The sequence below is a fragment of the Pteropus medius genome, unplaced genomic scaffold (genome assembly GCF_902729225.1).
Source record: "Pteropus medius unplaced genomic scaffold, Ma_sr-lr_union100, whole genome shotgun sequence".
Lineage (NCBI taxonomy): Eukaryota > Metazoa > Chordata > Mammalia > Chiroptera > Pteropodidae > Pteropus > Pteropus medius.
The window spans coordinates 3,376,458-3,520,636 of NW_024340699.1; the positions used below are offsets into that span (position 1 = coordinate 3,376,458).

At 34.1% G+C, this 144,179-nt stretch overlaps 1 protein-coding gene and 1 pseudogene across 3 annotated transcripts; one reads left to right on the forward strand and one right to left on the reverse strand.

The window, feature by feature from the left end:
• The first annotated feature begins 41,061 nt into the window (after positions 1 to 41,061).
• On the forward strand, positions 41,062 to 93,864 carry GABRA1 (gamma-aminobutyric acid type A receptor subunit alpha1). Of its 3 annotated transcripts, none has more exons than XM_039876242.1 (10): positions 41,062 to 41,383; positions 43,680 to 43,767; positions 47,070 to 47,182; positions 58,724 to 58,791; positions 65,686 to 65,906; positions 68,162 to 68,244; positions 74,434 to 74,577; positions 83,625 to 83,777; positions 88,217 to 88,419; positions 90,996 to 93,864. In XM_039876242.1, exons 2-10 carry the CDS (start codon positions 43,694 to 43,696, stop codon positions 91,305 to 91,307), a joined length of 1,371 nt encoding a protein of 456 aa, XP_039732176.1. In that variant the 5' UTR covers positions 41,062 to 41,383; positions 43,680 to 43,693; the 3' UTR covers positions 91,308 to 93,864. The 3 variants fall into 3 exon arrangements, with proteins under 3 accessions (XP_039732176.1, XP_039732181.1, XP_039732189.1); XM_039876247.1 differs by lacking the exon at positions 41,062 to 41,383 and adding an exon at positions 41,388 to 41,504 and having other exon boundaries at positions 90,996 to 93,307; XM_039876255.1 differs by lacking the exon at positions 41,062 to 41,383 and having other exon boundaries at positions 43,603 to 43,767.
• On the reverse strand, positions 49,849 to 49,967 carry LOC120616897 (uncharacterized; annotated as a pseudogene).
• Positions 93,865 to 144,179: the final 50,315 nt, after the last annotated feature.

The window sequence follows — 144,179 nt, forward strand, 5'->3', positions numbered from 1 at the left end:
TTTAATAGCAAATTTTCAAAGAGTGTTCCTTTGTGTAATAAATGTTTGACTGGGGGGAGGCCTCCTCAGCCTGCCCTTCAGCATGCCATGACAATAGGTTTCCTATTGTCTTTGCAGCTAGATGGAGGAGAAATATGTTTTCCATATATATAACAGTGGCTCCTTCTATCAATATGAATTCAGAAGATATGTAAAACTTTGGAAGCACTGAAATAAATTCTAATTCTAAAATAATTTATTTTTAATTCTGTCAATGACTTGCAATATTTGACACTGGCTTCCCTTTGTTTTCATCCCCAATTCCCAACACCTGGGTTCTGCAGTCATATGTGGTGGGATGGGCAGAAAAATGAGCAAAGGAGGAAGGATAGTAAGGACGTGGAAGTTGCAGTCAGGTAGTCAGGATCCAAATCACCACTCCATCACTTATATGCTGCATTGCTTTAGGCAGGTCACTTAGCTTTCCAAATCTCAGTTTCCACGTCCATGAATGGGTATAAAAATAGCCCCTATTGCATAAGGTTGTTATAAAGACTTATTGAAATACAGCATGTAATGTGTTCCACACAGTGCAACATACAACAAGCTCTCTATTATAAGAAAAATTAAAACAGAAGAGAGTATATGTTAAACATCCATAAGTAATAAAACAGATACAAGAATTTTAAAAGGCCAAGAGAAGGGATGCAAATATAATAGTATTTGTTTGATCATGGGGGTTTCCAAACATAAGTGAAGGAGACATAATGGTTCTATGAAATCATAGTCAGATTTTTCAGAAGCCATGTAATCCAGAATCGCCTTCCTCACCTTCCTGAATTTTAAATTATGGTCACAATTTAAGCATTTACTTTATATTCAGTTATAGAGCTTATTATTGATTAAAAAACTCACATGATGTCACCAGCGACTACCATGTGCTGGAAATACTCAAGGTAGCTTGAAAGCATCCAGTCTGGGATTGAGACTGCAAGAGTCTCTTATTGACTTTTGTCACATATAATATCTTCTGATGGAACTTAACATTTTAATAGATACTAGAGGAAGATACAGGAACTCTGTTGCTTAAATTTCTCTATTCATGGAATTCTTGTGTTAAATAGTTTTTAAATTAAATCATTCAGTTCCAAACATTTTAATACATCTAAACAATTCTCATGACCTAACTCAGTGTTCTCAGTTGGCTGGGTAAACTGGTAGTGATCAATTGCATGAGAAGGTACAAATAAATTGTTCTATTCACCCTGAACATAAATGCAGCTGACTCTCCTTAGTGACACAGTATAAATAGATCAGGTTATATAAGGCACACTGAGGTTTTTTTTTAACCTTTCAAAAGAATTAGCATTACATAGCATTACTATTTAAGAATTTCCTCCACATAGAACATGGTGTTTAAAAGTCTACCCCCACTGACACTCACCAAAACCAAGAGAGTCAACAAAGACTGAATTTGTATTTTTAGGAGCCTTGATAGGTGAACAGAGATTGGTGTAGGGATAGCCAGGAATGCCTAAAATAATGCTAAGAATGGGCATCTGGTTAAATGAAATTTCCACTTAACAGAGTCTAGCACAAACCTTAGTTAATTGTCACAAAAGTCAAATGCCTATTTTTACAGGCTTGGAAAATACAGTAACACTGAGTGGTCCTTAAATTTCATAACTTCTTGTGAGTCCTGACTGCATTGCCATTTGCTTCCAGTAGCAGAGACAGCCAAGAGATATCAATCTGGTTAACTTGTAGCAGAAAGGCCTCAGATACACTATGTCTCAGCTTGTTGAGGAAATGCTTTATATATTCTTAATTCATGGTGATACTAGTGGTTCTGTTATTGAACCCAATGAGCATTCACATAAGTATCTCACAATCAACTTAGAATATTCAGAAGAGTGTAATCTACCTTCACTTCATGCCAATCAACTTGATAATGACACGACAAGCTTCCTGACATGATATTTACACTAATCCTGTGATACAACTGCCAGCTGGGTGCCATGCTGAACACCTGAGGACACAGGCAATTTGTCCTTCATAAGGGAGGCTAGCTCTCCCCTCTATGTGTTTGTGTGGGCCAGGTTATAATTGCACCCACATGAAAGGACATCAGATCATTTCCTTATGTCTATGGCATCATTTCATCAATCACTCTCACCACTGTGTACAACAGTTGTACATTAGCTGGGAACTCTGTTGCAGTCCAGATGTTATGTTGTACCCCATCACCTCACAGGCCTGACAGCTTCGCTACTAGATAAGACAAGTGTTAATTGTGAATACGAAAATATTGTAAACTGAAATAATTATAGTTTCCCACCTGAAGTACATTTTAATAATACTAACAAATATCTGGACATATTTTAACTTCATAATTTTTCTGTCAGAAAATAAACTGAATGATCCTTTTAAAAACATAAGGCCAAAAGTGGGTGGGAAGAACCAGAGTATAGAGTGAGTCTCACTTTATTATCAAATCTGGGCTGACTGGCAATATAATTAGCTAAGTAATTAGGACAAATAATTAGCATTTTAAGACTTTTACTTCATCATCTGTTCATGGGAGACTTTATTTCCCTAGAACTATTTCTCGAGAATATTGGATTCCTAAGAAAATGTATATTAAACCACATTCAGTGATTATAAAATATCTTGTAAGAAATCATTAACACCATTTTTAAAAAAGTCAAAATAGCCAACAAAGAATTACATTATAGTAAGAAATTTGTACAATTAACAAAATATGAATTTATTTGCATATGAAAAACTAAACTTGTCGTGAACAAGAACATGATAAGAAAGTAAATGAAAAACTTTGTGGATTGCCAAAAAGTTAACTTTATCATTCCCAAAACCTACTGTCTTTTATTCAAAACCTGGAATAAAAAGGGGGGAAATAAAACAAATAAAAGGAAAAAAAAGACTAATGGTTAATGCTTAAGAATAAATGAATATATTTTTGACCTGATGAAAGAAAACATCATCACTGAGATGAAATTACAAAACCACAGAACAATAGAAGAAGAAATAAATAAAACATCCTGTTCCTTTTGTAGTCTTTATTTTAACAGCCACTTCAAAACATTAACCTGAGAATACATGCAATAATGAAAAGAATGGTGTTTTTATGTGCTTTGTCTCATCATCCCTCAGCTGCCACAAGGTATAGCAATTCTGGGATTACTGAAAATAAACACTGCCAATTTATCTGGTCTCTTTCTTTGCTTTTAGCTAGTATTCAATCTAGACTATTTCATTTGTGGATATAAGAAACAAAACATCAGAAAAGGGTGGAAAATCTTTACAATAGCTCTCCGGGCTTCTTCTTCTCACTATAAAGATGAGAGAAACCAGACTCTGAGCTGTTCTATGCTGTACCTGAGGCCAGATACCTAAATTGGTGTCAGAAACAGGAGAGAAACGCATTTCCTGACACTGGCTCTTGTCTTCTTTACAATAAACAATGTTGCCAATATTTAAAACTTGAAATATTTGTCAATGAACTCTCTAGTGGATTCATCAGTGATTTTACTGGAAATCAGAAAATGGTAGTGTGGCTTCCTTAGGGAACAATGAATGAGTATACTATTAAAAATAATTTTTTTCTTAATATTTCTATTTTATGTTTTAAACACAATATTATTAAATATCAATTATGTATATATCCATAAAGAAGTATATTGAATAAAAAGTAAAGGACTCCTTTCTCTTCTCCCAAATACACTTTTCTTATTTTATACATCAGTGTGTTCTTCCAATTTATTTTTTTCCAATAAATTGATGTGCTCACACACATACACAAAGATGCAAAACCTTGAGATGATTTTGGATGCGATAAGCTTAATACAGTAGTCTCTCCTTATCTATGAGGAATATGTTAGAAGACCTTCAGTGGCTAGTACCAAACCATATGTATACTTTTTTCCCCTGTATATACATACTTTTTCACTTAAAGTAAGCACTTCACAGCTTCTCTTTGACATATCTGAATTGCCAGCATCACTACTCTTGTGCTTTGGGCCATTATTGAGTAAAATAAGGGTTATCTGAACACAAGCACTGTGATACTATGATTGCCAATCTGATAACCAAGAGAGCTATCAAGTGACTACTGGACAGGGAACGTATGCAATGTGAATACAGTGGAGGAAGGGATGACTCACATCCCAGGCAGGACAGAGCTGGATGGCACAAGATTCCATTACTCTACTCAAAACAGCACACAATTTAAAATGTACGAATTGTTTATTTTTGAAATTTTTCACATAATATTTTAAGTCCCAATTGGCCACAGGTAACAGAAACTGTAAAAAGCTAACCATATATGAGAGGGACTAATATATTCAAAAGAATCTAGCTTGGGCACCAAGGACATTTATCAGCTTACCTTACTGGAAGTCTGGATAAGTGTAAGCATCGAGGCTGATTTAAGTCAGAGCCTCTGGCTATGTTTTCTAAGATTCCTTGTCGAACTTTGTCTCCTCTATGCACCGAGCTTTTAATGGGATGACTTTATCAGTTCTGGGTCTTACATACACATACAACAACATCCTATGAAAGACATGGCTGCTTCCAGAAGGGAGAGAACTTTCCTAGAAAGTTTCCAGAAAACTTCTCACAGCACATACGGCTATCCTGAGTCACATGCCTGAACCAATCACTGACAAGGAAGAACGGTTTGGAAAGTCTTGAGTGGGGGCACCAACCATGGAGACACACAAGATTCATGGAAGAAGTGTAAATTCTTGAAGATTCCTACGGATTCTGGTAAGGAGAAGGAAGGTACAGATGCCAACTAGATAATTTATAATGTTCACTACACAGAAAATAAATAGTTCTCTCTCTAGATCTCAATCAATCTAAATCTAGACGTAGATATAAACATATCCAAACATCTTTCATTCCATCACGCAGTTCTCTTATGTTTTTTAATTGCTTCATAATAGGTCATAGTACAAATGTGCTATAATATTTAACAAGTTCCCCAGTGATACGAGTCACTTTTTAAATTTACTGTGTTTCCTAAATTTGGATGAGATCTGAATGAGAAATTTTTAAATAGTCCTCATCACAAAGCTAAAACCAACCAAACAAAAAACACAATCCTAGACTATCTATATTTTAAAACATTCATATGAAACTACTGTAGGGAGTAGCATTATATGCCTGGTCCTGTGAGCTTTATACGTAGCATCAAAATAGCAGTTAATGAAGTTTCATACACCATGCTTCTCTGGTTCTCATGAACAGCAAAATGGAAATTCTTCAGCGGTGACAAAAATGAAAATGAGAGGGGCAAACTACTTTATTCAAAAGTCATAAAGACCCAACCGAGACCAGAATTTCTTCAGTGATTCATTTTAGATAATAAAAATCAACTGGCTTTGAAACATTTAAAGAATATCTAACATTTCCAATTAACTCAATAAGTAATGTTTAAATCAGTCTTCACTCAATGTGACATCTATTATATACTTTTCTGCATTGCACTATTAAGTCTCACAGATCTGAAACAATGTTTGTCTCATTGATCGATTACTGCATCCCCAGAGCCTAGCACAGTGCTAGAAAAAGTAGGCACTGGATAAATATTTATTAACTGAATAAATAAATGAATACAGTAAAGAGCACTAAAGAATGGCATGGACCTTACCCTCTATTGGGGATGACGACATAGAAATAGTTGTATTGCAGAGTTAAATATCGTAACTGCTATAAGGAAGGGCTAAAGTCCTATGTGACAAATGAAGTTAACAATAATGGGTTAAGTGAACAAAAACAGGGAATAGATCATTCAATCTTATAACAACCAGCAGTCCTGTATCCTGCCGAGATGAACTGGAAAAGCTTCATTTTATTTAGGATTATTCTGGTTGCAAGGAACAGTGACACTGGTTATCTCCAGAAAGAAAGGAGAGAGACTGTATTGTAATGATACATACATTTCATCAGCATTGAGGAACCAGAGATAACTATACAGCTGAGAAACAGAAAAACTATCTGAACAGACCAAGCTCTATCTTTCTCAGGAGCTGAATGATGGGTCGCTCAGTCTTGTTAGTATTGCATAGTAATGTTCTCTCTGAAGGACAAATCATTGCCTCTGCTTCTTTGCGCTCTAGTTCCCTTCCACCTGCTTGGGTTTCATTGCCTCATTCTTTATTATAAAACTTGTACTTTGTTTCCAAATGCCAACTAAAACCTTCGATCTCGAATTTTTAAAATGTCAAGTGAAGTATCTCATTTGACAAGCTCCTGTTTCCTATTTGCTCAGGCAATAAGTAACTAGCCACCCACTAAACAGGCTAAATGTAGGGCAAACTGTGGCTCAGGGTCATGTAGCATGCTTACCTTTCAGCAGAGGTTTTTTAGATTTCTGAGAAGAAATCATGGGAAAGTGGACAGGCATAAAGTAGATGCAATGTAAATATTTACTTATTGGTTATTTTTTCAGATTACAAAAGAAATATATGACTGAAGATAATTCATGATTATCCTTACAACACTAAATCATTATATATATTATATAATATATATTACAAATACATATGTAATATATATATTATACATACAAATATTCTGGAATATTTTCCTCCTGTCTATTTTCATGCATATATTTCCAATACTATATACTTTATACATTTTTTAAAAATAGATGTGGGATCTTGTTATGTGTATTTTTAAACATATTACATTCCAATACAATATTCTTTCTTAAAAATTTATTTACTAACCCCCAACTCTGTCGTTAGATATAAAATTAGTAGATAAATTTGGCATGAACTTTTTAAAAGCTGTTGAAATATACTGCCAAATTGCTCTTTCAAAAATTTGTCTTTGCTTTTACTCTTAGCAATTATAAAAGAAGCTATCATTTCATTTTCATTAATAAATCCTAACCTGGGGTTAATGACCTTATGTAGTAGACTATTCCTATAAAGTTCGAAGATAGGATTTCTAAATAATGGAAGAACGGTTTGTTGATGCTTAAAGTGCTGAAAGCTAGAAATACTTAAAAATATATTCCTTATTTTGGAGTTGCTTTAAAATCTGTAATAGTCTAGGACCACTACATGATCAAAATTCTCTTAAAATTTTAATAGCATAGTCTATTAGATTACAGATCATCAGTATAACTCCCCACATTTTTAAATTAATTCACTTATTTGTTCATCTATATTTTTCATTCTCAATAAGTATTAGATACCTAGTGTAAGCCTACTATATGCTAGGTACTAGGGACATAAATATGAATAAAATACTTTTCCATACCCCAAAATCACAAGGTGGTAGACAGACATGAAACAACCTATTATAATGCAAAGTTATAAGTGATATAAAAGAAGAATACACACAGAGCTATGGGTTCCAAGAGGAAGAGATGACTAACTCTGCCACAAGAGATAAACAAGGAAGTCTTCATAGGAAAAATGACATTACTCTGATATTAATACTGATATTTTTATTACAAAGCAAAAACATATAGAGTGTAGCTAGAGAAGAGAAAGAGAGAGATTTGGCCAGATAGTAAAGTGTTTCCGCTATTTCAAATAGTTTGGAATTTATCTTGAAAGCAAAAATGAGCCAGTGAAGGCTAGAACAAATGAAAGGTGTTGGAATGATCCAGGAAAGATGAAGAGATGTGGATTATGCTCAGGTCCTGCAGAGCAGTGAAGAAATTTGGCAATATTTAGGAGATAAAATCAATGATGTTTATCAGATGTAGATTTTGGAGAAACTGGAGCTGAGTTTTTTAGTGGGTTTTTTAGTGGATGGTGGATCTGTGGATGTAATGCAGAACCAGTTAGGGTCAGTTCAGATTTAAGTAAGTTTGAAGTGATTGAAAGATATAAATATCTGTATACAAATTTAGAACTCTGTAGAGTCGAGACAAAAAGTCGAGTCAAAAGCACATAAAAACATCATAAATCATATCTGAAAATATAAGCTGGAGAGAGTATAAAGGGTAAGAAGGACATAGGGTATAAAATGGAACCCTAAGAACAATGAATGTTCTTAGGCCTGTGACATCAACCCTGGACTCTCCTCACAGGAACCAGAGTGCAGGCCCAGGCTCCCAAGGTCAAGTCCATCTAATTTATAACAGACTAGATGAAACACCTACTCACACTACACCCAAGGTAGCCCCTGTGAACAGAAACTCATGTGGAGTGCATGGCCCACAAACAAAGCTATCTTCTCTGAACTAAAGGAAGAATGGAGGCCTCCATTTGTGCCATCAATACTGTCTTCCTTGAAAGGATGTAGAGTGGTGGGCCCAAGGCACAAAGCCTGTCTCTTCCTAACAATAAGTACAAGGGAAACCGGGTCCCAAGGCATTAAGCCTGTCTTCTTTGAAAACTAGTAGATAGGAGACCTTAACCCACAGGGCCAGCCTGTCCTCTGGTAAGAGAATCTTAACTCGAGACTTAGGACCTTGTCTCTGGCCTGGACTTTGAATCAGGAACCAGAGTGCTGTCCTTGGTTTACAGTTCTAATCACCTTTCCCTATTTCCAGGAAGTAGAGCTGAGAAATTGGCACTCAGCATTTATTCTGTCTTTTCCTAACAGAACCTGAAGTGGTGGCATGGGCCCATGGTTCTAAGACTGTCCTCTCTGAACGAATGTCGAGTGCAGTCCTAGGCCCACAGCAACAAGCATGTCTTCATGTAAGAGAAACAAGAACAGAGACTGTGGAACTCGGCACCAAGCCTGGACATCCTAACAGGACCTAGTTGGCATCCCCAGACCCACAAGATCAAGGCCATCCAATTTGTAACAAAGACCCAAATGCAGACCTAGGCCCACCACATCCAGCCTGGCCCCTGCTACCAGAAACTCTTGTGGAGACCCACAGAACTGTCATCTCCTATGAGGAAGAATGGATAACTCGGTTCATGGCAACAGGAGAAAGAAGTCACCAAAGGAGGCTGAAAATCAGTGTTTCTAAAGACTCAGTGCCACGAAAAAGAATGCTTTAGCTCAGAAGAGAGGGAGTGGCCAACTTCGTCCAGCACAGCAGAGTGGTCAAGTGAAACAAGGGTTAAAATTACTCATTGCACTTTGTATTTGGGGGTCACCATTGACCTGAGCCATTTTAGTGCTTTCGTAAATGTATAGATCAGATTGTGGCAGATAAACTAAAGAAATAATAGATGAGAATGAGACAGTGGAAATATAGACTAGTATCTCAAGAATTTGATGGTGACATGAAGACTATATAGCATGAGTCCCCAACCCCAGGCCACAGACCGGTACCCATCTGTGGCCTGTTAGAAGCCGGGCCGCACAGCAGGTGAGCAGCATCACCACCTCAGCTCCACCTCAGATCATCAGGCATTAGATTCTCATAGGAGCATCAGTTCCTGGTGCCAAAAAGGTTGAAGACCACTGCTATACAGTATGTAGTTATAAGAGACTTCATAGTGAAATGAAATTTTAGATTAGCAAAGTCTCTGAGGATAGAACGTTTGAAGATAAAGACAGTAAGTGGATAGCTAGTGATGAGAAATAGACTAGAGAGAATCTGGAGACCCAATACTTTAATCTAAAATGACAAAAGTGAAACAATGAGAGTGGGACCACCAAAGGATATTTTTAGTAAATATCAATGTCAGAAATTTACTGTTTCTAAAGATCCAATTCCCCCAATATTTTGTTCTTGCAGTGGTAAAATATTCATTACATAACATTTGCCATTTTATACCCAAATTTTAAGACTAAACAAGGATGTAATGGTAGAGATTACTTAGCTGTTCTCCAAATCTGTTTCTTCTATTATCTGTACTTCCAACTATATTTAATTTCCCAGTTATTCCATTAGTTCTGTGTGGCCATACGGCTTTGTTGTAGCTCATCAAACGTAGAGTGTGAGCAGTAAGTAATATGTTACCCTTTCAAGCTTGCTCCATAAAATACTTCCAACAAGAGGTCCTCCTTGCTTTTTCCTCATCTAGCGGTCGAATGGGAGTACTTAAAGGCCATAGAGAATAACAGATTTACAAGATGGTGAGATGCTGTTGTCTTGAATGGTCACTTGGAAGGTGTCCTGATACAGTGGAGCACTTAAGATCCCTTAATGTGGAAAATTCCGAATTTTGATACTTCACAGTTATAGAATGTGGCATTGCACCAAGTACAATGTGCTCTCCACAGCAGATACAAATATTAACTGACAGGTTTTCCCAAGTATCAAACTAGTGAAATGTATGGTGGGTGCTTTTTCTTTTGTTTGCCTTCCTCTTAATTGATCAGCATCTGGAACTTGATGGCAGAACTTGAAGAGACAAATAAAATGGCCCTAAGTTGCCAGTATCAGGAAGATAGCCCAGGATGAGCTGCACACCCTTTTGGGGATGACACATGTATCCATGAAAAGCCTGGGGCAGACTTGAGTTCACCTTAGAATGTCAGGATGGTTGCCACAACAATAGGGCAGTGGCATTTATTTTAGCTGAAAAATGTATGGAGCACATGCTACACCTTTTCTAAACTGAAAGTTCTACTTAGAAGTGATTTGCAGATTCTCTGTTCTACACTGCTGTAATTCTCTGCTGAGCTCCGCTCCTCACTATAAAGGGCAAAAGGTCTCAGCATGAATTTGCCATGTCACTGCCAACTCCCTTGTCAGGTCATCATGAGAAGGTAGTACAGAAGGATTCCTGTGACTGAGGAGAACCTGTGACTGAGGTAAGAGAAAAGGAGAGAAAGGGAGGAAGTAACTGACACTGTTCTTTATCCATTCATCTCTAGATGGTCACTTAGGCTGTTTTCATATCTAGATTGTTGTGAATAATTCTGCAGTAAACATGGGAGGGCAGATACCTCCTTGTGATGCTGATTTCATGTCCTTTGGATTATATCCAGAAGGTTGCTGAATCATATAGCAATATTATTTTAATTTTTGAGTAACCTCCATACTGTTCCCATAGTAGCTATACCAGTTTACATTCCTTCTAAGAGTGTATGCCCTTTTCCACACCCTTATTTGTTATTTTTTAACTTTTTAATAATGGTCATTCCATCAGGAGTGAGGTAATATCTCATTATTATTTCAATTTCCATTTCCCTGATGATTAGTGATGTTAAACACTTTTATATGCCTATTGGCTACTGGTATTCCTTCTTTGAAAAAATGTCTACTCAAGTCCTCTGTCCATTTTTAATGTTTGTTTATTTTTCTATTGAGTTGTATGAGTTCCTTATATATTTTTGGATATTATCTAATTATCAGATAGACTGCAAATATCTTCTCTCATGCTTTTTGTGTCATATCCAGAAAGTCACTGACAAGATCAATGTCAAGAGCTTTTTTCCTGTTTTCTTCTAGGAGTTTCACAATTTCAGGTCTTATGTTTATGTTTTTAATACATTTCAAGTTAATTTTTCTGAATGGTATAAGACAGGAGTGTGATTTTATTCTTTTGCATATGGTCATCCAATTTTTCCAACATCATTTGTAAAGGAGATTATCCTTTTATTGCTTTGTTTTACATTCCACATATGAGTAAAATCATATGGTTCTCAAACTTTCTGTCTGACTTATTTCACTAAGCATGATAATCTCGAGATCCATTCAAGTTGTCGCAAATGGTAGCATTTCATCTTTTCTTATGGCTGAGCAACAAATAAACAAGGCAAACAAACAAAAACTCATAGACAGAGACAACGGTTTAGTGGTTGCCAAAGAGTAAAGGGGGGAGGAGGCAGATAAGGTAAAGGAGGTCAAGTATATGGTGACAGAAGGAAACTTGTCTTTGGGTAGTGAACACACAATGCAATATACAGATGATACATTACTGAAGTATACTTGAAACCTATATAATTTTATTAACTAATGCCACTCCAATAAATTTAATATAATTAACTAATTAATTAATTTAAAAAAGAGACAATCCTTTCCCCATTAAGTATTTCTGGATCCCCAAATATTAGTTGACTATACATGCACGGGTTTGTTTCTGGGCTCTCTATTCTGCTCCACTGGTCTATGTGTCTATTTTTATGCCAATAGCATGTTGTTTTGATTACTAACACTTTGTGATAAAGTTTGAAATCAGAAAGTGTAATGCCTGCAGCTTTGTTCTGTTTTCTCAAGACTGGTTTGGCTGTTAGGGGATTTCTGTGGTTCCATATGAATTTCAGAATTGTGTTTCCTATTTCTGTGAAAAATGTCACTGTAATTTTGAAAGGATTATATTGAATCTATAGATGGCTTTGGGTATTAAGTACATTTTTACAATATTAATTCTTCTAATCCATGATCACAGGATATCTATCCATTTAATTGTGTCTTCTTCAATTTCTGTCATCAAAGTCTCATAGTTTTCAGTGAACAAATCTTTCATTGCTTTTGTTAAGTTTCTTCCTAAGTATTTTGTTTTTTGATGCTACTGTAAATGGGATTATTTTCTTTATTTCTTCTTCAGTTATTTCACTGCTAATATTCAACTGCATTTAAGTTAAAATGGTTTTACGTCTAAGAGGCTCTATTTGAAAAATTTGGCCCTGGCACAGAGGCAAGGCCTTGACATTGTGTAGCTTGGAAGATTCTCAGTGGTGGTCAGATAAAAATATATGCATGTTCCATATGGGACAGACAAAGATTTAAAAACAAACAAACAAACAAACAAAAAAAACTAACAAGTCACATCTGTTGTTGCTCTTATTTTTGTCCACTCCCTTTATCAATGAGTACTTTCTAACTTTCCAGAGATGATAACTGGAGACAAAGGACAAGAAATGGGAACTTTCATTTTTGATTGATGGCACTTTGGGGTAAGGTTTCTGTAGGTGTTCTTTCCTTGATTTGGCAAAAATATTACAGTGTGAAGGTATGAGGATGAGATAGAAGGTAAAAAAGAGACAGGTAAGGTAAAAAAGCACAGAGAGTAGAAAAATGCTAATAATTTATCGATTAATCAATAACACAATAATTAATTATCTATTGTGTATTTTTTAGTTACCCAAAAGTAGATATTAGTTTGTTCTAAAATGCTTATAATTTGTATTTTGCAGTCAAGAATATCCAAAAAAAGTGTAAATAATTAGATAAAAAGTATTCAAATTAATAAACCTACATTCATAAAATAACAGATAAGATTCATGTGACCATAAATAGCTTTCCTCCCCTAAATTCCCAATATTTGAAAGAAACTTGATTTTTCATATGCCAGCCTTCATATTATTTTAATGTCATTTTTACTTTCTCATGTCCTCTTTATTCTCTTTTGTCACTGAAGTTGATAGTATTAATCATGGTAAAAACTACTTAAATCAAGAGGTATGTATTCTATAATTAATTTTTCAAAGATATATGGAAAGGATATATGAAGCATTTTATTAAAACAGTGATCAACCCCAATTCTGATGTAAAATATATTGGCGGATATTGGTAAAGAGTAGACTCAGTTTCCGGTAATAAGTAACAATATCTGATTTAAACAATGGAAGTTTAGAGGTGTGACAAGCTTTGGAGTCTAAATTTCATGCATGTTATCCCTATTAATACAGATTTGACTCCTTAGAAAAAGCAAGGTGCTTTTTCCCTTGGGTATTTTCCGTGTCATATTTTTATGTCTCCCAAGAAAACTCTGATATCTCTGATACATTATACAAGCCTCTGGAGCTCCTGTATTTTTTTGAGATGCTCTCTTATGTGCTTGAATTACATTAGTCCCGTGTTGATGGTGGGTATACTAAATCTGGGCAGGACACCAGAGGGGCCAAGCACATTCCCGAGCCTTCAACATAAAACACTCCACTCTTTCAGCCCTAGCACTAGAGGATAAAATATCAATTATTACAAATATATTCTGGGCATTTAGAGGCATTACTCATTCTTCGATGTGGAATGGGAATTTCTCTTTTCAGTAGAAAAGAAGGAATTGGCAGGTGCAACAAGAAGCATTGCAGTAAAAATTTCCCCTACAAAGGGAGATGACTGTAGAGAGCGTGTGCAAAACCTCCTGCATTGCTTAGTCCATTTCTCCTGGGGTGGAGGAGCCGGTTTACATTTTCCAGTGAACCATATCCACTGACAATTGCTTTTATTTCATTGTTCAGGAGGTTTAACAAAGAGCCAATGGATTTATGTTTTAATGGTAAGTATGGTATAACCTTCAGCAGAACACTTCCTTCAGAAAGAAACTGTGTGCTTAGACTGCCAAATGCATTTAAATGCTCTAACAGCCTACGAAAACAAGACGTCTGTGTGCCATGTTCACCGGGCTGAGTGTCCTCTAATCTACGACCGCGGGGACAAGTCCACACACAATAGCACACATGCTTACTGACCTTAGCAACTCTGTGCCTCTCTGGCTGGTGCCACAGAGGCTGGAGAGAAACTATCTGATGGTAAGGTGTTTTCCCTGTGATGGATTTATGCCTTCAAGAAATATTCCTATTTAGTACACATATTTTGTTTTCCATTGAGGGCAAAAGAAAAACAATCATGTGGATGATAAAAAATATAATTTTTAAAAGATCACGTTCCCTAATTGTGAGTTTTACATTTTAAATGATACAATTTTAACTGCTTCATTGAGATATGGTTAACATACAAAAAGCTGTAAATATTTAATTTATACAATCTGATGTGTTTGGAGATAAGTGTACCCATAACACCATCATCAATACCAATGCCATAAACTTATCTATCACTTCCCAAAGTTTCCTCTTTCCCCTTTGGTTTTTCTTTGGTTCTTTTTGTGGTACGAACACATTAGGTCTACCCTCTTAGGAAAATTGTAGTATATGATTCTTAACCACAGCCCCTATGTCGTATAGATTTCCAGAACTTATTTTAAATAACTGAAACTTCGTACCCTTTAACTAACACCTCTCCTCTTCCCTCTTCTCTAGTCTCTGACAACCACCATTCTATTCTTTGATTCTATGTGTTTGACTATTTTAGATTCTATATATAAGTGAGATCATGCAGTATTTTTCCACCTTATTTCATTCAGCCTAGTGTCATCCAGGTCCATCCGTGTTGTGTCAGATGACAAGGCTTCTACCTTTTTTAAGGCTGAATAATAGCCCATTATAGGTATATACCACATTTTCCTATCCATTCATCCAGTGATAGACATTTAGGTTGTTTCAATATTTCGCTATTTTAAATAATGCCTCAATGAACACGGCGGTGCAGGTATCTCGTCAAGATCCCGATTTCAATTTCTTTGGATATATGCCAGAGGTGGGATTGTGGAATCAAAAGGTAATTCTACTTTTAATTTTTTGAGAAACCTCCATGTTGTTTTCCATAATGGTTGTACCAATTTACATTCCTACCCAAAGTGTATGAGAGTAATCTTTCCTGTACTTTCTCACCAACACTTGCCTCCCCTCCTTTTTTTTTGATGTGTCATCTTAATAGGTGTAAGATGATATCTCATTGTGATTTTGATTTGTATTTCCCTGATGGTAAGTGATGCTGGTCATCTTTTCATATATCTTCGGCCACCTGGATGTCTTCTTTGAAATGTCTATTGAGGTCCTCTGCTCATTTTTTAATTAGATTATTCTTTTGCTGTTTAGTTCATGAGTTTTTTTATATATTTTGGACATTAACATCTTATTGAATATAGCATTTGAAGATATCTCATTTTAAAAGTTTTTATGCTATTGTATCACATGGTGGGTCCAAATTATCTGTCTATCTACTTATCTATCTATCTATATTGTGTCTATATCTTTCGTAGGAGATGTTGACTTCCTCTATTCCCTTGTTTAGGTGTCTGTGATATAAGGCATATGAAAGAGCATAGAATTGGGTTAATAATTGTTGTTCCTTTGATTCATGGACCTCACTTATTTTTGAGTATGCCCGGGTGACAAAAAATAACAGACAGGTGGGAAAGTCAGCCTGCTTCGCAACTGACTAGAAAATAGCTTCCACACTGCATTCTTCCCAAACTGTTCTCTAGTAATCAAGGAATTCTGGATCTTACCTTGAGCTTTTGGCCTCTTGTTAAAATGTAAATCCTTAGGAGAAAAATTATTTGAAGCTCTTCTTCATCATTTCATTCTGAATAAATTTTCAGTAATAGGTTTGGATGCCTGGTTGAGAGATCACAGCTGGAAAGAAATAAGAAAAAGGTGAGAGGGCTGTGCAGTGGAGTTGACAAGAAAGGAGATTCCCCTGAGGGGTTGCTGGAAGCTTGAACTTTGCTCTTAACAGAACAGGTGATCTGGTGATCCCTTTAGGCATGTTTGAGAACTTGGAGTACACATAAATGGTTCATTGTTTACAGGGTTGTTATAAGGAGAAGAGGCAGAGAGAAGACCTCTTTGTTCAGTTTTACAGTAAGCAAAGGAAACTGCTGAGGCAATGAACTGGCTAAGTTACCTGGGCAACTCAGACTACGGGGTTTTTTGCTTGCTTGTATTATTTGGACAGCATTATAATGGCCTGCTTTAGTTTTCAAGCAGAGATACTACCTTTGAAGCAATGGAAGAAAAAAATATGAGATCAAATATGATTTCTATGTAGGTTAACACAGAGACACATTACTGTATGCAGTATAGGTGGAGGGAGAGAAAAGCTGAAGCAAAAACTTTCTGGTCCTTGATCTCATTTATAAGTCTTTCTCTCGAACAGAGTTCTATGGGCTTAATTCCAGCTCTGTTTCTTAAGTAGTAGTAATAACTAGAGAATAATTGTTCTCTGTTCCTATGGTATCCTGTTTAAAAATGTGTAAAGAGACGCATGACTTATTGATTTTATATTTATGTAATGTGCGAGAATTTTAAGAGTTTTACTTGTAAATACTCTTTAAGTTACTTTTCGTCACTTATTCCTCACAAGGCAGCCTGGCACTTTTAAAACGGGAGGCACTGTGTGTCAGAACGTTGCCCCTACCGCTCCCTCTGTCCGGAACTCAACCTCAAACTACCACAGGACTTTCTTCCTCACTTACTTCGAGATGTTTCGCAAGTATCATTTACATGGCCGAGTCTTCTGTGGTCTATTTAAAATGTCACCTCCATACCTCTACTTCCTATCCCCCTTCCTTGATTTACTTTTACCTCCAGCTCTTAACACTTACAACGAAATATGTAATTTTATATTGTTTATTTGCTATCCTTCCACTCAGATGAAGGCTCCACAATGGTATAGATTTTTGGCTGCTTTTTTACTAATAATCAGCACCTTAAACACTACCTTACACATAATAGAAATATATACAAATATGTTGAGTGAATGTTATTGATACAAGACATTTTTAATAATTGATAAATATAACTACATACTTAGACTCAGATTTATTTTAGTAAACTACAAATAACAGGGATTCAGTAGGAGCAATAACCAAGAATATTTGTCTAAATTTTTATATTATAATTCCATATTTCAACATTTGAAAGTTAAGCAGGCTGCATTAACTTTAAATTGAACAATTTATCAATGATTTAGGCATAAGTTCTTAAAATCTTTCAAAATTTCAGTTTTTCAAGGTATATTTTAGCTTAGAGAACATTGCTTTCAAAATATTTTCCTATTAACAAGAGGAATGTTTTCCTTACATTTTAAAAGTGTACAAAAGAAAAAATAGAATTTTCCCAGTTTCAGTCATTACCTGAAAACACCTAAAACAGGAAAGAGGAAGACTTAAAAACTAGAAATTTCTTTAAGTCCACTGTGCCAAAAATAATTAAAGTTGGAAACTTTTTCTCACGTGAGTGTAAATTAATTAGTGTATGGGCTCGATTTGGGTTCTATTTTTTTTTCACCCCCACTTTTCTCCCCACATGGTGGTTCTATTTAGAAAAAATAACCTTTTATATAAGTACTGCTTACTTAAGATATAAAAAATACTCATACAATTAAATGCCATTTAAATTATCTTTTCAATTAAAATGAAAAAAGGTCCATGTTCTGAAAGCTTCTGATAAATAGTCATTCACTCTTGAATTTACATTTATTTATGTCTGTAGAAGTTGAGAATATTCATGTTCTATAGGCATTGAAAATTTAGGGTAAAATTTTATCAGCTCAATACAAATGATATCCATTGATACTATCAGTTTTTCTTTCTAGTCATCATGTAAATTACAAACCCGACTCATTCAACAAAGAATTTTGAGTACCTACACTGAAGATCAGGCATAGAGAATGCAACGGTATACATATAGGGCATTCTTTGCCACATGCACATTGCAACCTTCCTTCACTTCATCCACTTGTCTATAAATCCAGCTTCAGCTCACTCCTTAATAGTCACCAATGTCAATATTGCAAAGATATTTTTGTTGTCTCGCATTATTTTTTTACACATAGATACAGGGTGGAGTACAGAATAACAGAGCTGGCAAATGATGGATCACAGACTCACACTGAAATTGGTTTGAATTAAACCCTCCTCCTCTTTTTACAATACACTTACTGGGAAATTCTAATTATAGAAATACCAACCAACATGCTACTAGAAATATGGTTAGCAGAATTTGAAAAAAAAAAAAAACCAACAACTTTTTTCCTCATTATGTTATATTTCGGTGAGACTTACTTATAACTTGCCACATTTAGATGCACACAGAGTGTGAAAAGGTATAAGTGTGCAAGAAATAACAGTGCTGGCCAACATCAGTGCAATTTTATCTTTCCCAGATCTCCTTAATCTCAAGGAGTATGATGGGAGATGGGAACAGCAGGAAAAAAAACTAGCATTTATTGAACATGATTAGGTTTCATGTACTATACTGCTGCAAACCTTACACTTTAGTTAATTCCTCAAATAGCAGTCCTGTTAAATGGTCTCAGTACTTGTAATTTTAATCCAGGAGAATTGCAGTACTGTTTCTGGACTGGTACTTGTTGATGTTCTGTCTGTTATTAATTTCATTTTACACCACAGTATAAAGTGAAAAATACCATTTCCTAAGAAAGTCTTTTCTTGATCAACCTGTGAAAAAGAGGCTCAACCCAAGTCATATCACTCATCACTCCCTGACACAGTTACACATATCTGTAATTTGTATCTCCCATTATCAATGGAAGTTTCACAAATGCAGAGGTGTTGTTTGGGCCATCACTTAATCCTCAGTGTCTAGAGCAGTGCCTGAATGAATAAATGGATAAGTGAGTGAATCTGTGAATGCAAAATAGAATGGATGAGGCTAAGACATTTTTCAGGAACTTATCCAAACACTCACAGCTTGTAAGTTTTACGACTGAAATTTTAACTACAGATTTGAGTCCAAACCCTGGGGGCATCCCATTGTGCCAACTGTTTCTATCTTGCTTCCAACAGTTAATGTCACCAGGGCCATGGAGAGCAGCATAATGTAATATTACTTTGAACCATATGGAACAGCCTTTCTGAGCCTAGTGGCATTTAATATATAACATGAAGTATATAAAGGAGTCACTCTGCTAACAGAAAGGAGATCCTGTACTAAAGAATCAGTGAGTGCAGAAGCCCATTTGTCAGGAAAGAGCGTGGATTATTCTAGAAATGACCAAGGCCAATGTGGCTGGAAATTAGTGAGTGACTAACAATGAGAATGTCTGAAATATGACTGGAGAACTAGGCCAGCTCCAGATTCTACATGGTCCTGTTGGTTATGTAAAGGGATTCGGATTTTATTCTAATTACAATAGGAAGCCCCTGAAGGTTTTAAGTTATAAGAGTAACAGGATCCGATGTGAGTTTCTGAATGGTGTGGAGAATAAACTAGAAATGGGCAAAGTATGTATACGTTCACATACACCTTCATACATTCCACATACTGCTGGCTTTGAGGGGTATATATGATAGGAAAAGAGTATTTTGCATGGCACTAGGCACATGGTGACAGAAGTTTCTGAATGCCTGATAATATGCCTCCTTTCTTTTCTGTCCATCTGCCTGCCCTCTGCTGCAGCATGAGTGACCTCACACAGAATGGGGCACTACCCTACAGATGGCAACTTAATATGAGTGGAACACTAAACTCTTTTTGTACGCAAAATATGCAGTGTGTAACAATTTATATTTATTGTTAGGATGCATTTTATTCCTGTATACTATTCGACTGCTAACTATGGTTTTCTTTAATATTTTTCCATAACCATGTGATTCTTCCATCTAATGCTTTTTTACCAGCTCCCCATTTTCTTTAATTTTGTAGGATAATATTCAAGTTCTTCATGATCTAGTTTCTACACTTCCCCTCCACTCTCACCTTTAGAAGTCATACCCACTCATCCATCGCACACTTACAAATGTGCATATACACACATATTTTGTGTGCTGAGATAGTAATCAATATATTTATCACATTCTATGATTTATTTCCATGCTTTTATATCTTTTGGAACTTTTATTTTTTGGTCTGACAAACTTCTATTCAATCTGAAAACTTCAGTTGTTGTCATCTCCCAAAAGCCATCCGTGGTAATTCCTCAATTGGGGGCAGCCATGTTTCTCTCTGAATTTTATCTACCATATATTTATAAATATATTAATAAATTTTCATTACCTTATTATTTATTTATTACAAAATTGAGTTTCTTGTTGAGGATTTAGCTTTCATTTGTTTTATGTTTTTTGCATATTATAGCTTGGGCTGAGACTGTTTAGCCACTCAACAAATATGCACTAAGTTAAATACTACTTTTCATATATATGGATATTCTGCATAACTACTACTCATGTGGAAATAAAATAAATTCAGATTATACAGTAAGAGTGAAATCAAGACATTATTATCAGTCATTTGTCAAATCCCATTTGCAAAAAGTATTACAACTTGCAAAATATTATAAAGAAAGCAAACAGATCTTTAGTGAGGCTGCAAAAATTCTTAGGAATTTTAATATTTTTTGTGGTTTTGGAAGGCTATATTTATGACAGATATCATATAGAATAGATAAATTAAACCCAATAAAGTATTCTTGTTTAAAAAATTGAACTTGGAAGAAATGTCTCAACATACTATGATTACTAGCTTCTTTATTGTTTCGTTCAAGCACTTTAAAATTAACGTTCCAACTGAGGGCCTCCACCACAATTTATAAGGGTTTTCTGGTCTTTACTCTTTTATTAAGAATGGGGCTGACCTTTGGAATTCAAGGAACTGGGCACTGGAAGGGAAGAAATACAGTGTTTATCATTTGAAGAGGCAGTGTTCTACCAGACTGCCCTCAGCTCTGACAAACGAGATCATACTTGTGAAGGTACTTGGAAAAGTAAAAAAAAACACGAATTCTACTCATAATCTCGGTAATAATAATGAAATATGACAAACCTTCTAGACTCAAGATCCTAGAAACTAGGAAATAGAGCATGTTTGCCATAAAGAAGAGGCTTCAGAAGATATACATTTTTCTGTCAAATATTATAATTTCCTCCTCAGATTTCCTCCTCTCTTTCACAAGGCCACAGGAATGTCAAAAAATAGCATAAATGAAAACAATGTTGAAATTAATTAATTACTTCAGAAAAAGAGCTACAAATATGACGTGGTTATATAATCTCAGTAGTATCTAGATACTTGTAGGCAGGATCTTTGTTTTTCTTGTTCTCCCTTGTAAATCTTACACCTAAAACAGTGGGATAAACATGGTAGAATCTCAATATTTGTTGGGTTTATGAATGACATATTGATGCCCAACGTAAATTTAAACGGACATAATATTTAAAGTAGCTCTTGGTATCATATTAACGTATGGCCATATCTGGTGATAAAGCGTGTTTCTCCCCTTGCATTTCTTTTGCTGATGAAGACACATTGATAGATCTACCTGCCTATTCCTTTGGTCAGGATTGGGTAACACATTCATGCCTGCTCAATAATTACCAAGGTATATGAGACCTGCTATAACTCTCCCCGTTTGCTTTTATGAGTCATGTGAGGGTGAACATCCAAATGGTGAATGTGCAGCAAAGAATTAGGCAGATGGGGCAACCAACTGAGACTGCCAGGCTCCTAGATTCTAGAAACATTTCTACTTATCTGATCTATAAATGTTAAACATTTCTTTTGTAGCACAGGAGTGGAAAATGGTCCTTCTCTTGCACATGTCATGATGGAATATGAGCAATTGCAAAGTCTTTACATCCTGGGAAAACCATAATTGTGGAGCAATGTGTGACATAAAGCTTCATCGTATTATCTGTCTTACTCAACGTATAAGGTTGTGTTGTGATTTGGAAGTTTCCCTCCTCTTACTTGAAGATTAAAGGTGATGAATAACAGCATTCTTATCCTTTTAAGAAACCTTTCTCATGCTTCCATTCAGTGTTACTTCTTATTTATAATTTGAAAAAAAAGAGTAAAACTCTTGAAAACTGAATTTCCTTATATACTCTTGAGAGCTTATCATTATCTTCATCAAGAAGTTATCTCTTGATTTACCAGAAAATCAATTAGCATGATTCAGAGAGCAATTTATATTTGAATGGTCTCTAAATATGTTTTTTATGAAAGAAAAGTAAAAATTATCTATTCAATTAATTTAATTACTCTCAAGGAGTAACTGTAAAGGTGAAAATCTAAAACAGAGAATACTTCCCTTCACTACTATGTCTCTTCTTTTTCCCTAAAGTCAAACTTTTATATCCAAGAGCTCTCGAACATGAACCCTGCTGTGATATAATGGGATCTTATGAAACTGGGTTACTAAGTATTTCTAGAAACCTAAGGAAGATTCTTTAATCTTTTAACTGGTGGAGCTGCAACTAATAAAGGACTTTTTTATTATTTAAAAATAATGTGTTCTCATGCCTCCCTTCTTTAAGACAAGTACATAGTATTATATCTAGTTTTAAAAATCTGATTTGAATTATGTCACATTTAGTTTCTAAACAAGGACTTCAGTCTTTGATCTCTAACACTGATTCAAATGTTGTTTCTATAGCTGTTTCTTTTCTTAAGAATGTATCAGGAATGTACCTTCTATCAAAAATTCAGAAAATAAACGGCCTAGTTCACACATACACCTATTTACTTTGTGGAAGAGACAAAACTAGAATCCTGTCCAGGGCTTTCCCTCGAGAATGAGTTGCCTGGGGAAAATCACATAGTAATAATTTAGAAGGAGGGTTCAGAAAGCCCCAGTTAGCCTCTATTTCTGTATGACACTGGAAAAGTCACTTAACTGCTCTGAGATTTTTGTTTCCTTGTTGTGAAGTTCAGGCACTGGATTAAATGCTCTCTAAGAATCATCATTCCATTAATCGATTCATCTCAACATCTGTGATTTTCATGATTCTTATGAATTTTATAGGGCTATACCGAGGATGTTTCTGGACATGAGAAAATGCCTATAATTCTTGAAAAGTTTTGTTTCATAAATGTTTTAAAGGGTCAGTTCCAGGATTTTTATCTCAGTGTTTTCATTTCCATTTGTGAAAAACAAAGACTAAGCTTCATGGCGTTTTATCTTCCTAATTCCCAAAGTAAATGCCGCTTTTTTGTCTCATGGAATATGTCACTCTTATGGAAATAAAAATTGAATTTAATTGTAGCAAAAGAGGAAGTTCTACCATATGCAATAATGTCCCCTTTCTTATGATTCTTTTCTCTAGGACATCAGTAAAACTTTTAATAGGATAATGATAATAAAGCAGAGGTAGTGCACAGCACTTGCTACTCCAAATTCCCTTTGGGAAACAGGTGCAGTCCAAATACAAATAAACTAAATGTACTTTTCCATAAGTAGGCTACTATCATGTAATATAGTTCTAAGTTACCTAATGATTACTTTCTAATTAAAAATACCTATTTCTTAAGCCCACTGCGTATGCAACACCCATCAATTCCCGCTCCAATCTGTACACTCGGCCCCTGCCATAAAGCATAAAGTGGTGCTTTCTGTCAAATCCCCATGACTAGTACTTCTTGGATACACTCCCTTGTAGGAGGTAAAACATTTCATGCACTTGAAAGAAAAAAAGGTTCCTCAAAGAATAAAGTCAGAGGCAGAAACAAATATCTGTAAAGTAATACAAACAGTAGGCAAAAGCATCGCAGGGGATTTGAGTTCTAACTCTTCATACACTGACTGATTTCTCCCAGAAATACAGTTGGTAGGGTGGAGTTGATGAGAGTTGTGGATGGAATGTAAATGATAGCAAAAAACCACCATTATAATAAAGGAGGTAATTTACCACCTCAAAACATTTTTCAAAGTTTGACCTGTGTCAATCTCTTCAAATGTAGAATTCTGTCCCAGGCCCACATATTTACCCCAAAGAGCAACTCACTTCTATTATCTAGCTATATCAAAGATAAATGACATATTGCTACCTCTTTTCATTTATTACATTTTCTACCTGTCTTGTATTTCCATTTCTTCTCTATACAGAAAACTCCTATTTACCCCTCGAAATTTAACTGAGCATCTTGGAATGACTTCCATGACATACTCAGAGTCAATCACTTTTATTTTCCCACATCCTTGGCATTTTGTACAGTGCCTGGCACATGGTAATTTCTTAATAGTTGTTTTACTTATGTTTGTATTATTTATGACAGTAATTTTCAGGATCTTTAATAAGCAAATGTGCCTTCACACCTTTAAGAGAAATGTGGAATATACAGGGTATATCAGGAATTTCATCCAATTGCTGGTAAGTAACAGAGACCTGGCTCCAATGGCTTAAACACATTAGCATTTTATATTCTCACTAAAATCAAGTTAAGATGCTGGGTGGGAGTGCCACAAAATAAACTGAAGTTTCATTTATACCTGTTTGTAGTATAAGCCTTGACAATTGGCTTTTCTTATTGTAATGCAAATGCCCAACTTAAGCTTTGATTGCCTAGGCATCCACTTCAAAGAGGCACCCACTTTAAAGATGGCTATCTGGACCTCATGCAAGGCCAGCCACTTAGCTAGATAAAGGGCCAAGCCCTGTAAGTCCTGCCCCCTGCCCCACCCTTTCCTTTATTTTAAAGATCTCTGTTGATTTTGATAACTGACCATTTGGGCTGCTTGTTTTTGTCTTTAAATTCTCACTGTTAGGTTTTAAATTCACTTAAAGTGAGACTTTGAAACTGTCAGCCCCCATCCTCCACCCCAATAAAAGCAGAACCTCAGGCCCACATGTACTCTCTCTCTCTTCCATCAGCCTCCCTGTGTGGCTCCAAGTATGGCATGTAATTTTCAGAACTTGTAAAGAATAAGTTTTGTGATTATTATTGCTGAGAAAGCCTTGCAATCATAATAAAACCATAAGGGCAGGTCCAGCCACAACACTGGTTATTGATAGGTTGAGACTGAAACAAAACAGTTTGATTATGCTTACCTTATGGATTTTATCATAAAAGAAAAAAAAAAAAACAATGTCTCAAGATTGTTAACTACTGGAACTCCAGCCATCCACACATAACAACCAAGCAGAAAAGTCAAACAGGAAGTGGCTACATGGGATCCCTTTACACTTAGGTAGAGCCTTCTCTAAAGAACTCTTCTCACAGCACAATCCAAAATTTGACTTTCATGTCATTGGCTTCCTCGATAAAATATAGGCTGAGAAATATATATATTTATATATATCTGGTTATAATATACATATTAACATGATTATACTCCATCCCCAAACAGAACTAAACAGGGTTCCGTTACTAAGAAAGAAATAATATGGATAAATAAGTTCTGCTAGAGGTTTTTCAAACTATGAAATACTCATTTCATAAAACATTAGCATTTCTAGAAACATGCATTCTTTGTAATACATTTTGGGAAACAGTGGTCTAGATAATTTCTTTTAGATATTTTTTCCCAGTGTAACAACATGTCATTGATTACTAATTACTCAAGGACTGAATTTCGCATCTCCTTGGTTTTGATATTAGATCAAAACCTACCTTTTGGTTCAGGTAGTTTTTGTGTTTCCATTCCTTTGACTTTGTGCATTTATGAAGCATTTTCTCTAGGATAACAATCCTTCCTCTTTAGCGATACTTTCCAGAAACTCATCATTTTTCTTCCAAAGGACAAACTCCCAGAAGCACCTGGAATAAAGCATGGGTCAGCTATATTCGCATGCTGGATGATCGATTTAGGCACTTCTGCCCATCTTATTGTATAGACATTGTACATCTGTTGTCTGCTATGGCATAAACTGGAAGAAAAAAAATGTTATGTGTTGTATTTCAGCTGCTGTATATAGCCAGGCTTTGCAAACAATGCAGACAAAAACCACCAATCATTTTGTCTCATGACTGAACCTAACAATCTCTGTTAGGATACTACAATTCTCTATCAACTGATGACAAAGCTGTCTGCTTATAAGGGAAGGAACATCTGCAGCGTAAAGAAGATGCTGCACTAGAATAAAGGCTGCATATTCTGCAAAGATCCTGGCTCTGGAGCCAGATAATTCCAAGGATCAAATCCTGGCTCAGGCATAGGCTAGATGGAAAATCTCAGGCAAAGAACTTCATCTCTCTGAGACTTTATTTCTACCTCTGAAAGGAGCATCAAAGCATTTTGCAGATAATTTGGAAGTTTAGAAAAAGTATGTAAAGCACTGAGCATAGTTCTCGGCTCATGAGTCTCTCTATAATTTGTCATCTTGTCTTCTTTTTCCTCCTCCAGGTCCTCATCCTTTTCCTTATCCTTATATTGTTATTTCAGTTATAGGAGAAGTATTATTAGTGTTTTAGTAGTAATAGTAGTAGTTAATTACAAACATACTAGTACTGTTCTCTAAAAGTTTCTAGGTAAAGGCATTTTTTTCTCATTTTTTTTCTAGAAATCCGTACACCTGCATTCTACAGTGCAAATATATTCCTTATTTTCAGAATACTCATGGCATCAAAAAACTTTGTGACTTTGTGTCTTTTTAAAACTACTCCATATGACTGCCTATAATAATTTCCAACATAATCTGGGTCCTGTATAAATTTCTAAATTTATCCAGTATCACTTTCCCTCTCACTCTTTATGTTCTAGCAACATTGCTTTTATTTCTTTTGCTCAAGCCTCAGTGTCTCCACTCGTTCATTCGTATCCTCTCTCTCTCTTTTCCTGTCCTTCTCTCTGCTTTTCTCTCCTTCCTTTTCACTCTCTCTCTCTCTCCCTCTCCTTCTCCTTTTCCCTGTCCTTCAGAGATGTTCTTTTCCCAAAACTACACAGCAGACCTCATACCATACGTTATCACCTTAGGAACGTCTTACCTGACCATTTTAATTAAAGAAGCTATCTCTGACTACGTTATTCTTTTCATTTCATTTTATAATATTCATAACCACCTGAGATTTAAAAATGGATGTATCCACCTATTTATATTTGTCTCTGCTCAAAAGCAAGAAGGGGGAAAACTGTCAGTCCTAGTACTACATTCCTGGTACCTAGAATAATACCTGCCAAGCAGAAGGTGCTCAATATATGAATAAAGGAATTGATGCTAAGTAAACTTTTATTGAACAAGAAGGAAGGGAATCACTAGGGTACCTCTCTAGAGTTCTTTTATATGCTGTATCCTTTTCTCTATGTTCTGTCAAAAACTATGAAGTGTCTAACACTTTACCCTACTTGCAACCTAACAATTTATTCTGCCGCAGTTTCATGGATGCTGGCAGACATAAGACTCCCGTGTCAAACACAAAGGGCTTTATTATTCTAGGCACAATGAGCAGCATGAGTGTCATGTTTGCGTCAGTGCTCCATACCCCAATTTCCACAGGGCAACATTCAGAGGGCCAGATGACATCTATGTATGGAGTGGGGTATCACAGGAGAGGAGCCTGAACTAAGGAAACTCACATCTCTTATTATGAGAAGCATGCCCACCCTTTGCTCCAGAGGGAAATGCTATCTCTACCTTCCAAGGCTGTAAGAAACCTGCTCTTTCTCTGAAGAGAGACACTCTCTCTATCTTCTAAGGCTGTTTACTACAGAAACATACTTGAAAAAATAACCTGGAATAAAGCAACCATTGTCTTTGGTGATAAAATGGGCAAAAATGCTAGAAAACAACAGTGAATTGTTTCCCAATAAGTCCTTCTAACTCCTACTCACACTTCACCTCAATGTCTAATTTGCTCTTCTAGATTCTACCTTATATAAGACTCGTTCGATCCACGTCTTTACACTGAGTGCTCCTGGCTCTCAGGGACCTTACAATCTGATATTAGTGAGTAAGGAAACCCTGGTTTTCCAGCTCTAAAACCAGTACTCCCAACTCCAGCCATTCTAATGAGCACAACCTCCTAAAGAGTTGCAGCGGCTGCCCCTGTTCCTCAGGGTTATCTCCCTAAGGACAGCAGATAAGAGGCAGCCAAGTAACACTCTCCAGTGAGACTGGAGGTCTGGGTGTCCTTGGGAGCACTCAGAAATATTAAACTCAGCAGGAGAAGTTGAAGCATTCTTGCACTGAGAATAATTCCCTCATGTGAATCATTATTATTGGTATTGGTAATAATCAGAATATCCCTAATCAGCATGGCTCCACTACTCTGGAGTTAGAAATGTGCCTGTCATAGCTTGGAATGCAATGTCTGTATTTGTAGGGCTAGGATTAGTGGAGGGAAGTTTTTAGTCTAGTAGAAGCCCAGGCACCAATACTTGAGCTGTCGAGTTTTTGAAAATGTTCAGTAAGGTCTTTGGCTTTATGCATTGGGATATATGGGATGATACAGAAAAATAATTTTCTTGCTTAATTATTTCATAAGAGATATAGCCTTCAGTATTCAAAAAGAAATGGAGAAGGGGATGGGGACATACTCAATTTGCAAAATGCGACATTAATGTATCTTTACCTATTCATAGTTATGGAGCCAAGAACTGTGCATTCTGACTGATGTAACATCAGTGTTCCTATGACCTGAGTCTTTCTAAACCTTTATGACTATAGAGTATAGTCTTTAAGATAGGACTATTTAAAGCCTACAATGATTTCTCATGCATTGGCATCACTTCTAGGAATCTTGAATTCATCTACTAGATCCTCAATTGTACAGTGCATTCAGAGAGATGTGTGTTCCTTATGTGTGGCATTTACATGACTATTTTGTAAATTCTCAAGTGATAGTAATATAGTGGCATTCCTTAAATAAAAATGTTTTTATATCAGTGTCATCAGTAATGGTACCTACAGTGAAATCTCCTTTGGATTATTGATTTCTAACCTCACTGTGAGGAAGAAATATCATTTATTACAAAGTGATAATAATAAGAATAGAAATAATATCAATACATTTTTTAAAATGTTACTTAAGCACACTGTGTTAAGCACTTTATCTAATTTAGGCTTCATAAGAAGTGGCTCTTATTCCTCATTTCCAGGTGAATAATTAGAGATATAGAAAGGTGGAGTAACTTGTCTCACCTCAGTAATTAGTTGAGCTAGGACAGAACCCCCATTTCCCTGAAGCTGTGCTGCTGTACCTCCATATGGAAGTTTCACTGAGTTTGTTTTGAGCAAAACCTCTGCCATCTTTATGCCCATCCAATACTGGACATTCAGCCCCTACTTCCAACCTCTACTCTCACTTGATCTCAAGAGAAGAGAAATTCGCCTCTTTATATCCAGTCTGAGACTGATGCATGCCATATACTTCATTGAACTATACTCTATGACTACTAAGTTAATCTTCACTTACCTAGTCCTCTAAAATGCAAACCTATTTAAGCTAAGTGAGAAAGAAGAATGCTAACCTCATCAACCAGAGCTCAATAGTGAAATGTAACGATCAGAGTTTTCAACTTGGAAGGGCTTCAATAAAATCCTGCAGATCTTTTTATCAAAGATTGATCCTGATCTTTTCATCCTTTAGACAGAAAGCTGTGCTTTCATCCCACAGAAAATAGATGTCCAAAATGCAATGTATAGTCATATATGGAAGAATTGTTGTCTTTCTTTGTGCAAAGATGCAAATTATACTTTTCTCTTGACCAGGAAGTTAACTGTTTTTGTTTTGTTTTGTTTTGTTTTTTAATGCCTCCATAAACACTGAACTCATGATAGCATATTTTTTAGGGGTAAAAACAAAGAAACTTGAGACATTTAAATTTACTCTCTGTTTTAAAACTTATTCTCCTAGCTGAGGCGACAAGAGGGGTGGGTGCGGGGGGCGGGGAACCACATCAAAAACACAAGCTTCCAAGTGAGAGAAAAGATCATGCTTGAAAGGGATTTGGAACTATTTATTTAAATAACTGTTGTGAGAAACCATAAAGCAAAACTAAACATCCTTCAATAGATTAGGGGAGATTGACTTAACAATAGAGCTATGAGAATTATGTAATTAGTGAAGGGTTCCAAAGTCTATAGACAGAGAACTAGGTGAGGAACTTTGGATCCCATCAATGTGATGCTAACATACTTAAACATGTGCTCCCTAGGGTATTTAGCAGCACAAAATAAATTCTGCCTGAAACCAAAACAAAACAACAAAAAAGTGGCTATAAGTCTCCACACTGATAATACTGTTAACATGGTCATATTTATAGCATGCACCAGAGTCTTTCATACTCAACCATGTCTGTTAAGTTGATTGACAGCTTCTCTTTTTCAATCATCTGTTATTGAGTTTATAGTAAACCTATAAGCACATTATTTGGAGCAGTGCCAAAGATTCTGAACCAGGTGTCTTATTTCTGAAGGGAAGTGTTACTCTTGGATGACTATATAATTAGGAAGACAAAGAAAGTGAGTACGAGCTTCTAGCACTATGCTGCCACTTCCTCTTCAACTTCTAAGAGAAGTGAATGAAATCTCAGCAATTTTGAGAATCTATCTCTTCCTGGGTGATAATTATAATAATAAATCTGTCTCTAAACCTAAAGCCAAATTTCTGGGGTTTTAAGTGAACTCCAGTGAAACGGATTCATTCCTTCTGCATCCAGAAATCAAAATCAAATTCTTTTCTTGTTACTGTTTTATAAATTTATTTTTTACAAAAGATGTGTACAGTTGCTAAAAAAAAAATCTTACTATATGGAAAGGATAAAATAAATGTGATCTCTGTTGACAGTTTTATGTAACCAAAATGTGTACCTTTTCAGATCTATATTTTATTTTATATGTATTCTGCAAAACAGGAATCTTACTATTTAGATATTTGTTTTTTGATTCAGCAATATATTGCAAGTAAGTTCCTATGTCAATGAGTAGAGTTTATTTCATTATTAAAAAACACTACATATAATTTCATGATGTGAATATATCAAAGTTTATTCAACTATTCCCTGGTTTTTGAACTTTTAAGATCCCTTTAATTTTAGAGACATTTACAGATGACTTTACATTAAAACTCCACCTTCATATACCCTTCCCTACTTGCACTAAAATATCTATAAAGTAGATTCCTAGAAATAGAATTGTGGATTTAAATTTTGTATATATTTATCATTTGACACATACTAATAGATTTCTGCCAATTTTATTACCATCAATTTTGATGAACATTAAATAAGAACATTAAATTCTTTAAAAAGTTTTTTAAAGCTGATATCTATGACATTATATTGTTTGTAAATTTCCTTGATCACAATTACAGTTGAATATATGATCTCATGTTTCTATTAGCAGAATTTCCTTATAAATGTATCATTTCATCCTCTGTATCCGTTTTTCTGTGAGTTGTTGGTCGTTTAGTATTGATTTAGCTGATTATTTTTTTTAGATTCCTTTCTTTACCAGTAATCTATTTTTTTTTTTTTTACAGTTGGAGGTTCAAATCTAATTTTAAGGGTGTGAGTTTTTTATTGTTATTGTATTTTAATATATGATTTATAATCTTGTTCCATGTATTAAATAATAAATTACTTCACATTGATTTAGAATACTACCTTTTCGAATAAAATTTCTCATATATGCATGGATCTATCTGGGGGCTCTTGATTGTTTTTATAGCTGTGCAACTCTTTCTGGGCAGAACTACTGAGTTTACTTACTATAGTTTCTTCATGTATATTTTTACAACTGGTAGAACAATCTCTATGCCTAGATTTTTTTTCTCAAAAATTTTTTAATGTCGTTGTTCATATTTACTCCTTGAGATAAATGTTTGAATTGACCTAACCCATTCTAAAAATAATCTAAGTAGATTATTCATTACATATGTAAAAATTTTGTTATGAAATAAATTCTGAAAACTCCAAGGCAATAATATATATATAGATATGAATTCTACCAATGAGCATAAAAAATTGAAACTAGGGGCTTAAGCAGGTGTGTCCTCCGAGTGTGCTGTTAAATTTGGATTTGGATTTGAAAACTAGGCAGAAATAACTATCTCAACAAAGGATGGCTACTGAGGCCTCTTAAAATAAAGATGGCATGGACAAGTAACTACTTAATATTGCTCAGGAGCAGATTTTATTTTTTTTTAGATTTTATAAATTTTTAATTTTTCCATGATATTTGATGTGCTGAACTCTGAAGACTATACTTCTATGTTGTGTAATCAATTTGTTTCAAAAGACAAGGAATTTTAAGAACTTTAGAGTAAGAATGATATTAGGAAAGAATAATAAGAAAATTTGGGACTAAGCTTTCAAATCTTACACTTTCTCCTACTGATACCCATGTATTATAGTCCTCAAATGTTTTTTTTCTTACATTTTCCTGGTGCCTCACAAGCTCTTATCAAGAAAGGTATTAGCCCATCCTCTATTTTTTATTTTTATTTTCTTTTGCTATTAATGTATTGCTTAGAGCCAAATTATATATTGATTTTAGGAAATGAGAGGAGAGGAGATCATGTTTTGCAACATTTTTTTTCATAATTTATGGGGCCTTCCACGAGCATATAGATGGGAGATAGATGCTGCTCTGTCAGGGCTTGTATTTGTGCCCTTCTTAAGTCTCTGACAAAGGCTTTCTGAACCTTGACTGACCTTCCCCAACCATGTTCTTCCAAAGCCACAAGGCACTTCTCCTGAATTCGCTGACTTGCTTGGGAGCCTGACAAAAATTTCTCCAGGCTCTGAAATCATGATTTAAACATATGGCTGTCAGACTAACTTAGGACAGTTCAATTCCTGAAATAGCTAGTTTTCCTAGAGGTATGGAGTCTCTCAAGGTCACCCAAAGAGTAACTGTAATATTTTAAGATGGTTTACAGAGCTAATAATGAAGGATAAGAACAGAACATCAGTCTAGTTAAGCTGCTTTTCAGACACTTTCTAAATTCTGGTTTTATTCCACTTTGATGGTATAGAAAAAATATAAATATACTTTTAACTCAAATCAGTCTATTAAAGGATTTAAAACAAAACGTTTTATATGATTTTCAACTTAATAATAGTTGGCATTTGTGTTTAATTTGAATTTCAAAACATTGATATGATTCATTTGGTTTATCATGGAATGAACTTCCCTGCTAAAATACTTCTACACAAATAAATAAAAGAAAAAGCATAGTATAAAAATGGATCTCCACAAGAGTTTTCCCTGATCCTTTCTTTGTCAAGTAAAAGTTGCTTTTCAATGTCAGAATTTGCTGAAACCATAATAAATGGCTTGTCTTTCAATACTCCCTTCTGGAATTTCTGAACTGCTTCCTTCTGCAGCAATATCTACTCCAACTGCCAGAAAAGAGTACAACATAGTAAGAGCAGGTAATTTTCCTTAACCTCTTATTTATTAATTTTCATCCTATTTATTTTGTATTCCATTTAATCTGATTTCAACATTAAGCCATCCTGTATTTTCACTAAACACATACTACATTATTGGCAAAAGAGTTCAGCAGAAGTTGGATGGAGACATAATTTTTCTCCTCCTGTTGTGGGGTTATGGTTGAGTCTTGCAGTTGCTTCAGCCTTAAGCATTTTATGTCTTATGTTCTACCACCTGCTGAGTTGAATTTCTCTGAAATAATGAATTCACTTTCGTGCAAAGGCCAATGCTTTCTTGCTTTAGGCTATAACTATATGATGAAAAAAAACAAATGGTCAATTTGGTATTTGATGAATTTTGGCTGAGTGAGTTGGTTCAACTGTGAGGCCTCAACTTGATTGGTTGCCATATACAAAAACTTAATTTCAAAATCTGAAAAGCTAATAAATGTTCTAGGAAAAGTTATACGTTTTCACAGACTGTTCATTGGAAAGATTATATTAATAATAACCACAGTTATCAACTGATGAAAATGTTTTAACGTATTAACTACTTTGCAAGTATATCTCATTAATATTTTATGTAAAATAAAATTATTAATTCTCTATTACAAATAGTGAAACTGAAGTTCAGGAGAGTTAGGTGGCCAAATAGTAACTGACAGAAAAAAAAAAAAGAATTTGAAGTAATTCTACTTTCTTAAATATGTTATTCTACTTCCCTATATTAAACATTTAAAAATTTTTAATTCACGAGAACTACATTTGATTGTGAAAATATTTATAATCAGAAATATTTTCAGCAGGCTCTCATGACAGTTCTTTCTCCAGGATATAATTTATCATCTTTGCCTTATAATCACAAATTTATCGAAGCCACAAAAATCTATGCTTGGGTTCAAATCCAGACTCTTGATTTATAAGGTATGTGTCTCTGAGAAAATGTTATTCTATTTGAACCTAGTCTCTATCTGTAAACAGCATTATTGTGAGAATGCAACTGCAAGATTATGTGAAAATAAGAAGTATAATGTGTATTATAGCTATTAAATAGGAGATAATCTGTTTTATGGGAGGAGGAAGTGGTATTTTGAAGTTCATTCTCTCATCTCCTTAAATGAAATTTAAAAATGGTCTACTTAATGTTAGAATTCTAAGACTGAATGTGAGTAGTGGCAAACAGTAAGCCCACTCAATTGCTTTCAAAATCACACTTTACATCTTTCAAAAGCAATTATGAGTTGTCATCTTCATAAGCAGTTGAAGTGTAGGACAAGTAGATACATCTTCATTTGTCATCTTGATTCTTTATGTGAAGTTGGCATTGGACTATATGGTGTTGTATCTTTTTACTCATCCAGAAATATGCTTTCTGGGCCAAATCTCAAGTTCTCATGGGGGAAAGTCGACATTCTGAAGATCTGTAAGGGCTTATAGTTTCATAAATAAAATTACTCAAAAGTTATTATCATTAATCTTTAAAACTCTTCAGCTCCAACTTACCCCTGCCTAAGCTTATATATGTAATTAAAATGGAAGTTGTGAAATTTTCTCTAATAAAAATCTTGGTGAATATTAATATAACCAAAAGTGGAAATGGATTAGGTTGTGATTCTTTAGTTGTAAATTATAGTTAAAAAAACCTAATTAGTTCTATTTTCTACATTTAACACAAAGACATCAGTTACATTTGAATATATTTATAAACAACCATTATAAAAAATGCATTCACATCCACAAACTCGTTTTCATTTCATTCCAGAAAATACAATTATTGTAAACATCAAGAATTGGGAGCCATTGAACAGATGGGGCATTAGTGTCTTAATTCTTGATCCTTGTTCTAGTAAATCCTTTCGTTTTATATCCTTTCCACAAATACTACAGCCATTCAGGGCAAGATGAATGATTTTTTAAATGCTGCTTTAATGTTTGTGTCACTTTTTGTGTTTCACAATCTCAAACAAATATGTAAACGCAGCTGCCCAACAGGATAATGAGGCCACATTAAAATCCTCAAATATTCTAAACGAGGCATATCCTAATCATGCCAGAAGGTTCTGCATAAACTAAATGCAATTTCTTTGTACGAATATGCCTTTATTTTTATTATTATTTCTGATAAGTAATCTCTCTAATTCCTCAACTCAGATCTTTAATTTTTCATTCTGCATGCTGTACACCTAATAATATAGATTGAGTATCTATTAATTATGTTCACTTTAACAAAGAAACAGGTAAATAAGGATTCTAATGATTTAAAGGAGTTCACACAGGAACTGTACACACACACACACACACACACACACACACACACACACACACGCATACACTTAAAGTCTGCTGACGGAAACACATATAAATCCTGAATGCCTTAATTGAGCCACATAAATAGAGAATTTTTATGGCTTCCTCAGTCAATTCATATAGGATATAACATTTTAAAATACCTAATCTACATTAAAATGTGACATTTTAATAAATTATGTTTGCCTTCTTGCCTCCCTCCTGACTTATATTACAACTTTCAAGTTGCCAGTGATATCTATAGAGTCCAAAACCCTTCTCCAAAGTTTTGGAAATGATTGATATTTGATATTTGATATTTGAAAATAAATAATTTATTTTGACTGCCAGCATATTATCATTCCTTTTAAGTCTGAATAAATCTGCATTTCCTGCTTGGGTTGATAAGTTTGACAAATGTGAAAAGACTGAAAGAAAATTGGTGACTCTGGGTTACACATGAGTTGCTGATAACTGAAAACTGCCACAGAAGAACTGAATAGTGTTCTACTTATATAACTATTAAACACAGTCTGTCTCTCATATATATATTTTATTCCTGATAGATATTAGTTGAGTCCTTCCTAAATCTTATGGGAAAATGATGTAAAATGTACCTCTGGGGGAGTCTATCGCTGACTATAGTAGCTGTGGTTTGAACACATGTTGTGGTTACGTCTATCTTGGAGCATACTCTCTTCAAATCTTCCTGGTTTGGAATATATGTAAAATACTCTATGCCTAAGGCAGATGTAGAGAAAAGCATTATTTTCCTTGGAACACTTTAGAAATAAAAATATAGGCCTAGGATATGAGGTGATGTGGGAGCTAACTTGTTACAGTATCTTGTCTGACAACTAAGAATTTTACATTTCAGTTAAATCTTATGCAAAATATGGATAATATAATCAATATATGAGCTACATGAACATGCTGTAGAGAATGTGCTAAAATGATCAAAAAATAATGAATCCGTGTTGAGATAAAAGAGGAGGAAATTGGCATTTACAGGAGACCTATTAGGTGTTATGCAAGACTATGTGATTCACATTTGTTTTCCCATATTATGCCAAGACCACCTAACAAGGTAACATTATCTCATTTCATTTTAAAACTTCAGAAAGTGAGTTTCAGGAAAGTTCAGTAACATACCAAGGGTCACATAGCTATTAGGTGTCAGTGACTTCATATATCCAAGTATGAGCATTCACTGCGCCATGCTAACCTGGGTTCTACTTCAACAAAGATCACAGGAAAAATGACATAATCTTTGTGCTCTGTCAGAGTGGCTGGGGCAAACAATCTCAAAGTCCCTTTAGAGTGCCAACCATTTATGACTCAAACATTTTGAGAAAATTTTGATTTTGTTTTACTATACTTACCACTAGGCTGAAATGTCAAACTAGCCTTCCAGCCCAGGAAAAAGAATTTGTTCAGGTAACTCAGAGAGCAAAGCTGCCTAGGCTAAGGTACAAAAAGGACTCTGTTACTTACATCACAGATATTTCATCTTCCCAACTAAGCTATTATTTCAATACCAATTATAAAAAAAGGGCTAGCCTCTGGATGTGCTAGTATAATTCATTAATGAGACAGCCTATTATTTTATATAGGAAAATTAGAAAAGGAGGCTAATTTAGTGAGTGTAAATATTTCATATAGGAGTCCCAGTACATACATACAAATATAGATGAAATCATGTTTAATCACCTGTATGTTTATTGTTACAAATGGATGACCATGTTTCACAGTATGTTAACATTAAAATATACTTTTATCGTATATATCTGAGCCATGCAAACACATTTGAAAAGGCCATTTTATTCTAGATTTCAGCCAAAGCTTATTTGATATTTTATCATTTTTACTTTTCTCTTCTTCTCCCTTACCTCGATTTATTTTGTAAATGATAAAAAAGCCACACTGAATTAATGAGAATACTCTTACTATTTTTTCTTCTCATTTGGTTCATATTTAGTTGGAGAAAGTAAAAACATTTCTGTTGAAAAGAATCAGTACTACTTCTTCAATTAGGTCAGGGCTTCCTGCCATTTAAAATTGACAGAAAAAGCAAAATGTACCAGGCTGAAACACTAGAAATAGAGCTATTAGGCCTCCCCAGGATCCCTGGTCCTAGGTTTAACCTCAAATCCCTTCTTCTCAGAACTAGTGACTGAAGGGCCTTTGAGACTGGCCTTATACGATAGAAGGAAAACGGTAGAAACCTCTGAAATACTAAAGTAAGCCCGACACTATGTTGTAATTGGATGCACTAGATCATTAATGAACTCATCATAAGCAAATATTTTAAAAAAATATTCAGTGTAAGGTTTTATGTGATTGACATGCAGATAGTAAGGAAATAAAGTAATATAGAAGTGTGGTTAAGAGAATAAACCTTGAAGTCAGAATATCTGGGTTTGCATTCTGTCATGAACACTCACTTAGCTGTGTGACCTTGGGCAAGTCTCTTGATCTCTATAATCCATAATTTATTGAATAATTTGTACAACAGGGATATTGAGTCTATCTCTCAAAGACATATTCTGAAAATTAAACTGCATGATTTATGCAAACTGGTTAGCACATTACTTGGCACCACATAAATAATTTAAAAATATTAAACATCATAGTGATTATTATTTCAAAACTTACTTCAATCACATGCATACACACATAAAAAGAGATTTGTTCCTGGGGTGGGGCGGGGGGAGAATGCACATAATTATCTATAAGACTCAATGTAACAAGACAATATAAGTAAATTATTTCTTTGCAATTAATTTCTTATATTTTATTCCCTGGTATTATGTGCATAAATTAATACTACATTAGATGGGAAATAATAAACACTCATAATTTATAGTTACAATTGCTGTTTTGGAATCAAATTATTAATCTTTTAAACACTGACAATTTATTTATTAAATTTATCTATTGAAAACAACCATGTCTCAAAACAAATTCTATACACATCTTCTAGTAAAAACTACCTTGTGAGGACTGTATCTTAAATAGGAAATCATAGTATGGACATTTCCATTTCCTTATGTATGCTATCGTTTCAAGACAAACCCAATAGTTATTTACAAATATTTGTTTGTATTAAAATATGTGGAAATGCCACACAATTGTATCTTGTTGGATAGTCACATGACACATTTAGTCTGCAGCAAGATGTGACTGGCATTGTTCTGAGAGATAATTTTTCAATGAAAAAATATCAGTGACTGTGCTTGAAAAAACATAATCAGTAGAGTGATTTGGTTGTACATCATTAGATACAGGATATAAAGTTATTCTCAATTTGTAGAAATGAGTAAAAGGAGCTGTGATAATGTAGCCTAGAGAAAAAAAAAGATTAAAATATCACATTTTTAGGACTATCAGCCTTTGTTGAATTGAAACAAAATGATGAAATTGCATTATTCTGTCAGTAAGAAAATGTTTTCTAATTGTCAACCCAGGGGTGCAAAACCATATTAAAGTGAGTTTTATTCTCAAAACTGATCAATAAATATGTGAATTAAGAGATGCATAAATGAATGAATGAATGAATGAATGAATGTTGGGTAATGTTACATAAGGAAGCTATGACGTTCCTTCAATGGCTATCTTTAAGAATACATTAACATTTGTTGAGCTTGAACAGCATAGGCAACTATTGTCCAGAAGCTGGGGTATCATAAGATGGTCTTCAAATCTTGCTTCAAGATTTATTTCTAAAATAATTTCCCAATAGCACCTCCCTTTGAAAACTCAGAAGATAACCAAGCTGAACTCTGAATGTGGTCTTCAGTTTTATATCCCTTATCATTTCCATCACCTGTCCTAACTTTTAATAATGTGAGCTAAATGCATTACAGCACTAGGCCAAAGAACACTTGTAGAATAAAAAAGCCCATCAGTGGTATGGACTGACCATTTAGGTTTTTTCTTCCCTTGGCCAAGCTCCACCCCTATCGGTAATGTCTCCTCTGCCAGAAGTCCTCTGGGGGAAAATGATCAGGGAGCTCATCAAAGTTCAGACTTTATTTCTCAGAAGCATTACTTGGAGGCACCCCATCTTTTCAGCTCCTCCTACCTAGACCGAGCGAAAGTGCTGAAGGGACAGCTCCCTGTGCTTCAGGTCATTTCAGGGAGGATCCCAGGGAAACAGAATCCATCTCCTTTCTGCTACAAACACTCATTCACAAAATCCAAGGAGAGAGCTACAGTCGTCCTCGATTCCTTGGAAATTTAGTTAGATTGATATTGAAACACACCCTCCTTCCTTAAGTAATAATTATTCGTGGGTAGAGAGACACCGGGGAGGGTAACAAAAGAGGGCAGAGAAAGAAGGGGAAAAAAAAAAAAAGCAGAAGAGGGTTTGATATTGACTTTTTAAAAAAATTTTTGTTCATCTTCTCTCCTACCCTTCTCCCATTTTCCTAATCCCGAGAATGATGAAGTTCGAGGCAAAGGAATGATTCCGGAAATGGAGATGTGACTCTCAAACCTATAAATGATCTGGGCAATTTCTTTAAAGTTAAATACTCTTTATCCTAGGAACCCAGCACGATTCACATTTAAAGAGCCTGTGTTTTCTCCATCACGACATAAACAAACACTTGCCTCCAAAGGTTAAAAACCCGGTTCCGCGGAGCACGTTCTGGCCGTCCTCTAAGCTAGACTAAGGTGGGGTAGAAAGCGCTCACAACCTGTGAAACTGCGAAACTCTCCAAAACTGGGTGGCCAATTCCCTACTGGCCAGAACTCTCCTCTGTCAGTCCTCATCATTCGTGACTGCAAGACACGGGAACTCAGACATGTGTGTGGGAGTGCGTGTGAGGGAGGCAGGCGAGAGAGCGCAATCTCCACATGTGTAACCCTGCATTTCCCCTATTTCACAGCTTGCATTCATTCATATGCATGCAGAGGTTAAATATTTGATCAAAGATGGAATAGTTACACTGATCAGTCTTATTTTTAATGGGCACACCTTAAAATAGTGTGCTCATAAATTGAAAGTGTGAAAAAAATTCTGAGTGTAGGTCCTAGGTCTCTAACCTTTTCTATCCTTCCTTCCCCCATTCGTACTCATCTCAAAAAAGGGAAGCTTGCAGCAGATTGTAGAAGGATTTGAGTCTGCAGCTAGAGAGAAGGGGATTAGGGCCAGAGCGGTGCAAGTTAAATTGTGCTGCATATAAAAAATGGGCGGATTGGTCTCCAGATCCAGAGGCTGGTACCACCTTCCTTTCTAAAATAAAATCTCTCTGGCATGAAGTCACCGCCTATTTCACATCCGGTTTGCCCTGGGACGTATTACTACTGTCCTGGTAAAGAGAAATCTTTTGTTGTATAGCTGCAGATTGGATATTGGGAAGCAAATTTGGGTGTGAAATCTTCAGCAAAGGAGCACGCAGAGTCCATGATGGCACAGACCGAGTGAGTGAGAGGCAGAGCGAGGACGCCCCTCCGCTCCCGGCGCGCCCGGACTCGCGGACTCGCGGACTCGCGGACTCGCGGACTCGCGCTGGCTCCGAGCTCTCCACGATTTTCTCTCGCAGACTTTTCCCGGGTCTTAAGCGATCCTGTGCCCAGAGGGGGCCGAAGGTAAGTGCGGCTTCGGACCGCAACATAGAGCTTTCGATGTGCCTTTTCCTAGCTGGAGAGACAGGAATGCCATAGAAACAGGAGAAAGAGGGACTAGGACAAGAGCCTGATCCCATAGCAGGTAGAAACAACGAATGTTTTTCTTTCAGGCTGAAAACCGCAGCGATATAGGAGCATTATTATTATTTTTTTTTCTTCTGCCTCTCCTTTTCTTTACCCCTTTCTTAGGCAGATTTGAAATTTATTCCGCGGGGTGGGTGGTGACCTGTTGTTTTAGTCTTTCCCCCACCCCCAAGAGGGAGCTGGGATGAGGTGGGGAGGGGCGTTGGTGGGCATCGTCTAAAGTTAAGAACACTGGGACAGAAAAACCTGTCTCAATGGTCCATCCTAGGAAAGACACTCTCATTCTGGCTGCAAAAATGCCTTACTTTTCCTTTCCAGTGGACGCTGGAAATGCTGAAATGCTCTCTGGTGTAGGGGTCTCTCATATTTTGAAGATGAAAAACTCAATTTATCATTTGATATGGATGGCATGGGATATGGGCGTTTGGCGTGTGTGTGTTTGCTGGGGAAGGCGGAAAGGGGTAAGGAGGCAGCATAGCGTTTCTTTTAAACTATTATGTTTGTATTTGCAAGAAACTTTCTTACTCAACAACTCAAGTGCCATGATAGGTTTGTTTTTCTCTTTTTAAAATGTCAGAGGAGCACAAACAGCTATAGTACCTTGCCTTGAGGTTTTGTTTTGTTCCATTTACCCCTTCACCAATTACCTTTTTAAAATAAAAACCAACAAATATTAACAGGATAAGTTGTTTTTCCTTCATAGCAGATGTCAAAGATTAATAAAAGGATGAATTATAATTATGCAATTTAGATGCAATATTTAAACATAATATTTATTTAATATTTCTTGTCATATGCAACTCATCTATGTCAGAACCAGACACTAAACTAAGTAAAAACTATAAAGCTCATACTTCTGATCTCTAGATCTAGACCATTTCACTCTAAACACATTATGTTTCACTGCTTACATGCCTGTTTTAATGGTTTTAACTGATATAAATGATCCCAGAGAATGTAGAAAGCATTTGTGCACATGTATTTAAAGGAATACCACATTAAACTATAGAGTTCCTAATGAAAAATATGCTTTAAGAGACTTGCTATCCATTAATCACTAAACCTACTGAGGAGTACAGATTCTGAGAAGTGCTAACAAATACCTTGAATATTTCTCAGATTATGACTGCAATGAATTATAGCACATTAAATAAAGTATTACCATATCTGCTCTTTAACCAGGCAGTGCACTGGTTTTTAAGAAATCGACTCCATAAATCGGTTATAATTTAAAAAATTCTCTAAGCTTTCTATACTCCATTTCTCTAGCATCCCACTACCAAGTATAAATTCCACAATCAGATGGTGATTGATTACACATAACTGAAGAGGGAAAAAAGAGTCCCTTATTCATGCAAAGCAAAGCACTCCAGCTTCCATCTGTTTGAGATGAAACATTTTCTAGCAGCAACCTGGCAGAATTCAAGAGGGCTTAAAAGATATGTGTGGGCATGTTTGTGTGCATTGATGTGAGTGTGGTTATGTGTGTGTGAGAGAGATCAGCACATGGCTTGACTATAAAGTGTGTCCTTTAGCCTCAAAGAAGCATTAGTGAGCATATTTAATAAGGCAATCACAGGCAGAAAATATAAGCACGACTTTGACATTCAACAGTGTGTTTCCTATGTTTTTTTTAAAGATAGGTACAGTTGCTTCTGAAACCAAGGTGCATCCAGAATGCAAAGATGAAGTCAGTCATCAAAGCATATTAACCTACTCCATCCCAGCCCCCAAACATGCTCTCTCTGTTACAGACACCAGCTTTAAAAATTTCAATGCACAGCTCAGTTGCGGGAACTCAAATCAGAAAGGTCAAATTTTTCAGATGATAAAAAGGAGAGTAATGCAAACTGTATTGGAAATATAAAGCCTAGAGGAAAAACAAAAACAACTCACAGTTTTTATGTTGAGTAATATTGTCACCTGAAAGCTTTTCAACTTGTATTCTTTTACAGGAGAAATTAAGACACTGGTATATTTCTGAATGGAGAAATGGAATGGAAAGTGGAGAATGGATGGTCCAGGTTCCCATTGCTTCCAATGAGGTGTCATATCCCAGTGAGGTCATTTCCTGACTTCAAAGCATTCATCTGAACTGCCTCAGTCAGCCCTAGTGGTTATAACCTGATGTTTCTTACAAGAGACATTGATCTCTACTTGTTCTACTTTTCAGCCGCACAAGCCGCGATGAAGAAAAGCCTCGGTCTCTCTGACTATCTTTGGGCCTGGACCCTCCTTCTGAGCACACTGACTGGAAGAAGGTGGGGATACTTTATTTTAAATCTGCATGAGAATTTCTGTAACTTTTCATTTATTCTTTCAGGGGGAAGAAAATTGTCCTTGGATGAATTCATGACTAAGGGAATTCAAAAAACTTAACTGCAATAAAATTCCAGCTAAGAATAAAGAAGAGCAGCATGAGAAAATAATGATTTTATTTGTATCTTAGTTAGGATATACTTAACATACTTTTGTTGAGGAATGTATTAATTCAACATTTAAGTCTTAAATTTGAACTTTTCACTGTTCAGTTGTAACTGAACAAAACCTGCGGTTTCTTAATTCACAGAAGAGTTACCCCAATTAATGTCTGCATATTATGTGACTTGATTTTTTAACGGCCATTTTTAGCCAATTGTAAAACCATAGAATAACTTGCGACTGTATGAAAGTGAAAAGTTTAATATCTGTAATGAGAGTCTTAAGTCTATAAATGCATTGTTTTAAAAACATTATATAAATAATGTGGGTAAAATATGGCAGAAATATTTAAGAATATTAGATAAAATTGAACTTCTTTATTTAAGTATAACTACTACAGATACAAGTTATGGGAAAAATTTGAAAACATGCTTAACCGTATTCAAAATATTTGCTAATGATCCAATCAAGCATATAAATATATTATAGAAGCAACAATATAAATGACCAAATATTCCAGATTCTTATTTATCTGCTTTTATATTTTTTTGTGTAGTCTACTCCTGTGGTCCACAAGAAAGTCTTAGACATATTATACATACCTAAGATTCTTCAAAATGTAATGGAAAGTGAACCTTTATGAGTTAAGGCAGAGAGATGGAATAGTATGGGAAGGTATGAATTTAGGAGGACTTTTTAAATTGAGATGTTGTCTATTTTTATTTTTTTGCTATTGTTTGTGGTAAATAATGACTATCAGATGAACAGGAAATGCTTTATTGCCAGATACTCTTAATCTAAGGGCTTAAATGTTCTTCACTGTTTTTGAAAAATTATATGAAGTGTTACTATTGTAATGACCTGTAGATGGAGTTAGTGCACAGTGTTTTATTATACAGTGGTTCATATGGAATCAAACCCAGGTACTGTAACTAACATTTCTCTTTAAATTATATATTTAGTTTAAGAAACATTACATTGGCATGAGTGTTTAACAGTAAATAATCTTTATCCTAGGGCTATTATCTGACAATTACAATTGGACACAGTAAATCAGAAGTAAAGATGAAGAATAACCTGATTAAAAAATCACATTAAAAAAATTACCATTTCAAATGAGATAGCAGAACTAGTTTTCTGGGGTGGGGGTGGGGATGTTTCTTGTAGAATTTGTTTTCCAATGCAAACAATCGGTGAAAATAATATTTATAAGATAAAACCTGGGGGGGCAGAGGAAGCATTTCCTGAATTTGATATAAGCTGTAGAAACAAAGGGAATGCAGGTAAAGGTAATAGATAACTACATTCTAAAAACCATATTAACTATCTAATTGTACTCTGTCATGTCACTGCACCTCATCTTCTCCCCATTCTTATTTTATTGCTTTCTTCCTTGAACTACTCCACCATGCCCTCCTCACAACTTAAGGTGTGCTAACATTTCTTTTCTATCTTCATCAAAATGACCTTCCAATATCCTTGAATGATGCATGCATGGCAGTTGGTTCTGCGAACAGTTTTTACAAATAATTGCATTCAGAAAACTGTTTTTGCTTTACTGTTATCATCTACTAATGAGACATCCTAGAAGACACAGAGCTCACTGAAAATGTTTTTAAAAACTAGTAAGATGTTTAATTTTTCCCAAGGAGAGTAAACCCTCAATCTGCATGGTATTGGTATTTAATTTAGGAGGATGAAAAATTGTTTAATAGAGACATATTTAATATATTTAATATTGTGGAAAGCTTTTAGTTGTAAGTTTATTAAATTAAAATTTATCAGAAAAAAATGTCCAATACATTTTGCTGATATAAAAGTAATTACCTAAATAATGATACTTTGATTATATTTCTTGCTCCTGTCAAATAGGTGAATCCTGTTTTCAAATGTTACTATTTTTCTTAAATTGAGCAGTAATATAAATACACAAGAGTAAAGCCAAAGCATACAAAATAGAAAGTATGAAAGTGATATTTTGTGGCAATTTCTTAGTTTATACTCTACATTCATTTTTTTTACTCAAGGTCAGAGCTATCATTGAAATATATCAGTGAGTGTGATCCAACCTTAAATAGAAAACTCTTCTCTCACAGGATTTCGGAGGTGTCATCCTAATCATTACATAAAATATGATTCAAGGAACAGGGATAATAATGTGATTGATGTAAGAAATACACACTATTTAAACTGTAGTCACTATGTGGTTAAAACTCAAAGACTAGTAATGTTAAGACATAAAAAAACTATACCTTCAACTAGAAAGATTTAAGGAGAAACAATTACTCCAATATAGAAGAATGGAAATAAAGTTTTAGACTAAAATTTGAAGAGAATGGGGTTCTAGTTCAAGTTCTGCTTACAAATAGCTGTGTTTTCTTAAACAAAGCACTAATACTATACTAGAATTTAATAAGTCATGAATTAATAGTATTACACCATATCTTCTTCAAGGTACTTTTTTTACTTCCAAGACCAGAAATGACAAAAATTCAATTAACTAGAGATTTGAATGGACAAATTATAAAATACAAAAATAGGTTCATAAACCTTAAAGTGAATGAAAACTGTATACTGATGTAAAAATTATTCTAAGAAACAAGTTTCACCTATTTTTCTCATCTTAATATATTGAAAAAATGTCAAAAAAAGCAAAAAACAGACAGACAGATAAATAGTAGGTGAAATTTTAGGTTTATGCTACAAGTTAAAGCAAATGAAAATAAAACTTTTAATTATTTTGGTAGCCCATAAATACATACATTACTTTTTTATTTGAGAAGAAGTTTCCAAGATTTTTTTTCCAGCATGCATTAACATTCTTGTTTGACCAGAGGGAAAAAATGCATCATAGCATTGTGTACATGCTGAGAATTAAAATGTAAAGAGATAGAACTCATTTCTTGTAATTTTCCTTCCATAGTTAAAAATATTAGAATAAAGAGGTTGTCATTTATGAGAACAAGTATGAGAAAATGGAAGGAATTAAAATATGACTTTTTTTTTACTTTACTAAAGGAATTTTCAAATTAAGATTCAATAGAAAGGAAGTTAGGAAAATCTGGGGACAGCTTTATCTGAAAAACAGGTTTTTAGTAGAAACGAATAATTTAGATATCACCTCCCTTTATGCTTTTTTCAGCTATGGACAACCCTCATTACAAGATGAACTTAAAGACAACACCACTGTCTTCACCAGGATTTTGGACCGACTCCTAGATGGTTATGACAATCGCCTGAGACCAGGATTGGGAGGTGGGTCACGTGGTTATTATTTTTTATTTTAGAGAACAATTTTAAACACTTCCCATTAAAGCCTGGATTTCCCTCTAAATGGTAAAGGAATAAGAATGACAGAATGTAGTTTAATGACTAATTCTATTTTTAATAGATTGCTCAATGTTCATTCAATTTACTATGGTAGTTCCATGAACATATCCATATGTAGTAAAAGGCAAATACAAATTTTCTCATAATGACATGAAAGATATGTTGCTTTAATTTAACAGAAGGAAAATGGGGATTATATTCTCCTTCCCTTTCAGTCCAAAGATTGCATTTACTTCATTCAGCATTGCTATAGCTGCACTGAATTCAAGTAGAATATTTCTGAATCTATTGTTCTAAACATTTATTTTGGAATACGATTTACTAATCCACTATTTTTCATTAGATTACCACCACCTCTGGGTTAAAAGGTGAATGAGGTAGATAGTTGTATTTTTTAACCATGCATTTGAACTTAACCCATTATTTTCTGTGGTAAAAATATACTGGTATAGTTAATAGGTTATACTAATAAATTTTAATTATAACCAATTATGATTATTATTTATACTAATAAATTTTTGCTTAGGAAGAAGATTACACAGAACATAATATTTATAACAATAAGAGTAAAGTGTTGGACATTACAAACTTACTTGAATAACTCCTGAGTAAGATAATCAACCTATCTTATTTAGTTAAACAAAGACTAATGAAACTAAAAAAAATTATATTGATCTCAAGAGTAAAACAAGTGAAGCAAGGAAATAAATTATCATTCAAAGTCATATAGGAAACCAAGGTTAGAATCTAGGATTCCCAACTAAAATTTGTGCTGCATCTTCTCTAAAGCATTTGTAGAAAATATTTAATAACAATCTTTAAATTACAATTAAATGGCAATATTTTAAAAGTTGTCTCTTCTTCATTTAGACAGCAAAGATACACAAATAAGCAGGTTAAGAATTTAGAATTTTATTTTAAAACTGAACAGTAGCATGGGTTTAGAGTTCAGTTTTTGAAATACTTTAGGTAGTAATTGCATGGATATGGTCTGTTTTGAGGCTGTCTCAGAGGTTTAAGGAGAACTGCTTTGTCAAAGACATGACTCGAATATATGTCAAAGGTCTTACCAGGTGTTCTTTCTTATCAATTGCAAACATTCATTCTAGGACATGCTATATAATTTCCTTGTTTTATATTCCACTTAGTTTTCCTTTACTACGTTCTCAGAAAAAGTCTTAAGATATAAAATGTACTGGTCACAAAAGGGAGTGCATAATTGTGTATGTGATGTGTTAATATAATTCCTGTGTGTATCTAACCTTCTGAATTGGCTTCAGGAAGATTGCTCTTAATTCATAAAATGTGAAATAAAGTAGAAAGACTGCACGTAGGGGAAGAACACAGAAAAAGAAGAAACAGTAAGGATAGAGATACAACTTGCAAAAAGCAAGACTTTCTAAAATACTAATGGCATGCATCTGATATCTTTACTTATTCTCCATCCTCTTCTGTGATATCAATCCTTACAAAATCAGCAGAATTTCATAACACTTCCAGAAAACCTTTTCTTTATTCTAGTTTAAGAAATCTTAATACTTTAATATGTGAATATGAGTATCCTTTGTAAGCTCTGTGCATAGTTTTCAGTTTGTTAAAGTTAATTTACACACACACACACACACACACACACACCCTTTAATGATCAGCGGTATGGCTGTATCATTCTTCGGAGTACAAGTATGAAGACCATGACTGCTCACTTAACATATAATTATATATAATAACACTATAAAATATGTATATCATCAACTATAGTGTAAGCAGAAAGCATTTTACCTACTCATATACATATCTATGTCTTGGAGAGCCACAGAACTTGAGGATGTATAATGTAGACTAAGAATGGGTTGAAAAGCTGATTTTCAAGACTTGAGATAATGGTAGCTTTATTAACAAAAACAACTATATTAATTCATAATGTAACATTAGTATTTCGGTAGAATTTACTATTATCTATTTAAACCTCCAAAATAACTAAAATAGACATATATTTAAAGAACAGAAATAATAGTTGGCTAAATACAGTCGAGGTATATTTTTTAACTGAAATGGATAAAACATGCGGTAGAAAGAGCACATTCAAGGACTCGGGAAAATTGAAAAGAATGCATGTGCTTTAATCTTTCTAAAGATTATTTTTTTCGATGTTTATAATTCCTGGACACAGTGATTTTGAGGATATGATATTAAAACAAATTAAAAAGTAGCTCAAATATTTTAGTCTATTTCTATTTTATATATCATCCTGTAATATACAGAAATTGAATCTGATAGATATGAGTTAGTCACAGAAATGCTTCAATACTAATTTAATTTCTGTTATTTTTTTGGAGTGCATATTTTAGCTTTAAGAAATATGGGATATAATGTTATGTGTTATGTGTTTATTACGTGTATTTCCAGAGTCATTAACATTTTAAGTACATTTTAAGAGAGACATTTGAGAATATCTGTCTTTTAAAAACTACACCTTAAAATATTATAGTTTTTAGTTTTTTAAAAATTTTTTAGGCAAGGCAACCCTTGGCTGACCTCACAGATTGCAAGGACCTTCTCAGTTTACAGTCCCTTATATTTTAATTTTTTAATGCCTACAGCACCTGGTCTTCCTAAGTGGTCGCCCATCCAAGTACTAACCAGGCTCAACCTTGCTTAGCTTCTGAGATCAGACAGGACTGGGTTTATTCAGGGTAGCATGGCCATAGACAGTTTTTAGATTTCTTTTAAAAACATAATCAGCTACAGAATCAGAGAAAAATGTTAACACCATTATTTCTGGGTGCTATATATTGAAATGATCTAACACATATTTCTCTGTAGAATTATTTAATTTCATTTCTTTACCATAGATTTGTGATAAGTTAAGTATGACATACACGTCATTAGATCTTCATTGAAAAAAGGTACTTTTTTTTTTTTTAACATGATCCACTTACTTGCAAATGAAAATACTATGTGAAGGAAACACTTGAAAGATTATCATTAGCTTATAAGGGGCTAAAAGTTTCCTCTTAGTAGGTTCATGATCAAAGCTGGGATAATCTACACTTGTAGGGGAAAGGGTCCCACTCTCTTCTTTATTATGACAAAAGTCTGGTTTTATAAAAATAACAACATTGTACAGAAGACAGAGATTTTATTCTAGATGGCCTCAGAAAATATAAAAACATGATAAGCTGATATTTGAGACTAATATAAGAAACTCTCTTATGTGCAAATTCATTGTGACCTGTTTTTTCAGAAACATAAACTGCATCAGGAGGTTTGGCATTATACTTTGGAGATATAACTCCCAGATCCAATAACTAAGAAACAAAATACATAACTCAGTTCATCTAGATGATAAGAAATCAGTTTGCAGATATTATAACACTATTTAAAAGGCTACCTTTTCAGGGTCAAGAGCAATTCCGAGAAAATGAAAATAAAAGGATAGCATAATAAAAGATATCCTATAAGGAACTTTTGTTTTTTGAGGTAGAAAAGATAAAAAGGAATAAAATGTGTTGAATTCTAAGTTAATGTACTCTAGTCAGGAACACAGAGAGAAAAATAAGTTGGCCATGTTCTAATTTTATGTACAAAGTTTATGAAAAAAACATTTAAATAGACTTGAATTGAAATTATCAGTAGCCAGAAATACAAATCAAAGTTGTTGGTAATTATGGAATTCATTCTCATTTAAAATCTCTTTCTTTGAGGGCAAGGTGTGGAGGTCTTTTTTCCAATTAGGGGCTGGGAAATAGTTTTGAAATTCTCTTGCCTAAAGCATGGTCAGTATAGAATAATAAAATGGTTGGAGAAAGGGAGAAGAAAAAGCCAGCAAGAATGGCAAGAAAGAAAATGTTCGAGAAGAAAGGAGAGCAAAACAGGGTATAGAGAATAGAGAGAACAGAGAGGAATGGAGAAGGCGAAGGAACGCAACAAAGAGAAAACAGTAAAGGAGCGGGATCTGTGTTATGAGGATGGGTAGGCTCACATGCTCCTTGATGAATAGTCCTCCTTTCACTTTAAATCAGGACCAAAGCAAAAACTTTTTGAGAAAATACATTTTCCCAAGCTTTCTCCTCACTATGATTATAATAAACTAAAGAAACCTGAATTTCTCCAGCTTCCTAAAACGTGAAATGATGCACCCCTGGATCTGCACTATCTGGCTGCAGTTCGGCCACCATCACAGTGGCTCCCCCTGCACTCTGGGACAAACAACTCATAAAAAAACACGGATCCAGTTCTGAAAGAAAGTTTCAGTTTTTTAATGACAAGTAATACCCTTTCAGTGACATCTTTCCCTTTCCTTTTACTCCACCATATATACAGGCTACACTTTATTGACGAAATTCTGCCTTAAGTTTAATCTCGATAAATAATGTAGAGGATGATGGTTACCTCTCAAAGATTTCATCATCAAACCATGTAAACAAAGAAGGCAAAGGAAAAAGAGATGAATGTGTACTCATTAGATGACAAACCCAGATGGGTGGGAGAAGTAGATAAGTAAACAGGTAGACGAATGGACTTTATTTGCCCCTACTCTACCCTTAACAGATATTTAGTTAATATTTTATTCTTTTTCATATGAGTGTTACAGATTTTAGGGTTTTTTTGTTTGTTTGTTTTGGTTTGTTTTGTTATAGATTTTACTTAATTGACAGAATCAGAAAGGTAAGTATTTGTAAAAAGAGTATAACTGGAGTTTCTCTCGAGGTATTTAACAATCTATGCCACAAAACAGACTTTCTCTTTATTTTCATCAATTTCTAAATTTTGGATTTTTTTTATGTCTGTATAAGACATTTTAGACTTTCTTTAGCTCAATTACTGCAAAAGATCTCAGCTTTAAGATATAAACATTTCCGACCAAGTAACACGCGTGCAGCTGGCAAGGTAGTACTAGCTCCCTGGGGAATTAGCTTAGGCTCTTGGGTTATGTTTGTCAGAGTAAGTGAAGGTGGAAATCTAAGTGCTCTGGGAAAAGAAAGTGAATTAACTCTTATGAAATTTTGTGCAACTCTGTAAAGTTTAGGTGACTAGGGGAGAGGGAAAGCAGTATAGTTTAATATTTTTTATAATTCAGCTTTGTTCTATCTCAAGATTATAAGAGATCTGGTATACATGTAACCTTATTTTTTTTTTTTTTTTGAATCCTGTGTGACACTGAGATTAGAAGCAACCATTTTATTCATGTTCAACTACATATTTTATATTTATATTAAAAAGGTAGAATCTCAAAAATGTGGAAGACAAGCTATTTCTGTCACTGCAGTGGCTTTCTATAAAATAAGATTCTAAATAACTGACAATATACAAAAAAATAAAAAGTTATATTTATTTATCCAATATTTGATGTTGTTATTATATTTCCTTTCCCAGATAACGGCATTTATTGTTACCTTTTAAAATTCTATTCTGGAACTCTTCTTTTTGAATTTGCTGTAGTTTTTATCTGGTGCTTTTAATGCAAAATGTGTATAGCAGATGCTCAGACTTTGGCATAATGAAATCCATTTCCACAAAAAACTATATCTAGACATTCTATAATTCAGTTGAATTTCAGTGAAAAAGCAGTAAGCAAAAACCCAAGAGGAACTGTTAAAATGAACAGAGAGCACCTTTTAACCTTTACTGGCTGAGATCACCAGTCAGCTCAAGAAGCCAGTTCATATAATGAATCCAACCAAATACCCAAAGGAATGTTCTAGCATGTTTAGACACTTTCTACTCTCTCTCTTCCTCATGTATATAAATTATCTACCTGTTCATTGCCAAAGATTTCCTAAGATAAAAAGTAGCCACTGAGATTATGCTCACATTACAAAGGCCAAATGATTAGTGAACGGCTGCAGATGATTTCCAGGTACAGTTACTTCCGACTTTTCACATAGTTTCCATTTCCCATCTTGATTCTAGAACCAATGCCGAATATATTTTTTTAAATGTTTTCTAAATATGACTCTTTTTTTCAGGTAAAATCTGAATTCTTTGTTTGAAATAAATGTTAAAGTGTTTTTGAGATGAGAATATCATTGTTATAGTCATGGACTCTTCTCTTTTGGAAAACTTAGGAAACAAAATCCTAAGTGGATGCCATATTCCTCCAAGATTGTCATATTATTACTGTCATATAACTAAAAGCTATCTGGAAGTATTTTAGAAGTATCTTACCTCAAAGCTACTGCAGGTTATAGGATTTTGATCCAGACTTACACAGACCAAAAGAAACTCATTCCTCCAACACAGCAATCATACTCTTTTCTAAAGTTAAGCCCTTTCTCAATGGAAACTGCCCATAATGTGAGGAAAATTCTCAGTGGAAATGAGATAAATGTCTGCACAATAAAATTTACCTTTTTTTCCTGGGACATGCTTGCTTATATCACGAGTCTTGGAATCCAAAACAACAAAGGATCAAGGATTACTTAGGCACCTTGAAATGTGGGTCTCTACCCTCTATCCACCTTTAGTTGCTGAGCACAGACAAAATTAAGTAGCTCTATATATCAACAAGGGAAAGTTGCCAATTATTCTAAAGAATTTAGGAACGGAAATAAAGAATAGAGCACAAATAATGTTCCAGGCAGACAGGGAGGGAGTGGAAACAATGTCCAATCCAGGAGTATATTGATATTGATGTTGATATCGATATTGATATTGATGTAGGGAGTCCAAGATATTTTCAATTTCCAAACAGAATCGTTTCAAAGTAAAATTTAAAGAAACACTTTATTATGATGACTAATATTACTCCATTTAGTCTCCTTATAGTGATCACCTCTGTGAATTAACAGACACAAAGTAGCTTCAAGTAGGGAGTAAGTAAGTAACCACCTTCATAAGTTACAAGTCCATGGAACTGGGCACAGTGAATATTACCAAGTTCCTCAGTATATAGCATTTCCTGTGAAAATACGGCCAATGCCATATTAAATAAATTGTTGTAAGACATTTATAATAAAACACTGCTTATAGTTCTTCACTGTTCATTCCCTCTTCGCTTTTTTACTCTTACAATCCATTATCCACACATCATCAACTATCTTAAACTGCAAGTGACATAATTTCACTTCATTACCCAAAGGATTCTTTTTGCATTAGAATAAAGGTCAACTGCTTAAGTGAAATGCACAAAGCTCTTTCCGTGTAGCCCAAACTTGCCTCTAGAGTGTCATCTTGTACCATGATCATCGGTAACACCAAGCTTCAGACATATTATAATTTTGTTTCTCAAACATAACACATTTACCTTGGATCTTGTTCTTTCCTCTCCTTGAAATATTTTTCCCTGGATTTCCTCATCCTTGAAGTTTTCTCATCTTCCAGGTCTCAATTCAAAGTCATCTCTTCAAAAGATATTCTTTCAGAGCATTCATAATGATCTGAATTCATTAGTATAATTTGAATGTTTGTACATAACTATATATCCAATTCCTCTCTCACTCCCTCCCCCCATCTATGTGATCTATGTTTCTAATCTATCTAAAATTTATTTTCCTGAAGACTATGATATGCTGAAGAGGAACATTTGCACTTCTGTTCACCAATGTATCACTACCTAGAACAGTGCCTGTCTGGCACTTAGAAAATGCTCAATAAACATTTGTTGACTAAATTAATGTATCCAACAAATACATCTCAAAGTGTTTTTGACATCACGATCTTATTTAACCCTCACTCCAATGCAATGTAGTCAACTGTACAGGTATTATTTCTTTATTAAAAAGGTGAGAAAACACTCAGAGACAAAAGGATAGTACCTAAAATCACACAGTCTCCAAGAAAATCACAGTCAAAATTTGAGTGTTTTGACCCTCAATCCAGTGTGCTTACTACTTACTATCATACACTGCTTTTCTCGTTTCTACTTCAAGCACTAATCTTTTTGAATTATCACTTCAAAGTATCTGTTATTTTAATACTTAGCAAGTTATCAACATTGTAAGAAATCCCTAGTAAGAACAGATCTACAGCTGTCTAGCAGTTCTAGAATATATAATATAGTGTGTATATATGCATATACATATAGGTGCATTTGTGGGTATATATGTTTATATATATTAAACATATCTTTGAAGGGTGTGCTTGCTTAAAACCTAATTTTAATTGATTTATTTATCAAACATTTTATTTACATCGATGTACTATTTTAAGCTATTCTCCAATCACTGTAATAAGAACAATCTTCATCATCATAATCCTATTTTATTTTTTTAAATTAAGTTTATTGGGGTAACATTGGTTAGTACAATTATATAATTTCAGGTATACGTTATCATTTGACATATATATTCTATTGTGTTTACCACCCAAAGTCCAGTTTCCTTCAGCTAACATATATTTGATCCCCTTTACCCACTTCACCCTCCCCCTAAACCCAATATTTGACACCCTTTACCCCATCTACTTCTCCCCTCCTCCCCCGCCCTACTAGCAACCACTACATAACTAATTTTAAACAATCTGTTGATTTTTTTTTTTACATTGGATAGGGAAGTATTATTATAAATAAAATATTTGATTGAAAAAAATTTGCTGATTAATCTGTTCTTAACATTTCTCCCATCAAGTTATTTTAAGTGATTTTCATTTTCAGACAATTTGCTACTTATATAAGGGGTTCACTCATGTTTAACTTTGGCTAGGTGTATAATCATTCTAGCTAAACTTCATTAAAAGTTCCTGACTCATCCTGTATGTTCTTAAATAGAATATTTTGAAGCATAAAAATATCCTGACTTTTCCTCATGTGATCCATAGAAAGGCAATGAGTACTTTCTAGGTATTCCTAGTAATACTTTAGAGTCTAGTGCCAGGTCAGTAAAGTCTGGTGTTAGAGCCCATAATTTAGTTTCTAATGTTCCAGTATTCCTTAAATAATACATAATTTACATATATATATTCCCTCCTCCCACCTCATGGGGATTTCAAGTCGAAGGGGAGAGGTCAGACATGACTAAATTTTCTTAGAATTGGGGAAAAGAATGTTCTTCAATATTCTCCTAGACCTCAGCCAAAAAACGTGTGTGTGAGCACATGTTTCACTTAAGCCTGAAGAGGTCTTGATTTCAAAGTACCGTTTCTTTGCCAAAAAGCAAGTTAACCACTATTTACAATTTGGTTGAAGCTTATTCACAACAGTTCTCTGACTATTTTGAACCTTTGAACTCCAAATTATAAACCTCTGTCTTAAAGAATAATAACTTTGTGAGCCGCTCAGGCAATTCCTGGTGAGCTGTAGTGAAAGACATATTTTTGGTCATAGGGCTCAATTCCTTGTCACTGACATTGTACTTTACTGAGAAAGTGGTTTCAGGATAATCATTACGTATATATTTGAATAGAAGGAATATATAAGGGAATGTATCAAGATATTAACAGTGGATTTATGTGGCTGGTGATATTCATGGAATGTTTAATTTTTTTCATATTTTGTGAAATTTCCAAATTTATACTACAATGATACATTTTATTTTTTTTATATTTTAACAACATAATGTATTATACTGGCCTCATCCTTACCCTAAAGTTTTTGCGATTTTTTACAATAGCATTATCAAATAAGTTATGCTGAGGTAAAGAAGGTTGACCACATTTATTCAAGACATGATTTCTTAGAGACATCTGCACGCTAATGTTCATGAGGAATCTTCCAGAAGCATACATAATAAGCAGAGTTTTTCAGCAGTGGAAACCTTTTGTTCTACTGGACACTCACTAATAGCTGATAACAAATCAAAGAAAACTAGGTATGTGGCAAGGGACCAGATTAGAAAGAAAAGTATAGAAAGTAGTTGTTATCTTCTTCAATTGTCACACCCCTAGTTCTAGGTGGCATCCCAGATTTCACTGCCCTGTGCTTCTTCATCTTCTGATACCATAATTCACCTCCTCCACTTAGCAGTTGAGTGGTCATTAGAATTTTCTACAGGCAACCGTCAGTTTAGGAACTTGGGCATTTTGCTTCCTTAAGCTTAGGGTTTATGAATATGTTTAGAGGAGAAAGACGATAAACAGAGAGCAAAGATTAGAATCTTTTAAAAAATATCTGTACGATTACAATGCAAGGTTAGAAAGTTATTTGAGATACTCATGAGTAAGGGCTCTTGGTCAGGTGCATGCCTTGGAATATTACAATGGTGGGTTTTGGAAAATCTCAGAGGGAGGATGCTAGTAGAAAATAAGATGAAGCACTGGAAGCTGATGAACAGGTAATGCAAATACGCTTAGGGGCAAAGATAGATAAAAGGTTAAAGAAATAAATTTTTAAAATGTGGTTATAACCTCAGGTAATTTTTCTGTTAAAAGGCTCACTTAAGCATTTTGGAGCCAATGAAATTGTTTGCAAAAAACAAATATACAAATGAAAAGAAGCCAAAAAATAATAGATTGGACTATTTCCATCTCCAAATTATTTTATATTTTGAGGTACACATTATATGTACTGTATAATATGACCTCCTTTGGAGAAATTTATTCTGAGAGTATTAATTGTTTACAAGTTAACTGCTGAGGAATAAAAATGATTTTCAAAAGAATCTGTTATTGCATATATTGGATCACCTTTTTACTGTCCTATGCCAGAGATTAAATGTCCCGATAAAGAAAATGAAATCATTTAATATACCGAACTGTTATTTCTCAGAGCTAAAGTTGAAAATTACATAGTTGTATATTTTCCATTCTCACATCTCAATGAATTGTTTCCTTTTATACAAGAAACAACTTTCTGTTTGTTTTCTTTTTTCTGAGTGAATGTATTTCCTTGAAAATGTCTGTGTTGTCACCAAACTACAATAAATATGTTTTATTGGTTGATATATATACCTCAGAGACCAATAAAATAAATCACATTGAAGTTGAAATGGAATCTATTAAATGAACTTTTCTGTGCCATAGTATGTTCTTCTTATCCTCAAAATTGAAGACACATATATATGGGTTGTCAGATTTTTCCAGGGAGTAATTTGGATAATTCAGTTATGATTTAGTGCCAGAAAACAAGCATTAATAAGTATACTGTTGAGTCCTTAAAGAGTTAATAAAGCTTGCTATAGTATATTCTTCCCAAGAGTAGCCTAAATACCTGGAGGATTCTGGCGAGCTATGTGAGAATATTGAAGCTTAAACCATACTCACATGCTAACATATTTTTATAACAATGTGAAATGGCTTGGTATCATTTAGGAAAAGTATGTCCATTCTAGAAGAATCCACTAAGCAGTAGCTGATTTCTCCATAAAGTCTCTGCCTCCCAAAGTGGCATATTCAGGCTCCGTTCTCCATTGAAAAATATTAACTGTGAAATTTCATGTGTAAGCAGTAAATTATCAGGACTACACAGCGGACCAATTTTAGAAATAGCTAATCAAAGCCAATAAATTTCCCATTTGGGTGTAAGTATGTGGTGGTGAGATCTAATAAGGGCTGTTGATAGACATTCACTGTCCCAATTTCCTGCTTCATCAGAGCGTGTAACTGAAGTGAAGACTGACATCTTCGTCACCAGTTTCGGACCCGTTTCAGATCATGATATGGTAAGTGACACTGCATTTTTGGTTTTCTTGGGGTATATTCTAAATTTACTTTTGAAAGAAAAAATATATACTATTTAGGGAGCAATTTGAAATAGCTTGCCTATATCTTTGTGCCTCTCTGTGTGCATAAAATGTAATATATATTTACATGATATTTATGTAAAAAAAAAAATACCATTTCTTCCCATACCAAGCTTATTTATGGCCATTGACCACTGCAGTCTTCCTTTTTTTTCCATCCTTAAAATGACTGTCATGGTCATTTCAATGTATATTCTGTAAGCCAAACAGTGTGAGTTAGCTTTCATTTTAGTTAGGAGGATATGTTGACTCTAGAATGTGAGGTTTCTGGGTAGCCAGCCGTGTTACATATAGAAGAGCCATAAACATCATGATTCTAAATTGCTTTTGGCTAAAAAGGGAAAATGAGTATAAAATCTGAATGCTTGACCAGAATTACACAGAGAAATAGTTAAAATAAAATACACCAATGGGAAATGTTCAACTTTACTGCAAAAGGCATTCATCAAATTATTACCAAGAGTGCAAATAAAGAGAATACATACCTGTTCTTTCTTTTCCAAACCCACATAAATTAACATGGATTTCTCTTCTATCTGATGGGAGCTGGTACATCAATAGGGCTCTGCAGATATTATGTAATATTTCCAAAGTCTTAACGGCCAAGCTCCTAGATAAGCAAAAAAAACACAGAGGCCATGAAGACACATCATTATGCATATTTCAAAGATATATTAATTTAATATATTTGAAATGCCATTTTGTTGACACCATCTTAACATAAAAGTCCTGATTTCATAGTAGTTCAGATGATTTGGAATAAAAGTTATGGAAAATATCAACTTAGATCAGCATTTCCCAAAGTGTGGAAATTCACAGTGCACCCACCTGGGCAGGGTAAATGCTTTGACCAGTCCTCAGGTAAAGAAACCTGTTTAACTACATCTAATTTACAGTTTTCCAGTCATATTTGTCTAAAACCATTTTTCATCATGCAATACCTGTTGACATGTATGACTAGTACTCTTTAAGTCAAACATTGGGAAATGCTGGCTTGGGATAGATGTTTTAGATCTTAAGACAGGTTATAAAATGTACCAACTATGTAAATTAGGATCAGCAAAGCATATGAGAGACAGCAGAGTGGTGGGTAACATTACAGATTTTTGAACCAGAATGTCTGGGTTTATAATCCAGGCTCCTCCACTTATTAGGATATATCCTTGGGGAATTTACTTAATATCTTTCTGCCTCAGTTTCTTCACATATAAGATGGACATAATAATAATATCTCATGAGGTTATCACAAGTATTAAGTGAAATAATACAAGAAAACCACTTAAAATACATAATAAGCACTCAACAAATGTCAGCCATTATTACTCTGAAAGAAATAGAAACATAAAAGTTAACTGTAATTGTGGATTTATTCCTCTAGCAACTCATTTTGCCACTGTGGTCAGTTTGTAGACCACTGCTGAAATCCTGTGTGATACAATATTTGCTGTTATACTGATCGACTGGAACTCAGTCTTCCCACAACACTATTCTCTCATGCTACTTTTCTAATCAAGAACATTTCATAGATCCCAGCAAGTTTAAGTTCAAATTTAAACTCCTCTGCCTGTATTCCATACAATGCATAAATGATTTTACCACTCGTTCTCACATGTTTCCAACATTGACTCTTTAGTCATTTGTGTGTTAAGTACTAATTTCTGTGAAGCATTAGGATTCGGGCTGGCTAAATGCAAATCTTCCCATTACCAGCAGTATGACCTTGGGTAAATCACTTAAGTTTGTAATGAGTATATTATTGTAATTATAGGTGAATATGTAAATAAAGTATCTATTGATAGTGCTCGATAAATAATATTATTTTGCCTCTGAATCCTTCATCATGCTATGTACTTTTCATGGAAATTTCATCTATTCTCTACCCATCTAAATCCTGTATTTACACAAAGGCCCAAATCAAGACCTAAAAGCTTGATGAAAACATTTTTAAAAAATTAATCCTATAACAAATTAACTTACCCTTTCAGCATTCTAATCATATTTATTGACTGTAAAATACAATTTAGCTTTTGGCCTCACATATAGCATGGCTTTGTAAAGTTACTTCTCTTATATAATTGTCTTATATTCCTACAGTAATGCCAAAAAAATATTAAAGATACACTTGTTCCACATCCCTCATGGTATCAGTGCAGTGCTGGTTTATAGTAGGTGTTGAATTACTGCTTAATTGATAATAAGTTTAAAGCCTATATTATATTATCTTTAAAAATTAAGGTCTTATGGGACTCAGTAAATAACACCCCTTTTTCCTGAGTTCTGAACCTTTTGAGAAATAAGACAATAAAGAAAAATATGGAATATGACAATATCATCTTATTACTAATAATATGATGATATTGTAGGAGGTGGCTTATATCTGCAGACAGGTAGGTTTTCAGAGTGTAAACATCAAGAACAGCTAGATTAACCTGCCAAGTCAATGGACAGTGTTGGCCACTCTCTGCGAGGGTGCAGACTGTCCATGTAAAACTTATAGCATGGAGAAACATGGTAAAATTTATGAGTCTTATGGACAATCAGCATCCAAAATGGAAAAGAGAAAAGAAACTTAGAGAAGACTGATTTTCCTCCCAAATTCAACCATCAAATTAGACTCTATCCTCCTCCCTTCCCAAAAAAGAAGAGCATAAGGAGATGAAGAACATTCGGAAGTTTTACACTGGTGAAGCTCTCTTCTAATCAATGGACACATCAAGAGAGGGGATGAAGCATTACACACATCACACACTGATAATTATGTTACTACTGCTACTACTACTACTACAAACAATAATAATACTAAATGGTTATTCTCTCTCTGTCTCTGGGACCTACCGTGATGCCTCACAAAGAGTAGATGCTCAATAGGAACTATAAAGGAATAATGCCCAAATGAAGCTATAGGCAAGCAAAAACTTCCTCTTGAAAAATATTTGGCATGCCTTTGAGTTACTGCTTCAGATTAATTGTGACTTATGGAACCAATGATGTCCTTTTTTTGTCTTAAAGGTGCACACTAGGATTTTTGATATGCAATTAACCCTATGATTATCATCAATTACTTTTCACACATGGCCTTCAGTCAAATATCAGATAGGAAGAAGAGGCAGAGTGCCTAATTGTCCCTATTGCCTAAAACTCCTGAACCAGACAATATCTGAATTGTTCTATCAAAAGATTAAATTAGCCAGAGGTCTACAAGTTATTTGCTAAGTAGCTAGTAGAAACTGCACCTAACCACTTTGAGAAGATTATTTAAATCACATTATGGTAGAATTATGCATAAGAAAGAGCAGTATGATTTAGAGGCTATCAAAATTAGAAGGCAGAATGACAAAGCTATTTTCAACACAGGAAAATCTTTGTAGTTTTTAAAGTGAGAACTAATAAAATATCTAATTAATAATAATAACCATAACAATATTTGACATTATTGAATGCTTATAAAATGTTAGGTACTATACTAAGGGTTTTAAGTAGATCATATTTCATCTAATCCTCATGCCAAATATTTTAGCTAAATATTCTTATTACCCACATTTTTCAAGGAGGAAAGTAACCCAGCTAGGTAGCAACTTGAACTCAGGTTGTCTGTCCCTAGAGACTCCTCAGCTCCCTAAGCATCTGACTTCGTCTGGAATAGAAAATAAAATTAGGACAACTCCTTAACTTTATTTTAAAAACCATTAATTGGCAATCAAACATAACATTCCCAGGACACTATGTACTGACAGAAATATCCAGGCAGCACAATCATAGAGCCCTGTTTTCCATAGTACTTAAATGTAGTAAGTCAAAGACACACAGATGGCAATCAATGGTGTAAGTGGGAAAACTTCAACACAATATTTATTTAGGAACATAACACATGCCTTCAGAATGAGCCTCACATTCTCCAGGGATCTACACTGTTGAACCGGGTAATGTGGAGAGACTTTACACCTGAATGGTGGGGGCTGAAACTCTTAACTTGAATAAATTCACTGCAACTTCCTATTTGTTCAGACAACCTTCTGCATAGTCTTTTTTGCCTTCTGCTTTTACTTTGCTTGGTTATGATAAACTTCTCACTTTCCTCGGGTTTTCTGTCCTACTACTCTTCTTTTCATTCCTAGTTACATAGAAATCCATTATAAATGTGTCGATTTAAAAAGACATATAATCACTTCTAACATTTACTGAGAGTTTCCTAAGTTCCAGACATTCTTGCAAGTCGTATACTTATTTTTATTAACTCACTTCTCAAAGCAGGCAAGTGAAGTTCTATCGTCATCCCCACTTTGTAGATAAGGAAACAGGTTTAGAGAAGATAAGAAAATGACCAAAGGCCAGTCAGCTGCCAGACACACAATTCAGTTCTAGTTAGCATTTCTAGGTTTAGAATTTACACCTGTAATAATTATGCTATGGCTCTGCTCTCTCTTTTGTTCCAATTTCTGGAAAAAGGGGCTCTGGACCATCTTGGTCTAATGAATTGTGACGGTGATGGGTGAGGAGAGCCACCTGTTAACACTATGACAATACTGCAAGAGCAGTTTTCGGAACATGGGAGACTGAATATTTATACTCTTGAGTAGGCAGGAGCCGATCATTATCAATACCTTTTTAGTTTTCATTTCCACTTCTAACAGAGGGGAAAATGGAAATGAAAACTTATCCAGTTAGTTTTGCTGTGTGTGTGTGTGTATGCATACATATGCATACACATGTGTAACCAATACGATATTTGGAGGGAGAATATCTAAAATGAATTTGGGGATTACTTTGCTATTAGCACAGGTCAGTAAAGCTTGCTCCAAACATGACATACTTGCAAACATCAGACTCTGTCAAGTTTTGACATAGTATTTTTGAAATCACTGACTTTGGAATATATCTTGTTAAAAATTTGATAATAAATATGTTTAAGTTTACTTTTTATTTAACATTTATTATATTTTCAAAAATTTCCTTGGAGCAAGCAAACAGATGAACAAAATTTTTAGATCTATGAGAACATGGTCAGTTTACATACTCTTGGAACCTTTATTTACAAGCAGCCATTCCCTTTACTGTTGACCAAGCTAAAGCAGTTCAGCTGGTCAGAGAATAGAACTTATATAGCTGATTCCTGAGTAAAAGAAAAATCATCATCATATTCCTATCTCATAAGCATGTCTGTTGTGTAGAGAAGAGAACATACACAGCCCACAGTAAATCCATTCACTCGGCTTCCCCGGCGAGCACTGCTACTCTGTATCACTTCCTGATGGAATCCACAGGCTCTGTCCCCATTTCTCTCCTTGTGGAAAATACCATTCCATTCCCATTCTACTTCTCCATGAATTTCCTTCCAACATCCAAATTAAACAGTTTCTCCCTCTGCAGAATTTAACAGATACTTAACAAATGTTTCTTGGTGAGCAAATTCTTATGTCATGTATCCCAGTGCCTTTCATCCAACACTTCCAGACAGAAAAATCCAGCCAACGAACAAGGTAACATCTCTTGCCTATAAAGACAGACTAGCAACATGTTACACTTCATCAGAATTTAGCACTGCGCCTGGTGCATTACAAACTATCCAAAAATAACTGTTAGTTACTTGATCAGTAAGAGCTCAGCAATGCCAAACTTGTGCCAAAAGGATAAACCTTCATTCAATCTTTACCCAATCTTGCTTAAACCCTGTGAAAGAGATAGGTAGTTAAATTAATGCACAAAACACCTACACACAGGCATTATTTATATTGCATGGCCTACAGTTGATATGTGTAAGATTTAACAAAACAACAGCTTTTGATGCATCAGGGTTTAGGAGATTAAGAAAATGTAGCATGATGTTTTCAAGTCTGTCTTCCTTCCAGTTTGGAGTATGCTAAGATTAATGGAGAGTGTGGTAATCTTTATTTTAAACCACTGAGTTCCAAATTAAGTGTCATTGTAGCAAATCCTGCAAGGAAGACAGATATTACCCTTTTCAATTTTAGGAGCTGGTAAATCACACTGCTTGTTTTCAGATTAGCAGATGTTTGTCTCTGGGTATTGCCATAAGGAATGCTGTGTTTATTCAAATAAACAGAGTCCTTGGTTACGAATGAAGATGCACTTCACACGTTTCTCATGTGTCTTACACACACACATGCACACACACACACTCACCAACACATACTCACACACCTGCATTCTACATTTTTTTTGAAAAGATCCAAATTACCAGTGAAACAGATTCCTTATTTTCATAATCATCTTCATTGTGTAGAATTGAAAGTCTAAATACATTATCTCTGATGAAGAAAATGTTTACTTAACTAAAAAGAAGGTGGGATTGTCACACCCACATCTGAACCATGGATGACTTGGGATTGGGTGTGAGGTTTTCAGAGACCAAGGGAGGGCCCCTCAAAACACTACGCTTTATCTTTATAACTGGAATTGTCTAATTTAAAATTCTGTCTCATATGTAATAATCTCTAACATGAGTTTTGTTTTTATTTGTAATATATTTCATCCCTTCAAGTGCTAGTGTGGTGGAGACAGGGTAGGGGTAGGATGCCATTTAACTTTCACACACCTGAGGAGAAAATCAGAAGAGTATTTTTGACCAAAGAATATTTCATGCATTTAAGATATATTTTAAAACGATGATGCCAGCCAATAATTCACCTGACACCTGCATGTACAGGCCACTACACGGTTACTTCTAGCAACATCACCTAGCTCATATTTTGCTTTTGCTTCTAAAGTTGCAAAAATTATACATTGTCTGTGTAATCTATTTGCATTGCAAAATACAGCACAGTGAACTCTTTGCCATTTTCCAAAATTACCTAGGAATATACAATAGATGTATTTTTCCGTCAAAGCTGGAAAGATGAAAGGTTAAAATTTAAAGGACCCATGACAGTTCTCCGGTTAAATAACCTAATGGCAAGTAAGATCTGGACTCCGGATACCTTTTTTCACAATGGAAAGAAGTCAGTGGCACACAACATGACCATGCCCAACAAACTCCTGAGGATCACGGAGGATGGCACCTTGTTGTACACCATGAGGTAAAGATAACTGTGTTTCCATTTGTGAATCTCTCTGCCCTTTTTTCCTTTCCACATTTAGGTAACCATCAAGCTGATGGGCCATGGTAGGGCATCTGGTTTCCTGCTTCCCCTGTTTCTCGACTTTAATAATTGCTCTACTATGAAAAATAAACTGGCTGAAATATTTTGCAAGTATTAGTATTAAATGATAAGATAAAAATGGAAAAAATGTTTACAATGTATATTAAGTAATTCAATATATCTTTCCTACATGCTCTAATGCAATATGAGGAGCTTGCTTTTTCTACAACTAACCTTGTATATTCCTGCATTCCAGTAAGGTCTAAATTAAATTTCTAGAAACTATTTCAAGGTCTATATCTGAAAATATTTCTAATTAAAAGAATTGGGGAAAAAAAAACAAAGTAAGGAAAGTTCAAAATTCTTAAAAATATAGATTTATGGACAGTACAGTTTTGAAGAGGTATATGAATTCACAGTATTGTTACATTAAGAATGTAGACATTTTTAATTTTGCTTAAATTGAAGACTATTATATATTTATGCTTCATAAACATATTCCCCATTTTGAAATTACTGGAAAGCCTCGCACCTGGACACCAATCATTTGTTTATGGCTGAAAGAAGGAAATATGACTCAAATAAAATTCTGAATATTTTAAAGGAAAAAAAAGATGTTTAAAATATTTATTATTTATAATTCATGAGAAATTAAGAATTTCCCTGGACTCATCTTTAAGAGAAGCAGTTATTTCATACCCAGGTGACTTGTTAAAATGTTATTTTTATAGATCTGGCCAGCACCTGATAATTCAGACTTTTCAATTATTCCTTTGGTATGAAAAGGTAATGAAGGCAGAATCTTAGCCTTGGTAAATTCTGTTTAGCATGGGAATAGAGTGATATTTTGCCTTTGGAGAAAGCTGCCAAATTTCTAGCTTTTTATACACAAATATTCAAATAAAAATGCTTCAAGAAAACACTTTAGGTTTTAGACTCAACTAGTAAAAGTGTAATATGACTTAAAGAATAAAAAAATCCAAAAAAAGACAGGAAAATAAAGGATCAGTAGACAGATGTGTTGAGATCTTTCCACATCATCTAGGTAGGATCTATCGAAATCTGAAAGATTCTCCCCTTTTAAAATACCCTACACTTGTTTTTGAGCTTAAATCCAGTATTCATTCCTCCTAGTTGCCCATTTTCTGGGGAGGGGTTCATATATACTAAAGAGTTTACTGATTAACGGTTTCTAAGTATGCGGTGTTCATTATCCAAAACTAGCCTATATCTTCCATCTCCTAAATTTCTCACTTTTGCAAATGCATTAACACTTTCCTTAATAGTTTGACTTAAGAATGAGTTTAATAATTAATTTGCACATTTAATATTTGCTCTAACCAGTATTGTAATCACTTAATAATTTTACTGGCTATAAAGCTATTCTATGGCATCTCTTTACGTACTCAATAACATGGGTAAATATATTTTTCTAAGAATTGGGGTATAAGTTCCCTCCTATTTCCAACAAAGGAGATTAAATATATTTCGATGAATTCCTTTCTTAAATTCACTTTTTAAAACATAAATAGAATTCACATTCCCAGAAGATAAGGACTAAATAGAAGCATAGCAGAGTCCTGGCTTCAATTAGGCAGTGGACTTGTAAATAAAACTAAATGGCTGGGAAATAGTGAGATTACATCTACACTCTCAAGGAGACTTTAATCTCAGTTACACAAAGCCTGAGGACAGTTCCTCCTTCACCTATTCCTTCAATGTTTTATGCATTTGGTGCAATTTTAGGGAAGGAGATAGGGAGAGCCACACTTAGGAAAAGAGAAATTCTCTTCTCTTCCCTACTATCCATGTCTTCCTCTCAACTGAGGATGAATTCGTGTTTTTGCAAGTACTTATTTGCTTACATCCAGCTTCATCCTCAAAGGATTTGTCGTATATAGCTACCTGGATTAGTTGATAATACATGTTTTGAAAACACTGGCAATGCTTGCCCATCATACAGAATCAGGTGTCACCTATTTTCTTAAACAAAAAACGTGGACAGAATCCAGTCATTGTTGTACATAATTTTTTTTAGATTATCAACAGCTCAATACAGTGCTAAAGTTTGTTCCTGTCTCTCCGTTTGTTAACATGTTTGCTATAGTTAATAATATCCCATTGTATTTATCAGAAAGTATCTAATCTATTGAGTTCTTATTTGTAACCTGTATTTTTCCCTAAATGATAAGGCTGACAGTGAGAGCTGAATGTCCAATGCATTTGGAAGACTTCCCTATGGATGCCCATGCCTGCCCACTCAAATTTGGAAGCTGTGAGTAAATTTAATTTTAAAAAATTTTTATGAGAGGCCTAAGTCTTTAAGCAAGATATCTCCAATTAGGTATTTCTGTTAGATAAAGAGGATCAAGAAAGTTTAAACAGTGAATTGCTGCTAGTGTTTTCTATAAGTAATAATCTTTGACTTTACTCTTTAATGTTATTTCAGGAAGGGGTTATTCCCTCTCTCCTGAACTAGAAATAATGAATTTAACTATTTAGAGGAAAAATTCTATTTTTGTTGAAGTTTTATTCATAGAAAAACAAGTGGAGGATGGATGCTTATGCCTAATGGATGACATCTTCTTCCCAATAAATGAAGATGATTGTGTTAATTTTATATCATTACTGATGTTTGTTTGACCTTAAGAAAATTCGACTTGTTTATCAGATGGAAATATTGATAGTTGGCAAAAAAACAATAATTAGGGGTTTCTTAATAATGAAACTTACACCTAAAAGATGTAACCGGGGAAATAATTTTCCCTAATCATAGTCTTAGTAATGTTACAGATCCCTTTGGATATCCCATAAAATTCATACATATATTATGCTTTTGAAAGTATCTTAGACAAATCCCTTTATAACAACTTCCTGGGTTTCTGCTACTTGAAAATAAGTGGGTACACATTAGAGGAGCCAAGAGAACATTGGCCAGCAGAGTCAGGTTCTCTGGTCTTCCTCTACCATTCTGCTTTTGACTAGTATGCATGCATAAAGAGACTGGGAATAATGTATTCCTAGGATCGCGTAGGGGAGTTACAGACATGACGGAATCAACTGCTGGACTACCTAACCAGCTTTCTGTTCTCTTTAGATAGGCAGTCTGAGAAATTATTTTGGTGAAGATATGATTCATAGAAGAAAAACAGTGGTAGTGTAGGAAGACAGCAAGCAAAGAAAATAGCAAAGGGCCTTCAGCACTATCAGCACTAGTCATGGATAGACACATTTCTTTATTTATAAATCTCATTCTATACTGAAACCCAAGGAAAAGCTACTTCAAAAACTGTCAGCTAAACAGATTTTTGGTGATAACGCCCTCCTCTCTATTCTCTTCTCAATTTAATGAATGTTCTATGTCATGAACTATTATGTTTTCTGCTAATTACCAATTCTGTTTTTAACAATGATATTATGTATCATGTGTTCCTTGTATGCTAGGCAGTCTAGTAAGCATCTGTGAATGCACTAGCTCATTTAATCTACAAAATAACCTTATAGGAAGGGAGATCATGCATCATAGTTTGCCTGGGACAGTACTGACTTATGCCTACTATCTTAGTATAACTACTAATTGTGCCCTCTATTGCCTTCAAAAATATCTTGTTTTGGACAATGAATTATACATTTAATATATGTCGGGAATGCTGTTAAGCAGTGAGTATAGTTGACAAAAAAGAAGAATTTATATTTTCACATAAGTGATTACTGATTGATTGCTGAGTAGCTCAGCACCTTAATAAGGATGATAGCTTAAGATGTCCTTGGATGGTCTTTCTGAACACAAAATAGATGCTACAACTCCAGCCACTGCATGTGCTTTCAAGATAAAGAAGAATAGTGAGCGAAGAAGAAAGTATTAGTGTCTACATCAAAAAGATGAAAGCTTTTACTAAAATCCTGACAGCTCTCACTTCATTAATCAAAGCAGTGTCGCATCGCCAATGCAAAATGCAAATGAGGCTGGAAAAAAATATTTTTAACTGGGCACATTGTCAACCTGAAGAAAAGTAGAGATATTTTAGGAAGAAAGAAAGGAATAGTGAGAAGGAAACGAATAGTGTGTCATATAAGGAACCCGAAGTTAAAGAAAAATAAGTAAGCTGTTTTCCACCCCAGAGCCTTTGCACATGCTTTCCCCCCCGCCCCCTGCCTGGGTCACTCTCCCTTTGTTCACAGCTTGGGTGACTTTTTTTTTCTTTTCCTCTCATCACATCTCAGCATAAATATCACCTCCTGGGGCCCTCCCTGATGACCTTATCAAAATTTGCTTCAGTCTTCTTGATCACAATACACAATAGTTTTATACTATTTATCACAGAAATAATTAGTTTTAGTTATTGGTTAACATTTTTATTGTTTGGGGACCTGTAAACTCCATGAGAGCAGGATCTATTTTGTCCAGTATTTCCTAGTTCAGAGTCTAATACAATGTAGGTACTCAATAAATGTTTGTTGAATGAACAAAGATTATAATAATCAAGTTTCAAATGTCCCTTCAGTGTTTGAGTCTGAGAAAAGATGGCCTCAGAAAAGACAGTTTAAGACCTGTAAAGAATTAAACAGACAGGACTTGACATTGAAAAGTAGGCTCAGATGGCACATGACTAATTACCATTGCCTGCCTTTGGCATGAAAGAAGCAGTGATAGTCCATTTACTGTACAGTAATTTCTCTGCCCTGACAAGCACACTTCAGAGATAAAGAAACTGAGGCAACAGTGGGCTAAAAATGCTATGACCCAATTTTTGTAGCAAATGTCTTTCCAACATATCAGAGAATAAGCGAGATGATTTTGCAATGATTTAGTAGAACACTCTGTAATAAATGTTTATGAAGCGTCTGAAGTAACTTCATCCATATGTTGATAAGAACCAAACATGGAAAAGCAGATGTTTTCCTTGCCACTCTTCATTAGATTCTGATTATCATGCTGAATTAAACTTTCTGCTTGCTAGGGACAGTGCCCTCTTCATAAGGGCAGATAGCTAAAGTTAAATTCAGCAGTCGACATCTTTTAATTGCTTTCTGAGGAAAACATAAAATAAGGTTTTGATTCTAAAAGAAGAGATTCGGATTATATTCTGACAATAAGATCCAGGCAAGTGCTAGATCTAGTAAGCATTTAATAAATTATTGTTTCCTGACTAATCAAGCACAGCACCTTGTAAACACGGAGGAAAGGGAACAGTAGAAATGTAAATGAATTCTGAATAAATAACTTTAGAAATTATTCAGTGCACCTGCCTCATACAAATGGAAAAACAAAGGTCCATAAAAGTGAAGTGTCAATTACTGCATGCTCTTCTAATACTGTCTATGCTCCCAGTATTGTTTTATCAAAACTCCATCTAAAACCTTTATAAAAAAAATGTATCTAATGTAATCAATCTGCTGATTTATTTGGGATCTGAGCTTAACACTGTTGACTAAGTAGTTAAAGACGCTTTTTAACCTATCTTTATGCTGAATAATCTCAAATCAAGGAAGTTTTCATAGGACCTACTTTCCAGATACTGAAAGGAAGAAACACTAAGATATATCACCTACTGAAAGGGCTTAGGTATACCTGTCTTTTACATCTTAAAACACCAACTTTCCATCATGAGAATTTACATTTGGGGAGATTTCTATTGAGTGACATAAGCAATGAGTAATCTCCATTTTCAAAACAATTTCATGTTTACAGATTTCATATACAATGGAGTTGTTTCTAAGAAACTGCAGGAAATGATTGCATGAAATGAAAAGTTGACACTAACACATTTTTTTCCATCTATAACTATATTAGCATCCCACTGGCAACACATGACAAGGTATAAAAAGACAGAGTCCAGGCGCTCTTGCTAATGACAGTTATACGCAGCAGGAAGAGCTTTAACTTGTCATGAAATATCTCAAGGTCTAGAATAAGCATCGTCACTAATTACATGACTACCAAGTATCCTTGCATGACTTTGGAGCATATAACATATAGTTCTGTCTAGAAATTCCCTACTAACAGCAGTGGAGTAGAATGCATGACATATGGTTTTCCCGCCAAGAAGCTATTCTCCTCTTAAAAAAGTCCTTTAATGTTTCTGTACCTCAGTTTATCATCTGTAAATTGTGATAAACTACATGACCTATAAATTCCTTCTATGGAATTTACATTAACATTCAATGATTCTATGTTACAATAAACTTGATATGTCTTCTTAGGTACGACCCCTCTGTTTAAATACACACACACACACACACACACACACGAATTTATCATGATCACTGATAAACATTTTACTGAATATAAGTACCTACAAATTGTAAACAATATGGTTCATTTCAAATTACTGTGCTCTGTTCTCTTCAAAGAGATTTTCTTTTAAATAAATAGTTTTAGACCCTCCTAAAGAATGTAATCTTCCTACTATATGCAATGCTGAATGCTTCAAAAAAATTTAAGTCAATAAGATGTATGAACTCAATAGGAGAAATCCTTTCACAATATATACATATATAAAATCCTCATGTTATACAATTTATCTTATAGTTTTATCAACTATATCTCAATAAAGCTGAAAATAAACAAATTAATTAAAGATTAGTGTAGTAAAAAATGTCAGTGAGAACAACCATAATTAAAAAAGAGAGGGCAATGACAGTAAATTCCAAAATTATCCATTTGTTCCTTTTACATGTTTTATGGAAGAAGTAATAACCACTAAATTAATCCCAAGCATATTCTCTCAAACTTCTTTAAAAAAATCATTTTAAAAGATTACTGATTGTAAGTTGGTCCAGAAATGATGCTGGAGCAGACAGCTACCCACAGAAAAGCTAGGGAATACCAACTGCATTTTCTGCATCACTCACCTCAGACACAAGTGGTCACTTAAGCACCTTTGGTTCAGAGAATGAGCGGCATGACAAATCATTTTCTGGGCAGCTTCAGGTCGGTGTGAAAAGGCAGCCATTATTTTATATTTCATAATATTTTACTTTTGCAAATATAATTTGAACAAAACACCCAAGCCTCATTACTTTGGGGTGAAGGATGGGTTAAGCAGGGTATGCATTATGACTTTAATGGGCCCTAGGCACTTTTGCCTTTGTGGGCCATTCCTCTAAAAATATATATTAAATTTTCATTTTAAATTGTATTTATATTTTAAACATTTATATTTAAATACTTACATGTATTTTCATTTTTCCCCTGGTTTTAAAAGATATTAAAGATTTTCTGTGGCCACCTAAAAGTATTGTAGGCCTGGGTACTGTGTCTACTGGGCCTAATGTAGGCATTGGCCAAGGGAAAAGCTTTCACTGTAAGGACAGTGTTTGCTATCATATCGTCTTCTCAAAAACCCTGGAAACACTTTGCTCCCACTAATGTGATACTCTTTTAATTTTTAATATCACTCTGCACCTACAGAAGGGAATATGTGTCATCATTACAACCTATCGAAGTGGGTGTCCTGTGGCACAAAACCAGAAAAGCTATGGAATTCCTTCGCCTTTTCCTTCTCTCTCACTCTTTACACCTCCTCCCCCAACCTGCCTGGATTAAAGATTAGGATTATGACCTAACCTCTCCTATAGGAGGATAGCTAGGTTCACAAGTAGCGTGGCATATAAAAATGACTGAGAAGCATAAAGAGCTATACAGTCTACCTCATCATCATCATCATCATAGTAAATATCCACAAAGAGGATAATTAATTTAAAATAAAGTAAAATCATACTTCCTTTAAATATTGATGCCTAGTAAAATTTCCAATCTTGCTTTTCACATTTATCATGACCTTCCCCTGGCCTGGCATAGTCTGGACCCAGGCCACTGCCTCTAACCCCATTTCATCTCTCATGCCCTTCACTCCAGCCACATTGGTCTTTCTATTATTCAAATTTGAGGTCTTTCCTCAAATTTGTCAAACTTTCACCTGCCTTGGAAGAAGAAACTTGTTAGTTCACTTATCCAGAGAACTCTTCCCCAAGACTTAGATGGCTCATTGTCTCATTTCTGTCCCACATTTATATAAATGCTGCATCTCCAGTGACCTGCTCTGAGTCCCTTACCTAAAACAGGCCCCATCCCCTTCATTCTCTACCCCCTTACCTGTTGTGTATGGCTCTATTGCATTTAACACCACTTGAAATTACATATTTATTAGTTTATCTGGTGTCTCCATTCCTGCAACACACGTTCCATGAGATCAAAGAACCTTGTTTATGTTCACTGCTGCTCAGCAAGGTACTTTGCCTTTTGCAAATGCTTAATAACCATCTGTTGTAAGAGTGAACAGATAACTGAATGAATCAAGAGAATGTTTTAGTTGTCCTAAACTACAGGATATGGGGCTCTCTTTTCCTAGCCTGCCCCTCGGAACCAAGAGACAAAATATGAATCTGAAAAAACACACCAACTAATTAGGAGAAGCAAAGTAGCATAATACATGAAGCATTTTCTGTTCTTTCCTTTTAGATGCTTATACAAGAGCAGAAGTTGTTTATGAGTGGACTAGGGAGCCAGCACGCTCAGTGGTAGTAGCAGAAGATGGGTCACGCCTCAACCAGTATGATCTTCTTGGACAAACGGTAGACTCTGGAATTGTTCAGTCTAGTACAGGTAAGTGCCATTTGGTTACTCAAGATATGGAAAAGGGAGCATAAAAAATTTTTTGTAAGAATATAATTTAATAAGAAAGGAAAAACTACACTAAACTGGGGAACAGTTCAACTGAGAATTAGTGTGATCTTTATAGACCTGTGACTTTAGACCTGTCATTTAATACCCATCTCCTCTGTTTGCTTGTTTCCAAAATAAATAACTGGTTCTATTTAATCAGTGTAGCAGAGTATTTAGGTGTGTGAACTCTTGAGGAAGAACATCTGAGTTAAATCTTTATTCCTACACCTTGCTAGTTGTCTGTGGTCACCCCACAGTGTTGTTAAAAAGAATAAATTAAATCTATGAAAAGTTGATGGACATTATAAGATATTAAAATAAGCAGCGTTTACTTTTTTTAAAGAATTATTTATCACAGTTCCCAGCTTATAAAAAGCTCTTACTAAATGTTAGATATTAATATCATCTAGGCCCCATTTTTTGCCATAACTCAATGAATCTTGGTGAATTTGTAGCAGTGATCACTACACAAGGGACACCAAAAAGCGAATTCCTTTTACAAATCCATTCATATCTCTAGCTAAGGATCTTCCACAGCTAAAACCTACAGAAACATAATATTACTGGTTACTCCATTTTGGAATTAAGAGCAGGTGGAGTGCCATCCTTCTTAGAGTTGTAACTAGTTTACCAATGGAAAATACTCAGAACTAGATCAAATACTATTTAGTAGTTGGATCCAAAGTTTGAAACTTTTGAAGTTGTTTCAAGAAATAGGACTTTAGCTACATAAATACCCATTTTGTGGCTAACTGAAATGTGATTGTAAAGTCAGGTAATCATAAATAAAATTTGAGTTCTAACAATTAGGAAAACTTACTCCCATCAATCCCAACATTTTTAACTATGTCTAATTACTGAAAGCTTAGCAAATGAGCAGCTTAGTTAATTTTATGAGTGTTTTTAAATTTTAAATTAGTTCCTTCACTTTGAATTTGTAATTTCTAAAGAAAGAAAATTTAGTAATAAATAAGGACAGGAATACTTTTTTCTCAGAAATTTTTCTTAGATTTCAGATGTTATATTGGGACTCTAATCATTCTAACATGTTTAAGCAATAGGTCAATATATTTTACTGTGATTACTGGTAATCCCTGCTTAACAGGATCTGTCTTTGCTTGCTTTAAAGTATCTATGGCTACCCTAGAAGCTCAAATATTTATGTTTCTTGTTTTGAAAAATGGAGAAGATTGTTCCTCGGCTTTACAAATACTAGAAATGCTCATGGCAAAGTAAAAAGGTCTTCCTTAGGTTTTGCAGTGAAAAAGTTGTGGACTTGAGTCCTGATCCTGTCCCTTAGAAGCCTTGTGACTTTGTGAATGTCATTTATCCAACCAGAATCTCTAGACTCTTTTAAGACTAGGGGTTCTATAATTTTGCATTAAAGATGAGATGATACAAAACACTGAGCAGACTGTTATATAATAGATGCTCAAAATCGTATGTAGTAGTTATTGCCATAGCCTTGAAAATATCACAGAATGTGGAAAATACTGAAAAAAATTTCTTTCTCACAATTTACATTGAAAAGGATATTCAAATGAGCAGTGTTTACTTTTGAAAAATTGAATGCTATCATAAGCTGAATATTGTGGCAGGCACTAGGGAGTCAGTGGTACACAAGGCAGAGATCTTGCTCTCATGATGTCTAAGGGAAGACAAACACATAAACTATAATTATCAAAATGGGTGGTAAGTGCGTGCTGTTATTAACATTTTTGTGAGGGCAGAGACCACGTTTGTTCTTTGTATCTCTATTATTATAGTAGCTGAAACAGAGGAGGCACTAAATAAATATTTCAAATTAATAAATAAAAAATAAATGACTCTATCCTAGGATAATCAAGGAAGGTTTGCTGCAGTGTTTGATTTTCATTTTGTTAATCTGTACTTGTTGGGAGCCAAATAATCACTGTTCTAGGCTCAGGGCATTTAGAATAATAGACATAGAACTTTTCCTCAAGGAATTCTCCATCTATTATCATTAGAATAGAAGCTGGAGGATGTTAGGAAAACAGTAATTCAACACAGAAGCATGCATGCAATAGTAGAAGTATATACAAGCTACAGAGGATATCAGAGGAGAGAGTGCCTTCATTCTAGTTCTAGCACTAGTGACCTTGACATATCATTGTCTCCTTTTTATGCCCCAGTTCTCATGCCTGCAAAATGAGCAGCTTAGTCTGATGAACTTGGAGACCTCTTTCATTTCTGGCTTCCTAAGGATTTAGCCAACCTACTTTCTAGCTACTTAGAAAAGACACACAGTCACAAATAGGGGCAACAGGTGAGACAGTGGCCCAACTCACCACTACTAAGCTGGCTGGACCTCATAAATTGTGTCCATTAAAAGTCATCATTTTGTGCTAGAGCGGTAAGTTTATATGTATAAAATTAGAGCTTTTTCTTGTGATTACCATAATGAATAATTGGGGGGGCGGAAGGGAAGGAAAATAATGAGCAAATTTTCAAATGTAGAGGCTCAGTTTGATGTTCGTTTTCGACTCCACAATAAGATACTGAACTACACTTCCACTGGGTCTACTTTAGCTCATCAAAAATCCACTTTGATAAGATTTCTGTGGGAAGAAACAAAGATCTTCTGTAAGTTCTTAAATTCCATATTTCACATCTCCTTGTGGAGCTCTGAAAACATCAAGATAAACGACATTCAGTGCTATTACCTCTCTGTTTCTGCCAGAAGACTAGGAACAATGGCGGCAAAGAGCACACACATTGAGAATGATTACATAAAGAGCAACTTCTTCCATTTTAATTTCTCTGTAGAGAGAAAACCAATTCAGACCACCCCTTAAGAGGGTGTTACCCCACTTGCCTGCACCCAACACACATGTGAACACATATCCAAACGTACTACCAGTGACCTCCTTTAGGTCAAAATATCTACTTCAGTGAAGTAGGAGGGAAAAATATGAGGATGAATCCATATTTGGATTTTTTTTTTAATTCAGAGAAAACATATCAGAGGTACAAGCTCTTCCACAGAGGCTGCCATCAGATTTTAAGGAAGAAAATGAGTTGGAGACTACCAGTTGGAAGTGCGATTATTCTCCTTTAGAGGCACACAGAAGAATGGGTCCAGTCAGCTTTCGAATCCAATACAATTCTCTGTTATCCATTAATTTATTTACTTATTCAACCATTTGTCATTTACTGTGTTTGACACTGTGATAGAGTCTGGAGAAGGATGCATAGTCCCTGTTCTCAAGAAGTTCATCATTCAGTGATAATAAATAGCTAACATGTATTAGAACTGTTCTAATCCTCAAATCTAATCTTTACGACAATCCTAGAATGTAGGCATTATTATTATCCTTATTTTACAGATAGAACATAATTGAGGCCCAGAGAGGTTTAACTATTTTTCCAAGGTCACACACCAAGTGTCAGAGGTGGGATTTGAACCTGGGTAGTCTAGCTGCAGAGTATATGCTGTCAACTACATATCACGCTAGTGACAGACAAGATAGATGAGTATGAATATACAACAGTAGGATGCAGCAGAGTTTCAGAGTATAGACAGAGTAAAGTTATACCACGAGGGTTTGAATCTGGTCTTACTACTTATTAACATTGTGACCTTTGGCAAGACATTTCTCCATCTTTCGTAATAATCGGAGATAACAAGAGCAACTACTTCATGAGCTTTTGTGAGTCTGAAGTAAGAAAAATGCATGTACACTGCTTAGCAGAGTATCTCACATGTAAAAGTTATGTAACAAATATTAGATATTACTATTGATGATGGAGTTAGCACAAGACACCTACATGACGACATAAAGAAGAAAGGGTTATTTCTGCCTGAAGTATCAGGAAAGGCAGTTTAGAATAGACCCAGGCATGGCCCTTGTCTCATTCTACTATACTACATTATGCTTGCTAAGTAATTCTTTAAGGAGAACCCATGCAAAAATTATAACAGTGATTAAAGGACATGGAAATACGACTTATACAGAGAAGTAAAAAAATAAATTGTCTTTATGCATAAGAATAATATCATGATCAGAAAACGGTAAGAGTGTAATAGTGTGTAATGCTTTTTTTTAAACCTGCAATGAGGACTGCAGAGTCTTCATATTTACCTAAGTCAATAGACAGATTTAATCAAAGGAAATGTAGGTTAGTTTTGCTGAGTAATAATGTCCTTTCTTTATGAATGACTATTGTTTATCCTTAGAACAGATTGACCAAGAGAAATTGTAAGATCTTTCCTAGACACAGTCTCCTCTGGATGAGCTGATTTAAGGATGACCCTGCAGGGTCAAAATAAATGAGAGACTCAACTGTCTTCTCTTTCCAGGGAACCACAGCAGTAATGAACATTCATCAAAGGAAACCCAGGGCTCCCACTCACACAGCCTAGTACCTGATCTCCAGAGGAATGATTATAACCATAAAATTTGAAAACTGGGGTGGAAGGGCAAGATTTCTATAGTTATCTGGTCAACTCATTCACATCTTAGATGAGAAGACAGGTCCAGAGAGGCTAAGTGGCCTAAAACTATAACCACCATTTCCTTATTTCTATTTCAGTACTCTTTGAAGTAGATATTAAAATACCAGCACCTTCCTCAATGATATTTTTGATATCTTATTCACCTTAAAAAGGTAGCATCTACAGAAAACAGTAAGTTTAGAATACTTGAAAGGAAAATGATAGCCTTACATGGAATTAATGCTCCCTACAACATTGCTCAACATGTGAATGGTTGATATCTTGCGCTGGAGAGAACACATTTCTAATCTTTCTATCTTTATATTGTAAATCTGTATGTGACTCACTATGTTTAAAAAATACTTTCATATCTATCGGTTCATTTTATCCTCACCGCATTCCGGGAATAATTAAGTAAAACACTATCATGTTAATTGAACAAATGAGAAAACTAAAGTCAAAGAGTTGTTAAGCAAGGTATTTACCCTTTAAGTAACTAATATTTGAGATAGCAAAGAATAGAAGCCAGTTCTAAACAAACTCTCAATTCTGCTTTATAAAATTAAATCCCTGCTTTTCTTCTGTTCTCCTTAATTTTTTATTGTAATGTATCAGAAATATTGTCACTTCTAATTTACCAGCCTCCCTCAGGGTTACATGATGTACAAGGATATTTGAATTACAATTGAGATTGTTGAATTAGAGGAAAAGAATTTGACATGGTTAGTGCATAAGCACTTGATGTCTAGACATATTCTTCAAATCCAATTTAGGAGACTGATTTTTTTGTTATGTTTTTCTTTTATTTTTAAATTATCACAACATGATTTTGATTTTGCTGCCTTTTTCTTTCTTTATTTAAACATTTTGGGCTGAAACATGTTAGATTTTGCTTAATTTAGGAAGATGATTTTAAAAGATTTGAAATTCTATTCTTCCCCTAATTTGTGAGAAAGTGGTTTATAAAACAAATATAATGTCAAAAAAAAATGTTCTTCACATCTCCAAAGTCATATTCTTTGAAGAATCTTCCCAAAATGTCACATTATAAACAACAAAAGATGATAATGGAATATGTGTAGACACTCATCTTTCTGACATTATATGAAAGATGAATTTTTTTCTTTGAGCTGATGGCATTTTGCAGGTCCCAACTGAATGAAAGTTTAGAAATAATAATGCATACTCCTGTGAGGGTGAAATGTAACACGTCTAGGCCCACACGAGGCTGTATTTTAGCAGAGCCCTGAGAAAATTGGTTTTCTGCATTTTTCTCAAATTTGAATCACTTACTTCTTTCAGATGACCTTGAAGACATCACTAAGGTATTCACGGAAAATGAAATTACAGTTGACACTTGAACAACATAAGGGTTAGGGGCAGTGACCTCCCACTCAGTTGAAAATCCAAGTATAACTTTGACTCTCACAAAACTTAACTGCTAATAGCCTACTGTTGACTGGAAGCCTTAACGGTAACATAAACAGTCGATTAACACACTTTGTACATTATATGTATTATAAACTATATTCTTACAATAAAGTAAGCTAAAAAAAGAAAATGTTATTCAGAAAATCATAAAAGAAAATATATTTACAGTACTGTATGTATTTATTGAAAAAAATCTACATATAAGTAGACTCACTCAGTTCAAACCTGCTTTGTTCAAGGGTCAATTGTAGTTAACATTTTATTTACTCTTTAAAAGAGAGGTGCTTATGGATGTTAATTTGAGTGAGTCCCCTTGAGTTTCAGTGCACCACTTTTCACCAAAGGCAGGTATTAAATACTTATGATATGAAAGTTCACGACCCAGCCAAAGTACAGGCCTTCTTCTCAATTAGCTTTCAGTTTTGTGGGAAGGGTATAAACATATAGATTAAAAGTATAAGATATTATTAGAAATGTAAATAAGAGCTATAAATAAATTTGAAGTTACTTAGTATTGTGATGGCAGATGGTATCATTCATCACAATTAATAATGAAAGCATACATAAATGTGCGGATAATTTCCTACTATAGAGAGTAAATGCATTTCTTCTACCAATACTTCTACCAATTCTAATTGGCGAGAAGAGAGAAGAAAACAGAGAAAGGAACTAAAATTCATTTTAAAACTCTTATGTAGCATGATCTTAAGTAGAGCTCTTGTTCTTTATTTTCCCCACAATATACTTCTCACTGTTTTGTACATGAGGAAACTGGGAATCAGAGAATTTAAGTGAGTTGCCCAAGGCCACAGAGTAAGAAAATGGCACATCTCAGTTTTAAACCCAAATTCATTTGCTTCCTGGGCTAATAAACTTTCCTCTACAGTACCTTTCTTCTTATGCCACTATGGACTGAGAACTCATAGATGAACAACATATTCAGCAACAGGAGATGTCAAGTAGAGAATTCTGTAGGTCAAGATACTGAGATATGAAAATCTATAGTAAAACATGAGACATGATACTGAAATGCACATTCGAGTTATTATGTAGGGAATTTGTTAGTATGTAGCACTGGAGACACTGTTGATTGTCACAACAGGAAGAGCATTTGCTGGTGGCATCTTGTGGATAGAGGTTAGCCAGGCATGCGGCTAAATATCCTGCAATACATAGGACAGTTCCCACAACAAACAATTATCTGATATGAAATATCAGTAGTGCTGAGGTTGAGAAATCCTGATGTACATAATGGGAATACATTAAGATATTTTAAGGTATTACATATGCTTTGTAAAGTTCACTGTGACATCAAAATTTAGAAAAAAATCAAAGTTAGACACAGCTGAAGACAAACAAGACAGTTAATAGATTATTGTAAGAATTCTACAAAGAAGAGCAATGACCACAGGATAAGAGATAGACTGAGAGATACTGCCTCGGTGAAATTAAATTTGTGATGATCAACTGATTCTGTGCTCTTTCTTTCCAAAGCCCTACTTAATATTCAAGGATTAATTCCAGGTGTTTAGCCTGAGTGAATAGACACATGACAGTACCATTAATTAAGAGAAGGACACAAAGTGGAGAAGTAGTACTGCTATATATTGGTCATTATTTTTTATGGAAAAGGTTAACTAATGTCAGTTAACATATTTAGTTGGTGGTATTAATGAAAAATCAATACCTATGAGATGACATAAATATTTGGAAAAAAATGAGTCATGATTTTGAGAGCAATATCACTTAGAGATGTAGATATGGCAGCTAAATGGATGAAAATGACATTAGGAGCAGAGGTGAGAAGGAAAATTTCTTATTAGAGTCAAGACGAAAGGGGGAAGAATGCTGAAGATAGAACATCAGGAACTTCCATATTTACTTTGCATAAAGATAAAAAGATTAGTGCCTGACGGAAAAAAACCAATACATGAGTTATCAAAAGAAACTGAAAATGAGAGATAAAGGGGGAATGTGAATCGAGAGTGTGCTATCAAGATGGTAGGGGCAGTCAGCATTGTTTAATTCTCAGTGCTGCAAAGAAGGTGAGCTGCCAGTTTGAGATCTTTAAGACTGATGTCTTCGGTTATGGATATTAAGAAGTCATGAGCAGTTCCAGCCATGTTACAGGTCCTGAAGCTAGATGGCTATGTCAGAGACATAAATCCTAGGTTAAGTAGGAAGAAGTTTGGAGTTGAAGGGAAGGAGAAAGAGAGAAATGTGAACACCAAAGAGTGATGTTTTCTTAGCAGGAATACACCTATTTCTCTCCTACCTACCCACAGATAGCTAAGCATATATTCAGAGTGAATAAAGCTAAAGATGTAACTGAAAAAAATATAACACCAATTTAAAAGAAGAAAAAAAAATCTCCTGCAGTTTGGGTTGTGTGTCTATTGCTCTGGACCTCTATGTGAAGTAAGACTTTGGCATATACTAAGACCATAGAGAGTGCCTAGCTAGCCCACTGCTTCCCAAACTAGCCTAAGAATTGAGATAAGCTCAAAAGCTGGCCCCACCTTCAAGGATAGTTTGTGTGTCTAGGTGGAATCTGAAGAACTGCATGGCTCAAAACCTTCCCAGGTGAATTCAACATGTATTTTGAGAAACAGTAGACTCTATCCCAGTCCCTTTATTTTGAAGATTAGGCTAAGTTAAATGACTTGTCAGCTCTTCTGACTTGGACACCAAAGCTCTTTCATCAGAGAGCCTGAATCTTTCCTGCAGAGGCCCACACGGGGGATCTGGTCTCTCTAATCCATTGGTGTATGTCATCGGGAACTAGCATATTGCCTTAGAGACCATTAAAGACAATATGGAAATATATACTCAGATAAGTCTTAAATGCATGATGTGCCAGGATCAGGATGTAAGACTGTCCCTGAAATCTCTGGCTCCTCTATCTCATCCTCAGAGCCATTTTGGTGTTTTTAACGTGCCTTTTTTCTTTCCTGGGTAAATGCCTGCTCTTCAGGAACCAGATGTCACATGGAGAAAGCCTGTGTCTAACCTCAGGTCTTTGCTGCTGATAGAAAACCTCAGAGATTAACTGTTTTTCAAGGTCAAATTGCTCACCCTTACTGTCTGTTTCACCCCTTAGGAGAATATGTCGTTATGACCACTCATTTCCACCTGAAAAGAAAAATTGGTTATTTTGTTATTCAAACATACCTGCCATGCATAATGACGGTTATTCTGTCCCAAGTCTCCTTCTGGCTCAACAGAGAGTCTGTGCCAGCGAGGACTGTCTTTGGTAAGTGCCAATTAAGAAGACATGCATGCAAAGGTATGGAGGTCAACATATATCACACCAGTGACACTGTAAATAGAATGGAAAAATAATAATTATATATTAAAATCTGAAGTTAGTACAATAGGAAGATTTAAGGAATTATCATTCTTGTTAAGGTTAAGACTTTTTAAAAATTCTTTCTTTAAACAGCAAGCTGCTTTAGTACATGCTAATCAATGAGATTAATGAACATTTGACTTTATATTTTGGGAGAGAAATGGAATGAAGCAGGCATAAAATACATCATACTCAATTAAAAACACACACACACAAAACACTAATGTTTAAATCATACGTTTAGAATGCACAACCATGTATTAGTGCATTTTTTGAGAATCTGAGAAAATATCAGCAGAACGACTTACTTACATACATGGAAGCAGGGCTACGAAGGCAGAGCTCATTACTGATCATATCAGTATAGGAATGCTCCATTTACCGAATATAAGCACTTATTTTTTTCTATTAACATGGCTTAAATGCACCAGATGCTTCAAAGTGAGACAATCTAACAGAAAATTGCTTATAGGGTAATAATCTTTACTAATAGGAAAAGTCACACCTTAATTTATTTAGAAATTTGTACTTCATAAGAAGAGATATTTCCTGCCTGTACCATAGTATACTATCTTAATTGTACTTTTCAGACTGATATAAACAAAAGATTCCATTACCATAAATTTATTGATTCATTCACTCTGAATTTGTATGTGAAACCTATGAGCTAGGACACAGAATATAGCAGTGACCTTAACATAAACCACTCTCCTCACAAAGGTAACTATTCTAGAGCTTAAAATTTGAATAACAATAAAATCATGTATATTGAGTGCTTTTATATCAGGCTCTGCTCTATGAAATAAACCTACACCATCTTACTTAACACTAAGAAAAGCCTCTGTACTATTAATTTCCATGGTAGTCTTCCAAGAAAGCTAAGGAACAAGAGCATTAGTAACTTGCCCAAGGTCAGAAGCTATCAGGTGAAGGAATCTAGATTAAGACCCAAACTCTTAGCTCTAGAGTCTGTGCCCTTAATGACAATGCTGCCCCACCACCAACGTGCTCTTCAGCTGTAATGACAAGACATGAAAACAGGGTTGTTGTGAGCAACATCATTCATTTTGAAATAACAACCACATATTTATTGGTGAAAGGTACGATTATCAAAGTTCATTCCAAAAATATCAACTAGACACATGCTATATTTAATATTCTTTACTATAGAATAAAAGCCTTAAAAAGCTCATAATCTACATTGAGGATCATTCAGGTACAAAGATCCCTATGGTATCATCTTTTAGTAATATGCAAGGTATGAAAAATCAGTTATCTCAGAAAAAAAGCAAGACTCTGCTACAAATGCCTGGAAAAGATTATTTTCTTCTGAATATAGCAAGTTGCTTCCAGGTTGGAAAGCATCAAATCTTTACTCTGATGATCACCTAAGAACACAGCCAGATCAAGATCCAGAGTGAGTGCAGCTCAGAGCAAAAGAGGAGTTCACTTTAATCTCTTTTATTTTCTGCATTAGCATTTCATTAGTCCATATAAACCAGCGTTGACATCGCTAATTAGCACTGAAGATTGAATTTTTGTCAAGATGCTTACTTCTGTGTATGTATATAGTTTGAGCTCTTTCTTCACTAAAAAATAAAGATTAGAAAACAGAAGATATCTGTATTATGTAGAATGAGCCTAACACCACAGTGAAAAAAAAATTTTTTTAATGTTCACTTTCCCTGCTTTCATTCAGCGAATCGGATCTTTCCTTTTTAAAAATTCTCTATAGCATTTTGGAATGTTTTATAAATAAAAAATCTTGCTTTTAACATTTTCAACAATCTGATATCCCAGGCAACTCGTGCCCTTTTGGTGAACATAACTACACACCTGTAAACTCGGTTGTGGCAAGTATTTCTGTCTATGAAGTTATATATTTCTAATGTTTTAAGTTCAATAAAATCACAAATACAATTTTTTAAGACCTTTAGCCTTTTAACATTTATTTAGTACACATTTCTATTCCTTTCACTCTGAACTCAGCACATTCCTCTGAGCTGTCTGAGATGCCCGAGAGGGTCACAGGTATTTAAAAAAAATACAAAATAAAACATAAAAAAGTTGTACTTTATAACAGTTTACTAAAAACATCTAGAATGCAACAAAGCTGAAACCTGTTTTATGTCTTAAAACTTCATGTTCTTGACCTTCCTTGCTCCGTTTGGAGCCATTGTGGTCACGTAATTTTACTACCAGATAGATCCATGTTTTAGGTTCAATTTTCATTTTTCTAAGCTTTAGTTACCTATAAAATAAGAATGCAATCAAAGTAAAATCATGCTGTTTAAAAGACTGAGAAAAATAAAATATATAAATTTTCAGGCTCAGTACTTTTAACTTAATAGATGCTTAACATACTTTTGTTCCTTTCCCCTTCCCTATAACAGGAATTGTAAACACACACACACACACACACATACCTCCTACGCCTTGACGCACACACCTCTCTTAATGTTATTCTTAACTGCTTTCAATTTATGCATACATTTGGTTTAAGAACACCTATTCTCCAATTATTTCTGACAGCTGCTTACATAAACTAAAATTGAAAAAAAAAATGCAGCAGAAATTTATCCAAAATGACTAAAGCTGTCAATAATAATAACCATTAACTTTGCCCTTAGTAATTGTCAGGCTAAGTGCTAAACACTTTATTACCTTAGTTTACTTAATTCTCACAATGGCTCTCTGAGTTAGACTTACTAAAATTAATTTACAAGAAAATTATTATAAAAAGACAACACAGAAGCTCAGAATTGTGAGGTAATTTTACAAAGGTCACTCAGCAATTTATAGAGCTGGAATCTGAACTAGGCTACTCCGTTCCCCAAATAGTGACATTTAATTATCTTGCTCTTTGCCCAAGTTCATATCGATATGTAAATTTAGGGGCCATTTTCCAGTCATTCTTTAAACCATTTGTTGGCTATGTTCTATGAATAATGCCCCAGAACTTTCTGTAATACCAACGAAATGCAAAGTAAATCTATTCTCTACATATTTTGATCATGTATCAAAACTATGGTTTAATAAAAGTCTCAATATTTCTTCTTAATCCTGTCACTTTCTCATATAGTTACAAAGATCATCTACCGTGAAATTCACGGAAAATTAGGGACTACTGGATGGTTTAAAAAGCAGCTTAGAAGAATTAGCCACCTACCAGCTGTGTAACCATACTGTATAAAAATTAAAAGGAGGAATCATAGATATGAATTTTAGACACATGAGATGACAATATCTTCTACAGCAATATTTTATTTACATTTTAAAAAGCTTTTACATATTATTTAGTTCTAAAAAAGTCTTTGAATAACTATGCAGAAACTTTCCTCTTTTAGAATTCTAACAATGATATATAGACAGATGAGAGAATGAAGTCTAAATCATCCCTTTTACAGATATGAAGACTGAGGTCCCTAGAAGTTAATTCACTTACTTGGTTCATAGAGCTAATGGTGAGGTGGGGATTAGTCACTGGAAAAAGTCAATATTTTTCCTCCACCATGAAGCCTGAGTCACCTTCATTGGATTATTGCCAGTTTTTTTTTTTTTTTACATACAGTAGATTGATAAGATTAATTTGTTTAAGAAACATTAGTGGACATAATTATTTATATACCAATGTATAATAATTATCTAAATAAACTAAAAAACAACAGATTTGAAAACCCTTTTGAGGCAACATTAACAAAAAGGGAAACATTGTGGACACTAATCAAACAAACTTGTTTTCAAATTTTGGTTTTTCCACTTCTGAGATGTAACCTCAAGCAAGTTACATTCAACTTATTTCAGGAATTTCTTCAAAAGAGTAGCTATTTCAGAATCAGAAAAAAAATACTATAACAAAATATTATCCTAAGATAATTCAATTATTTATCAATTATTAAGAAGCTATTTGTTTCTTGGTTTATAAATTTTGGGGTACACAGATAGAATATTAAAAAGAGCTGAGGATCCAACGATTTCTTATGCGGATCAGAGACAGTGAGGATCTATACTTTCTAACTCAGAGTTGGGGGCAGTGAGGTAATATTATTTCTTTTCCTACCCAGGGATGTTCAAGATGCCCACTTAAATTTCACTGTTTTATCAACAGCTCCTCAACAGCAAAGCAGTTTAGCCCTCCAAGAAATCCCTCCCCGCACTGCCAAACCATGGACTGCCAACTATACTAGGGTTAAATTAAAACTCATCCTTCTAAATCAAAATAGGATGAACAAGAAAACACACTATGTCCGTGGTACTGGTTTCCCTTTGTGCAATAAGCTGACCCCGAGTGATAAAATTATGTACTATGAATCTATGAATTCACTTAATTTCTCTCTTTACAGGAGTAACAACTGTGCTCACCATGACAACTTTGAGTATCAGTGCCAGAAATTCTCTCCCTAAGGTGGCTTATGCAACTGCTATGGATTGGTTTATTGCAGTGTGCTACGCCTTTGTGTTCTCAGCTCTGATCGAGTTTGCCACTGTAAACTATTTCACCAAGAGAGGTTATGCATGGGATGGCAAAAGTGTGGTTCCAGAAAAGGTAAACGCTTTAATACCCCCTGTGACATAGCCCTCATAATTTTAAAGTATTAGATGGAATGTTTGGACTTGGGGAAATGGATGAAGGCTGCAGACAAAGGTTAACAACTACTCTTTTTTCTTACGTCGTAAATAATTAAGTGCTATGATAATTTTGTTACTGCTAAGAAATGGCAGTTTGAGTGGCTAGATGTGCGGAGTAGAGGGAAGGAGATAAAGGAGCAACATAGAGGTAGACATTTCTATTCAAACATGCTTTCCTATGGTCTCTACTGATCTGAAAAGAGTTTTAACACACCCGACATTAGGAGCAAATCAACTTATAGACACCATTATAATTTTTATAGCTTGAAAATAATAGGCTTTTGGTTACTTTTTGAGCTTAATAACTTTGGTCATAAATATTATTACTATAATGCCTCAATTGAATTGAGTTTGCACAAGGCATTACCTCTTATTATCAGTGAAACGAAGGGCAAGAAACATTTTCTCTCTCCAAAACAGAGGTTTGCTTTAAGGATCATAACACAAAGAAATCGCAGAAAAGTTCTTCATTGTAGAAAATTATCAAATCAAGACTATCACTGTTCTCCTCAACTAGAACCTATTTGAGAGTGGATTTTAAAGCACAGCTGGGGAGGTTCTACTTCTGAGGTTTGAAGGAAAAATATGTCAAAATGCAAGTGACCATGGGAATATGAGAAGAAGGGCAAAGTCAGAGACACAGAGACTATAAGACACAGAGACATAATGGAGGAGGAATAACTCTACAGCAGCTTTCCCAAAATTCTGTTCCACAGAATGCTAGTCTCTTGTGTTAGTCCCTGAAAATACAGTTCTGTGGTCATATACATGTGACTAGTGCTGCACGCTGTATCACAGAACAGCAGTACGTTAAAGACCCTGAGAGGGTCTCCACAAAAACAAAAACAAAAACAAAAACTAAAAAACCTATGTTAACAGTGGTTTTCTCACAACTCCACGAATGTACTAGAAGAGAGAGCCTTTGTGGTAGAATTATCTATCATATCTATCATATCTAAAGTGTTACTGATTATAAGATATACCATTTATATGCATGAAAGAAAATACTCTGCCAAGTAAAAGCTCTTTTAGATTTACTCCTCATTCAAAGATTAATCAGTTGAACATGCCAATGATTTCCTACATAAGTAAAGGCAAAGAAGGTTCTATAGGATGCACTACTGCAGCCAACATATACCAGAATTAGGTCCTCCATTTTTTGGAAATGTTTATATGACAGAAATCCTAAGAAATGCTGTAGTCATCAATTATACATAGATAACACTGATAAGCAGCTAACATTGAACAAAAATGAAATCAGAATACCCTGAATAACTCTGCTTTATCATTCACTCACCTGAAACATGGAGAGAAGGGGTAAATATATACTTGGCTCAGTAATTTATTGCCACAAAGCAAAACATCCCAAAACTTAGTGACCTAAAATAACAACCAAACATTTGGGCTAGGAACAGGCTGGTGGTAATTCCATTAGTCTAACCTAGGCTCCCTCACGTGGATGGAGTTAACTTCTCCATGAGGGTGAGAAGATCCACAATGGCCTCTCTCATCTCACATGTCTGGAGCCTGATGCTGGCTGGGCCTCTCACTGCACATGATCTCTATCATTCTGTAGTCTGATTTATTGCTTCACTTGGCAATGACATGTTTCCAGAGGGTAAAGCTGAAGCTGCAAAGTCTCTTGAGGTTAGGCTCCTAAGTTGGGACAGTATCACTCTGCCAAAGTCACAAGTCCCTTCTAGATTCAACAGGTGGGGAAATGGAGTCCACTTCTTGATAGGAAAGCCTAGGAAATAGTGTCTGTATATTTTCCCAGTTTATCAAGATATAATTGACACACATCATTAGGTAAGTTTAAGGTGTACAAAGCGGTTGATTTGATACATTTATATACTGTAAATTGATTACCATCATAGCATTAGCTACCATCACCATCCTTTCTCAAAGTTACCATTTTTTGTGGTGAGAATATTTAAGATCTATTCTCAAAATAGTTGCTGGGGTGTGAAGTACAACATAGGGAATATAGTCAATAATACTATAATAATTATGTATGGTGCCAGGTGGGTACTAGACTTATTTGGGAGATCAGTCCATAAATTATATAAATGTCTAACCACTATGCTGTGCACCTGAAACTAATATAAAATAATGTCAAATATCAACTATAATTGAAAAATTAAAACAATTTAAATCCATTCTCCTAATGGATTAAATTTAATCCTAACAGATTAAAACAACTAAAATCATTCTCCTAATGACATTCAAGTATATGATAAAGTATTATTAGCTCTAACCACCATCCTGCACATTGTATCCCTCACAGTGTTAATCTTAAATTGTTAATCAAATTGCTAATCATGGTGTCTGCATTTTTTAATCTGTCCCAACAATAGTCAAAGATTACCTTTCTTAGATTTTTAAACAAAACACAGATATCGGTTCCAAAATTAAAGTCACTTTGCTCAGCAACTTATAAACTTGCTTCTCACGGTTTATTAAACAAAATGCTTTTACTCTTTCATCCTACAGCCAAAGAAAGTGAAGGATCCTCTTATTAAGAAAAATAACACTTACGCTCCGACAGCAACCAGCTATACCCCTAATTTGGCCAGGGGTGACCCCGGCTTAGCCACCATTGCTAAAAGTGCAACCATAGAACCAAAGGAAGTCAAGCCAGAAACAAAACCACCAGAACCCAAGAAAACCTTTAACAGTGTCAGCAAAATTGACCGGCTCTCAAGAATAGCCTTCCCGCTGCTATTTGGAATCTTTAACTTGGTCTACTGGGCTACATATTTAAACAGAGAGCCTCAGCTAAAAGCCCCCACCCCACATCAATAGATCTTTTTATTCGCATTCTGTTGTTCAGTCCTCTGCACTGGGAATTGCTTTCTGTTCTCAATGCAGTAATTCCCATCTGCTTTATTGCCTCTGTCTTAAAGAATTTGAAGGTTTCCTTATTTCCATAATTCATATAAGAACAACAGACCCCTGAATGGCAGTCCAGAGCAGAGCAGGGTATACAGCTGAAAAAGAGGATTCTGAGAGAGAACAAGCAAGAGAGCAAAATTACAACAGAAGGAGACAGAACAAAGGAGAGGGAGAACGGGAAAGTAGGTCTGAAGATATGAGGAAAAGTATAAGAAAAATAAAACTTAACTATAATTCCAGGTCATTTGTAGATATATATTTCCAAGTAATCTAAAAAAAAGAAGATATACTGTATATGTCAAAGATATTTTTATGTGAAGGTGTTTAAAGAATTATAAATGTTTAACGAAGAAAAATTTTAAAGAATCGATGTCTTCATTGCACAAAGTACAGTGTGAATACATTTTTGTTTTTTTTTAAACTGATGTATAACTTCAACATTTTGTTCCCAAAGCTAAAGATTACTATCCTTTTTCCTTTTAAAAATGCCTAATGTGTTATTTTGTTGCTAAATGCTATTTTAAAATTCATGGAAATTGCACAGCCAAAGGAGCAGTTCCTCACTGTACAGCACATTTAATCCAATGGACAGAAATGCTTTAAATAGGTTATTTCACTATCATCTGAGCTTTTATCACTAGACTTGATGAAGAGTCACTTTAACAGAGATATACTCAATAAAAACTTTAAAAAAAAACATAAAAAATAAATCATTTTAAAAAGATTCCCTTTCCTACTCTATTTCCAGACAGCACGTGTCCAATTATCACTTGATTATCATTATGAAGCTGTTTTTAGACGGGCAAAAATATTTTGCAAGCTCTAGAATTGTTGAATGTATTATTTTATATAACAGTCCATTAAAAGCTCTAGATTGAAATTTATGACTATTAAAAATAGAATATATAAATTATATATGTAAATATACAGCATGAGATTGTACATTTTTTACTTTTTTTTAAAGTTGTGTCTTTAAAATATTGTGTAAGACTCACCGTTCTTAGCTGTTAGAATGTTGTTAAGTGCTACAGAAATACCTATAGAGCCTGCATTTAAGACCAGAACAGCTTGTAAGAATCAGATGAAACTTAAATTATATGGGTATGAAGTCCCATTTAAGTAGAGAAAGCTTATAATTTCAAATTGTCATCCAATGAACAGTAGTAAATCAGTTGCTATCTGCTCAAGTCATGCCACATTTCCCTACTTTAGGCTCTTCTAATATAGAAAGAAAATGGAAAAGCATTACTGGGAGCTGGAAAATCAACTGTATATTATTGCTATACAGTATTTTTGCTTATACCAACTATTTCAATAAGTGTTGTACCATATGTAGCATTAAATATAAAAATACAAGAAAGAATGTACAGGAAATAGCTTTTATTGAGTAATACTACTAGATTTCATTTATATAGTAGCAATATATTTGTAGGTATACTATGTAAGGGCTTTAACTACAAGAGGTCCATTAATACTCCCTATGAAAATTCTAGTCTGTTTCATTATTTCCCAGATGTTTTAGAAATAAATATTTATGCAGAAGGTATTTTTGAAGTCTCCTTTTGTTTAATAGAGTTTCGGAGATATTTAAAATTAGTGACTAGAGTCCATAGGTCATGGTCTAAACACATTTAGAATACAATGATAAACCTGTCAACATAATTGCTAAATAAGACAGTTGGGATCCATACCCAAGCTTGGAGCAATGTTTTTCTCAAAAAGCTGCTATCCAATGATGCAGGAAAATACACTGTTTTCCTAAACAAACTGGTTTTCTTTTTAAATGTGCTTTATTGTTTGATTTGGTCCTGCCTAAATTTGATGAGCTAGGCCAATAAAGGCTGAACCAAGGATGTTTCATCCTCTGGTATCTTATGTAGATATCATGTATAGAAAATAAACTATGGCTCTAACTTCTGTGTTGCTGTTTATCTTGTTATTTTTTGGCGTTAACTTCATGTGTTTATTAAGAGCATTTTATCTTCCAGACTCCTCATGGCTAACATTTGGTCTGTATTTTGCTCATTAGATGTGTATATTTCTTATTAGTCTGCTTTCTGCTAAGCAATGACTGCATTTCTATCATTTCTTTGTTAGTATATGTGGATAGTATTCTATTGTATAAATTGATTGCACAATTTATCAAAGACAAATTATTCTATGTAGCTTTTCTACAGTGCTTTGCTAAACCATGTAATACTAGTTAAGTCTTCCTTGAAATACACTCTTATAGAGGACAGTTCCTGTTTACTCCCAGGAATATTTTTTAAAAGATGACACTGAATGTTTTTTGCACCTTAGTGCAGTGAAGTGGCAATAAAACCTAACATGAATTGAGGTTGTTTATGGCAGATGCATGTATTGCTTTACAGAGTTTAGCAAAAGCTCTTAATTTTATGTCATAATGTATTCTACTACAATAATAAAGCTAAAATTATTCAATAACAAGATGGACTACTTGACTCTCTTTTCATATTATCAATAGGACTTGCAACACCCTATTTTAAAACATATTCAGGTAGGAGCACCTAAAAGTGCCAAGCATTAGCAGGAATCTAGACTACTAAGAAGAGTTTTGAAGATGTATCAATAGTATGATCCTAAACTATCATTTTAAATGAATCACTTTAAAAAAATTACTAAATATCAAAATTTATAAAACATAAACAGGTTGGAATCAAAATGCTGAAATGAGAGTAGAGTTTGTTCATATCTACTGTTAATGCAGCAAACTTGTTTTCAGATGTACTCTAGAGACTCTGGTTTAATTGTTTTGAGGGGTGAAGTCTGAACATTGCAGTTTTATTTAAAAAGTTCCACTGGAGCTACTGCATTCCTTAATGTGTCTATAACCACAAAGTCATATTCAAGTACAAAATCTTATAATTACTTGAAGGGCAACAAAAAAATCATTTCAATGATAGGCATAAAACTATGTCTGGTTTCTACAGACAAGACCATGTGAGGCAAAATCTTTCTGTGTCACTGGTGGCCGGGACTTAGCAAAATTAATAATTTTCAAGTCCTCTATCTTGACTTATTCAATCCAAATAAAACTGACCATGTAAACTAGCTAAACCATCACATTCATTGACTTCTTGGCTCTCATAACAAATGTAGTGAATGATGATTTTTTTTGGCTGTCAAGCAACATCCATGTCAAGGCTCACCTTAATAATTACCTAAGAAATCAAAATAAGGATGGACTTAGAATTATTGTTGACCGTTTGTTTGAATTTCATTATACCTGTTTGTGAAGACCTTCTGTAGGAGTTTCCCAAAATTTATCCACCTCTTGTGACCAACAAGAACAATTATCTGACTTGATTACATTATAGCCACAATTTGGTCAAATAAGTTAACTCCAAATGTTAATTTAGTTTAATTAAACTAAATTCTACTAACATTTGCTGAATCTCTACCCTGTGTTAAGTATTGTGCTAGATGATAGGAGTGTAGAGATAAATATTTCATGGCCTTTTTCCTTAAGGAAATCACAGTTCTGATGGGAACAAAAGACAGAATCAGGCAAAGATAATATAAATATTGTGATAAAAGTATAGGGTACTAAGAGACACATAGTAAGGGTAACTTGCCACTCTTTGTAAGGTTAGATAATTGAAATCCATAGGAATTAATAATGTTGAAAATGGAAATGTAAGAGAAACCGAAGTGGCCTTGAACCACAAGTCAGTGGACTTGGGATATAATTCCAGCCTATGAATTTTGCTAGCCATTTTGCCACTGAATAACATTTGAAACCCTCAGAATTCTTCCGCTATTATAGTAGGTACTGCGATTACAGAGATAAAGACAATAGTATGGCCCTGGAAAGTTCATGATTTATTTCATAGAGAATCCAAGTAAACTTAAAATTACAACACTTTACGCAAGATATACAACTACCGACAAATGTGCAAGGTATAGGGAGTTTATACTTGGGAAGTGGTACAAGGGAAGTTTTCACGTGAAAGTGTTAGCTGAGCTAGGTTTTAAAGGATGATTCAACATTTATCAGGCACTTTAGTGTTCAGAGATGGCCGATCATGATAAGGGACACATCTTTCATTCAAATATAATAAAACATTAAAACTTAACTCAGAGAGTCACAAAGTCCATTGCCAGGAAACTAACATATGTGTGAACTAGGCCCAACATGACACTGAAAGAAGCACTGGGGACTGTGGAAAACAGTACGTACACCATCTCCTTAGCTTCAGTGATAGCTATGTGGTGCTCTGTAGGAAAAGAAGCTGTATATTGCTATATATTCTAATGTTACAAAAAAAAAAAAAAAAGATGTTGAAATCATTTTTAATTCTAATTTTGAAACTACACTGTTTGTCAAACATAATACATAAGCCAGCTGAATCTGGCTAATTCAACTGATTAGTGATCTCTGTTTTCAGAATGTCTACACAGATTCATACATTCATTTATTACTACTTGAGCAGCTACTGGATGTTTGGTGTTAGGATTATTTCACAGAGAAAGGGAAGGTGAGCCTCCTCATTGTTAGTTAGCAAACTTCAAAACTATTTGAAAAAATGCTGATTATCTATATTTTCAAAAGTCACATTATTTTTCAATAAAACATTTAGAGTCTAAAGAGAGGTCAAAGTTTCTATGGGGTTGTAAAATATTAAGATCCTTTTTGTTTTGGGTTTATAATTTGTCTTTAACTATAACATGTGGCACATGTTATTATAGAAAGAATGATTTCCTCATTAGTCCATCAAAGTATAATTGTGCATATTATTTTTGATTTTTACCATAAACAGTATAGTTATAAAGAAAGAAATTCATATAAGTCTGCTGATTTGCCTAAAACACTGAAAGTCATGTTGCCAGATTTTTCAAAAAAAAAGTACTTCATTGTGAAGCTGATATTTTCAAAACTCATCTTTTAAAAAATTATACTGGATCTTCTTGAATGATCTGTTTTGTTTGAAAAAATTAATAACCTTAAAAAATATATCATACAACATAAAAAGAATAGCCATTTCACATCAAAAGGAAAAGTCACCCTACTAAGGAAAAGTCATCCTAAATAGGACAGAGATGATGAGAACACTTTGGTTTTCTCTGATATTCTATGGTATATTTGATATTCTGCCATGGTGGCAGAATGAACATGGCTGCTGGAGTCAGAGATCACTGTATATATTCACTTGGTCCATTTAGCAGTTCCCTATGAACCTCATTTTCTCAGGAAAAGGGAAAAATAATAATTAATGTGGACTTTCTAGAATGACAGAGTAAGAACCTGAGTAAATCCACTTCCCAAAAGCAATGATAAAACTTGACAGGTTTTCTAAAACAATAATTTCAGGATTATAGAAATCAACCAAAACCATAAAATAAACAGTGTTTATTCAATGAAACACTACTAAAACTTTTATAAGAAATGTAATGTTTTAACCTGGAGTTGCACTCTTGACCTCTTCAGCTCCATTTTTGCAATAATGCTACTAGTAAAGGATAAACTGCATAAACAAACATCTTCACCACTTGGGGCTTTTCATTTGGGGCAAAGCATGCAACAGTTTCGTCATCCATGACAACATAAGCCATCCTGTAGGCAAATGAATAGAAAGGCCAATACTGAAGATAACTAGGAGTTAACAATTCTGATGAGGGCAAACAAAGAGTTGTAGAAGAGTCAGACAGAAATTTAACAGGAAGATTAGGAAAACAAGACACCCATAGTGGGCTCACTTCAAAGCACTACAGTAGTCTCCCCTTATCCACAGTTTCCCTTTCTGCAGTTCCAGTTACCCACAGTCAACCGAAGTCTGAAAATAGTAAATGGAAAATTCCAGAAATAAAGTCATAAGTTTTAAATTGTGCACCACTCTGAGTAGTGTGATGAAATCTCATGTTGTCCTGCTCTGACCTGCCTGTGATGTGAGTCATCTGTTTCTCTAGTGTATCCACACTATATACACTCCCCACCTGTTAGTCACTTAGTAGCCCTTCTGGTAATCAGATTGGTTGTCTAAGTATCTCAGTGCTTGTGTTCAAGTCACTCTTATTTTACTTCGCAGTGGCCCAAAAGCAAAGAGTAGTGATGCTGGCAATTTGGATATGCCAAAGAAAAGCTGTAAAGTGTTTCATTTAAGTGAAAAGGTGAAAGTTCTTGACTTAACAAGGAAAGAGAAAAAAAAATATGCTGAATTTAAGATCTACAGTAAGAAATGAATTTTTGTTCATATTATTTTGAAAGAAAAAGAAATTTATGCCAGATTGCTGAGACCAAATTCACATAATTTTTATTATAGCATATTGTTATAATTGTTCTATTAATAATAATCTCTTCTAAGAGATTAATATTCTAAATTAATCTCTTACTGTGCCTAATTTATAAATTAAATTTTATCATGTGTGTATATAGGAAAAACTCTGTGTGTGTGTGTGTGTGTGTGTGTGTGTGTGTGTGTGTGTGTGTACATATATCTATATATATATAGTTGAATACTATCTGCAGTTTCAGGAATCCACTGGGGGTCTTGGAATATCCCCCATGGATAAGGGCTAATTACTGTATAATAACTGCTCAAAAAGTGAAATAAGCTATGTTCAATAAAAAAAAAAAATGACAATGATACATTAGAGAATCTCAATAAAGATATAAAAATTATTTTAAAAGTACATCTAAAGAAAACATCTGGACTTGGAAATAAGAATAACTGAAGTGATAAAGTTGCTAGAGGAGCTCGAAAGCAGATTTGAGATGTTATTTTATTATTTGCATGTGGTAGTGACATTACCACAGCTTATGTTTATTGATTCATTGGTCTTATTTCAGAAACTAAAATAACAATACATGGGAGTGAGGAAGCAGGGAAGACTGAGGATTTAAACAATACAATACGACTTGGCTAATGACAAAGAATTCAAAGTTAAACAGAATAAATCTTGGAGATTTTATTTCATTCAGTATAAAACCAGTAACTACAGTTAATTCCACCTACAAATGGAAAAGTAACTACAAGTGAAATAAAGAAATAAAATTCAAGGAACTTGTTAAAAGTTTTTTTCTTACATAATGAAACTCAAATATTTTTTAAAATAAAATTGCTTTGTCCTTTAAAGAGGTAAGTCAATTTCAGACATTATTCATGAGACTATCCTCTCCTCTCTGCATTACAGAACAGCTATTCAGAGGTCAAGCAGTAACATTTGCTCCTGCTGTTCATAGCTATCTCTACTTTGCCCATTAGCTCTAGTTTTCAACTAGAACAGGGAAATGTCTATGGATATTATCATTACTATAAATTTTTATAATTCTGTAAGATGAAGAATAATTTATGCTCAGAAGGATCTAGTTTTAGAGGGTGGCCTATGTACGTACAATAATGAAACACTGCCTAGATGTTCATAACAATGAAGGTTGTATAACCACATTGTTAAATATAATTTGGATTTCTGGCATCACAATTACCTCAGGGTGAGGGGTGCAACAGGTTATCATCAAAATACTGCTGAGCACTTATCTTTACAAAGTTATTCAAGAACTAAAAGGTTAAAAGTTTTTAATTATTTTAATTAATATTAATAATCCTCTACAGTCTTCTTTCTGCACATGTGAGAACTGAATCTACATATTCAGAGGTCACTGTAAACAGTTCAGCTTTTTCCCTTCATGGACACTCCAAAAATTGAAAGAAACAAATAATATACCAAAATCGTTTTCAAATTTAAGCCTTAAGTACAACTCATCGAAGAAGTATTATCAGAAACATTTTTGATTCCACAATTTTTTTCTTGAGTTACCAATTATTCAATAGCAAGATTAATGTGATAGGGGACCCAAAGAAAAGGGACTTTGTCTCCTCAACCAATTTTGGCCAGTGCCCCAGGAAGAAGTTAAATCTTGATGTTCAATTATATCTGAATATTCCATGAATCCTAAATAAAACTTTCCACAGGAAACTAAACCATTGTGATATAATAGGAATAATTACTAATTAATAATTCTTGGTAATATATTGCTTAGTGTCAGAGATTACACTATATAATTTTCATATATTAACTCATTTAATTCTCATACTTACATGAGACTTAACAATCTGCAATGCTTGTTTCAAATACTTATTAAAAACTATCTTTTTTTCTGTCCGTCCTGCCCTCTGTTCTAGTAAATTGATCCTTCATGAGGAAAATGGGCCAGTAGTTTTACTGATGAGTATTAATATTTATATTCTAACGAGTGTAGTTTAAGTAATTTTTTTCATGTTAAGGATATTGCTAATATTGTAACTCTTACTTTTGACAGAATGCACAAAAGAATCATAAACCTCAATATGACATGACAAGGATATACTATTCAAATAAATGACCCCAGAAGAGCCTGGAAGGCATGAGAAGACCTGGGTTCTGACTGGAAACCCTTCTATGTGCTTTCAATGGATAGAGGCATGGATTTGGTAATATCCTAATGCCATCTATTAGAAATTATTGCTTATTGATATATCACATTATTTTTTAAGCCAACGAAATAACTTCCAAATATACATGATTGATAAATGTACGTGGGGCCACTAAGTATACATATATACACTAAGTATACATATATACATACATGTATATATGTATATATAGATATATACATATATGTACATATACATACAAGTATATATACATACATATATATACATGTTTTTATATATATATATATATATATGTGTGTGTGTGTGTGTGTGTGTGTGTGTTTTATTGAGATATGAAAATCTGGCAACACTGGACCAGCATCCTGCAAGGCAACAAACAGTGAACTGAAAGTTAAGTGGCTACTTATTGCCTCTTCCAGTTTGGGAACGAACCTTCCAGTTCTTTATGTCACCACCCTCTACTGTGCTGTCCCCATCACCCAGAACACAAGTCTGGCTTCATAAGTGATATTAGCTCTCCGAACTCTGTAGGCATTTGGAGGCTGCTAATCTAAAGCATTGTGCCCGTCTAAATGGGAACTGGCTGTTAGGCTTTTGTTGCAGAGCCTTCTTCATATATCTCGGTATTTAACACACTCTCTCTCTCTCTCTCTCCATTTGGGAAAATAATAACTTTATATGTATGTATATATTATATAGTATGTGAGTCTGTTTGTAGCTCTCCCTCTCCTTCCGATACACAGATAAAGAGATGCACACACGTAGTTATTATCTTCCAAAATATTTTCTCCTGTTTACAGAATCTGGTAAAGAGAGGGTAAACAACATAACAAGGATGATGACCACATTTTTTTGGTCTAAAATTCTAACATGCCCATAACTGAGCTTGATTCTAAATGAACCTTCAGGAGAGCTAATGACTTCTTGTGGCGCCGATGACACCTGCATTTTTTTAAAATAAAGGGCAAATTCTCTATATTGGTATCCCTGACTTTCAGGTACTTGTTTGCTTTTGTTGTTGCCTAAGGTTATTGGGACAAAGCAGAAACGACAGATTGTCTGGAGATCATAAGGCTGCTAGCAGCCCGCAGCAGTCCAGGCAGCACCAGGGAGCAACCTTCCACAGGCTTCCAGGCTCTGTGCTCTTTAATCAGGACTGCTAACTGATGCAGGTGGCCATGTTGATTAGGGCATCCTAATGTAATACAGGAGAAATAAGTGAACATTCCCTTTCCACCTGTTCCATTTGGCTCATATTCATTCAATACAAATGTCTTCAGGAGCAAAGAGGACCTGCTTTTAAGGTCAGGCCAAATATTCTTTTTTTTTTTTTCCTGCCATAAAAATAAAAAGTAAATATAAACCTAAGAAGAAAATAAAACAAAACAACAGCGATGACAAAAAAGTAAGAGAAGAAAAGAGAAGAAATAGCCACAAGGCCAAAGATTTCTACCGTTATTACAGACAGAATGTGTGGTTTTCAACTTTCTGTCCCCTGGAGAGGGCTGTCTTCTGCACAGGCTTGGTCAAGTCCCTGAACCTAAACATCCTCTTTGTGAATATTTGCCTTAGGGGGTACACCTCAACCACCTCAAAGTCTTCTCCAACCTCTATAGAATAACTTTTGTTTAAGATCAATTTCTAATTCTTACTTCCTCCCATTAAACTGAAGGTTTGTCTTATTCTCTTTATTCTCTTCATGAGCAGCCCAGCCTTCATTTGCCTTGCCCAGCACCCACAGCCTAAAGCCTTATCTGCCCTCTCCCACACCCATCCTTGGATCCTGAGATTCTTACTGGCCAAGTAACTCACCATGGAGGTATCCAAAAGTAAAATCAGCATTAACGTAAAGGCAAAGCTTGATTGACTCTTGTAAAGACTGTGCTCTTAACCTCAACAGACTTTCCCTAAAAACACAAGAAAAAGGGTGACGAGAAGGGACAAAATGCACTGAGTTCAGATGTGAGTATCAGTTTGAGCTCAGGAAATAAGAGAAGAATGCTCCTTCAGCTACCCCAAATGGACAGGTAAAGTTTGAATAAACAGGCTGGAAGTAAAGAGCATCATGAGCGTGAGAACACAAGAACAAAGGTGCCAATTTAAAAACTAGGGCATACTGTTAGAATGATGAGAAAGTGGGCTGTTTAGGCTATTTTATTTTTAAATGCGAGAACAATAGTAGAAGTTTACATTGTAAGATCATGTTCTTAAATCATGTGTCTTAATGTCTGCATTACTTCCATTCATGAGGAGATTTGACCAAGTACAGTGATTATGAATACGGATTCTACGTTAGAGAAAACAAAATTCAAATTTCCTCAGGCACTATCTACGAAAACAAGAGTAAATCTCATATCCTCTCTAGGTCTTATTTTCTTGATTTAGAGTCGAAATAATATTATTTAGCTTCCATACTGACTGGAAAAAGTGAATGAGGTAATGCATAGAAAAACTAAGTACAATGCCTAGCACACAGAAATATTCAAGAATTATATTTTATTATTATTACTCATTCAATCATGCAATACTCTGTTTGGAGTATCCATTAGGTTCTTTTTGCTGTGCTGGGCACTGGGGATAGAAGTAGAATAAAACTGAGTCCCTATTCTCATTTCATTATTCACTGATGAGAGTGGAAAGTTAACTAACAGTTTCAATACTATGTCATATATGATATGATTGAAGTACAAAGGCCCTGGGTCTGCCACAGTGGAGTGAGCAGCCCCAGGAACTAGGGGGTTGAGAAGCTTACTCGATTCATGCCTGGAAGGTCAAGTAGTTTCCAAGATATAGAATTAATGAGCTGACAAAACTGAAGAAGGACCTCCTGCGCAGAAGGAAGAGCAGGCACAAAAGTGTCACAAATAATTGAGAGTGCACAGCCAAACAGTGCTCCTGGAGCACACTCCTGTTCAGCCAGGAGTCGGGGGGGCTAGAGGCTTTTCCAAGGATCTGGCTTTTGTTCAGCACTGATTTGAGTGGGGATGGTGGAGGATGTTACCTTATGCATGAAAATCACAAGGTGAAAGAGGAGGGAGGTGCATGTTTTCTGCAGTCTGTAATAATGGTTAAAGGCCTGAATTTTGGAGACACAGAGGTTTTGTATTTTTATACCTGGTTCATACCTATGTGATTCTGGACAAGTTAACTGCTGCAAACCTCATTTTCCTTATCCATAAAATGGGGCCATTTTTCTTATAGCGTTACTATGGTGATTAAGATAATGCGAATGAGCAATTAGCTCAGTGTCTGGCCTATGAAAAGGACTGTATTTGCTAGTTCCGCTTATCACTGATTATTTTATTAATGATAATAACTTTGGCTTCAGAGTGTGGGCAGATTCCCTAAGGCACACCTGTTGCTATTACCACCTGTACTTATGTAAATAAAATGTAATAATCCATAAAATTTATACTGAGGAAAGGAAAACTTAACCTTGAAAATGGAACACAATTACAAAAGAGATTAGAGAAAACCTTGCTTAAAATATCACACATAATTTGGTCTCTCTTCCATATTTCCGCCTTCTTCAGACTTCCTTCCATCCCCGTTGTCCTCTCTAATTTCCTCCATGGTCCACAATTTTCTAGACTGTCTTCATCCCTGAACAGTTTGAAGTAGAGGAAAAGTTTTGTAAAAAAGTCACCACAGCATGGGTAACCTTTTAGATGTGGTCCAATTCTATTAAACATAATTGATTTTACAAAGGCTCAAAAACTGACAAAGATTTTTCAAGGAAATTGGAAGTTGAGTCACTTAAATGTTATGCTTAAACTAAAATTTCACAATGGAAATATAGGCTAGCACTTATCAATTTATTACTATGTGCCAAGTATTGGCTAATAACTATATATACAGTATGTTATAATCTAATTAATTATTAACTATATGTAATTTATTTAAAAATGGAGGAGCTAAAGGAAATTAGGCAAGTTTTCACACCTAAAAAGTGACTTTTATTCATTCGGAGTCTTTGATTTTAAGAAAATTTAAATTTAATTATATAACCTGAAAACTCTAGACCAGAAAATAGAAAAAATAATATTCTTACTGATCAGTTGGTGGACATTCTGGGTAATCCCTCTTATCCTATGCAGTCCCTGACTTACAAATCTATAAAGTGAATAGATATGTCTGAGACATCTTAACAATTTTAGGTTTCTCTAATTTTATATGAGCCCTCAATAGATTTCTCAGTCTAGTTGACATTTGACACATCTTCCGGGGAAATGCCCAGAATTATTTAATTCAAAAAGGCAACTAGAGGGTAGTGGATTATATCAGCCTACGAATGAAAAATACCTATCACTCCTGTTAACACTCTCTCATTCCTCTTCCAAGGCACATGTTGCTAATTAATCACCATATTTATTTATGCCAAGACTGGAGGAGGCCTCATTATCCCACCAAAAACAAAAATTGACATGTGGGATAAAACTTATTTGTCAACACACTGACATAGTGATGGAATGCTACCCTAGAAAAAAGCTGTAGATTTCACAACAAAGTTTGGAATGCTGGGGCCAAAATGTATTCCTCATTTTTTGCAGTTCCTTGGATCCTTTCTGTCTTCATGGACCAAATCAAACTCCATGTCCTTCCTGCAGTCTTTTTTTTTTTTAAGTAGCCAGAAGATTTATTGCCTGGACCTCATATGATTATATTCAATTTGGAGCATGATTATACAATGTCTTGAAGAACTGAGTTTTTTCTACTGTTCATTCATTCACTCATCATTCAACAAATATTTGCTATTTTTTAATGTACTATGCACTGAGCTAGGCGCCATGAATACAATATGAATATGACAGACAGACTCTACACTTAACAAAACTTCCTCTTTCACAGCAGATAAGCAACAATTGAAAAGTGTGATAAATGGATTACAGGAGCAAAGAGTAGAAGCATCTGGGATATAAAGTAAGTCCTCCTGGAGAAAATGTAAGTTGTATTCTACAGGGTAGTAGAAATTAGAGAAGTAAGAGGAATGGAGTTTCCAGGAAAACAGGGAATGAGGAGCAAATATCTAGAGGCAGATGAGAAACAACTGGGACATACTGTGAGAACAATGAGAAAAATGGGCTGGTGAACTAATGAAGAACAGAGAATTAAGCCTCATATGCAAAGTGACAGAATTTTAAGAGACGAGTTTGAAGATCTATGAAGGGGGTCATTAATAAATGTCTTAAAAAGCAATAAACATCAACTATGGACAACTTTTTAGAAAATGAAGGAACTTATTGAATCAATTAAATCACATAACTGATGGAGAAGCTATGTAGCCAGATCAAAAGAAACATAGGAAGTAAGAGATTTCTAGGGAACTCAGCAGCAGAAATGCTTGGCATTTTCTTGAGAGCAGGGTCATTGCATTAACTCAGCTCCAACCGCCTTAGGTCTTTTCTGTCACTATACTCTAGATTCAATTCTTGGAAGAGCTTGATTAGTCTGGCTTGGGTTATGTAGTCACTCTTGGACACTGGGGCTGACATTTCCAACAGAACACACTATGAAATGGGAGGAGTAGTTTCCCCCAAAACAAATATGTATGGGGGTGCTATGTTGGTAAAAGGAACTATAAGGAATAAAGAGCAACAAACTCAAGAGATGCTTACTATATCTTGATGAGAAATTTGAATGCTAAACTGAGGACAATGGAGTCACACTGAACAGGTAATAAAGGAGAATGACATGAGCAGGTCTGTTCCCAGGGAAAAGCACAAGGAAGAATGAGTTAGGGGTGGACTATCCTGGAGCTGGCAGGAATACAGGTACGAGATGATGCATAGAGATTTGAACAAAGAAAGTAGCAGGAGTGACACAGAAGAAAATTGGTTCAAGAGTTATTAATTCTATAGAATGAAAAAAAGCAAGGAAATATCATATCTTTATCTATAGGGAATATTTATACTATATCATAGCAGTTAGCATACTTCCAGGAACAAAGCACAAGCTCACCAAATAACTTTATAACTAAATGCAGAACTCTCTGGCTTAGAATGTGTTTAGTAAATACTTACATTTATATATATTGTATACATTACAATATCTCAAATATTTCAACTTGTTCATTTTTCATATCGTTTATAATAATTACTTTAATCCTACAATCTTATAGTTTTTGGTTCCTAATTATGAGTAAATACACATTTGTTCACAGGGGAAATGCATTCATTTCATTTGAAAGAGTATTTTCATCTGAGAAGAAAAAGAAACATATAGAAAAATGTAGTGTTTCAAACTTGCAGGCACTGGTTAAAATGCAAGAAGGTAGAAAATCTTAGTAACTGGACATGTAAGAGTAATTGTGATAAATGACCTGAAACTTTAGGTTTGTTAATGATGGAGGTTTTTGCAAAGCTCAAACTTCAAGTTCTCTCTTTTCCACAACTGTAACAAACATAACAATGCTCTTTACCCATTTTTGAGAAAATAAAAACAATTTTCTCTGCACATGGAATTAGACAGCAATTAATTGCAAGATGTAGATGTTAAAAAGTTTTGATAGACCTTAAATTAATTAAATTTACTTGTTAAATTAGAATAATGACAGCCAAAATTTCAGGTAATTTCATGTTTCTGGAACAGAGAGAGATGGGCAAGGGAAAAAGAAAATCACCAAATTTCTAAAGCAAAATAAAAAAGAAAATATTCTAGAGAGAAGGTTGCTATGCATATTAATCCAAGTAGGGATTTGGGAGTTACTGATGAAAATCTATAGTCATCACATTATGCATCACTGTCACAAAAAAAGAAAAATGAGAAAGTAGAGCCAGGGCTCAAGAGAATTAAAATTGAAATATAAATTAAATGTAATCATGCCATGTATTACCACCTCTGGTCCTGCACAGCTCAAAAACTCGTTTTAGTATAAACACAGTGCAGTGCTGTTCCATCTGTAACAAGCTGACCTCAAAGGGTGTAAAATGATCTATTTTCATAACTGAAACTTAACTCTTGATTAAGGAAATATGATTATAAGGGCAGTTTGGGCGAGTGTTGTAATTCAAATGAACTCATCAAATTTGAAAAACAAAAACTGATCAATCTTCCAGTAAATCTGTCCTTTTCCTCTCTTTGTTTCTCATCTCCTTTCCTCTTCTCTCTTGCTTTTTTTGTTTTTATTATTGAGACATAAGTGATATAATATTGTGCAGGTTTAAGGTATACAATAGTTGATTTGATACATTTATATATTGTGATATGACTACCACTGTAGTTAACACCTCTATTATGTCACATAATTATAATTTCTCTTTTGTGGTGAGAACATTTAAGTTCTAGTCTCAGCTACTTTGAAAGATATAATTCAATATTATCAACTAAAATCACTACAGTGTGCACTAAATCTCTAGTAGAATTTATTCATCTTGTTGCAAGTTATTACCCTTCCATCAACATCTCCTCAATTTCTCCACTCTTCGGCCCCAGATAACCATCATTTTACTCTCTGCTCTCAGTCAATGTACTGCATATTGCAGTTAAAAAAATCTTAAAATCTAAGAAAAAGAAGATGTCAGCATAAATATTAGAAGACATGAAACTATTATCTTCAAAATGCTTTAAATATACCAATACCCCGTGAAAAGATGCTCAACATCACTCATCAGGGAAATGCAAGTCAAAACCACAAAGAGATATCACCTCATGCTTATCATTAAAACTATTACCAAAAAGACAAAAAATAATGTTGCAAGGATGTGGAGAAAAGGGAACCATCGTACACTGTTGGTAGGAATGTAAAATGGTATATCCACAACGGAAAAGATCATGGAAATTCCTCAAAAACTTAAAACAGAATTAACATATAATCCAGCAATTCTACTTCTGGGTATTTACTAGGATTTAGAAAAACATACTAATACACTATAACCAAATTTGCAAAAATTAAAACATCTGAGGATACCAACCGTGCACAATGATGTGGAGAATCATGAACTCTCACATGGAACTTGTGGGATTATTAACTAATACAACAGCTGTAGGAAATAACTGGTAGATTTTGGATGTGCTCTCCCCAGTAAGCTATGTCCTGCAGTCCCCAATCTTTTTGGCACCAGGAATTTTTCTATGAGAATCTAATGCCTGATGATCTGATGTGGAGCTGAGGCGGAGATGCTAGCACCGGGGAGCTGCTGCAAATACAGATGAAGCTTCACTCGCTTGCCTGCCGCTCACCTCTTGCTGTGTGGCCCAGTTCCTAACAAGCCACAGACCTGTACTGGTCTGCAGCCCGGGAGTAGGGGACCCCTGAATCACATGCATTCAGATAGCCTGGTTTAAATCCTTCTCACTCAATTATCGTCAACTCTTGACTTGATTATCAGGATAATGATTAGGTTAGTTCATAAAAATGTTATGAACATTAAATCGGGTAATATATGTAATATATGTAAAGTCTTAGAACAATACCTGGTGACAGAGGGAATTTTAATTCTTTCGATATTTATTTATTTTTTTCTTTGAAATACATTTGAAGCAAATTGCATAATGTTAAATCTTGTAAAGCATATGTTGAGTCGTGGGTATTTATATTTTTCATTTGAATGGTTTAATTATATAATAAAGTTTTATCTTAAAAATCATAATTCATGATATCGTGTCTTTATAAAAAGTAAGAAAACAAAGGGTAGGCATATAAACTTTACAACTTTTCTTACATTGGAACTAATTCCTTTACTCATCGGCTGGCCACAGCAGCACTTATGTTCATAGTTCTATCTCTAAAATAATGAGATTTAATTTCAGCAGAAGTGTCAAGTATACTTCACATTTACAGACTGTCCTTACATACATGTATATGTATCCTTGTAGTTTTATTAGATTTGAATAGTAAGATTAAATTTAATTATTAAATACTAACATAAAATGTTTAGTTCTTTCAACATATTTAACATCAACTTCTTTTACTAGGATTTTGTCTTTATTACTTTTTGTGGACTTTCTTGTTTTGCTTAATTTCTCTATAGTTTAACCAGATTTAAAAATGGAGAGCTTAGACTCAAGCATCTGGAGATAAATTGCTTCTTTTATATGACTTTAAGCATTGATTTTGCTCATTATTCATAGTATCATCAAGTTGCCATATATTTTCATTCTTATTCTAGTGCTCCAGATTCCATTATTGGTTACAATGGTTTGAAAAATGTTTTATCATTATATCATAAATCATATCTGATGCATTTTCCAGAAATCAATGAACAAAATCATGTAATTTCAACATTTTCCTTAAAGGTAAATTGAGTTGTCAGACTGAATGATCTAGGAATTAATGGTACAAAACTGAAAACTGTTCTTTGGGAAAGAAAGGGGGTAGGGTGGGGGGAGGGAGGAAAGGAGAGAAGAGTGGGGAAGAGAAAATAAAACTAATAAAATATATGTTCTGAAAAAAAAAAAAAGGTTTTTCCTAGTGTAGTCTCTTCTAGCTCAGACTCTTTCAAGAAGCTGAGGTGTAGAGCATTTAAATCCATTGCTAAAATGGGCAATGGAGGCAACAAAAATAAGAACAAATATTTGTTAAATAGATTTAAAATAAAAATGTTGATATTTTCTAAAATACCAACTTGGCTTAAATGCTTTTTAGTTATTAGGAAATTTTTTTTAAGTATTTAAGTATAATTACAGGGATCTTTTTGCTTGGGGGTGGAATTAAGAGGGGATATTTATCATTTTTGAGCTGTATGTTCTAATATAACATATATTACTTGTGGAAAATTTTATTGTTAAAAATGTATCTGAATATCTCAGAAAAGCACAAAGCTTAGAATAAGAATTAGATTTTATTGTCAAGGCACACTCACCATCTAGGATCATCCCAGACCCTGAAACTAGCCAATTGTTGAAGTGAACAAAACAGTATATTATAAATAATCCGATTTTGAAAGATACATATTTAACTTATTTTACCGAGCAGCAAAAACATATAATCAATCACAATTGTACAAGAAAATGGTTATGAATGTGGGTTTTTGTAATTTGCACTTCTGGGTACAAGCTTTCCTAGCTGTGTGATCTAGGGCATATTATTCTTCTTCTCTGTGCTTTAACTTCCTCATATTCTAAAGGGAGATATTAAAAATTCCTGGCCCCATAGGTTTAGTATGAGAATATATTAATATATGTAAAGTACATAGTGTTATGACTGAATGTTTGCCTCCTCCCAAAATTTATAATTTGAAGCCCTAACTCCCAATCTGATGGCATTTGGAGATGGGGCCTTTGGGAGGTAATTAGGTTTAGATGATGTCATAAGAGCAAGGCCCCTGAATGAGATTAGTGTTTTTACAAAGGAAAGACCAGAGCTCTCTCACTACCATGTGAGGACACAGGGAGAATGCTGCCATTTGGAAGTCAGAAAGGCGGCCTTCATCAAGAACCCTACTATGCTAGCACCCTGATCTTAGACTCGCCAGATTCCAGAACTTTGAAAAATAAATGTCCGTTGTTTAAGTCATCCTGTATTTTTTATAGTAGCCTAAACAGACTAAGACAAATAGAAAGCTAGTACATATTAAATAGTTACTAAATGTTAGTTTATATTATCTAGTGTTTAATTTATTAATGAGTATACAGTATACACTCAAATTACTGATTTAGGCACATTTTAAAATGTTAAAGGAGAAGGAAACACAGAAATTTAAAACTAAAAATCAATCTGGAATCTATTATAACCACCCGCCACTTCATTTTACAATTATGGTCCCACATTTCACAGGTACACAAATCATCAATTTCTAGGACCATGATGGAATCTAGGGCTTCTTATTCCAGAGTTAGCACTCTTCCCACGAAACGTCTCTTATTTATCTTTAGATATCTTTTCTAATGGATCATAGAGCATAACACACTTCTAAGAATGTAGTTGAGAATGATAAGAAAATATAATTTATATGGGCATCATTTCTACAGATATAAAATACTTTAAGTAATTGCTAAGATTTATCGTTAGTTATTTATCATTTGTAAAAGAATTTTAGCTTCCTCCATTCTGGCTAGCCAATCACTTAGTGATGATACTTGGGGACTTCTGGGAAAATATGGTAGATGTGACACTGAGTTATCAGCATTGCTCCCTCCCCACACCCCAACTAAAACATCAGGAAACACTTGATGTAGGCACACATCTAAAATGACAAAATGAATAGGAGAAAAATAGCTATTGACTAGAGGTGGCAACAAAATGCTAGAAGACAGAAAATATGGTCTAGTAACTGACATACCCAAGCGGAGAAAGTTGAACATGTATGCACATAATTTTTCTCAACAAGAAGCAATTCAGTATGCACAAAGCCATAAAAGTTTCATGAATGGAGATACCAGATACTGATGATTGTAGGACTTGATGAATGTATCTCAAAAATACAACTGCTAGAAAACTATTTACATAGTTTTAGGCTCCCACAGATCTCATCACCCAAATACATGCACTTGCAGTCAGAAGTCACCTCTCCAAGCAGATAGCAGACAAGGGTATCCCTCTCTGTATGAAACAAACCTGGTAACCTCCACCCTAAAGCACCAAGAAACAGGTGTAACATCCTAACAACAGTGGTTTGGGGATTTGAGAAGTCCTAATAAATGACAATTCTCTTTCCTTATCTGAGTTTGGAACCATCTGATACATAGACATGCCTCATACACACGAAAATAAAAATATAAGCTTGATACACGAAAATAAAAATATAAGCTTGATGAGCATACACTATTTGGTAAGATGTGCCCTTAGATCAGAACAAAAATAAGCTTGATAATTCCTCTCCTGAGAATTACACTGACTTTACCTACACTGTCAAAATAAGAACTGTGAAATTCTAGGCTTCTCCTGTAGACTTCTCCATTGTAAAATTTAAGGCACAGAGAATCTGAGGTTGCATGGGTCAGGTTGGCTCCAAAAAGACAGGGAGTGGCTCTTGAGCGATCTGCTTACCTCTGATGTGCTCACTAGTAAGACCATAGGCTTAGTGAGTCGGGAGAGGAGCCAAAAAATTCTCCCTCTTTCTAGAGAAATCCACCTGACAATAACATAAGTCACACAGAAGTAAAAATACCGAATCTTGAGATACTCCTAGCCTTTTTCTTTCTGCTCATTTCTCAAAAACTGGGCATAAAGGCATGGAAGGGCACCCTCAACCCCCACTGCCAGCCCACCCCAAGGAGCAGATTGGAAACCTTTCTCTAGAGAAATTCAAGTGCTTCAGTGAAAATATCTAGAGACACTAAGATTTATTTTTCTGTAGAATTCTTAACACATCACCATTTATTTATTTTTATATTTTGTTTTCTGTGTTTTTCTTTTATTTTTGACACTGAGAACCAACTGAGTGCCTCAGGCAGAAACCCATTCCATTTAGGCATTTATTGTTTATTTCTGCTCGGTTGTCTTTCTCCTGCCATAGATGTTTGTTGGTCTGCTAGCTTTTCACCATTGCCATGCCCTCTTCAGTTATTTCTCACCCACAATATCACGATAGCCTCCTTAACTAACACCCAGCCTCCAGAATGGTCCATTTCTAGGGACATTACACACACTAGCTACTGATTCTTTCAAAGTCTGAATGTGCCTCGGCAATTGTGACGTATTGACTGTCATTTACAGAACACCCAGAAGAATTCTCTAGGTCTATGTATCATTTGCCTCTGCTTGTTTGCTTGCTTTCTTGCATCATCTATTTTCCTTAATTCAAAATACATGTTCATTACAAAAAATATGGAAAGCCAGATTATCAAAAGGAAAAAAAAATTAAATTATCTATGTTAGAATCACTCTTAGATCAAGGTGAATCATTTTGAACACTTTGGTGTGCATTTTTCCAGTAGAGCCATTTTTGATTGCCTTTCTACTTATACTAACTTGGTCATAGGACATGTTTACTATAAAGACATTTTTTTTGTTTATTACAGTGACATTAATGAAATCCAGTAAGTTTCAAGTGTACAATTCAACAATAAGTCAACTGTTCCTGTTGACAAGCATGCTTAAACTATTCTATTCAAAATATTGATCAAAGATTTACATTTGCTAAATTGGGTTATCATAAAATTCCTTTTGATAAAAATTTGTCAACATTGGTATAATTTGGTTAAAATGTCCCCTGATAGAGAGTTAAAGGTTTCTAGGTCAAAAGAGCTGGACAGAATGGTGGAGGCAAAAGTTCATATACCACTTGTTCCTCACTCACACTGAACTGAAAGTATCATGCTGTTCATTTCAGTTGGTCTGTGATTTTAATTAAAATTATAAATAGTTAAAAATCATTTAATAGAATTATACAGCTAATATATTTTATCTCCAATCTTACTTATTTTTGACTGAGAAAATTATGGATAAAGATGATATGGTGTATGTGTGCGTGTATATATATATACACACGCACGCACACACACGAATACATACCCACACAGCAGAATATTATGCAACAAGAAAAAAGAATGAAATCTTACCATTTAAGACAATATGAATGGATCTAGAGGGAATTATGCTAAGTGAAATAAGTCAGGCAGAGAAAGAAAAATACCATATGGCATCACTTACATGTGGAATCTAAAAAAAAACAACAAAACAAACAAAAACAGACTCACAGAAAGAGATCAAAGAGATGGTTATCGAAAAGGGAGGGGGTGCAATGATACGTGAAAATGAGAAAGGGGATATAGTCAATAACACTGTGATAAGTCTGGAAGGTGACAGATGATTGGCAGAATTAGTGGGGTGATCACACTGTAAGGTATAAAAATTTCAAATCACTAAATTGTACAACTGAAACTAACATATCTGATATAAGACTGTATACCAACTATATTTAAAACAACTATTTTTAAGTAAAATAAAATACTGACATATTTTGCATCTTAAAATAATTTGTTATAAACTGAAACTCCACCATACTCCTGATATATTTCTTCCACTTGTAACTATTCAAGTCTCTGGACAGACCTGACCTCAGGCCTAGCTCTGCCATGCAGTAATTACTGTTAAGATAATTTTTCAGTTACCTAATCCTTATAGCCCAAAGTTTCCTCAATGTAAAATTGGAGGATAAATGTACCATATCCTTTATGTTGTATGGACCAAGAAGATTATTCAGAAAGTTACACAGGACTCTGCTTAGTATGTGGTACAAGTATAGTAAATGTTGAGTTATTTTTATAGTCATTATCATTAAAAAAATTAAGATTAATTGCTAAACCCATATGATGGTCTGCTTTTGGAGTGGCTTTGAACCATGAACTGTAAGAGTAAAACAGCTAAGGGGTTAGGAATAACTATAAAGCTTAAAGTAAAAGTCACATTTTACAAAAGACACAAAATTCCCATGCAAATATTATTTGTATAAAGGTACAATAGTTGTAATATATTTTGCAACTTTTTTGAAATCTATATAATTGATTTCATTTAAGGCAATACAGAAAAATGTTTTCCAGAAGACAGTGGTGGTAACTGGAATACAATAAAATTTCTAATATCAGCATGGTCTCTATACCACTACAAGACAATTGATGAGAAATGATTTATGCAAATTAGCACCATAACCTGTATGCATGAAGAATAGAGGACATACTACCAAGGTGTGTATGCAGGACACCCATCCTGTATTTGAAGTGCCAGATGTATTCCTGTTTACTTATTTGTTTTTACACATTCTCTGTAGTAACTAATTATACTTATCCATGCCTATATTTACTCAGATTTACACTGAAGAATAACCTTAATCAAAAAAGGATCACTTATATTTTTAGGCCTAGATTAGGAACATTGAAAAATAACATTTTATAGATTTCCAAATGCAGAATATGTAAACCATTCAGGAATTATTATTATATAATCTAAAATAAATTATTTAATTTCAAGTGAAAAAAGTGGCAGAATACAGTGTTAAATAAATATGGCAAGAAAATTATTAATATCTGCAGTATTTGGACTTCCCGTGCAAAGACATAATGTTAAAACACATCAGCAATTTTGTTAGATCACATGTATTTTTTATGAAAATTTGATGGAATAGAAATTACTGTTTAACCTTCAATTAGTTTCTCTTTAGGATTGTTCAAAGAAAAAAGAAGCAGAGTATCATTTAAAAATCGTGTTCAGTTTTCAGGGTTATCTTCAAAAGCAACTTCCAAAATTGGGTAGTTGTAGGAGATATCAGTGATATGCCCAGATCTCATCAAACACATCCTTAACATAAAGGAACAGTGATAATCAGTACTACTGATCAATGCTTATCTTTTACTTGGTGTAAGGTCAAAGAAGAGGGAAAATAAAAGGAACAGGAAGTAGCATACTTTTTTCCAGCTACTGTCTTCACAAATAGCTAGTAAATGTAGCATATTTAAGCCTAAATATATTTAATCTTGCAATATTTTTATTCTTGATTTGCATAGAATGACGACATAATATACTGACTGACACAAATGTCTATACAGCATTCTCAACATCTTTATTTTGCAGGTTCACTGATTTCAAGAGTCCCAGTCTAAAAATCATTTAATGTTTCAAATTATTAAATATAGTTATGAAAGTAATGTAGTTGTTTTTGTATTTATAATCATAGCATTATTTTAGAGAAGGTCTCAGCCCCTAAGTTCTTTCCTTCCCCCAAACACATTTCAAAGAATATTTCCTAATTATCTTTGGTGCCTGTACACATGCATTTGCCTGGGGTGTCTGTCTGTCTGTCTTTCTCATACACACACACACATACATGTGCGTGCATGCATTTGGCATATTTAATGACACGCTCTCATTCCTTCAAGTTAGTCTCAATGTAAGAATATATTCCCTTTTATAAAACCATGCAAACTTTTGAATATATCAAAGTTCACAACAGGATCAAACTAATCATTTTGGCAATTTTTTGTATTTTGAAGAAATTTTGAGAAATATATGTAAATCAACTAGTATTTTCTAAGCAGTTTGTCAGAAAAAAGTAGCATGTGTTAGCCCTGTGGGGGAATAAAATATGTATAACTACATTCTCTATACTGGTTGAGTGTGTGTGTGTGTGTGTGTGTGTGTGTGTGTGTAGCGGGTGGGGGGCACACGCGTGCACATGTGCTCATTTGTATATGTCATGCGGAGCACTGGGGATAATAGTGAGATATGGACACAAGAAAAGTTAAGCTGCAGTATACAAAGTAGACTAGGAGGAAGTACAAAAATGTGTGTTATCTCAGCCATAAATACTCTAGGAATTGAAGGAAGAAATTGGGTGAAGAATGTTGTTAAAATCTAAATTAAATATTGAAAAACAAAAAGAAAAGATTTAGGGACACAGTGAGGATGATCAGTTTAAACAAACAAAATGGAGGATTTATTTTTCACATATTGGATTCAGATGCTCAGACAAAATGGCTTTGTTCTCAACCTCCCCATGAAAGATAGTTTCCTACAGGACTGTGTCTACATTTACAGATTTAAGACTATAAGAAAGAGAATGTCTCTCTCTTGAATAAGCCTTGGAAATATAGACAAGAATTACTTTTGATTGGGCCATATGTTTGTCTTGAAACCAAAAACCATGGACAGAGAATGCTGTGGTCTGATTGCCCTGGACTGACCCATATGGTACCTTGAAGATAAAGGAGGTATCAGACCCACCTACCTATCTATCCCCCAAAATAAGGGAGAATGCTCATGACAAACACAATAAATATCTGATAATCACAGGTTCACATAACTGCATAACAAATGTGTCTTCAGAAATTTACAAGATATATTGGCACAATTAAGTTACTAGCCTTTTACAGATTGTATCACTGAGGTTGGTACAAATAATTACATAATCTCCTACCATTAGTATTATATCTAGGATTAATGATTACTACCATTTATTGAGGGCCATTTATCATGCATTGTGCCTGGTACCTTTTATATGTCATCTCTAATATGTAGTAAACTCATTTCATTGCAAGCATTTTTTAATTCTAACTTTAAAAATCAGGTTTTTTTCTTCCTGCATTTTTCCAGTTGGAGATATAAATAACATATAACATTGTATTGGTTAAAGGTGAGTAACATGTTGATTTGATACCTTTCTACATTGCAATATAATTGCCACCATTGTATTAGTTAACACCGCCATCATGTCACATAATTACCATTTCTTTTTTGTGGTAAGAACATTTAAGATCTATCCCTTTAGCAACTTTCAAGTGTATTATACAGTAACATTAATTATAACCACAATGTTGTACAATGCTTAGATCCCCAGAACTTAGTCATCTTCTAATTGGAAGTTTGTACACTTTGACCAACATCTCCCCATTTCTCCCACTTCCCAGATCCTGATAACCAACTTTCTACTGTTTCTATAAATTCGGTTTTAGATTGCACATATAAATGCTATCATACAGTACTGTGCATCAATACCTTGCAAATAAATAATTCTCATTCTTAGGCTTTCTATTTTAGTTTCTAACATTTCACATCATTCTGCTTTATTCTTTGGAAATTGCCAATTTTTTCCTTTTACAACTTTTTTTTTAGTTAAAATTACTGAAGAACAGCGATTGTCTTATTAAAGATTTCCTCTTTCTACTATTCCAAAATTTTAAGAACATTTTCTTGATTATATATTAGAAAGTATAATGACCAAGCACATGGGATCAGGAGTCAGAAAGATCTGAATTTCTTTTATGCAATTAAATAAGAACTGTGAAATAAAAATCAGCAGATAGGACTCTCTGGTGCTAAAACTTAATTTTAAAAGTATTTTTTCAGATATTATTTCTACTCTTTAAAAAACTAATTATAACTGGATTTCCTTGTTAATTTTGGCTTCTTACTCTCAATAAATTTGACTTTATATTTCTGAGCCTTCATATCCCATCTGTAAAATGGGTTAGTGATGTAAAGCATTTAATAGGAACTGTGCTAACTGCTTTGTTTTTTCACTTAATCCTCCACACACCAATTTTACGAATGGGAAGGGAAAGATGCTGAGGTTAAAAGAATTGGCAAAAGTTGCATATGTGTTCCAGAGGCTAATATTTGAATTATAATTGTCAAACTCTTGATTCATATATTATAAAGAACTCTTTATAATATTCTGTGCACATGGAATCATAATTCTTTAATTGAACATCTTTAAAATATATTGAGGAGATTTCAGGATTATAGTTGGTGGCTTTAGGCCTGGCTGTTGAAACATAATTGAAACTAACTAATTAAGTATGTAAGTAAAAGACATTGATGAAGGAAATGAACTAGGCAATATCCTTCCTCTCTTTTGATCCTCATCAGGTCACAATACCAGTACTACCAGTTGTTCAAAGGTCAACAAGATTTTAATATGAATGTATAAAAAGTCCAAGAAGTTAATTTAAAAGACATTCTGTAAGATGGTTAGATTAAAATAGTATTCATTTTTCTTCCTGAAATTTTTTTTTGCATGCAATAAGGGTCTCAATAATCTAAAATAAATTATTTTAGTTAACAATGACTTTTAGTCACATTTAGAGTTGCAGCATCAGGAGCCTGGTCAATTATTTGCACATCAATGTTCATAGCAGCATTATTCTCAGTGGCCAGGACATGGAAGCAACCGAAGTGTCCTACAATAGCTGACTGGCTAAAGAAGCTGTGGTACATATATACAATGGACTATTACTCAGCCATAAGAAGGGATGAAATACTGCCATTTACAACAACATGAATGGACCTCGAGATAATCATACTAAGCAAAATAAGCCAGATAGAAAATGTTGAAAATCACATGGTATCACTTATATGTGGTATATAAACCTAAAAGCAACAAATAAACAGGACAAACAAACAGAGACTCACGGACATGGACTATAGACTAGTAGTTACCAGAGGGTAGGGGATGGGAGGAAGAGGGAGGGAGACAGGGTAAAGAAAGTCAAATACGTGGTGACAGAAAGAAATCTAACTATGGAAGGTGAACACACAGTGATGCCTTATTGTTAGAGTATACAGCTGAAACTTATTGGATTTCATTAACCAATGTCACCGTAAAAAAAAAAAAGAGAGAGAAATAAATAAATAAATAAATAGTAAATAAAAGAAGCCTGGTCACTTTATTTTTCAAAATCTTGAAATGATGATTATTGTCCTCAAATTTTCATTTAATAGAATGTGGTCAGATTCAAAAACCAAAGACCTCAATATGATTTTTATTTCTTCATTTTTCTCATCACTATTTTAATATTATAATATATAATTGGAAAATATAAATAATTGAAATGATGTTGTAAACTTTTTATCTCATTTGATATTGTGTGCATTATTTTTCAAATAAAATTTATTTTTATAGTAAATCTAAGGAATGGAAAACTAAGAATTTTTTAAATCATGTTTTTTATTGGTATCCTCAATATTTATTGATGAGCATAAGAGAAATAGGTATTTTTAAATGTTGCTGATTGAAGATAAATTTAAAGAACTCTTTGGAAAACAATCTGCAATATCATTCACAATTCAGCATGTACATAATGACCTAGCAATCCCACTTCTACCAATTTTTTCTAGAATTATATATGTAATTTTCTAAAATTACTATATATATACACACACATATAATCTTTGCAGTATAGTTTGTAATCACAAAGTATTATAAAAACCTGAATGTCCATCAATATGGAATTTAGTAAATAAACTGTGATACATTACTACAATTAAAGAATATGTGGTCATTGAAAGAATAAAGTATACATGATCTTGATGTGAGACACTCTCAAAGTTGTATAAAAGTAGAGTTGAATATCACTGAAATTAACAAAAAATAAATATATACAATACTTGCAGAGATACTGTATATTAATAGATGGAAAAAAAGTTTCTCTAGAAAGAAGAATAGTGGCAGTGGGGTGAGGGAAATTTTTTTACTTTATATACTTTTGCACCTTTATATTTTTTATCTCTATAAAATGTAAATAAGCTATTTTTTTAAGAGAAAGAATATATGGCTAAAAACAAGCATTTGTGCCCAAGTCCTCTGGGGAGCTATAATATCTAAACTGCAGAAGTACTGGTGCACTTTCTAAGGTTCAGACCCACTTTCTAAGCTGAACTTCCAAAATCAATAAAACGCACTAAAACATACATAGCATACGTGACAGTATTGCACAACTGAAATTTGCTAAGAGAATAGAACTAAATGTTCTCACATACACAAAGAAGTAAATATGTCTAAAAAAAAATAAAACAATAATTTGTAAAGATCTATGCACCCCAATACTCATGGCAGCACAATTTACAATAGCCAAAATACGGAAGCGACCTAAATGTCCATTAACAGATGACTGGATAAAGAAGTTATGGTCCATATATACAATGGACTATTACTCAGTCATTAAAAAAAAAATGAAATCCTACCATTTGTAATGACATTAATGGACCTAGAGGTTATTATGCTGAGTGAAATAAGTCAGACAGAGAGATAAATATCAAATGATTTCACTTACACGTGGAATCTAAGGAACAAAAAGAATAAACTAATCAAAACCAGACACAAATACAGTAGACAATTTGGTGATGGACAGAGGGGAAGGGTTTGGTGGGGCTGGGAGAATGGGCTGAAGGGTTAAAGAAGTACAAATTAGTAGTACATAATCACGAGGACAAGGAGCACAGCATAGAAAACGCAGTTAGCATTAATATATTGGCTAGATGAAAAACCAGAGGAGAGAAGGAGCAATTAGAGGGATCGTTTTATAAACTATATAAATGTCTAACCAATGTACTGTACACTTGAAACTAATTAAAATAAGTAAAAAAAATTAAAATTAAAAAAAATTGCAAACTATTATACAAAAAAAGGAAATGTGGTATAATGTGTTAATTAACTCAGTGGGGGAATCCTTACACAATGTATACATATATCAAATCATCACATTCTGTACTTTAAATATCTTACAATTTTATGTCATTCGTACCTCAATAAAAAAATAAATTTTCAAAAATATAAAGTTATACAACAGAAAAGCATCCCTATAATCTTGATAAACGAACTACTGAGATGAAGTTAGGAAATTAGCAATGCTAATTATAAAATAGTACAATATTGTTACTGTCTAATTGATAACTCTGATTATTCACAGTGAAAGGCTACCACATGCAATACATTCATTATATACAAGGCAGGCAAGGATGCCGCCAAAAAGCTCCAACATGCTGACATGACCCAATTTACTCAAGGTCGCTCAACCAATCTGTGTTAAAATCAGAAATGAACTATAGCTTGTAATGGAGCCCTCATTTCACTAGACTGCATTGTCTGATAGAACTGGATGGCATTCATCATTGTGACACATGTTACCTGTAGGCTAGACCAATGAGATGTGACATTCACAATAAAAGAAAAGAGAGAAAGAAAGTCCATTTATTCAAGTTAAAGAGTATTCCTCTTCTATGGCAACTTCAAATTTACCAGTATACCTATTCATCCCATGGGCCTATTACAGTTAGTGGTAACAATGTGGAAGGGCAGTATTTGGGGTAAAGAATGTACCTGGAGTGATGTATGGATTTTTAGACTCCATCCCTTCCTCTTCCGTCCCCAGACTGAATTTTCAGTCAACATTAACCAAATGCAAACATAGTTTATAAAGCCATATTCTCAGCTCCATATTATTTGCTCACTTTAGTTATCATAAATAAAATACACTTTTGAAGGCAGAAATGTTTAAAAGATATTCAAATCTGACTTATTGTCGTCTAAATATGGTTCACGCCTTCACTTATTACATTAATTATTTGCAAAAACCAAATGCAAGTTTATTACAATGGATATGTATTTCACAACTCACAATATTTAAATAAGTTTGAACAGTAATTGCATTTCTTAGCAGCTTCTTGGGAGGAAATAAAATACAATTTTTTTTGACCTTCAACTGCAGGGAAATTACTTCATTATTATTTTCCTATGTTTGTAATATACCATCTCTACAATCATTTACTTTGACATTAAATCTGAAATATTTTTACAAATAAATTAAAAACATTTTCTTTCATGGATACCTTTCTATAATCCGTTTGGACAAAATACACAGACATACATGCATGCATGCATGCATGCACACAAACACACACATACACTTCCAGAATGAAAATGTTAAATAAATATTTGAAGATACAAAACTTTTTCTGAATCTCTTCTTTCAGGAAAATTCTCTTCAACATTTTGTAGATCATCTATAAATGCATTGCGCCTTTATCAACCCATCTTGGAATGTGGTATCTGTCCACTACTCAAAAACAAAGAATTGTTTTCTCGGTGTTGACCCTATCCTTTCATTTATTAATACAAAAAGAGATCGCAACTGTCTTTTAGGTACTTTCTACTATTAGCTCATTTTGAAGTAAAATTCCTGCATCTCTTCTATCTTTATTTTGGTAGGTAACTAACTTATTGCTCTTGCAAATTTCCTTTTGGCAAGCATGCACACATGTCACTTCAGTTTTTTCTTCTTTAACGGACCGTTATTTCAGCCTCTTAAAGCCTTTTTTTTATATCTGATACTGTAATCAATCATTTTATTTTCTTTACAATACCTGTCACCTCAAAATTTAGCAAGCTATTAGTGTCCTGATACAACTCCTCAATACAATTTTGAATGTGCCGGAGACAAAGAAAATGCCATAATATATGTCAAGTTGATGTTGGCATATACCCATCACTCGTACCTCTCTCTATTACTATTTCTATACTTGGTCCAATAACATTTCTTGGAATTCTGTCAAATGCTTTACTGAAATGCAAAAGCACTATGACTTCCGGTCTATAAAGTCTAGGTTTGGGGAAAGGTACAACAAATAGAATATTTGCTTAAGTTATAATAAACAGCTTAACATACATGGCTGTCAACAATAAAATTTTCAGTAAATATAAACAATATTATGAAAAAATAATACTACATATGTTCACATTTTTAGAGCCTCTTTACTATTCTACTTTCCTGCATCGTAACTTATGTCCTTATTCTAGGCCCGATTTCCTTTACACCAGAATTATGGAATCATGATTTAAAATTTAAAAAAAAAGATCCCAATAGTAATAAGTTGCCAGCTTTTAATTTTCCAAGTTAAAAAAGAAAATACAAATTAACCAATTCATTTATTATTGCTTTTATTTAATAAAAAAAGTAATTTTATGATTAAAAATGGGAATTGCATAATCGCAGAACTTTTCCAGAGTTAATTAAATTCACCTTTATGAAAACTAATCACATTGTCCTATTTTTTTCCACTGGTTGAAAAAAATTATTTCCACATCCCATCTTATAGGAACCACAGATCTAGACCTTGTTATCAGTCAACTGAAAAAGAAAGATTATATATACTAAATACTCATACAGAAAAAAATGCTGTGTAAGTAACCATGATAGATGCTAGAGGGATGGAGTACTTCATAAGAGGGATGGAACACTTATAAGTTGAGGAGAAACAAGAGACAGGCAAACAGGAAATCAACTGTAATATGGATTATTAGTAAGTGTTATGACAGGGTGTTATGGGAACAAAGAGTGAAGGCCACCACACTGATCTTGAACAAGCCAGAGCAGGGTTCCCAGAAAAAGTGAGGTCTAAATTAAAAGCTCAGTAATGATGATAATGATAATGACTATGATTACAATATGGAACTATAAGGAAGAAAAAAGATAGAAAGGAAAAGTTGTCCAGATACTGGGAACAAGTAATGAAAACAAAATTGGAATTTTACAGTAAAAGTAGTTTCATATAAAGCACAGACTCAAAGGATAAGATTGATAAAACATGAAGATAGAGATATTAGATTATTGGAGATAGCAATGCCTACTATCTATTTAGTTTCTACGGGGTGCTATACAGCCATTATTTATTTAAATTAATTACATTCTTCTATTTTTATTACATTTAACAAGCACTTATATTTACCAGACTTTCTTCTACGGGGGAGGGGAGAGCCAGCACACATGTGTTAATTTAATCCTCAAAATATCTATAGCTTATGTGTGTTATTATCCCCATAGTACTGATGGGGAAACTAAGGCACAAAGATGCTACACAACTTGCTCAAGTGACATAGCTGGTAAGGAACAGAACTTGGCTTCAAGTCCAGTCTACCTACAGCATTTATGCTCTCGAACACTACATTATGCCATAGAAAATACATAGTATCTGCATTTTGAAATTGAAGAACTCTTTCAAAAGGCTGGTCTAAGATAATTAGGATCAGAACTTGTTTCTACCATACCTCATGCTCTATGTTCTGTAACTACAGGAGACTAGCTCTGAACATTCTCGAGCCAGACTGTCAGTGTTTGTATCTCAACTCCATTACTTATTAACTACTATTTATTAACTGTGTCACTCTGGAAAAGTTTCTTAGTTTTCCTATGCATTAGTTTCTTCAGCTGTAAAAAAAAAATCAGTTGTAAAATACCTGCCATATAGAGTCGTTGCTAGGAATAAAGAAGTTGCTATTTTAGAAGAGAGCACAACTGATAATGCCCAATAAGAATCATCTACTACTATATTGTTTTACACTGCTTCCTGGTAACAGCAGGCTCTGAAATCATTCATCATGATCAAACAGAATTTCACAGATGTATGTTCAAAGAAAATATTTTCTATTTGTTTTAAAAATCACAACTGACCAGGTGAAATGAGCCAACTGATCATGTGACTTTCTAGAGCACAACTGAAATATTAGCAGTTTTAATATTAAATTATTAATTTTAAATGTTTTGTTTTTCTTGTTACTGAAAGTTTAGATTTAGAATGTTCAGACATTAGTTTAAACTAGTGTAAAAATTAAAGAGATTTTCTTTCTCTGCTGCCGAAGCTTTTCGTGAATTGGCTTTCCTTCTAGAAAGAAGCCAGTAGGCTCCATTAGAATAGTATGATCTGTAGGATGAAAGAACCATTTGCTGATTTCCACAATAAGATGACTACAATTGATTATTTTTCTTTATTGTAAGACTCCTTAAAAAATTAAATACAACAGAAAGTTGGCTGAAATTTAATGGAAAAAAATAAGATGAATTACTTATAACAAAAATGAAATATTAAACTTGGCTGAATTTTACATCATCATTATAGCATTATAACATTATAAGATTATAATAGTGTAATTTATTCTCTAAGCCAACCTATAACCTCATAATCTTGCATATTTGTAATTCATTCAAAACTAGTTCTTGAGTATTTATAGTATGTGAGATTTTTAAAAATCTGCTAAAGAAAGTAAGCATACTACACTCTGTCCCACTATGTATAAAATTATGTATCAGGTACAAGTTAGACACCAACCATATACAGAATGATAAGAAATGGTCTGTCTTGAAGGAACAATTATATTTATAATTCTAAAATTCAAATGATCACTTAACCTCATATTTACCCTTGATATTTATTCTATCAATAATAGTCAAAATATTTACTGGTTGCTCTCCCTTAGTTTCTAATGAATAGCCATCCCTTAAAAGAAAAGAAGAATATAGTAAGATATATCTTTTGGCACTTTGTTCATGAAGATTATTGCTCTTTCAAGTTAGCAAGTAGACATTTAAAAACTTGGTATCAGTAGTTTGGCCTTTCTTAGATTCAGAATCAAGAACTATTACCCATTATTGATATAATCTTGGTTAAAGAAGAAATAGACTGTCTTCACTTTTGTATGCGTAGGTGTTTGATTCCTAAGGAGAAAACCTTATTCTCAATTAGAATCAGTCAGATAAGTCCTTTTCAAGGTGAAGTATAGCTAAATGCATGCATTAGCATTGCACACTGCTCAAGAGAATTACCCAGATAAAGTCCTTGTTTCTAATTATAGTGTTCCTTTTAATTTCTGCATAGTCCAACATTCTTTTCCTTGTACATAAAAATAAAACCATTATTAATATGGTATTTTGTGTTAAATGCTTATTTTTCATCATATATAATGTAAATAATTGTCACTTTTTGGGGGGGTTCCTTTTCTCTTGCACTTGGATGACAGGAATAGCCATTTAAGAATATTCCATAAGACTATATTTAATTCTTCTTTTTATTTCCTCAAAGCAACTTTTTTAGAAAGTATTTCAGGATTACTCCTCTTTTCAAAAGGAGAAACACAAAAGCATCTGAATAAATAAGGGGGATAAACAATCATTATCTACAAAGGGGATAAACAATCATTATCTACAAAGATAGAAGTCTAGATATGCCATTTCACTAATTGTAAATAATATTCCTGATGTTTGTATGGAAAAGAAAGTTTATCAACTTAAATTAAGACTGTGTTTGCCCCTCTACCGAGACAACATGCCTGCTGTGTTTGACCTGAAATAGGACAGGAGATCCTAAAATTTTATTATGAGCCTCACATTTAACAGGATATCCTTTTATGGTTTAAATTGAATGTGTTTCCTTTCTGAATATAGATTTTTTTTTTTTTACTTTGCAAAATTTTATGTACAAATTGCTATGACTTACTTGAGAAAAATATTCATGATTACCTTAAGATGACACACAATTATGTCCACTCTCTATCAAAAGCAATTGTTTCTAATCCAGAGAAATAAGTGAATAGTTCTCATCATTAGAACTGAAACTGTTAACCCTAAAATTACAAAAGAAATGTTTATCTTATTCTGAACCATTCCTCGAATTGCAAGTAAGAAGAGTTCAGAATAAGATAAACATTTAGACATTACGAAAATATACTCACAAACATGTCCCGCCTTCATCAGTTGCATCCATTAGGAGGAGCTCCAGCAATATTTGGCCCAGCTGAGTTTAACCTGGCAAACCTCAGCAGCTAACTAATCATTTTCACAGTGCTACAAAACATAATGAACATTAAGAACCAGAACATATCCATTTTCTGTCCTTTCCCTTTCCTTGTGACAGCAAAGTGAAATCTTTGTATGTGCATCTCAGTGTCTATACTTAGGTTCTGTTGATACATGCAAAGAAGGCCTCTTCAAGTATATGGGATCAACAAAGAATTGATGTTTTTCTGGACTACTTAGAGATGGTGCTCAAAGAATCGCAATTAGACAAAAGAAATGATAGAAACCTGTGAAGCTGATTAAGCAGGGAAAAACTTAAATATACTTTTATAATTTATTTCTGATATTGATATTATGCAATAATGACTATTATAGTTTTAACTCTTATCATGTACTGGGACTGTTCTAAGAACTTTCTATAACATCTATTTTATTTCAAAATAATTTGTGATATAACTAAAACTTAGAAAGTTAAGTAAGTTGTCCAAGTCACAGAGTTAGTGGTAAATGGAGAAATTTGGTTTCCATCAAATGGCAATATTTATCAATCAAATGTATTTACAAAGATTTGTTTTCTTAGACGTCTCCTACCGTGTCATCTTTACCCTCTCTAATAATCAAATGAGGAAACATAAAGATAAATTGCAACAATTAGCTTGTTACTACTACCTTTATTTTTGATTTAAAGACGTATCTGATTCTATTTTTTCAGTGAGATTGTTTCATTCTTTGATATCCCACGCTGGCCATAAGCAATATTTTTAGATTCCTTAAGCTAACCTTCAAATTCACAAAAGTGAGTTTTCAGGTTTGTAGGATAATAGCAGCTAATTAAATTGTTTTTCAATAACCATACAGATAGACTCATAGGAAGAGATTCCAAACAAAAATGAAAAACATAAACCCATGCATATAATGTAAAGCACACAGAGTCCTACAACATTCTCCATTTACATGTAAGTAGGAAGATAAATGCCCAGGTTTTGTACATCTTGCTTTAGCTCAAACACAGTGAGAGTGGAAAATGGCTGAAAATACTTCCTAAAAGAGAAAGCTCCACCTGTGCAAGGACATAATAAGAACAGATTCAAGACCCTGGGGGATCAGAACACTGGCTACTCAGGAATCAACAGAAAAGGACTTGAAATTTGTCAGAACAAGAAATGACTGTCTTGAAATAATGCTTCTGTAGAAGGTCCAGACGTATCTTAGAAGTTCAGAGATAAAGGGAGTGAACAAAACAATAGCAGAAACTAAAGTTCCTGCAGAACAAATGTAAATCACAAAATCGAACAAGATCCAAATACTCTCTACCAAGGGAAATATTGCCTGTTAAAGATACTGTACTCCACTATACAGTAGATCAGGGTACTTCTGAAATAAGAAACCTAGTCAATTACCTTAAACTCTTCTTCCTATCTATATATACTTGTTTTTTTCCCTAATTCAAGCAAATCTGTTGTTTTAAAATAGAAAATATCAGACAACATATGTAGAAAGTCACAGTAAGAAGGAAACTGAACCTAATGCAAGGATTTAGTTAAAGGCAATTTATTTGGGATATGATCCAAGGACAGATGGCAAAAGAGGGAAAATGAGGCAAAGAGGAGAGAAAGTCAATAAAGAGTTCAATGTTAATGACTAGGTTACTACTCTGAGCAACATGGCTTAGTCCTTCTAGACCCTCTGGAAGACCGTACATAGCACACTTCAGAATTATCCCACTGAGGAATGTGAGTAGCTGGTTTATTTTTCCATCAACTCTGTCCTCCACTGGTTTAGGGTAATTCCTGGATCATTAACTTCTTAGTAATTCCAGCCTTCTCTGCATCTAGATTCTGCACATTCCTATAGTCAGTGAACATTACTTCTTTTTTCATGAATAATCTTAGTTTGACCACTGAACCAGCAAGCATAGCAGATGGCATAACAAAAACCTGGATGCCATTCTTGAAACCTTTTAAAGCCTCTTCAATCATATATAAACATGCATAATGTCCTGTTGATTCCTTCCTAACCATCTCACAGAATCATGTAATTCTTTCCATTCCCACTGCTACCATATCTAGCTTGGGTTACTACGACAGCCTTCTAACTCTACTCCATTATGCTGACCTTGTCTTCTCCAGGCAAAATTCTATAAATACTGTTCTTTTCAAACTCAAAACCAGTCAGATCTCACTCTTCTCTTTAGAATGCACCATAAAGTCCACTGATGGTCAGGCTTTGGCTTTGGACCAACATGCATGTTTTTCTCTCAGATTGAAACACTCTCCAATTGTCTCTATATAGAAAACTTTACTTATCTTTCAATATCAGCCCAATTATCATTTTCTCTCCTTCCCTACTGCCAGCCTTTGTTAAGTGACCTTCTATGTGCTCCTGCGGTACCCTGTATTTCCTCATCACTGCTCTTATCACAATGAATTGCAATTACCTTTTATCTCTCTGTCTTTCTCCAATAGACTGTGAGCACTTTGAGGGCAGGGGCTGATTTTTTACTTCTTATTATTTACTATTTTGTTCCTGATGCTCAGTAGGAACATTAAATTTTGTTTGAAGTAATTATGTTCTGAATGAGTAACTGAGTATACTTTTAAAGATTGAGTGACTGTTGAATATCAAATACTCGGAAACCCATGTTTCAAATGTTCAAGGGATGTTAGTCAAAAGTATATAATAAATTTAAATGCAGATGGAAGAGTTACTGAACTAGAAAAGTAGTGTATTAAGATTTGCTGCATATCATTGGAAATTTACTTGGAGCCAAAAAAACACAGTGATAAGTTAGTATTAATTAAACTATTTTCTGGTACACTAGATTTTAATTAAATATTTTTTCTTGTCTGATAACAACTTAATTTGTCCTCTTCTATCATCTTTTTTTCACTGAAATTTCATGATACCTAGTAGCTATAACACAGTCCTCAATAACTTAAGAGTGTCTTGTGATGTTAATTTTGAATTTAACAAGGTTGTGTAACTATAAATCTTCAATTAAATATTACTTTAGAGGTTGATGGGACATTTATTAGAAAATCAAACATCTTGGAGGAAAATGTAGGCCTTCTGAATTTATTAAAATAATGTACACGTAATTGCATTCAAACCCTAACACCTCTACTCCTATATGGAGATAGACCACCAATGCCACAATTTTTGAAAAAGCAATCCTTTGTTGCTTTTGCCAGGAAGTTTTTTGCTAGAAAACAATATAGGAATATAGGAATGAGGATTATATGAGTCACCATAGCATCCCTCTACATGTTGTCAATTTGCATTTTAAATGTTTCAGCATTTTGCATGTACTACATGTACCCTAATTATTTTTTTTAACTTTATGCAATAAGTGCAAATTCAAAGAAAGGTGAAAAATAGCACAAGGTCCTGTGTACCTATCAGTTTTCCTTAATGGATATATTAAAGTGTAACATTAAAACCAGAAATTTAATATTATTGCAATGTGTGTATGCAGTGCTATATCATTTTATCACATGTATAATTTGTGTAATCACCACCACAATCAAGATACAGAACTTTTTCAGCACCACAATGATCTCCCTGGTCCTACCTTTTTATAGTCACTCCCAAGCCCTCCACTCCACTATCCCCAAACTATAGTAACCATAATATGTTTTCCTCTATTTAATTTTGAATTTTGAGACTATTATATTAATGAAATCATAGAGTATTCCACCTTTTGAAGTTGTCTTTTTTCACTCAGCATGAGTAACTTGTTTCATTTTCTTGCTAAGTAGTACTCCAAGTAATGACTATACTGCCGTTTGTTTAAATATTCACAAATTAAAGGCATTTTGGTTATTTCCAGGTTTTTACTATTACATAAAGCTGCTATGACAACCTTGTACAGGTTTTTGAGTGCACATACGTTTTCATTTTTCTGGGATAAATGCCCAGGAGTGCTATTCTGTTGCAGGAGGTCACCTAGAATTAATGACCACCAGTTGAGGCAAGAGCTGGCCCAGGGCAACTGGAGGCTCTTCACTACCTCCCCAGACCTTGGAATGTATGTCTGTTCACCCGCTGTTCCCACAGACGGAGCTGTGGCCTCTCAAGGGTATAGCCTTGGGAGAGTAATGCCTGTTAAGACAATATGAACTGAATACATAACTGAACCCTGTTAAGGCCTCTGTATAAACTTTTAAGATTCCAGAAGGCGGCTCCCCAGATTTATTCCTCTTACGGACGCCAAGACAAGCCTCACACTAAAGTCCCCTTGCTTATTAAAACTTCCACCTACCAATCTGGAGTAGTCTGCTTCTGTCTTTGGTCTCTTCGTGCACTCCACATATGGAGCCAGTTTCAGATTCAGCCCTGGAAACTCCCAAGGTTTCCAAACAACAATTAGACAGCCAGCCAGAAGACGGGAGCAATGCATCTCGGGACAGATGCAATCACGCAGGAATTCTCGCGATGACAAGTCACATGCGTGTTTGCGTGTGCGCGCACGCGTGCGCGGGTTGGGCTCATGTATTAGATGTTTGTGGACTACCTTATGAGTACCTGAGTACTGGGACGTGCTAGAAACACCAGCTGGTTTTAGTGAGCTTGTTTGAGGAATTAAGTCTTGCCGCTGTGATAGGGAAAAACAATAAAAGCCTCTTTGCATAGATAGTATCTCAGTTTAGTCTGAAAATTTTTTAAAGTCATCTATGGGTCTGAATATGATTCTGAGTTGAAAGAGATCAGTTAGAATGTGGTAATGTCTTAGGCAGAAAGAACAGCAATAATTTGGGAATCTTTGAGGAAAAGAAGGAGGCCAGTATTCTTGGACAATACTAAATGAAGGATAAAGTGGCATCGGATGATGTTGGAAAAGGAAGTCAGATCTTAAACAGATGCAATAGAAAGCCATTACAACTTTCAGCTTGGAATGTTGTAATATACTTTACATTTTAAAAGACCCCTTATTGCTCCTGTGTGGATTTTACATTATCTGAGAGCATGACTGAAAGCAAAGATAGAGGGATATTTCAAGAGGTTCTCCAGGTAAGAAACAATGATGTTTTGGACATAAAGTATTAGAGATTTAGAGAATCAGATGGTAAATAGCTAGAGAATTTACAGATAGTTTGGATGGATATGTGTGACAGCAGGAAGGAGGGAAAAAAGAAATATATGCACATCAATATATACTTTTCATATTTTGATTTATTTTCTATGTAATGTAAATATTTGTGCTTTTTTTCCTAACATAAAGATGAGTAGATGGTGCATGGAGTGTGGACAAGAGCATCAGTTCTGGACTCAGTCCATCTGGTTTGAAGTTTTATCTATGGTACTTCTTGCTCATTAGAATTTAAACGTGCTTCATTTCTTCCTTGGGAAAATTAGAGTGCTAATACTACAATCTATCTATCATATGGATTGTTGGGAAGATTAAATGAGAATATGAGTACAGTGTCTATAACAAAGGCTGGCATTTCATAGCTAGTGGAATAAAGTGTAATAGAGTGGAAAGCATTTATTGGACATATGGGAAATAACCATCAGTTCTACTCGTGCAATGTCAGGAAAGGCTTGTAAAAAGGTAGTATTTTTAGTGAGCCTTGAAATATCAAAAAAATCCTGGCCAGGTGAACAAAGCAGATAAGGGAGAGTAAAATCCATTGATTTAATTGAAGGAAAAAAATGAATAATAGCACAAAAAATTTAACATTAACCTCAATGAGAAATTTCGTCAGCATATAAGGTACTCTTGTTATTTTCCAATAATATAGGTAAAAGTAAAATGCATCTTTTCCAAAAATATTTTGAATCCACTTACTGGATTTAGTATTGCTACATTTTATGAAGATTTTATGTTGATGGTAAAGATATGCTGTTATTATAGATCACGATCCGATATGCTACCTATGTGTGTTGTTTACACAGCATAGGTCTAAACAATACAGTTAGAAAGTTTCTACCAAAGATCCCTGCAGAGCCAACCTCCCTCAGCTGGTGTTAAGAAGTCATAACCCATTTCTCATAAGATATATGGCATTACCATTCAAATAAGAACTGCTATAATGACTGATTGCTAATACAATTTTAAGGGAAAAATTTTTTCTGTATACCATATTGTCTAAAATTTCAGAACTTTCTTAATAACAAAACAAGTCACAGTGACTTCTTAAACACTTTTCAGACTGTCAAGTGCCTCACTTTGAGTTTGTGTGATAACACCACTTTGTGTCATGACAGGCATAATCAAGCTTAAGAAATTTTTATTTATGAAATGTTTGTCAAAAGGGTTTCCAAACAGCAAAATTTAAGAAAATTCTGAACAAAGTTTTCATGTTAATAGCAGTGCGAATATAGGATACAGATCTCCTCACTCTATTCCAGAAATGCATTTATGATTTCCTAAGAAATTTTGACTTTATTGAAACAAAAGAAAAATTAAAACTTCGTTAAGAAAATAGAAATACCACTGTTCTCAGTAAAAATGATTTCTTCATCTAGCTAAACAAAGGCTTATATTCACTAAATGCATTAAATACTTTTTCTTAAGTGCAATTTAATCTTTGTCTTTCGATGACTTTATTAATAAAATGAGCATTTAATTTATTAACATCGTAAAGGGGGTTAAATATAGGGGAGTATGGGGAGCGTGAAGTAGGTAAAGGGATCAAATATATGGTAGCTGAAGGAAACTGGACCTTGGGTGGTAAACAGACAATAGAATATACAGATGTCAAATTATAATGTACACCTGAAAATTATATAATTGTATTAACCAATGTTATCCCGATAAATTTAATTTAAAAATAATTTATTAACATCTAAGTATACATTTTTTTACATGTGCTGATCTGTTTTTTCTACTAACACGTACTAGTTGGGTGACGTTAAAGAATAAAAAGTGCCCTAAATCTTAAAAAAAGTCAAACTTAATAGTAAAGAGTTAAACATTTATTGCAGTAGAAAAGCATTACTATTAAATTAAAATATTGAGCTACCATCCCAATTGTTTGTCTGTAAAGTCCAGTTAATTTTCTGAATATAATGTTAGTTGAGTTGAAATTTTTATTTTTATTTTTTTTAAAAATTGACTTTATTGTGATATAGTTTTCTATAAAGTAAATGCATTTTTCAAAGTATGTTCTTAGCAATAAAAAGAAAAAATAAGATCTCAATTATGCATATTAAAATGAGATAAATATAAAATAATAAAATACCTGGGAATCAAAGGAGATAAAAGACTTGTTCTTATAAAATTATAAGTCATTGATAAAAGTATTTGAAGAAGATACGAATAAATGGAAGCATATACTGTGCTCATAGGTGGGAAGAATCAACATCATTAAAATGACCATACTACCTAAAGCAATCTATAGAGTCAATGCAATTCCTATCAAAATACAAATGGCATTTTTCAGGGAACAAATAATCCTAAAATTTATATGGAACCATAAAAGACCCCAATTATCTATGGCATTCTTGAGAAAGAACAAAGTTGGAGGTATCACACTACTTGTAATATATCGAACTATATTACAAGGCTACAGTAATCAAAACAGCATGACACGCATACAAACAGATACAGTGATTGATGGAATGGAATAGAAAGCCCAGAAATAAATCCATACCTATATGCTCACTTAATATATGACAAAGGAGGGAAGACTATACAATGGATTAAAGACAGTCTCTTCAATAAATGGTGTTGAGAATACTGAACAGATACATGCAAAAAAAAAAAGAAAGAAACTGGACCACCTTCTTACACCATATACAAGAATAGACTCAAAATGGATTAAATACTTAAATGTAAGACCAGAAACCATAAAACTTCTAGAAGAAAACATAGGCAGTAAATTCTCTGATATTGCTAACAGTAATTTCTTTTCAGATACATCTCTTTGGCCAAAGGAAACAAAAGAAAAAATAAACGAATGAGACTATACCAAACTAAATTTTTGTACAGCACAGGAAACCATCAACAAAACAAAAAGACAACCAACTGAATGGGAGAAGATATTTGCTTATGATACATCTGATAAAAGGTTAATATCTAAAATATATAAAGAACTTATACAGCTCAACAACGACAACAACAAAAAATCCAATTAAAAAAATGGGCAGAAGACCTAAACGGATATTTCTCCAAAGAGGAAATACGAATAGCCATTAGACATATGAAAAGATACTCAAGGTCTCTAATCATCAGAGAAATGCAAATTAAAACCACAATGAGATATCACCTCATACCTGTCAGAATGGCTATCATCAATAAATCGAAGAACAGGTGTTGGTGAGGATGTGGAGAAAAGGGAACTCTCATATACTGTTGGGGTTGCAAATTGGTACAGCCACTATGGAAAACAGTCTGAAGGTTTCTCAAAAAATTAAAATTGGACATGCCTTTTGACCCAGCAATTGTTCTTCTGGGTATTTATCCAAGGAAAACCAAAAGAATAATTTGTAAAGATCTATGCACCCCATGGCAGCACTATTTACAATAGCCAAGATATGGAGGCAAACCAAATGCTCATCAACAGACGATTGGATAAAGAAGTTATGGTTCATATACACAATGGAATATTACTCAGCCATTAAAAAAATGAATCCTACCATTTGCAACAATGTGAATGGACCTAGAGATTATGATGCTGAGTGAAATAAGTCAGAGAAAGATAAATACCATATGATTTCACTTATATATGGAGTCGAAGGAACAAAAAGAATAAACAAATCAAAAAACAGACTCACAAATATAGAGGAAAATCTGGTGATGGCCAGAGGGGAGGAGGTTTAGGGAGCTAGGAAAAAGGAGTGAAGGGTTAAAGTACAAATTAGTAGTTGAAAAATGATCACAGGATGAGGAGCGCAGCATAGGGAATGTAGTCAACCGTAATGTAATGAGTAGGTATATATATTTTATATATTTTAGGTATTTTATATATTTTAGATATTTATATATTTTATATATATACTTTATATATTTTTTATTTATATATTTTAGATATTTTAGATATTTATATATTTTATATATATATTTTATATATATACTTTATATATTTTTTATATATATACTTTATATATTTTAGATATTAACCTTTTATCAGAGGAGAGAAAGAGCAATCAGGGGGATCATTTTGTAAACTATATAAATGTCTAACCAGTGTACTGTATATTTGAAACTAATCATACAATAATTTTTAAATGACATAAATATGTATTTAAAACATAATTTAAAATATGATAAACTGGAAGAATTATTATGGATAGTTTCAGCAGGTGAAACCACAATTTCACTGATTACCAAATGTAATGTTCATATAGTTTCATTAATGTGACCTATTAGAAGATTTATATTTCTATATTTATATACTTTACAAATACAAAGCGATAAATATCCATTAAATGTCATTCCATTTACATTATGACTTAATTCAAATTATTTTCTAATTTCCCAATTTTTAACACTTGGATTTTTAATACTTGGATTACACAGAGTGGTATTACTTATTTCCCAAGCATTTAGGGGGATTTTTTAAGTTACTTTCCTGTTATTATTTATACCTAAATTTCTCTGAGTAGAGAATGTAGTCTGTATAATTACTAATATTTAAATTATTTTGAGAATTCTTTATTGCCCAGTATATGGTATATTTTAGTAAATATTCTAGATGCACTATAACATATTATTTATTCTGCATTGGGTTAGTATAGCACTCTGTGTTTCTTGTATAGATTAGGTTTCTTCATCTTTTATTTTTTTTTATGTTTCTTTTTTTCTAGTTACTAAAAAATTGAATTATCTTTAATTATGACTGTGTATTGATCTATTTACCATTTATAACTTTATTTATTGTGATAACATTTAATGTGAGATGTACCCGCTAAAGAAATTTTTAATTGTACAATAAAATATTGTTAACAATAGGCAAAATGTTGTACAGCAAATCTCTAGAACTTTTCATTTTGTGTAATTGAAATTGTATGTTCAATGATTAGCAACTCTTCATTTCCTACTCCCCCTATCCCTTGTCAACCACCATTTTACTCTCTGCTTCTATGAATCTGAATATTTCAGGTACCATAAATATAGGTGGAATTATGTATATTTGCCCTCTGTGACTGGCTTATTTTCTTAGCATGATGTCATCAAAGTTTATCCATGTTTTCACAAATGTCAGGAATTCCTTTTAAAAGGCTGAATAATATTCCATTGTATGTATATACATACCACATTTTCTTTACTCATCTGTATGTGCATATGTATATACAGATACACATGTGTATATATTTACATGTGTGTATGTATGTACAGATGGGTGGGTGGATGAGAGGGTGAGTGGATGGGTGAGTGGATGGTTGGATGGATGAATGGTTGGATGGATAGACAGATAGATCGATAGATAGATAGATCTGCCACAATAATCATTACCATACACAAGGAAAATCTCAAAAGCTTTCCCTGTGCCCCTCTTCAATAAATCCTCTCTCCTTACCTCAGGCCCCTGGCGATCACTGATCTACATTTGTTACTATAGCCTTGACTTTTCTGTCCTTTCATATAAATGGAGTCAGGTAATATGCAGTCTTTTGTATCTATCTACTTTTACTTAGTATCATAAAACTCTTTTTCAAATGAAATTCTCAAAAGATGTTTTATTTCTAAATAACAGTGAACAACATTTTTAAAAAATGTGCTCAAAACCTGTCATCTTCTCAAATCCCCATCATCTTTCAAAATCTACATTACTGGTAGTTACAATATATGCAAGAGTCACAGAGAGCACAGTGTGTCAGACACTTCTGTAGGTGATTCTTATTATACTGTTTCTAAATGAAGATTATACAACAACAAAAAAAGAATAGATGAAATCTATCATAGCTTCTCTAAAAAAGTTTAGGTATATGTCTGCATCCTATCTGGAATTCCTTAACTCAATTTTGGTTTTAATAATGAATCTTTTAATGCCAGATATTTTCACAGACATCTTGAGAAAATGCTAAATTTCTTTGTATTCTACAAGGGTCACTGTGACACGTGTTTGTTCCTAGCAAACACCGGCTAGGTAGAAACGACACTCTTATTAGATGTTTAAAAAAATAAGTGTCTCTTTTTGGTTAAGAACACAGGAAGTAGAACATGTCTGGGTTCAAGGCTCATTTCTGCCACTTATAAGCTGAATATTTGGCCAAGTTGCTCGATCTCATTGTGCATATATTGATAAGCTAGAGAAATAAAGTAGCCAACTTCAGAAGGTAATAATTATATGTTAATTCATATAACGGTACTTGCTTAAAACACCCTTTTGCATATGCATTTCTCGCTATTAGCAGTTATTAGATAACAGACTTGGTCTGAAAATTTGTGTATACTTTCTTTGGGCAATTGAGTCTACTTTATGAGTCTAATATACTATTAGAAAATTTAGCTATTAAAAGGAAATTAAAAAATAGTTATAGAAAACAAATACTTTTATCTATTTTTAAATCTATTTTGGTTTCAACTCTATTAGGTTTCATTTAAACTAAAATAAAATGTATACTTAGAAAATTAAAGAACTTAATCCTGGCAAGATTCAAACAGAACCACTTTCTACTGGATGGATTAAGTAATTTCTCTGGTTTGCTTCTGGACAGTCCCTAGGCCTGCTCTAATATACATATTCTTAGCTTGAATATCTGACTTGCACCCTTGCCCTTCAGATTATTAATTGTTATTTTTTTTTAATATTCACAGTGAAGATACTGAATCTGGAGTCTAGTTATCTCATGAAGATATTCACAGGCTTTTGGGAAATAGATTATAGATCTCTTTATGATGCATTTCCTTATAAAAATGTTTTTCTTCATATTCGTAAATACCTACCAAATCAGAAATACAGATGGCCTATATCATAATCCTTTTATCCAAAGCTTACACTCATAGGACTCATTTATTTTGGCATTTGCTTCATGGTCTATAAAGTTTTAAAATCGATGTTTTAAAAATGTCCTTTAATCAGATTTTCTATGGCCTTTATCCTTACTAAAATGTTGACTGTCTTACATTGTACCAGAGTCTAGCTTTGTCACTCAGACCTTAGACTATGAAATAGGTTTACTTACATAGTTAAAAGATCCATAATCTGTCTAAGTTTTGTTAAGAAATTCTGTGCTTTGGTATTACAACAGGAAAGTCAATTTACAATAACAAGCTAAACAAATTATACATCCTTCAAATATTTTTCATTTTTGACTCTTTTATTTGGACTCTGGAAGTCATTTCCATTATGAATACTTATTAGAGAAGTAACTTTATAAATACAAATTACTCTGTAATTAATAATAAAAATTTAATACCAGGTTTTGGTCTCTGTATCGTATGAGATAAAAGTAGAAGCATAAATCGCCTATCTTCTTGATTGCTAAAGATATTACAAAGCACAGCTAAAAATAATTCCATACAATCAAGTTTGACCTTTTAAGATTCAAAAAAGGTTTTAGGCCATCTTTTTACTTTTCTCTTTCAATAACCAACTGTTCTTTGAAGAAGTTGAAAGGAAATGAGATTTAACTCTTAAAATATCTCAGAATAAACTTTCTTGAGTTTGGAAGTCTGTTTTTCTTTTATTTTTTTCCAGTTATTTAGAAATAATTTAGATTACTACATAATCATTATATCCTCCAGGTCGAGCAACTGATAACACATAATAGAAAAATGAACTAAATTTCCTTTTAAGAATGTATATATACATGTTAATAAGTGAAACAAAATGCTTACTTATTTCCAAAAAGCTAATCATAGAGGCATAAATTAAATTTCACATAAAATAACATTCAATATATTTAATGAATATAAACCTTCAGTTAGTTGGATAAATATGAGGATTTTTTTTCTGGCAATGTTGATACTTCTTTTTCCTTAATAAAGAATTAATACCAATTTACTCTGTCCTTTCTAAATGAACAAACTATCAGCCTCACAGATGTTTCTAATTCATCAGAAAACTAATGAACTCATTTTGTATAAGTCAATGCCCTGTAAAGAACATAAGGCCAATGCGATGCTCTGAAGAAATGAAGAACAGTTACTATTTGAATAATTTATCTAAGACAATATTTCCTGAAACACTATGTCTTTCCATTTTTTGCCAAAAACAGATTATAGAGCCAGAATGATCTTGTTATATTCAGGGTTTTTTTTTCCTCCTAGAAAATCTCTCTATATATAAAAATTGGTTTTTAGTATTTCTATTATTAGATTATGCAAAAATAACTGGGTAGATTTTTACCAAATATGGAAGAATATTTGGTATAATTTGACTTAAAGGCACATTTTGCTTACCTGATAGAGTGTTAAGCCATTGGAAGTCTAATTTCTGTTCTTTTTTAAAAATATTCATGGACTTTCCTCAAATATAGTCTTTGGAATCTATCTGCGTTTGAAGTACCACCACTATAAGACATTAGGACAAGGCTTTAATCTTGATCAGCTCCGAGTCCTTTATCTGTAAAATGAGAACAATATGAGTTACATACCTCATAGGGTTGTTGTATGATTAAATGAGATAATACACTTGATGTAGCCAGCAGAGTATCGAGCATATAGAAAGTGTTTAAATTAAAGTTAGTTAGCTATTACCAGTATCAATATTATTCTTAGGTAATTGTTACCAATGTTAGTGCTTTTTGACTAAAAACAATAAACAACATGAATTGGACTTCTGAATAATACTGGTGTAGATAGAAGGTATTAATCACTCCAGAAGAAGTGGGAAGGGACAGTTTTCTTCTCTTGTGTCACAAGTTTACTCATCAAATATTCTTTAACAAAGAGCAAACATCCACAATATTTCTCATTAATCAACAAATATTTATTACCAATCATTATTTATTTTGTATCTACTATATAATAATATATAAAGATCCAAAGGGAGATATTTTAGGGGTATAAGGCATGGGTGATTTATGCTGTTAAAGAACTGGCATTTGGGGCTGAATTAGAGAAGACTAATTCACATGAGTCATTCATAAATATAATGGACTACAACATTAAAGGCTAAATATCAATGTAGAAAGTATTGATGTTACAGTGTATTGGTAAGAAGTCCTCCAGATGAAAGCGACAAAATCCAACTCAAATTAGATGAAATAAAAACATACATTGAATGGCTTGTATAATTGAAAGTCTCAGGGAAGATATTGGGCATGGCTGGATCTAGGGAATCAAACAATCTCATCAGTATTCGGTTTCTGTTTCTCTATTACATTTTCTTCTGGTTTGGTTTCATTTTAATGTAGGCCCTCATTAAAACCAGTGAAACTGTTGGCATCTCCTGACTCATAGTCTCAAAATGTAGCCAGTCCTCAGAATGTGTCTCATGCTCATCCTGAAACAATCACTGTAAACGAGGGGGTGGTGGCTTACAGTCAGGCCTGGCTCCAGCCCTTCTGGAGCTGGAAAATGAAACATAAGAATTGATCACCATAGTGGAGTAGTTTCTTAAACAAAAAGGTGCTATAATCAATGCCTATACATGTACTTAAATATTGAAAACAATTGGCGCACATCATAACATTTCCCCTGTTTCTAAAAAGCACCACCTAAGAATCAAGATCATTGTCTATTTTATCAATATGCTGTAACTATATTTGACAATGTTAATAACTCCATATCATCAAATATAGAGCTTATATTGAAATTTTTCCAGATATTCAAAAAATTGGTGGTACAATTTACTGAGATTGAGGTGGCAGACTGAGGCATCTTCAAAGATTTGTGACATTTTGTGTTCTCTGAATCGAAGGCACTAAAACGTCCTGAAGGACCTAGACTATGTAATATCCATCACTTTCTCCCTCCCCAATAGTTCAGATGAGTACTAAAATTAAACTGACTACTAAAATGAAAGTTCCTACATCTTAACTTTGAGAAAAATAACAAAACTTATTCAGAAATAAATGAAATGTGGGTTCTTTCCAAGTGACCCAGTTTAATAGACGATGATGTTGAAATGACTAATTCTAAAGGTGATAGATGTCAATATGTATAGATAAAGATTAATTTGTAGTCTGTTGTTTATAATCAGCAGAAACATATTTTAAATATATTCATCAAAGCTAGTAGGGAGCTGGGGAGAAAGGATAACTAAAATGTGCAGGTGAAGGACAACTTCAGAAACAATTTAATCCATTTTCAAACAATATCCTGAGGTCATTTCTCTCTTCTGTCTTTCTATTTTAGCCAGCTTTGTTTGACTTGTTAGATACACTTTCTTTCAAGCTCTGTCCACTAGGTGGCCCCTGACAGTCCAACGTTACATCCTTACCACCTCAAGGACAGGAGAAAAATATTCTTTTAATCATCTCAACAAAATCTCATGACCACATCATCTATTTTACTAGTTTGGGTTTGGCTACATGCCCATCCCTGAACTAATCACTCTATACATAAGAGAGGGCAGAGAAAAAGTGTCACAATGCTTTAAATTGGTCAAGTCTAAGTCACATAATTACTTCGAAAGCCTGAGGTGTATTCAGTACCACGAGAACCAAATCAAAGGGCTTGTTATTATGGAAGCATTTGTTCTCCAATGAAAAAAATAAAGATATTATCAAAACAAGATTATATAGATGCCTGGCACATTCCAAAATAGATGTCCGTTATACGGCAGAAGGCAGGTTTCACTCTAGGTCACCTGTTTTTACTGTAGAAACCCTAGCACTGTTCGATTTCAGTTAAATCTTCTTCAGCAACAACTACTTAATTAGGAAGCTCTAAATTGTTTTTTATTGTGCTTTCGAATGCTTTCAAACACTTCATTTATATATCAGCATTGTGAGGTAAATATTATCATCTTCAATATTACAGGTGAGGAAGCTAAAGCATACCTGGGATTTGTACATGACCAGTGAAGTAATGAGGAAGTACACAAAGCCTGTCTGCCTAATTTAATTACTTGGCTATTTTAGGGACATTGGCCTTCATTCTCTTGGCTTAAGTCATGAGAAATAAATTTCACTGCCTATAAAAGCAAGGCAGATAATATAAATTCATGGAGTGAGCGGGATACAGATAAATGAAGTCACAAGTATGTGTGTCTTCTCCAGAGGGCACAGCTTCTGCTCAGTGTCAGATAATTGTTGCCACACAAAAGTATAGGCTGTATAATTTCGGATCTTCCAAATGTTAAAGAGAGGCTGAATATTTGAAAATGTGGTATGAAATTTCCTCTAATTTAAATTTAGCATCCAATTTATTAAAAAAGAAAAAAAACAACTGTGGGCCACACAAAATATTTCTTATGTCATCATGTATGTTCTGCTATTTTAACTAGCTCAGAGCCCTTCACTCAATGTGAACACTGCAGAATTTAGTGTGTTTACTCCACCTTTCTTCACCTGCTGTTATGAGAATGAATAATCTCACAGGAGCATTGTGTCATTCATTAGATAAATGAGCTGCATACTTTAATCTGGCTCTTCATTTCTCTTTTCACTCTTTCTTTGTTGCATCGATATTAAACCTCCATAAATTGTGAAAGAATGTAGAGTAAAAGGCAAATAGTATAAAAAAAAGTAGGGTGATTCTGTGTAGTTAATGCAAAGATGAAAGGAGAAAGATAATTTAAGGAATGTTTCCGAGGTAGAATTGAAAGAATTTAATTCCATTGAGTAACTCAGAGAAAGGAAGAGTTTTAATTGTCCTTTCACTAAATGAAGAAATTGAGATCAAGAGGGCTTACTTAAATCCACAATTGATTGCAGAGATAGACCTAAAAACAGCGTAGATATTGTAACTTCCAGCTGTCAGTTGCTTATGTCTTTAAAACTTTCCATATATTACCTCTCTCTGACTCTGTGTGTATGCATGTGTGTGTACACACCTTACACATTAGGTGGCAAAATGCCACAAAGACTCATTTTTGTGCATGATCATAGAACTATCTGAAAATAAAAATGGAGAATGGAGAATGGGTGTTGGGCATAAAAAAATCTGTAAAACAACTAAAAACAAACAAAATCCATTTAAATCTTTCAGTAATCAAACTCTTGTTCTAAACTTTCAAAATCCACTTTAAATAAAGACGTAAATATCTATCTCCCTATGATCACCTAAAAAAAATCATGCCTGTGATATTTTACCAAATAATGTGTCTTTTATTTCTTTCATTAGAAAAAGTTTCTGCATATCGCTTTGTTCTAATTTCCCTACTTTTCTCCCATCTATCACTTGCCCCAGTTATATTCACATTTTTTTTTTCCTGTTCCTTGAACATGTTGAGAACTTTTTCATTTGCTCTTCTTACTGCCTGGAATGTTCTTCCCCCAACATGCTTGCCTATTTCTCTCAATTCAGACCCAGTTCAAACGTCCATTATTACCCAACCTAAAGTAACCCTCCCTCGATTAATTACTGTGTCTCATAACATTATCGTAAAATAATTATCTTATATGTGTGATGCTTTTTAGTATTATTTGTTTCTTTCCCAAGAATGCAAGCTCAACTTGAAGAATCTATCTGTCAGTGCCACGATGGCATCCCAGATCTAGATGAGTGGCTAACACATTAAAGGTATCAAGATCTCTGAGGAGGGGCCACATCTATTCCACATGCATTCCAGGAAGGAAAAAAAAAAAAGAGAGAGAGGGAGAGAGAAAGAGAGAGAACCAGAGTGGCAGATGAAGGTCAAAGCGCTATCTATATTACTGGCTGTAGATTAGAATG

What these genes read in the sequence shown, in the direction of transcription:
- GABRA1 (XM_039876255.1), top strand. Translation starts at nt 43,634, where the DNA reads ATGTTTCTTACAAGAGACATTGATCTCTACTTGTTCTACTTTTCAGCC. An exon ending in CCGTTTCAGATCATGATATG is followed by an intron (nt 58,792 to 65,685) that starts GTAAGTGACACT and finishes AAAATTACCTAG; the next exon opens with GAATATACAATAGATGTATT. An exon ending in GCCAGCGAGGACTGTCTTTG is followed by an intron (nt 83,778 to 88,216) that starts GTAAGTGCCAAT and finishes CTCTCTTTACAG; the next exon opens with GAGTAACAACTGTGCTCACC.